This window comes from Cryptomeria japonica, chromosome 4 (assembly GCF_030272615.1).
Source record: "Cryptomeria japonica chromosome 4, Sugi_1.0, whole genome shotgun sequence".
Taxonomy (NCBI): domain Eukaryota; kingdom Viridiplantae; phylum Streptophyta; class Pinopsida; order Cupressales; family Cupressaceae; genus Cryptomeria; species Cryptomeria japonica.
In genome coordinates, this window is record NC_081408.1 from 56,796,786 (window position 1) to 56,940,964 (window position 144,179).

The window sequence follows — 144,179 nt, forward strand, 5'->3', positions numbered from 1 at the left end:
GGTATCAAAAATGGGAGATTGATGCTCATTTTAAATATTTGGAGGGTGATTGAATGGCAGAGATCAATTTGGGAATAAGATTTATCAACGGTTGAGATTTGATGAGACAAGTTGGTAGGAGAGAATTATGCATTTTGATTAAATCTAATTGAGATATTAAATCACATGATTGATTAGTTAAGTGTCATGATTGGGAATTGAACTGGATTGATTGGATAGTTAAGTTAATTGATTGAATGGTTAACTGATTTGATTGATTCAAAGACTAAATTGAATGAATTACTAATTAAATTGATTGATTAGCTAGAAAAAAGGTTCAAAGTTGACTGAGAGTTAGTGGTAGTTAGGAATTTTTTATGTATGTGATGTAGGAAATTAAGATGAAATGTCATTTGATTTGAATTTAAGTTTTCAAAAATGTGAAATGAAATGAATTAATGGAAGATGCATTTGGATAGAAATTTGAATTATTTGAAATGAAGGAAAACTTAGATTAAATAAATTTATGAAATTTATTTAATTTTGAGGACATAATTAGATAATTAAATAATTTAAAGAAATTATTTAATTATGGGAAAATACAAATTTAATTAATTGATTAAATGACTAAGAGAAAAATTGAATAATTAGTTTGGAATGAAAAAGAGGAATATTGGCTTAGAAGAATGAGATAAGATTAAAGTTAAATAATTAAAATTATTAATATGAAAGAATAATTAGTGATGTTGATATAATTTAAAAACAAGACAATTTTCAGTGTCTATAGTTTCCATTCGATCTACATTTTGAAAAAAAATAGCTATTGAGCATGTCTTACAAGCCTATGGTATGACTCCTAGAAACTATGAATGTTGTAACACTCCTAAAAGTTTTCTTCATTTATTATTTGATTGCAATAATCTAATGCTATTTGGTCTCTAACTCTTCATTTTCCTATTCCTTGGCATGATAGTAATGGCTTCTCCTAGTATGAGATTCTTGTCGGTTATATTGATTCTTTTGATAGTACTCTCAATAAATTTTGGTTTGCTCTTACTAATGAATTTTTTTAGTTCATTTGGAAGAAGAGAAATGAAGAGATTTTCTAATCCAAGAGGAGACACCTTATTGATTTTTAATGTGAACTCACCTTCCTTAACATTTTGTTTTAGGTCTTAGCTAAGATGGAAATACCTAAGAAAATGTTTATGAAACTATTCGAGGAAGGTGTAATGCTTGTCTATAGAAGAGATATACAATCCTCACATTTATTCCTTATGGAAACCATAGATTAAAAACTAATTAAAGAGATGGCGTTTGGTTTTTGTAGTGACTAGTTTAGTGTGGAAAACTTTTGTGTTGTCAACCAGCTCCAAAGGCGTCTAAATGCTTTTCATATTGTATACGCAACTGAAGATGCAAGGAGTTTGATAAGACTTATAGAAGTCTTGGTGACCTTGAATGTTGAAGTCTGTTCTATGTCAGTAGAAGATATTATTAGTAGAAGTTAAGTTTTCGGTAGCCAAATTCAGTTTTCGATCTAATGAGATCTGTCTAATAAGATTGTTTAGTGTCAGGCAAAAGTGTTATTGGTAGAAGTTAATTTTCAAAAAAGTCATTTTAATGCTGATATTTGATTCTATGGCGATAAGCCAATATGAGACTTGTAAGGGGTCCACTAACACAAAACTATCAGGGATCAGAGATCGAGTGAAATAAATCTTGATGACAATGGGAACTAATGTTCTACACTTCCATCAAGTAGCAATATGCCAATAATATTTGAGATGGTCTTGTTGGGGACCACGACTAACTTAGTTTCACCTACTGAGTTGTAAGCCAGTGGTTGGTTCGTGTTGGAACATTTTTTGATAGTATTTGGGATTCAGTAGGGACCAAATTTGACTGGTTGTTTTTTGCTGAATTTGGTGTTGATAGTTGGTCTGAGCTGAAGTCTATTTTTGACAACTAAATAGTACGATGGTTTGAGTCACGAGGAAACTGAATCAAACCATTTTTCCTGACAGAGGTATAAACATATGAGGAAATGGTTGTAGAGTAGTTGAGAGCATGTTGCTTATTTGAGTGGGTTTTAATTATGTTGAATGATACAAAATTGAAGGACAACCCATGTGGTGGTTTGTGGGTCAAATTATGTCTGTAGGTTGAACACTACTAGAACAAAGACTGTGAATATACACCTAAGATGATAATATGTAACTTGTATGTAATGATCTTATTACTATAATAAACATGATTTTTCTTTGGTGGTGGGTTTTTTAACCCGTAAGGGATTTCCCACATAAAATTGTCTTTTCTTTGTGTATGAATCTTGTTTAGTTTTTCTCTATTATTCTGGAAATGTGCATCTTAATGATTGTAATTTGAAATTAAAAGTCACCTCTACTTCTCTCCACTTTGTTGGAATCACCACTATCGTTACGCCAAAATCTCAAGCTTTCAATGAATGGGAGAGAAACTAGAGACAAGGATCCATGAGAGGTGGGAGGAAGCACATTTCGTGAATCTCAAAGAGGTGCTAACCAAGTCAACAATCTCCCCCTCAACACTGACTAAGGGTTCCACACTAACAAAATGAAGGAGGCCTCTTCGGATTCGAACCCATAACCCAGTGCTCTGATACCAATTGTTGGAATCACCATTACCATTACACCAAAAGCTTGAGCTGTGAGCAAATGAGAGAGCAGCTAGAGACAAGGATCCATGGGAGGCGGGAGGAAGCACATGTCACGAATCCCGAAGGAGGTGCTGCCCAAGTCGACACTCTTTGAATTTAATACTATGTAAGGCATATTCCACATTTTTTCTTTCCTAACAAGTGGTATTAGAGCTTGGCTAGTTGTGTTATTCTTGTGGGTAGGATGGGTTTTTTTGTGTTAATTCTATTGTGGGAGTTTTGCAGAGTACTAGTAATTGTGATTGCAGATTGAAGATGTCAAGAACATAAAGGAGAGTAGACATTGATAAATTTAATGGTGGAAATTATGAGCTATGGAAACTCAAGATGGAAGACCTGTTGGTGGACAAATACCTTTGGGTTGTAGTGTCTAGAACTAAACCTAAAAGCATGAAATAAGAGGATTGGGATCTCATAGATAGGAAAGCCAAAGGGTTGATTAGACTCTGTCTTGCAGATTTTGTTCTATTGAATGTTCATGAGGAGAAGACAACAACTACTCTGGAAGAATTTTGGTGACATTTATCAAGGAAAGTCTCTAGTGAATAAGTTATACCTCAGGAAAAAGTTGTACTCCTTGAAGATGAATGAAGGTACACCTATAGAAAACCACTTAAATGATTTCAACATGATTATTGCACAATTAACTTATGTGGGTGTAACAATCAATGACAAGGATAGTTATATGATTTTGTTGTGTTCCTTTCCTGATGTTGGGAGTGCTAAATTGTTTTCTTTGCTTGTGTTTCTCTTTCTTTCTAAAAACCAGGGCATTAAGGTTTTAGTCGGGTTTAAGTCTTTTAGGGTTGCCTCTGGTTTACCTTTGTCTTTGTTATAATTATTTGTTGACTATCAATGGACCATCTACATGTTTTAAGTTGTTCTCACAAGGGTTTAAAGTCATGTGATTACTGGACCCACGTACTAGGTTTCGTCTATTGGACCAATTGCTTCAAGAAAATTTCTCAAGGTCTTTTATTTTGCCTATGTGTTCAAAAACTAAGTCAAAATGTCCTAGGCAATCCTTATACTATGACCCCCTCATCCCTTCGCAAGTCTCCACATGTAGAATAGTTTCATTTAAGTGTTGACTTGACATCTCACTCATGCAGGATAGAAAGATCAAGCATAGGGTGTTAACAGATCTTACCCCACAACAGTCATTAGGTTTTGTTTTATCTCATATAGGATAAAGAAAGGACATTGTGAAAGAAGATCTTACCTCGCACAACTTTTGCATTTTTCATGTTGCCTGTAGACACCCAAAAATGGTCAACGCTTGCGAAGTCATACTTTAACATTTGCGCATTACCTCATTTTAGGTTTTTGCGTCGCATTAACATTTCTCCTATGTCACGCACTTGGTCTTTATCATTTGCGAACATCGAGTCATTCTTCTATATTCTTCAATCATCTCGTCCTCGAATTTAGTCTTGTCAACAACATTATCCAGTCATGATTTTGATTGATTTTATCTCGTTGCATCAATGAGCATGCTTATTTGTCATCATTTTGGACATCGTCAATCCTAATTAGGGTTTTGTCCTCTTTTCAATCTTGTCATCATGCGATCGATATGTCATCGATTGTTGTCACTGTTCGATCTTGTCATCTTGCGATCAATTTGTCATCGATCGTGGTCATTTTCAATCTTGTCGTCTTGCAATCTATTTTGTCATCGATTCTTGTCCTCTTGTCGATTTTGTCATTTTGCGATCGATTTGTCATCGATCGTTATCTGTCTCAATTATGTCAATTTGGATCAATTTGTCATTGTTCCTCGTCAATTGGCGCATTTATTAATCAAAGCATTTATCACATTGGTCATTTATCAATCCAAAATCAAATCAAATCAAGTCAATTATCTTTCAAGACCTAATTCGTCTTCCAGGGTTTTGTGATTTAATCATTTAACCTTGTGTGTCATTTCTTCCTCTAGGATTAAATAATTTATTTATTTATCCTAGGTCTTCGTGTCGCAATTAAATGTTTCATTTGATTGGCTAATTAATTATTCCTCTTTTTGTGAATTAATTAATAAATGAAAATTTATTAATTGATTTACCTAATTTCTCCTAACTCCTAATTTTCTAATTTTTCATTCCCTCTTTGTGAATTAATTGATAAATGAGAAATTATTAATTAATTCACTAAGTTCCTATTTTCCTCATTTCTAATTTTCTAATTTCCTATAAATTCTAAATTCTAATTCCTAATTTCCACCTATTTTCTAATTTTCTAATTCAAATTCCACCTAATTAACTTGTCTCTAGTTCTCCCTATTTTTGTGCTTCATGCGTCATACTCTTGACATAGAAATTTGTCATAGAATTTGTCTTGACATAGCAATTTGTCATAAATCTGTCATAAAATTGTCATAAGCCTCTTTGCATAGCAACATGTCATAACTTTGCTATTCTTGATTTGATTTTCTATTCGAATCTATTTCATGCTAATTTGTCCATTTCTCCAATTTCTCTATAAATTGGATGATTTTCTTGAATCAAAGGCCTAATTCCTATCAGACTAATGAACTTATGCTTCTAGTACTCTTGAGCTTTTCATCAATCTTGCTTTCAATTGTATGTGCACTTGTAGGTGAGATCCACAAATCCATTGAAGAGGAAAGAAGAACAATGGAGCCGCATGGAAGGAGCATTCAATTCTGCATTTGGTTTGCATAATCTTTCATTTTGAATGCTTTGTTTTCATATCTCTATTGAGTGTGCTTAGGATTAGGTTCATTTGCAATGAGTGCTCTCATGATCGAGTTATCATGTTTAGTGTTTTGATTGAGCTATTACGTTTAACTTGTTTTTGATGATTTCCTATTTCCTAACGTACATTAATTGGTGAAGCCGACATGAATACTAACCTTCTAACCCCTCTACTGTGTTTTGGAGTGCTTCTAAGTTGATTTTGCAGGTCAAAAACCCAAAAACAGGGTCGTGTAGGGTATTCTAGAGACTTCTGCGCTTGTGTGAAGCATCTTGTGCCTATGTATGCAACATTATGCGCTTGTGTCAGACATCTTGCGCCTGTGTCATGAGTTCTGCGCTTGTGTAAAGTCCAGAACAGAGGTGAAAAATGCAGTTTTTACTTGAAATTTTTGGTGTTTTTGCTTTCTGTTTTTTGTGCTTTGGATTTTGGTACTAATTATTGGTGCAGGATCTTGGCACACACATGACAAAGACTACAAATCAAACTACTAACATGTGTTATGCAGAATCAATGGTCAAAGACCACAAATCAAACCTCTAACTTGGGTTTTGCAGGTTGCCTTGGAGAAACAACCAAACTACGCGTTTGTGATTTTTAATTAGGCACTTAGTGATTTATAAATAGGTGGGAATGAACATTTGCTTGCTTTGATTGTTAAGTGTGACATTGGAGTAGGAGAGTATGCTCTCATCCTTCATAGGGTGATCAGAAATCCAGATCTTTGATACCATGCTTGTGTTGTTGATTGTTTGTCACCCTTAGAGGGCTTGCCTTCCCGACCACTTTGCTTTAGCAAGCAAGTGATAATCGTGAGAAGGGAACGACCCAAAGTGAGTATGGCTAGAATTCCTTGGCATTCTAACTCACTATAAAAAAATACCCGATGAGCGAAAGCTTTGAAGGAAGTGTTACGTGGGAATTGCAGTTACTTGGGAAGTGATGACCCTTGGACTCTTTCTCATATCAACATCTAAGTAGGGCCTCTTGGTCTAAATCGTGCTTGCGCGACTACATTTGTTTGGTATCTTGATGGGCTTAATGTCTCAATCATGCTTGCATGACATCAAGGAGTAATGCTTAACAGAAACCCTTACTACATACCTTGTTTTTAGAGGCCAAAAACCCTTCTAGTTGCTTGAGAAGGACAAGTTCGGATACTTGGAAGAGATACTAAGTTTGCCATGGGGAGATTCCATGGGGACTGATGCTTGGCTGCCCTGAGAAGTGAGTGCCGTGGAGGGGAGCCCGTGGGGTCAAGCATCTATGTATTCTCCTTGAATCCCATAATGAGTCTACCTCTCAAGTACCTAATGTCTTTGCCTACCATAAGAAATGTGGAAATGAGCATGATTGTCTTGAGTCTAAGTTGTAATATCTTGTATTCTTTGCTTGTCAAAATTTGAATTGCATCCCATTTCAAAAAGCAAGGTAAATTGATCTAACATAAGATTAAACACAAGAGACATTCATCCAACAAACATTCAACAAGGTTCAAAGCACATCTTCCAACATGGTTATCCAACATTGTTCAAAATCTTGTCTCAACTCTTCTGTCACTTACATTTAGATTCATCCTAGGTTGCATTTTTCAAAGTCATTACCAAATATCAAGGTTAGGTTTCACCTAAGTTATACTTCTTTTGCATATCAATAAAAGTCATCCATTTGTATGCGTCCTCTTGCATAAGAGTAATATCATTTCATAATTAAACCTTAGGTTTCATCTTAGGTTGACATTGTCATACATTTGCATTTGCATATCCCAAGTCTCTTCATTAAGCCTAAGTCATTGTCGTATCATATTAAGATCATTTGCATATTGATTGTCCTTTAGCATATAGTGTCAAACCTAGGTCTTGTCATACTTGAGTAATCCAAATCTTTGATAAACCCTAAGTCATTGTTAAGAAATCTAGACCTTATCAAAACCTTTTGTCCTTTTGTCATCAATATCATTTCATCAAACCTAGCTTAGTATCCAAGCATATAGGGGAGACATTGTCATTTTGCCCTTTGTCAATTAAGTCCTTTTGTCCTTTGAGGTCTAGACATCATTTCAATTTCCTAAGGGTCTCTTTTTAGATTTGCATCTCAAAAGTTTGTCAAAATCCTCAATAACAACTAAAAACATAGATTGCATTTTCATATACATAGATTGCATTTAGTTGCATACCATATATTGTCTTCAAAAATATTCCAAAAACATTGCATTTGCATAAGCGACATGCATGTTGAAACAAGATCACAATCTAGGAAGATGGGAGAACCAATGTATCAACCCATGGACAACATAGCAAATTCGCAGTTTCAAACTAGTCAACCAGTGCAAGTTGAAGCTTCATCAAACACATCTCTACCACCATATGGAACGGTTCAACTTGGACCACCACCATTATATGAACTAGTGTTTGTACCTATGAAACCAGGACAGGGGAGTGTCCCACCAACTCCAAGAGGAAGTGCACCCTTCAATTGGAATCAACCAAACTTGCAACATGATATTCAAACTCAAACATTATATGAAGAACAAACTCTTTCCCAAGGATTTGGTTCAGATCAAGGCATCCAACAAGAAGTGAATCCAAATATCCAACCAGACTCTTCATCCGATTCCGATGATTCAGATGATATTGACATGTTCCTTCAAGATCCAAAGGTAACGAAAAAAATGGATAAGTTCTTGAATAAGGTCTTTAAGATGTTTCCACAAAAGTACCTTAACATGATGAGTAATGTGGCTTCCTCAAATGATCAAATTAATGTGCAAACACAACAAGGTAGTGGGCTGTTAAGTTTCTCCTCACATCCAAATGAAGAAAATGTACAACAAGCAACTCAACCTACCTTGATGAGTAAACGTGCTTTAAAGGAATTGACAGTGACTATTCCTCAAAAGTCACCATTTGAGATGATAAATAATCCATTATTCAATACAATGCCTGTAATACAAGATCAAATGAAGACCACGCAAATATCGACAATGGTTCCTCAACAAGAAGTGGTTCCTCATATGCATAAAATTGGATCAACATCTAAGATACAAGAAAGTTTCACAACTGGAATGCCTAATGTCAATAATGTCCAAAGCAATTCCATGATGCAACAAAGTTCTTATGTATCTTTGTCAAACACTATTGCGACAGATCCTTCGATAATGGCGACACAAAGAACTATGGATAGTGGTTTGCACCACCAGCAATTGTTGCAACAATTGAGTAATATACAAAAGGTACAATCAAATGTGCAAACAAATGATGTGCAACAACAACCATATGGCATTCGACAACAAATTGCAGTGCCTTCGGCACCATTACAAGTTAACACAAACTTGCAACCATCACAATGGATTGGACAAACAACACAGCAAGTTAATGCAAGTGCTATACCCCATCCTAAGGAGAAGCAACGAAAACCATCTAAACAAAGTTTTTTACAAATGATCGGATATACACTGTGACAATAATTGGCACAAAGTCAACAAATTCCAATTCGTCAGCAACAACAACATGTGCCACAATATGTGCCAAGGCAAACAAGTTATCCTACTTCACAACCGCAATTGGTGCCTATGCAATATCAACAGCCTACTCAATTGCAATATCAACCCAGGCTCCAAGAAGCACAACAACAAGGTCAATATCAAAGCATAGCACAATCGCAACAACAAGAGAAGTACCAAGAACTTTATATGTAGGAGACACCAAAAACGACCATTGCAGAGTATCAACAACCGATCGAAAATGCAATATATCAACAAAGAATACCAACTGGGATTAATGATGGACCTCTAAAATCTGATACAATTGCACAACAACTTGAGAAGTTGCAACGAAAATTTGACGCATTAGAAACTAAAGGAACAAAGAAGTTGTATATAGATCAAGATTTATGTCCTAATCCATTTGACAAGAGTGTATACATGCCTCCATTCCCTAAGCATTTTGAGGCACCCAACTTTGAGAAATATAGAGGGAATGGCAATCCAAAAGATCATATTTGAGCATTTTACGCGGCATGCACAGAAGTAAGCTATGAGGAGACATATTTAATGCGATTATTTGCACGAAGTCTCATTGGACAAGCTATGGATTGGTATTCACATCTGCTAGGAAATATAAAAACTTGGTCCGAACTGGCGCAAAAGTTTATATCTCATTTCGCGTTCAACATCGACAGTGATGTGACTATGTCGGATTTATGCAATACAAAACAAAAGCAAGGTGAACCATTAGTGACCTTTTTGCAATGATGGCAAAGCTTGTATAGTCGTTCTTCTCTCGATATACCTGAAGAATAGCAAGTGAATCTGTTTATCTAGAATCTGGTCCCAGAAATGATGTATGAGCTAAAATTGAAAAGTCCTAGTATGATAGAAAAACTCATTAAGAAAGGAATGAGTATTGAAACAGCTCTTGTAGCTAAAGGAATTATGAAGCTCAATAAGGACAATGACAACACAAATTATTCAGGGGACAGAAACAGATTTTGGTATAAGAACAAGAACGTCACTAATGATGGTGTTGTTGATGCGAGAGCGGTGAATGCAAATCAACCCCCATTCACAATCAAGAAGTTGAGTGTTCCTAATATGTCGACTATGGAACAAAATCAAGCACCCAGGAACAATGTTACTCAACAGCCGCAGTATCAACAACATGCTCAACAGTCGCAGTATCAACAGCATGCTCAACAACAGCAATATCAACAGCATGCTCAACAGCAGCAATATCAACAAAATGCTCAACAACAGCAAACTCAACAATATAATCAACAACAAGGCCAACAACAAAATCAACAACGCAAACCCTTCTGATCGTGTGATGGACCTCCTCGACAGTTTACACCATTGGGAGAGCCTATTGAATCTGTAATGAAGCAATTAATACAAGCAAAATTTATCAAGCTACCAGATATTAAAGCAGAACCAGTAGTAAAGCCGCACTGGTGGAATGATAATGCATACTGTGAGTATCATTGGTCCAAAGGACATAAAATTGCTTCATGTTTTCAACTAAAACATATGATTCAAGATTTATTGGAGCAAGGAGTAATTGAGATAGATCCACCCCATCTGACCTCCAACACTGATCATACTATTTTCAAAACTCCTTTGTTTGATCATGACAAGGGTAAAGCGTCTTCTTCCAATTCTGCTCAAACGACCAATTATGCAAATACCAGTTATCACAATGTCATTAATTGTTTTAATGCATCAAATGAGTATGTTTCCACCTTGCGAATAAAAGAACAAGATCCTTCTTGTGTCGTCACCACTCGTCGGTCTAAAATCATCTTGAAAGGAGCTCCTGCGTCTCCTCCTAAACCAATTCCTGCAAGTCAGTATAATCTTTTGGATCATCTAGGAAAAACACCTGCACAAATATCCATTCTAGAGTTGTTGAAAATGTCTCCCATGCATCGTGCAGTCCTAGATAAAGCTTTGACTGAGTCCACTATCCCAACAGATATTGATGTTGACCAATTTCAAGCGCGGATTGGACACTTAGCCATTTCCCAAAATGTCGCATTTTCTGATAGTGATATCTCACCTGACAAGCTTCCCCATAATGACCCTTTGCACCTAGAAGTCTTTGTCCACAATTGCAAAATCCGGTGAGTCTTGATAGATGGCAGAGCAGGTCTTAATATCTGCACTTTGAGAGTGGTCATAGGCCTCGGATATATAGAAAATGATATTGATGCTTCCAAGAGAATAACAATAAAAGCCTATGATGATGCTGAGCGCCCATCCAAAGGAATAATTGTATTGCCTATCAGAGTTGGTCCAGTGACGGAAAATACTTTCCTACAAGTCCTAGACCTTGACCTCCCTTATAATATGATCCTTGGCCGTCCATGGATCCATGCCATGAAAGCAGTTCCGTCCACTTATCATCAATGTCTAAAATACCCTTACAATGGAACTGAGATAACAATTCCAGGAGATCCTAATCCGTTCTAGTTCTGTGCTACCTTAAAGGATACTCCTCAGCAGCAAGTCCCAGTCAATAGAGAGGCCAAATCAAACAGTTATGTGGATCCCAATGCATTGTTGGATGCTGTCAAAGGAAAACTAAAAATACAGGACCAAGGGTGTGGAGAATATTCAATGGACCAAACATTCCTCATTGGGAATTTGCCGATATCTCCAAAGTCATATGGAAAACCACATTTATTGCAAAAGGAACCCAAGGTCATTATTCAATATCAGCCTCCTACTACATTTGCAAGATGGGGAGAACTTGACAAAGAAACTATAGACGATGATGTCATAGGTTGGCTCTATAAAGATCCAACTGAAACCCCACCTGTCAAGCTGCCAGTGGAATTGTATGGCAAAGGATTTACTATGCTGCAGAAGAAAGGATATGATGGCTGCAGTGGCTTAGGTTTGAACAACAATGGAAGGCTAGAACCCATCATACCTGAGAGGTGACCCCCAACTTTAGGGTTAGGTTTTGTACCATTACGAATTGGATCCACATCTACCAAAAGGTCCACGTGTCGAAAAGGGCGTGATTCTGACGATGAAATAACACCTGAGGATACCCGACCCGAGACTGATTCTAATGAATGGGAGTGGAGTTCTTTTTCTTCCAGCTCCTATGCCCTTGACAATATCTTCATTGACCCTGATAACTTGCCTATGGAGGACAAACATGAAATAACTCATCTTCCTAAAACATGTCCTCATGCTTGGATAGAATCATTCTGGGATCCAAGCTCTGAATCCGACACAAGCAGTTTGGATAGTGACACCACAGATGTTCACATTTTTACCATATCATCCCTCTCTATCCTTACAACCAATGATGACATGCCCCTCGTTTACCCCCAGCTTATCCAATATGACCAACAAGAACCACTCGCATTGGACCGTTTTCAAAATGACGAAGCAATTGCAGAGTTCTTGGGATTACGGGAAGGCATACCACAGGGCGATCATAAGGCAGGCTTTGTTATTGACCTGGATTCAATGGCATATTTTGGGGAGTCAACTCCCTCTTCTAGTCATGAAAAAGAAAAAGAAACGAAAAAAAATCAAAAGAATAGATCTTTGAGTGAAAACCGTAAGGCACTCTCTGATCATACAAAAGTAAAAATAAAAGACGTACCTGTGGGTGAAAACCTTTCTGAGGCGCCCAAAGGTGGAAGAGTGGACGTACCCCTATCAATTCAGGACAAATCAACATTGCTTGTGGAGATGACCGAGGAAATCAATCTGGGAACACCTGATAACCCTAAGGTCATTCACTTTGCTGCCTCCTTGTCAAAACAAGAGAAAATAGATTTTATCAATTTCTTTCTAGAAAAGAAGATCATCTTTGCGTGGTCCTATGCAGATATGCCTGGCCTCAATCCTGAGTTAGTCCTTCATCATTTGCCATTGAAAGCAGATGCTAAGCCTGTTAAAAAAAAGCTTAGAAAGATGCATCCTCAGGTGGCTCTTTTGGTTAAAGTGGAATTGAAAAAATTACTAGATGTGGGCTTCATCAGACCCATTGATTATGCAGACTGGATTTCAAATCTAGTACCAGTTAGCAAAGTAACTGGGGGCATCCGCATCTGCACAGATTTTAGGGACCTGAATAAAGCATGCCCTAAGGACGATTTTCCATTGCCAAACATCGACATCATAGTGGATATGACGGTTGGATATGAGATGCTTTCACTAATGGATGGTTTCTCTGGCTACAATCAAATCCGTATTGCACCTGAAGATCAGCATAAGACAGCATTCACCTGCACTTGGGGCACCTATTGTTGGAATGTGATGCCCTTCGGTCTCAAAAATGCCGGTGCCACATACCAAAGAGAAATGACGACAATCTTTCATGATTTCATGCACACTTTGATGGAGGATTATGTTGATGACTTGTTGTGCAAATCTGTCACCAGAGATAGTCATCTAGCCATCTTGGGCCCAATTTTTGACAGAATGGAAACCTACAAACTCAGGCTCAATCCAAAAAAGTGTGTCTTTGGTGTTATAGCTGGCAAGTTGCTCGGATACATTGTTTCTCACCGAGGCATTGAGGTCGACCCCACCAAGGTCAAATCAATAATGGATATGCCTCCACCTTCAAACCTCCGGCAATTACGAAGTCTACAAGGAAAGCTCCAATCAATCCGTCGCTTCATAGCTTAGTTGGCTGACAAATGTCATCCATTCCAACATCTACTGCACAAAGGTGTCACTTTTAAATGGACCGAGCAATGTCAATCAGCCTTTCAAGCTCTAAAAGACTATTTGCTGTCACCGCCTATTCTAATGCCTCCTATAGAAGGAAAACCATTTTTATTGTATATCTCTGCAACTGAAACAGCATTAGGAGTTCTCTTGGCTCAACAAGATGAGAATGGCAAAGAAAGAGCTATTTACTATATTAGCCGGACACTAGTAGGCTATGAGCTAAATTATTCCACTATTGAAAGGGCATGCTTAGCAGTGGTGTTTGCAACACAAGAACTCCGACATTATACGTTAAGCCACCAAACATTGTTGGTTGCAAAAATTGATCCCTTAAAGTATTTGCTTAGCCGAGCAGCTTTAACGGGTCACCTAGCAAAGTGGGTCATGATCCTCAGTGAATTTGATATTGTGTGTACGGAGCGAAAGGCGATCAAAGGACAAGTCATAGCAGATCAACTTGCAGACGCTCCTATTTTTGGCGATCATCCCATGTTGACCGATTTTCCAGATGAATCGGTCTTTGCTTTCACATCTTCTAATGAATGGAATTTATACTTTGATGGGTCCCATACTAAGTTTGGGTCCGGAGCAGGCATCTTGTTTGTCACCCCTCAAGGTGACGCTATTCCAAAGTCCTACAGAATAACTTTTCACTGTACCAATAACATTGCAGAATATGAAGCATTGGTTATAGGACTCTGAGTAGCAGTCCACTGGAACATCAAGCATTTGCAAGTCTATGGAGATTCTCAACTAGTCATCCGACAAGTCAATGATGACTACGAAACAAAGGATGAAAAGCTTATTCCTTATAAGAACATGGTAGATTTCTTCAAGACTAAATTCACAGCTATTCATTTCAGTCAAGTGCCAAGAATACAAAACAAGTCAGCAGATGCAATGGCTACGATTGCTTCCATGATAAATATGCCTCATAATATGGATAAGTGTGAATTCTTGGTTGAACAATTGCTGGTCCCGTCTTTTGACATTTCGATAGCTGATGTGATGTGCATTCTTGTTGGTCCCAACTCCCCGTGGTACAATGACATATATTAGTATTTGAAATCTCAAACCTTACCACCTAACCTTTCCGCTAACCAACGTCGAGCCTTTATCCGACAAGCAGCTAAATATGTCATCATCGCCGACACCCTTTACCGCCGTTCCTTTGACCATACCCTCCTCAGGTGTTTGGATTCTGATGAAGCACAAATGGCTTTACACGAGGTACATGATGGTATATGTGGGGGCCATTTCAATGGTCTTAGCTTAGCCAAAAAGTTGATTCGTGCTGGGTATTATTGGCCCACTTTGGAAAAAGATGTTCATGATTTTGTTAAAAAGTGCTACAAGTGCCAGATTCATGGAGATTATATTCATGCGCCAGGTCAAGAGCTTCATTCTGTCATATCTCCATGGCCCTTTTCTCAGTGGGGATTGGATCTTATCGGCAAGATTCAGCCCACATCCGCAAATGGACACAAGTTCATTATTACAGCTACAGAGTATTTTACAAAATGGATCGAAGCCATCCCCATGACCTATATAACTAGTGTCCAAATTTCAAAATTCTTGTTGAATTATATCATATGCAGATATGGGGTTCCCCTTGCCATAGTCACAGATAACGGTCGCCCTTTTAAGAATAAAGATGTCAAAGAACTCTGTGAAAAGTTTCATATTCAACATCATTTTTCCAGTCCGTATTATCCACAGGGTAATGGTCAAGCTGAAGCGTCAAATAAAACCATTATCAAGATCCTGAAGAAAGTTGTCAATGACGCTGGGCGAGATTGGCACATACAGTTAAATCTAGCATTATGGGCCTATCGCACTTCTATCCGCACACCTACTGGCGCAACACCTTATTCCTTGGTGTATGGTGCGGAAGCCATTTTACCTTTGGAAGTCGAGATTCCTTCCTTGAGGGTTTCCTTGCAACACCTGATTGATGATGAGACACACAGAGTCTCTCGGCTGCATCAACTTGAGATGTTAGATGAAAAGCGTCAGACCGCTTTGGCACATTTGCAAGCATACAAAAACCATCTCCGTCGCTCTTATCATAAGAAGGTCAAAGGGCGACACTTCGAAGTAGGAGACCTGGTTTTAAAGGCAAATCCCAAGAATGCACAGTCTACTGACATCATCAAGGGTAAGTTTGAACCTAATTGGGTTGGGCCTTTCATAGTAACTACCGCCTATGGCTCGGGGGCATATCAGCTGGCGACTCTAGAAGGTGAACCTCTGTCTGATCCTATCAATAGCATGCATCTTTGCAAATACTGGGCATAGTTTTCTGTCAGATATTTCTTCAAATATGATCATGAAAAAAATACAAAAAAAATAATAAAAAATCAAAAAATACAAAAAAAATGAAAAAAATCAAAAAATACAAAAAAATGAAAAATCAAAAAAAAAATACAAAAAAAAGAGAGAAAAAAAGTAAAAAAGCAAAAAATGATTCGCCCTCTAGTGAAAACCTGGCAAACAGGCGCTTTGGGCAAGTACCATGGTGAAAACCTGGCAATCAGGCGCCATGAGTAATGAGATTATTGCTCCGTCATCTATCATGACTTCTAGATATGCTTTCTCTCGACTGGTTTATCATGCCTATCTTGATCTCGACCCAATGTTCTATTCCAAGCCTGTTATTGGTCAACATCACTGTCTTGTCTACTCTAGTTTCTTGTACATATGTGTTGGTCCTGGTCTATGTGTCTTTCAAATGCGCATTAGGTGCCTTCCCCTTATCATGATCAGTCACTGGAGCTTTTGAATCAAATAATGTCTTGAAAAAAGTCTTAAAAATCAAATAATGTCCTGAAAAAAGTCTTAAAAATTGAAAAATGTCGTGAAAAAAAAAAGTCTTAAAAATTGAAAAATGTCCTGAAAAAATCAAAAAAATCAAATAATGTCCTGAAAAAATTCATAAAAATCGAAAAATGTCCTGAAAAAATCTCTAAAAATCAAATAAAGTCCTGAAAAAAAAATGAACACAAAAAAATTGTAAAACTCAAAAACAAAAACAAGCATTTTGCAATAAATTCCCTTTGTGCATCGATAGCTCACTGAGTATGCATCTGATGACAATCAATTCAACACTTCGCTTTAATGGAATCAGGCGTTAACAGATGAACTTTTTCGATCAAAACTAGACATTCCAAACTGATCACAATTGTCATAACAATCGAATATCGGCATCAAAATCATTTGTCCTTGTTACTACTATCATGGGTCTTATACAGGGTGTGGTATACTCAAAACCAGACTGTGTCCTGTCTTAGACGGGGTACCGCATGTCCTGAAATCAGACAGCATGATCGTCCTATCAGCACTTTCAACTTTTGACAATGAAGATCAAGATGTTTGTCTGATTTGCTTGAATTTGTGTGTCTTATCTTTGTATTGATTTATCTTTGGCTTCGATCATGTTCCTATGTTGCTCGATGATGTCACTGAGTGATTTAGAGTGACCGGGATGGCTCATGATCCCTTTCTTTTTTGATTGTGATTGTCGTTTGTCTATGATGTGTCTGTCTTTTGCAAAAAGGGTTGCATTTCAGCTCTGGCCTTCAATGCCATGATGCTACGCATCCATTTTGCTACATAAAAATAAAGGTTCTCACCTACAAAGTGCATTACTGAAAGCAAGTTTTTCTTCATCTCTAACTGTCTTCTGTCTCATTTTCTTCTTACTAACATTTCTTCCGTCTGGTCGGATAGTCAGTTTGGTCTAGTGCTCCGATATCCACACACATATTGCGTCCTGCATCCATTTGGTTAGTACATTTGCATTCCATCACATATTACATCAAGCATTTTATACATTTCATTTCATAAATACATCAAAAAAAAAACATAAAAATGCATCCATACATGTTCATAAACCAGTGCATAAGTCATCCATACATGCAAAAAAACATAAGTCACACATATTGCATCCATCATATCGATGCATATCATATCACATATCATAATAATGTCGAAGTACAAAATCGGACTGTCTATCCTAAGTATGGCCCGTAGGCTGACTACAAAATGGCAAACTACATAGTGTCCCCTGTCTGTCATATGGAGCACGTGCCTCTGTCCTCCTCATCCCTGCCATGTCTCGCAGATGATGTCCCTCCTGGTCCTAGCTGTGGTGGTCTCATCGGTCCACTCACTCCTATGCTGCTCAATGACCTCCGAGAGCGTGACCTGCTCTCTGTCCTTGATCGTGCTCGATATGAAGGTGCTCTCCACTCTGGTGGAACTGCACTCTCATATAGTGTCCTCCAATACAGTCTCTCCTCTCCGGTCTCTACCAGCATTTTTGCCATCTCCCGTGCACTGGCATCCCTAATCGACTCAATGAACTCAGTGACTCTCTGTCCCTCTCGCTGTGCCTGAGCTAGTGCTGTATCTTGTTCTGTCCTCAAAATGGCATTCTGTCTCTCCAATGTCGCAATATAATCCTGTTGGCTCGCTATGGTAGCCCTGCACATGTCCATCTCCTCTATCCTAGCTGTCTCTGGCTCTATAGGAATATCTTGCAATGTCTCCTGATCCGCTGCATCTGGATCCTCATCATCCTCCTCACCATCATCTCCCTCATCCTCCTCATCACCTCCATCAACTCCATCCTCACCTCCATCAGCTACGTCCTCATCTCCATCATCCTCATCCTCATCACCCTCGTCATCCTCCTCATCCTCATCATCTCCCTCCTCTCCTGTGAGTGGGAAGTCCTCCTATCTCCTCGGTACTGGAATGTTCGGATCAGTCGAAGGCACTAGTCGTTGTCGTGCAAACTATGTCTCATACTCCTCTGTCATCCCAGCATCTACCACATCTGACATCCAATCCCACTATCTCTGCTGTAACTATGCAAAGTCGGCATATGCTATGTGTGGCTGAATCATACTCCCCCACTGACTCGTCTCTCTGTGAGATCGGGCAAAAGCATGTAGTCCTCCAAGGTACATCCTGTGTCTCTCCAAACTGTCGTCTGACTCTTTCTGGCAGGTACAACTCAATCACTCTCTGGTGATTTACTGGTCGCCCAATCAGGTACCTCTCCTGTCTGCAATATGGTAACTCATCATGATCATCTGACCATCCGGGGCAATCTCGATATGGCCTCCATATGAACTCTCTCAGTCTATCTAGCTCATGTCGCCAGTATAATATGTATCCAAAAGGACCCTGTCTCAGTGCTCCACCATAGCTATACACATATGGTCGATGTGGTACAACCTATCTCTCTGAAATCGGTCGACATATGGCAATATGCTCGAATGCCCATACCTAAAGCAAAGTAACTCCACAGCTCAGAGTCTGAACTCCCTGATATGCTATCTGATGCAGCTGGAAATACAACATAGCAAGTACACATGGTCCCCACGTGTACACTGTCCCCTTTGTCACCATCTTCTCTAATACTCTTCCCCAGCCAATAGGGAATCCATGTCCTCGTCTATCACCTGCTAGAAGACATGCTATCACAACTGCTATCACCACACATCACTGCTCATACTCTCCTGCCATAGTCTCCCAGTGGATCTCCCTCTCGACAATGTCCAGATCATCTACGTCACACTCAAATAGTCTACACAATGCATCTCTACCTATCACTGGGTCATACTCTATTATCTCCCCATGTATCAGAATGTGGAGGATGCGCCATACATCCTCTAGAGTCACCGTCGCCTCGCCAGTCACCAAATGGAATGAGGAGGTCTCCGAGTGCCATCGCTCTACCAATGCGGTAAGCAATCCTGTGTTTGCCCTAATCTTGGGCATGTATGTGATGTAATATATCCCCAGTCCAGCTAATGTATCTCTCTCTATGCTCCTGAGTCTATGACGTAGCATGAAACAGTCAGGTCGATTCTCCCACGTGATCAATGGATACTGTCAACTCTGCATCACAATCGGGGCATCTTTTTGTCAGTTTTAGGGTTTGCTCCTATGGGGTGCATATCCTCATTTTCGTGTCCAAATTAGGGTGTTTTTTATCTACATTGGCCTATCCTACCCTTCTTCCCCCTTGTCAGGTCATTTACATGCAATTTCGAATCAAAAGTGAGTAATTTTTGGACTCTTGCACCTGTGTAAGAGAAACTGTGCTTGTGTCAGGTGAATTGCACCTGTGTTTTCCTACACAAGCGTAGAACATCATACACAAGTGCAGGATTAGATGACACAAGCGCAGAAGTCATCATTTGCCTCCCCTGTGGGCCCCGCAATGTCCCGTAAGTCATCCAAATTCATGAAATTCAAAACATGGGTTTTCGAGATACATACCGCTGCTCCTGCGTCGTCTGGTCATCTGAATGTGTGTACACATTCTCCGAGGTTATCTGCCCTTGGAATGTTCGCCATCTCTCTGCAAGTGTTCTTGTCCAAAGCAACAAATTCTCCTCTTTGGCTAGTACAAATGAGCAATTTTCACCCTCTTGGTCTCATTTATAGCTCTTTGTCATTGCATAGATGGACGTGCATCTTTCCATCTTATGTTGGTCGCGGTCTTGTGCACCTTAAATTGCTTGTCCTTCATGCATCCGATCTCCGATTGTCAGTCCGTTCGATCCTATCATTTTTATCAATCAATTGGCCTCTTTTCTACATGTTTCCGGCCAATTCCTCGAGGGGGCATGCATATGTCATTGTTATTGTCTGGGGCATTTTCATTATTGTTCTTTTAAACAATGCTTAAAATCGCATTGTCTCAAAGAGGGGCAAAATGTAGACACCCAAAAATGGTCAACGCTTGTGAAGTCATACTTTAACATTTGCGCATTACCTCATTTTAGGTTTTTGCGTCGCATTAACATTTCTCCTATGTCATGCACTTGGTCTTTATCATTTGCGAACATCGAGTCATTCTTCTATATTCTTCAATCATCTCGTCCTCGAATTTAGTCTTGTCAACAACATTATCCAGTCATGATTTTGATCGATTTTATCTCGTTGCATCAATGAGCATGCTTATTTGTCATCATTTTGGACATCGTCAATCCTAATTAGGGTTTTGTCCTCTTTTCAATCTTGTCATCATGTGATCGATATGTCATCGATTGTTGTCACTGTTCGATCTTGTCATCTTGCGATCAATTTGTCATCGATCGTGGTCATTTTCAATCTTGTCGTCTTGCAATCTATTTTGTCATCGATTCTTGTCCTCTTGTCGATTTTGTCATTTTGCGATCGATTTGTCATCGATCGTTATCTGTCTCAATTATGTCAATTTGGATCAATTTTTCATTGTTCCTCGTCAATTGGCGCATTTATTAATCAAAGCATTTATCACATTGGTCATTTATCAATCCAAAATCAAATCAAATCAAGTCAATTATCTTTCAAGACCTAATTCGTCTTCCAGGGTTTTGTGATTTAATCATTTAACCTTGTGTGTCATTTCTTCCTCTAGGATTAAATAATTTATTTATTTATCCTAGGTCTTCGTGTCGCAATTAAATGTTTCATTTGATTGGCTAATTAATTATTCCTCTTTTTGTGAATTAATTAATAAATGAAAATTTATTAATTGATTTACCTAATTTCTCCTAACTCCTAATTTTCTAATTTTTCATTCCCTCTTTGTGAATTAATTGATAAATGAGAAATTATTAATTAATTCACTAATTCCTATTTTCCTCATTTCTAATTTTCTAATTTCCTATAAATTCTAAATTCTAATTCCTAATTTCCACCTATTTTCTAATTTTCTAATTCAAATTCCACCTAATTAACTTGTCTCTAGTTCTCCCTATTTTTGTGCTTCATGCGTCATACTCTTGACATAGAAATTTGTCATAGAATTTGTCTTGACATAGCAATTTGTCATAAATCTGTCATAAAATTGTCATAAGCCTCTTTGCATAGCAACATGTCATAACTTTGCTATTCTTGATTTGAATTTCTATTCGAATCTATTTTATGCTAATTTGTCCATTTCTCCAATTTCTCTATAAATTGGATGATTTTCTTGAATCAAAGGCCTAATTCCTATCAGACTAATGAACTTATGCTTCTAGTACTCTTGAGCTTTTCATCAATCTTGCTTTCAATTGTATGTGCACTTGTAGGTGAGATCCACAAATCCATTGAAGAGGAAAGAAGAACAATGGAGCCGCATGGAAGGAGCATTCAATTCTGCATTTGGTTTGCATAATCTTTCATTTTGAATTCTTTGTTTTCATATCTCTATTGAGTGTGCTTAGGATTAGGTTCATTTGCAATGAGTGCTCTCATGATTGAGTTATCATGTTTAGTGTTTTGATTGAGCTATTACGTTTAACTTGTTTTTGATGATTTCCTATTTCCTAACGTACATTGCCCATGCAGGATAAGGAAATGCATGATGGGAAATGAAAATAGTTTACCCCATAGAGGTCTCACTTTGTCATTTGACATCGTGCAAGATAACGAAAGATTAGACAATGCATATAAATCTTACCCTGAAAAACCTTTGCACTCAAAGGATCAACCATGTGGGTTAATGGATGTAAATGGTAAAGAATGAAGGGCATATCACATGCAACATCATCATAGAATTACACATGTGGAGAAAATAAAGAAAATGGAAGCCTTGTGGGATAACAAAAGACATGATAGTATGTACAAGGATTATCCTGCGTAACTTTTGCATTCAAAGGATCACCCATGTGGGTTAAGAAAGGTGTGAGATAAGAAGCATAAATGCTTATCCCACATGATAACATCATGTAATTACACAACTGAAAAGGAGTAAGAAAATGAAGGTCATGTGGGATAGTGGAGGAAGTTCCTAAGGGTTGTAACTCTTACCTTGCAGACCCTTGTCATAACCAGAGGAAGTCATGCAGGATAACGATATGTGACATTATAGAGAGGAAAGGTTGCCCCATACCATTGTCATGACACAAGATTAGCTTGTGCAAGATAAAAGGGATGTTCATTGACAGAAGAAAGGGGTTATCCCACGCGATGATAGAAATGAAAAATATATGGATGTGGGGATAAGGAAATAAAAAAGTGAAGGACCATGTGGGATAAGACACTAATACTTTGGTCTAGAATTCCGACGGAGGTTTCCGATGGAGAAGGTATATTGTGACCAAATTTGATTTTTTTTTTGAAAAAATGCTGAATTTGTTAGAATTCCAATGGTAATTTCACAGTTGGTTTTGATGGAGAAGGCATTAGCAATGAAATTTGTTTTTTTTTCAAAAAAGTTCCCACATTCGTCAAAATTTTGATGACAATGAGAATTACTTAAAAACAAAAAGAGGGAAAGTCATTTGTGCATTTAATCCCACGCAGGCTTCCACATTGACCTCAACCCCTGGAAATATCAAACAACACACTCACCATTCGAGGTACTTTCACACACTCACCATTCGAGGTAGAATCTTCACCTTCATTTCAGATTTGCATAATATGATGAATTATTGAATCTTCATCTTCATTCATTGAATATTTGGATTTGCATAATATTTGCATGAGGAATTTTGGATTTGCATAATATGAGGAATTGCTTTGGTAGAATATTCACCATTTGAGGTAGTTGAATCTTCACCTTCATTTATTGATTTTCATATATGAGGAATTACTTGCATCCCACTCATTTCTTGAGCTATCCACTACATTTTACAACTACCCGTGGTCTGTTATTCCTAGGTCAACATCATCGGAAGTCTTTTAATGTTTCCCCCATGTCTTGGTTGTTGATGTTCAATCTTCCCCTTTTTCCACCATGAATTCTATATGACCCAGAGGGCAATCGACCTCTCTTTCTCTTTTCTCTCTCTCCCACTCTACCCCTACCATGGCACTAGGATGTATACACAGTGAAGAATGAGCTAACCAGTTAAAGGACCAACCTTTCATGGGTAGCATTAATCAGTTTCCAGTTCTCATTAGAAGATAGAGTAGGAGAGGCCATTGTCAAACTATTTTTGTAGTTATCAACCACACCCCCTCTAACAGTGAGGTAGTTCCAGATAGTTACTTAAATTTTTCATGTTTTATGTTAAGGTCTATAGCTGGAAAACCATCTTCCTTTTCTACCCTTTTTTTGTCTATTGTGTTTCCTTTCACATTTACGAATGTGCATGAGAGTCATCTTGAACCAATTCTAGGGAGGTATCTAGTAGAGGAAGCTTCATAACATTAGAGTTTGTTTTAATATGTTCCAAACATAAATGTAAATAAAAAATTGACAAATATACCTCAATTTTGAAATGCTTGGAATGAAGTTCAAAACAAGCCTTAATGTTTATAGAACATGTTAGTGTATGCTTTCATCATGGAAAAACATAATGTAGTTGATCATAACTTATGTAACAAAGTTGTATCTTTGAATGCCTTGTTCCTTGATTATAGATCTATGCTCAATTGATTTGAATTGCTTGATTGAAAAATTGGTAGATGTGGGTTGGAGTTGATAGAGGTTTGAAATGAGAAATAGACTTGTATCTATATGCAACTCGCACCTTTTCAAATTGAACTTTTGGAAAAGTCCAAATTTGGAGAGGAAATTCCTACTATTTGCGAATCCAACATTCATGTTTCAAATTTTAGGTCCAATTTTGATGAATAAGGGTTCCTAAGACCCTATTCCTAGAAAATTAAACCATGAGGAACATCATGAATAAGGGAATAAACCAAATTTATGGAAACATTCTCAAACCTAAGTGCAATTAGGCATAAATAAGGCACAACCACAAAAGTGAGTCCAAACCTAGTGTATATTTATAAAGAGATACAACTTATGATGCAATATTTAGCCCCCTCTTAGCAAGAGTATGGAATTATGCTCATGTACTCTTGGGAAAATACGGATAAAAAAAATATTCTTTCACCGAGATATTGAAGAGTCAAGATGACTAAAAGTTTGGAAAGGTGGTAGCTCCCAAGAATTATGATATTGTCAATCTACAATATTTAGATAAAAGGGAAGTACAAAGTGAGTAATATGAGTAACATTGGTAACACACATGGAGCATGCAAAACACAAAGTTATGACATTTAGAACTAGTAAGATTCATATATTCTCACTAGGAACCATATCAAAAAGTCAAGGCATAGATCTAGGACTAGTAAGATCCTTATATAACTACTAGGAGTCATGTCAGAGACACATAAAAGCATGATACCCAAGTTAGTAAGATCCTCTAATACTTAGTCATAGATCGCATTCTAACAACAAATAGAAGGTCATAGCTTGGTAACCTAACTAGTCCATGAATAGTAGCTCAAAATGTTATTAAAGCTAGGTTAGGTTAAGAGCCCCAAGAACCTACAATGCGTCTTATAATGGGTGTTGAAAATAATCTACACTCAAGCCAACAATGGAATGGTAAGAAAGGGGGTAGTAGCTCAATGGTAGAGAAATTTATTAACAAATAGAAGGCCTTAAGTTGGATTCCTAGCTATTTTATGATTATTAGCTTAAGATTTTCATGCGTAAATAACATCTACTCCCACCTCTACCATAGATCCAACTTCCACCATTTATCCTTGTACAACCTCTAGTCACCTTCATGTACCAAATCCACTAGTGCCACACCTTTAGTACTTACATCCTCCACTTATCATCCACCATATGGCCTATTTATCAAATTTTTTCTTCTACATGTAAAATCCATATGCACAAGATGGAATGACAATTGGTAGATGTAATATCCATATTCCACAGCCTTTGCTAATATCCTTTCTGTCAGTGCCAAAATGTGAGGTTTGTAACAGGATGCGACATCCATCAAAGCATAATAGAGAGGAGATTTCTAACAATATGGAAGATCAAACAATGTAGGAAAGCATCGATTAAAAATAAATAAAAGATTGTAGTTTATAGAGTTTAGCAAAAGGGGCAATGAACAAACATAACAGTACTTTGGAAGGCTATAGAGATGGTGCATGGCACAATATAGAGACAGGCTATGCAAGAAACAAGAATAGAAAAGATGCAAGGTTGAGCCATAGAGTATGGTATGATATCCATCAAAGTGTAAAGGCTTTTGAAACTCTACCATAAATATAATTGCCATGTGTTTGATCATATCAATAACTATCTAAAAAATTGAAACGCTAGGGAGAGACATTAAATGTGAAGAGGATTGATGTGCATGGAGATTGTTAATTGCATATTTGAATAAATATTTTATTGTAATATTTATGCCAAGTCAATTTGTGTGCAAGATTTACCCTCTTTGGAAGCTGCCATACCATTCAAATATTCATGTATTGGCACCTAATTGTGAAAGTTTGAGGTCCATTGGGAAAAACATTGTCATTTTTCCATGACAACTTTTGCATTTCTTATAGAAACTTATTAAAAATATGGCTGGAAAGTTATTTTATGGTGGTTTGAGGTTGTAACCCACTTGTATGGGAATAAATAGGCCTTTGGCATGCCATCCAAGAGTTTTTCTTAATGAAATTGGGTTTTTTTGTGCATTTTTCAACGTTTCGGTCTGATTCCCTTTATTTTTCATTGGGAAAATCATAATAATTTGATGGGAAGTAAATTGGATGTAGTAGAGAAGTGAGTTAACTTTATTTTGTCTTTTTGTGGCATTGAATTTCATTGTGTTTTAAAGAAGATATCATAGTTTTTCCAAAAAATGTCAAAACCTTGCTTAGTGTTCACCAAGAGGAGTAAATAATGTATAGTTTGGTCTCCCATGCATATAAATTCACCCAAATGTGTGGGAAGACCTATGTTCATACTATGTATCATATTATGTTGTGTGTAGGGTACCAAATTAGATTTGGTACGTGTTTGGAAATGAGAACAATCTGATATCTCTATGTATCAGCCAGTAAAAGGTAGTAAGAGTGAAGAATTTGGTGGGAAGACCAAGCGATTGGTATTTTAAAGTTGTTGATGATAGAGAGAGGGGTGAGGGTACCCTATTCAACCTTTGGAAGGGTTTTTGGATCAAAACCAAATGAAATAGATTAAATTTCTATGACTGTCCTAAGGGTATTAATTGTCACAGTCATAGTTTTACTAGTGATATTTTTTTTGTTTTGACAAAGTTGTGTTTGTAAACCCAAGTGTGGACATGTAATAGAGTCATGAGATGTCTTAAGACTACATCAATACTTAACAAAAATATAGTGTGTAGGCACCTAATATATGAAAGGACTACATATTGGAAGGAGACAATCATCCATACTTATCACAAGCTTCTGCAACTCATGTAGACTCAAGGTGAGTTGCAAAATGACCATCAATGAGTGTGAACCCTGTCTTCACAAATTATGATTAGTTTCCATGATACTTGACCCTATCCTCATGGTTTTGGTTCAATTCATATTAGTTTTCCCAAGCCTAGAAGCAAATTAATGTATTCAAGGGTGTTTACAAGAATGGACTGTATGATCATTGATTTTGCATGTTGAAACCATTATACATGCCCCTACCTCTGCATCATACACATGAGTCAAGGATGATAGTGTGGTGTGAAAAAATCCTATATGGATAGGAAACAAGAATCTATATCAGATAATACTAGGTGAAATGTATTTAATATATTAGACTTACAGGGACATATGGGGAAGTTTGCGAGTGTGATGATGCCATGAAAGGTCTGATATCCCTATGTATCAAACTGAGAAAACTAGTGAAAGACAAAAAAAAATGCATTGAGAAGGCAAAAAGGTTGAATTTCCTAATGTTTGGTGTTGAAGTAATGTGTGGGGACCTTGCCAAGTCAAATACCTTGTTGTAGTTTCAAAGGATGGAAAAAGAATAAGTATTTTATTTACTATCCTAATAGACCATCCATCATAACAATGATTACCAATGATGTGTGTGTTGAAAATAGATTTTAGAGGAAGGTTCTTTCTATTTTAATACCAAGTGAGTGTTCATAGACCTTGTGTAGGGTCCTCCAAGCCTAGAGTAAGGAGTTTGAAGCCTAGACAAATTGATTTGGCCTTGTGGCCATCAATGAGTGTTGACCCAATAGGAGAAGTCTTAAGACTGACAATTTTGGAAGTGTGGCATTGTTGAGAGCCAACACTTAGGTGGGAACCCTGTCTTCAAGTATTATGATTAGTTTCCATGATACTTGACCCTATCCTCATGGTGTTGGATCAATTCATATTAGTTTTCCCAAGCCTAGAAGCCAAGTAATGTATCCAAGGGTGTCTAGAAGAATGGACTGTACGATCATTGACTTTGTATGTTGAAACCATTATACATGCCCATCCATGGAGGGTATTGAGAAAGATTGGGATCAGAATAATGTGTTTTGTTGAAGAAAAATGATGTGAGAAGTTTGATGCAGAGGCAAGGGTAGAACTCAGTATTTCATATTAGGACAACAACCACATTGATTAGGCAAGTCAAATAAGGTCTCTCCAATGTTTAGGATACACAAGGGCAACATTAGTCATGTAAGTATGCATGAGCATGGGAATGGATAGTTACTTTCCTTTTAGACTAATTTGGATAGTATTGAGAGGATCCTATAAGGATGACTATCATCATACTCTCGATGACTTCACAACATTGATAATGAATTCAGATTAGACACTCATGGATTACCCCAATTAGACATTAGTCAACTTAAGGTATGATACAAGGATTTCATACCAGAAAGTCATTAGCATATCACCTACTCTAAATCACCACAAAGCCATATGTTTTGAAATGAAAAAGAAGAGTTAAATGATTTTGGTTCAATTTGCATTATTTCTATGTTCAAGTAATTTAATTCACAGGGGGAGTTTGGTCTTTGTTTCAAAACTTCATTGCTATATCTTTGAGTGGGAGACTTGTTTGGCATTTCTTGGTACTTAGATTTTTTTCACATCTAGTGTTTCCATCAATGCCAAAGGTGGAGATTGTTGGCCATTTGGATGAATTTATTATATGTTGCATTGATGTCAACACTAGTTGTTTTGGATGCTTTACCAACACCCTTCTGGTCCCGGTAGGTTAAGTGGTTTCTGGTTGGATTGGATCCGGCATGATCCAGTATGCTTCGGTATGATTTGGTTATGGAATTGGCTTACTCATGTTTATATTCAGTCAGTTGGTTTTGGTCTGGTGATCAGATGCTATCCTGAATTCTTGGAAGCTTGGTTTGTGGTTCCGGCAAGGGTTTCATCGGTAGAGCTTTGATGAAGATCTTTGATGGTACACATAAGTCATGTTGGAGAAAATTCTAGTGGAGTTTCAGGATGTTGATGGTGATCATGTTCAATACTTGGAGGATTGGGATCATTACTTTAGCATGTAGACCAATATTGGTCCCGGTTGATCTAGGTTATGGAATGACTTAATGTAACATGTGGATTGGACCTTTCGATGTGTTTTTGGGATGTCTTAGGAGTTGGGTATTATTTGTTTGGTCTTAGGCAAACATTTTTTGTAATTATGTAATTGGTTTATTGTCTGGTGGCCGACCTGATTGCTTATGGTTGAGGATATCTATATATATGATGTAAGATCTCATTGTAGATCATCATGGGATGTGTATGTGCAAATAATGTAATATCATTTAGGCAGAGGATTTGGTCAATCATTGGAGATCAAGTTAGTTTTATATAAGAGGATTTAGTCCTCCAGTATTAACTTAACTGGAATTGTACTCAGGCATAGGAGATGTTATCTTTACAATTCACTCATTCTTTCAAATTGTAGTCTGGATTTCTATGTAGTTAGTATTAGGTCCCAAAGACAACTGAGAGGAGGGGGGGGGGTGTGAATCAGTTGTCTAACAAATCAAAACCAAAAACCATTAAATGAACTTAATGCTTAATACTGGTAAACTAGTCTAATATGTCAGTAGATAGTTTTAACAGTTAATTGCAATACCCATAAGGATTAATGCATGGAACAAAAAGACAAAGTCATCCACAACACATAACACCAATATTTGTATGTGGAAACCCTGTAAGGAGAAAAACCACGGTGGGAAACCTTACCCACAATCAGATGATACTATTGCAGATAGTAAGTGTATACAAATGGGGTCTGCACATGCAGAAAGGCCAAGCACCTAGAGCTCACTACTCAATCACAAAATAGGAGTCACACTGACTACAATTGGATGGTTAAATCCAATAAGAATGTACTGCTCAAAATAGCATCTTCATATGCAGGATTCAGTACAGGTGTAGTTCCGATTGTCTTCACAAAAACCCTCCTTCAATCTTCAAATGATGTTTGCGGTTATAGCTCTGCTTATTCTCGCATATACCTTCACACAATCCTTTTTCGCATTCCACATTCGATCTTATATTTATACCATACCTTAAGACCAAATTTAGTAGGTTAGCTCTAAAAGATATTACAATAAAATTAATTTACAAATCAATTAATACCTGATATAATAACCAATTCAACATGTCATCTTAATGCATTTACAACAATAATAAGTCATCTTCATAGCGTGCCATGCTGATCTGGAAAAGATAAACCTATCGGTGTAACCTGGACCTATTTGCCAGTAACAACAAATATGCAAATATAAATATACCAATAAACAAAACTCCAAGACAAGGTGTCCACACGATGTCTTCAACATAACCAAGTGTTTTCCATATCATTCCAAGTGTCGGTGATAATTATATCCTACCAGTGTACCAGATACCAATGACTGTGCTTTAAGTCACTTGCTTGCCAGTGAATGTTGTTGATTCTCCAAAGTGCTAGAGTTGATAAGTGTTTAGTAGGTGTTGACATCAATGACAAAACTATACCAAAATACCAACAATCTCCCCCTTTGGCATTGCTGGCAACACAAGATGGAAAAACCATGAAAGTGCCAAAACAGAAATGCCAAATACCAAAAACCAACAATCTCCAAAAAAAGATCATAACCAGAAATCAAAATATAGATACATAGAGTAATAATCTCTCCCAAATAACAATCTCTCCCCCTGGGAGAAACATGTGTTTTCCTTGTGTTTTTCCATACCAATCTCTCCCCCTTTGACATCAAAGGCCAAAGTTAGTACAAAACCAAGTTCATATACAAAATACCAACCAATTTAGTATACCAACTACTCCCCCTGAGAAGTAGTTTCCTCATCAAAGCCGAAGTAAAAGATTACTCTATTAATTCTATCGGTTGATGACAAATATCAATTCTCTAAGTGTCTACCGGTGGGGGTATGACCCCAAGCTGGTCTCTGAGATATTCAAAAATCTTCTTAGACAGAGGTTTAGTAAAGATATCTGCAATCTGCTCTTTAGTATTCACATAAACTAGTTTTATTTCCTTTGCTTCAACATTTTCCCTTAGAAAATTTAGTTTGATAGAAACATGTTTGGTTTTAGAATGTAATACCAGATTCTTAGATATATTAAATGTTGTAGTTTTATCATAATAGGTAGTAATAGGTTCCTTGCATTTTACCTTTATGTCTTTCAATATTTGCTTAGGTCATAGTACCTGTGTATAGTTAGTTGTTGCTGCAACATATTCTGATTCTGCTGTTGATAAAGATGTACAACTTTGTTTCTTACTTAACCAAGAAAGAATGCTCCACCAGTGGTGCTTTTTCTATCATCCACATCTCCTGCCCAATTTGCATCTATGTATGCACATAATTCAAAGTTTTCATCTCTAGGATACCATAATCCAAGATTTATGGTGCCTTGTAAGTACCGAAAAATCATTTTTACTGCTGATTCATGATTTTCTCTAGGATTACTCAGAAATCTTGAAACAATACATACTGCATTCATAATGTCAGGTCTGGTTTGTGTCAAATAAAGTAAACCTCCTATCATAGATTTGTATCTAGTTGCATTAATAGGTGTAGATTCATCCCTTAGTGATAGTTTGTCATTTGTAGTCATAGGTGTGGTTACAGGTTTAGAGTTCTCCATCCCAAATTTCTTTAGTAACTCTTTTAAGTACTTGGATTGACTCAAGAATATACCTTTATTAGTCTATGAAATCTGCATTCCTAAAATGAATTTTATTTCTCCAATCATAGACATTTCAAATTCCTACTGCATTTTAATAGAAAATTCTTTACATAATCTATCTTCTCCTCCAAAGATTATATCATCAACAAAAACTTCTATAACCAAGATGTCATCATTAGTCACTTTATAATATAAATTGTTGTCTACATTACCTTTAGAAAAACCAATCTTCAAAAGATACTTATCCAATCTTGCATACCAATCTCTTGGAGCTTGCTTCAATCCATACAAAGCTTTTCTTAACCTGCAAACCATATCTTTGTTATCTGTCAAAGAAAATCCATCAGGTTGTTCAATGTAAACTTCTTCTTCAAGATTTCCATTCAAAAATACACATTTAATATCCATTTGATATACTTTTTAGTTCTTGTGTGCTACAAAAGCCAAAAATAATCTAACTGCCTCAATTCTAGCCACTAGTGCAAAGGTTTCATTGTAATCAATTCCTTCTTTCTGAGAATATCCCTTACACACTAGTCTTGCTTTATTTTTGATAAACTTACCATCTTCATTAAGTTTGTTTCTGAATACCCATTTGGTTCCAATTACATTTTTATCTTTATGCCGGGGAACTAATGTCCTAGTGTTATTCTTCTCAATTTGTTCCAATTCTTCTTCCATAGCTTTAATCCAATATTTATCTTCACATGCCTCATTAACTGATGATGGTTCAATTTGAGAAATAAGACATACCTCTTCATTTTCTACTCTTCCTCTTGTCATAACTCCTTTGTACTTGTTTCCAATTATCTGATCTTCAGAATGATTCAGTCTTACATATCAGGGTGCCTTTGTTTGATGTTGTTCCTCAGTTACTGTGGAATTTTCAGATGATACCGATGTAATTGGATCTTCATTTTGTACTGGTGGATTTAGTGTAGGTTCATTTGTCAAAATTTCTGTTGCCAGTTAAGAGTCTATATACCTTGAAGTTCCTCTGAATTGTTCATCAATCTTTACATTTGTACTTTTAACAATTTTCTGCAATCTTTTGTTAAAACATCTATATGCCTTTCTCTTAGATGAATAACCAAGAAAGATTCCTTCATCACTTCTAGGATCAAATTTGCCAATATACTCATCTCTTCTAATATAACATTTACTTCCAAAAATTCTGAAATATTTAAGAGGAGTAATACCAAACCATAGTTCATGAGGGGTCTTATCGGTTTCACCTTTGATGTGAAAATGTTGAATGTATAGACCATTGTACTGACTACGCCTCTCCAATAAACATGTGGTAGGTTTTCTTCTGATAACATACTTCTTGCTACATCCAAGATAGTTCTGTTTTTCCTTTCAACAACTCCTTTCTATTGTGGTGTCCAAGGTGCTGATAGTTGTCTTCTGATTCCATTTACTTCATAGAATGTATTAAATTCCTTAGATGTAAATTCTCCTCCTTGATTTGATCTTAGACATTTGATTTTCTTACCGGTTTCATTTTCTACCATAGCTTTGAACAGTTTGAACTTTCTAAGTGCTTCTGATTTTTCTCTGAGAAAAGTAACCCAACACATTCTACAATAGTCATCAATGATTAGCATGAAATATCTATCACCTTGTAAGCTTTTAGTTCTAGCTGGACCACATAAATCAGTATGAATTAAATCAAGAAAATTATTAGATTTTTCTGGAATACTTTTGAAACTAGCTCTAACTTGTTTTCCAAATTGACATTCCTTACATACTATATTGTGAGGTTTGACAATTTTAGGTAAATCTCTAACTGCCTTAATAGTATTGATTTTCACTATGCAATCAAAGTTTACATGATAGAGTCTCTTATGCCATAGCCAACTTTCATCAATATGTGCAATTAAGCATGTCTTTTCACTGTTATTCAAATGAAAGATATTACCTCTAGTCTGATTACCGGTTGCAATTTCCAAACCAGTTCTATTCATGATTTTGCACTTTCCATTTTTGAATTGTAACTGAAATCCTTTCTCAACTTATTGACCAACACTCAAAAGATTATGCTTTAATCCTTTAACATAGTAAACATTGTCAGTGTTATGCTTACCATCAAGAGATATTGTACCCTTACCGTTGATTAGACAAGCTTTATCATCTCCAAATCTTACTAAGCCTCCATTGTATTCTTGAAAGTTCAAGAATTTACCTTTATCTCCTGTCATATGATGTGAGCATCCCAAATCAATGATCCACTCATCCTTTACTTCAACTTTAGGTGCCAAGGCCCATTCTACCGGTTGAGCAGTAGGTGTTAGTTGATCTTTTGTTATAGCAACAAAAACCCATCCATTGTGTGATGGATCCTCATTAGAATCATCAGTCACTCCATCAACAAAGTAACAAGATTTGTCTTTATTCTTCTTAAATTTGTATCTTTGATATTCAGGGTTAGGCTTGAATGTTCTTCTATCTTCTTCTCTTAGTCTAGCATGTCTATCAGGGCATCTTGAAGCCATATGACCAATCTTATTGCAATTAAAACATTTAAAGGGTGCTTTACCTTCATACTTACTTCCAACTGGACCTTTAGGCATTTTCCTTGCAAATAGTGCTTCAAGTTCTTCAAGTTCTTCATTTTCTTTCCTGCTTTCTTCAAGTTCTCTCACATAAAAGGATTTCCAATCTGATTTATCAAATGATGGTGCAGATGATGTTGATGCTTTAAAGGCTAAATCTGTCTTTATAGTAGCAACAGGACCAAATTCTTCAATTTCAAAAGCTGAAAGTTTTCCAATCAATGTATCCCTAGTTACTGATGTATTAGGCGTTATTCTTAACTCATTTATAGCAGTGACTTTCATTTTATATGCTAGTGGCAATCCTCTTAAAACTTTTAAAACAATTTCATCATCACTTAAGGTTCCTCCACAACATTTAATACCCAAAACAATCTCATTTACTCTTTCCATAAAAGCATAAATTCTTTCATCTTCTTCCATTTTTAGATGTTCATACCTGACTCGGAAGCTTTCAAGTTTTGCAATTTTGACTATGGAATATCCTTCATTCAATGTTTCCAAATGATCCCAAATAGTTTTAGCAGTAGACCTATCTAATAATCCCGTGATTTGTTGATCAAATAATGCACTCAAAAGTGCTTCTCTTGCTTTGCAATCATTTTCTTCATCTTTAGTCAAGTTCGGTGGATTGGGTTGACTCTAAGTAGGAGCAGTATAAACATTCTTTGTAACATCCCAGATGTCCTTTCCAATGCAATTTAGATGTGTCTCCATTCTAATCTTCCATATGCCATAGTTGGTTCCATCAAGTTTAGGAATGTCCTTCCTGAAATAGTTAGTAGACATTGGATCTCCTCAAGCTGTTAAACTTCTGCAAAAGAGGACTAAGCTCTGATACCAATTGTTAGGTCCCAGAGACAACTAAGAGGGGGGGTGAATCAGTTGTCTAACAAATCAAAAACAAAAACCATTAAACCAATTTAATGATTAATACCGGTAAACCAGTCTAATATGTCGATAGATAGTTTTAACAGTTAATTGCAATACTGGTAAGGATTAATGCATGAAACAAAAAGACAAAGTCATCCACAACACATAACACCAATATTTGTTCGTGGAAACCCTGTAAGGGGAAAAACCATGGTGGGAAACCTTACCCACAATTAGATGATACTACTATAGATAGTAAGTGTATACAAATGGGGTCTGCACATGCAGAAAGGCCAAGCGCCTAGAGCTCACTGCTCAATCACAAAATAGGAGTCATACTAACTACAATTGGATGGTTAAATCCATAAGAATGTATTGCTCAAAATAGCATCTTCATATGTTGGATTCAGTACCAGTGTAGTTTTGATTGTGTTCACAAAACCCTCCTTCAATCTTCAAATGATGTCTGCATGTATAGCTCTGCTTATTCTTGCATATACCTTCACACAATCCTTTTTCGCATTCCACATTCAATCTTACAAATAAGATCTTATATTTATACCATACCTTAAGACCAAATTTAGTAGGTTGGCTTTAAAAGATATTACAATAAAATTAATTTACAAATCAATTAATACCCGATGCAATAACTGATTCAACATGTCGACTTAATGCATTTACAACAATAATAAGTCATCTTCATAGTGTGCCATGCTGATCTAGAAAAGATAAACCTGCCAGTGTAGCCTGGACCTATTTGTCGGTAACAACAAATATGCAAATACAAATATACCAATAAACAAAACTCCAAGACAAGGTGTCCACATGATGTCTTCAGCATAACCAAGTGTTTTCCATATCATTCCATGTTCCGGTGATCATTATATCCTGCTGGTGTACCAGATACTGGTGACTGTGCATAGGTCACTTGCTTGCCAGTGAATGTTGTTGATTCTCCAAAGTGCCAGAGTTGATAAGTGTTTAGTAGGTGTTGACATCAATGACAAAACCATACCAAAATATCAACAGTTAGTGAGACTCCTTTTGTGATGAGAAGTGTGCTCTAGGCTATTGGCCTTTGCGCAAGTGCAGACCCCTCAATTGTAATTCACATACTTACTGCAAAAGTATTGTCTGATTGTGGGTAGGCTTCCGACCGTGGTTTTTTCCTTAACCGAGTTTTCCACGTATAAATCTTAGTGTCATGTGGATGGTATTTATTCTCTGATTATTGTTTATGCTTAATTGGTTTAACTACTATTCTAGTATTTGGTTTTAGCATTCTGGTATTAATTTTTTAGGTTCCATTTTTAAAGTTTTAATTGCTAAATATTCTAATAATTTCTGACAATTGATTCACCCCCCCGCCCTCTCAGTTGTCTTTCGATTATTTGAACTATATAACAATTGGTATTAGAGCTCTTGTCCTCTTTGCAGAAAGCTTAACCACTTGAGGTAGATCCTATGGCATCTAATAATTTAGTTCATCCATTTCATCTGGAGCTATCTTTTTGAGAGGTATTCCTAGGCTTGATGGAACAAATTACACAGTATGGAAGATTTAGATGGAGACTCATCTGAAATGTCTTGGTAAAGAGATTTGGGAGATCACATAGAATGGTGTTACACCTTATATTCTGACATCTAACAATCCTCATTCGGAAAACTTGGATAAGGAGCTTGAAAATGATTGTAGAGAAAGAGAAGCCCTCTTGTGTGCACTTTCTGATCAGCAAATAATGGGATTAGCCGACAAATCATTTGGAAAGGCTATATGGGATAAGCTGGAGACTCTTAATGAAGGTGACCCTATTGTGAAGATTACTAAACTTGATGGTTACCAAGTGAGATATGAAAACCTGAAGATGGAAGAAGATGAAAGGATTACTGCATTCATGGAAAGGGTAAATGAGATTGTTATGGGAATTCAATGTTGTGGTGGAACTCTGAGTGAAGATGAAATAGTTTTTAAAGTTTTGAGAGCCCTACCACCAGCTTACAAGATGAAGGCTAGTGCAATTAATGAATTGAGAACAATGGTTAATACTTCTATCAATAGAGATACCTTGGTTGGGAAATTATCAACTTTTGAGCTTGAAGAATTTGGACCTTGTGGAGTTGTAAAGTTTGAACTAGCTTTTCATTCATCTACATCATCAATTGGTAAGTAAGATTGGAAGGATTTATATGAAAATGAATTGGATGATATGAAAAGAGAAGATGAAGAATTTGAGCAACTTGAAGCCCTATTTTCTAGAAGAGTACCTAAAAGACGGGTAGGAAGTAAGTATGAAGGAAAATAACCTTTTAAATGTTTTGCATGTATTAAGATTGGTCATTTTGCATCTAGATGCCCTAAAAGGAATTCAAGATTTGAAGAAAGAGTTAGAAGATCTTTTAAGCCTAACCCTGGATATCAGAACAAGTATAAGTACAAGAAAAACAAAGACAAGTCATGCTACATAGAGGATGAGGAAGGTGTTACTGATTCTGATGATGAACCGACAAAAGACTCTGCTAGTGGTTCTGGCAATGGGAAGGAATGGGTGTTCCTGGATATCAAGGAAGATGTTTTGACACTAGAAGGGAATGTCCCTGAAGAGAAGGCACTTTCTACTAAAATTGAAGACAAGGATGAATGGGTAATTGACAGTGGTTGTTCACATCATATGACTGGAGATAAAGGGATGTTTCTATCTTTGCAAGAATTTGATGGTGTTCTAGTTAGATTTGGAGATGACAAAGCATGTATGATCAAAGGAAAAGGAACTATATCATTGGATGGTAAGAACAATATTGATAATGTTTATTTTGTTGAAGGTTTAAGGCATAATCTTGAGTGTAGGACAATTGGTGGATAAGGGATTTCAATTACAGTTCAAGGATGGAAAATATAAAGTCATTACTAGATCTGATTTGGAGATTGCAACTAATACACAGGCAAAAGGTAATATATTTCATTTGAATTCCGATGAGAAGACATGTTTGATTGCACAAATTGATGAAAGTTGGCTATGGTATAAGAGGCTATGTCATGTGAATTTTGATTGCATTGTGAAGATCTTTTTAACTAAGGCAATTAGAGATATACCTAAGATTGTGAAGCCCTATAATCCAATATGTAAAGAATGTCAAATGGGTAAACAGTTCAGAACCTCTTTTAGAAATATACAAGATCAATTTAATAATGTTCTTGATCTTACTCATACTGATTTGTGTGGCCTTGCTAGAGTTAAAAGTTTTCAAGGTGATAAAATTTTTATGCTAATCATTGATGATTATTCTAGAATGATGTGGGCTACTTTTGTAAGGGAGAAATCTAAGGCTCTGAAAAGTTTAAAATCTTTAAAACTAAAGTGGAAACTAATACATGGTTGAAGATTAAATGTTTAAGGTCAGATCATGGTGGTGAATTCACATCCGGTGAGTTTAATAACTTTTGTGAGAAGAATGGTATAAGGAGACAAATTTCTACTCCCCGAACACCTCAGCAGAATGGAGTTGTGGAAAGGAAGAACATAACTATCTTGTATGTTGCTAGAACAATGATGATGGAAGATAGTCTACCTCATATCTATTGGAGAGAAGTAGTGAGCACAATGGTTTATACATTCAATAGAGTACATATCAAAGGAGAAACTAGTAAGACACCTTATGAATTATGGTTTGGTAATACACTTATAGTTAAGTATTTCAGAATATTTGGTAGTAAATGTTATATCAGAAGAGATTATATCATTAACAAATTTGATCCTAGATGTGATGAAGGAATTTTTATTGGTTAATCTAATGAAAGCAAGGCATATAGTTGTTATAACGAGAGATTGCAGAGAATTGTGGAGAGTGCTAATGTCAAGGTTGATGAGTTGAACAGAAGTCAAAACAAAGTTTGTGAGCAAGAACCGGTGGTGTAAATTATTATATCTAAACCGGTAGTATGTTTACCAGAACAAAGTATTGAACCAGTTACTCCGGTAGTATCAAAAAATTCAATAGTAAGTGAAGAACTAGGAAGAAGAACAGAGAGTTAGAAGACTCCTAGGTATGTGAGATTGAATCATTCAGAATATCAGATCATTGGGGATAAAAGTAGTGGAGTGATGAAAAGAAGAAGACTGGCAACTAATGAGGTATGTTAAATTTCTCAAGTTGAACCATTATCAGTAATTAGAACATGTAAAGATGAATGTTGGTTGAAACCTATGGAAGAAGAATTAGATCAGATTGAGAAAAATAATACATGGACTTTAGTTCCCCGACCTAAAAATAAGAATGTTATTGGAACTAAATGGGTTTATAGGAATAAATTGAATGAAGATGGTCATGTTGCAAGTCATAAGGCTAGATTGATTTGTAAAGGATATTCTCAGAAGGAAGGAATTGATTATGGTGATACTTTTGCACCTATAGCTAGGATTGAAGCTGTTCTTTTATTTCTTGCCTATGTTGCCCATAAAAACTACAAGGTTTATCAGATGGATGTTGTGTGCATTTTTGAATGGGGATCTTGATGAGGAAGTTTATATTAAGCAACCTGATGGTTTTTCACTTTTAAGTGATAAAAACATGGTTTGCGGGTTAAGAAAAGCTTTATATGGATTGAAACGGGCACTTAGAGCTTTGTATGCAAGGTTGGATAAATATCTTTTGAAGCTTGGTTTTACTAAGGGTAATGCTGACAATAATTTATATTATAAAATTACTAATGATGATATACCGATTATTGAAGTTTTTGTTGATGACATTATTTTTGGAGGTGAAGATAAGATATGCATGGAATTTTCTTAGAATATGGAGAAAGAATTTGAAATGTCTATGATTGGGGAAATGAAATTTTTCTTAGGTTTGCAGATTACTCAGACTGACAAAGGTATTTTCATCTGTCAAACTAAGTATGCTAGGGAATTGTTGAAGAAATTTGGTATGGGAGATTCTAAACCGGTAAGTACTCCTATGGTTACTGTAGACACCTAAAAATGCCTCATTGATCATGTACTAATTATTCCTCCGATTGATTAAATAATTATTTAATTATTTAATTAAGTTAATTAATTTTATTCTTCTAATTTCATATTTCCTCATCATCTTACTAATTATTTCTATTTCAATTCTATCTTCATTTAATCATTTAAGCCAATTTCTAATATTAATTAATTGTTTATTATTTAATTAATTTTTATTTTTAATCCCTCAATTTAAATAATCTATATTATTTAAATAAATTAATTCTCAATTTCTATCTCTAATCATCTAATCATTAACCCTTTTCTAAATATTCATTAAATATTTATTATTTAATTAATTGTGATTTAATCCCTTTTATTCAAATAATCTTTATTATTTAATTAAAGTTCATTTCTAAATAATTAAATAGTTTATGAAATTATTTAATTAACTAATTTATTCTAATTCCAAATCCCCAAATTCTAATTTTATTTAATTTCATAATTCTTCTAATTTCTTTTAATTAACTCATAATTCTTCTAATTACATTTATTTCTAATTTCTCCTAATTTTGAATACATGTGCATGATTTCAAAAATCAAATTGAATTCCAAAGCCAAGTTCTAAATATATTCAAATAACAAATCGAATTTAAAATAAATTCAATATTTGAATTAAATCTCATGCAAAGATTAAATTGAAAATCAAAGTCAAATTGCAAGCACATGCTAAATTAATTAATTAATTCAATTATCTCTTCAATCTCTATTTCTATCTTTTAGTTAGCTTTTTCTAAATAAAGCTCTCAATCAGCTTTTAATCAGTTAACTATCTCCTCCTCTTTATATCCCCCAATCATTCTTTTTCATCCTTCAATCAGCTTTTTCTCTATCAGTTGACTCATTTTATCTATACAATCAATTGAGTTCCACCTCCAAATCAGTAGTTCAACTATCAATTAGCATGTGAGCTCACCCGAGTTCCACCTCTTGATCAATTTGTTCCACCTCTCATTCAATCTCCATTTTCAACAATCACAAACTTTGAATCTTTGTGTCATTTACAGGTTGCCAGTGTGATATCTGAGAGCCACCATACCACAAAGAGGAGAAGAGCAATGGAAGCTATATGGAGTCTTGGAATAGGGGGAATTGATTGATATATCTTATATTCCTGTTTATTGCTTCTATATTATTTCATTGTTTGTTTGTTTGTTTGAATTCTAATTAGGATAGGGATTTGTGATTTCCCTTGTATTCCTATTTGATTTACACTTGATGAATTTATACATCCCAAATTTTGGTGAACCTGACGTGAACTAACAACAATTTAACCTTATTTTTCTTTTGTGTGATTTTGCAGATTGTACGGATTTTTATTTTTATTTTTTTTGCTGGTTTGTATGGATTTGCAATAAAATTCCGAATCACACAATCACATTTACATCATCATGCAATCAAGCATACAGGGTCACACATTCATGCGGAACCCATTACACAAAATCCTTTATGGTGTCACGCAATTGCTCTGTTAGGATCACACATTCATTAGGAATATTTTTGTCTATGTTTATTTTATGTTTCTTATTTTCTTCTCTTTTTACTATTGAATTCTGTATGAAATTAGGTAAATCTGATTACGGTTTACATTTATTGCATGCTTAATTATGACATTTTATGGCACGTAAGGTACAATTCATAATTTCAAATGCCAAGAGGACGAAGGAACAAAGAAGACAAGCCAGACACTATCAGCAAATCCTAAAGGCAGAAAAGAAGATATGAGATCTAAAGGATCAACCAGCCATCAACATATACAATAGCCTATTTCTCTCGTATAAAGTGAAATATGATTTTCTTAACATAGAATGGATGATGATACATCTTTCTAGGGCATCACAATTTGTTTTGCAGGTTCTAGATCAGATTTAGATTTCTTTTTTATTTTTTTGTTTGGTTTGTCTGTATATCAGACAATGGCTATGTTAGAATCTCACAATCGCTCTATCAGAATTACGCAATCACTCTGAGAGAATTACACAATCGCTCTGATAGAATTACACAATCGGTCATATAGTATCACACAATCAATAAGGTATCATTATGCATTCATGTTTTTCATAGTTTAGTTTTCTATTTTCTATGGGTTTTATTGGGTTATTGATTATCTGTTTGTAGCATGTGGTGAATTTACAGAGTGGATTGGATCATTGCTGAATAATAAACACTCATGCTCTAAGACTTCAGTTTTGGGCTTAAAATCAACAATGATTAAAATGGACATGCATGTTATAACACTTCAGTTTTGGCCTTAAAATAAACAATGGTTAAAATTGACATGCATGCATTCATATTTCAGTTTGGTGTTTTAAAATTGACATGCACATGCGTATCTCACATCTAAATTTGGGTTTTAAAATGAATGTGAATCAAGCTAATCAATAGATTAACTCACATTTCATTTTTCTTAAGGGAAATAACTTTTTATTATGTTTGGGGTGGACCTATTGTTGCATCAACTACCTTTCCACCCACCTTTGGGGTCTTAGGAGAAAGGGAGAAGGTGATAAAAACTCCCAAAAGTTTCATCTTAGTAGTGAGGGGTATCTTTGATTGGAGATTCCATCACCCCATAGAGGTACTTTGAATTGGGATGCATTGGGGATATCATCTCCCCCAGCGTACTCTCGAGCAGGTTTTTCGAGATGCTATATAAATATACTAGTCAGGAGGCTAGAGTGTTGAGTGAATTCAATGTATTTGGAGGCCTTCCCTGCACGGATAAGCTCAACTAAAGTCTTAAGTGGCTTGATTTGAGAATCCATCGTTGGATTGAGACCCCTCAAAATTTTATAATAAGAACCAACTTAGTAGCCCAAATCCTACATTCAGTGATTTCAGGAGTGTGGATCATACCCTAAAGATACCTTTCATGTACCTTGCATTATGATACAGAAATCCCATGGTCATGAGATCTTCAAATCTTCAAGGTAAGAGAGACTGGAATGCCCAAGAAGTGTGTGTCGTGGAGTGGAGCTAGTGTTGCCAAACTCTCTATCTATTCATTTTGTTTCAACATTTTATTGTAAGGGCCTCATTTGAATGGTTTCCAATATCCAACCTATGATTGTATTCTATGCTTTTTTATGTATTGTTGTACCAAACTAGTATTGAGTCATTTTTTTGGGCTATTTCAGGCCCTATCTTACGTATCTCTAAATTCTTAGAATTGGTCTAAACATAGTTCAATTAGCTATACTTGTCTTCAAACAACTGTTCTCAGATTTGGAAAAGAATAAACTTGTCCTACACATAGAATTACTGGAAATAAAGTCCATATTGAAACGTCAGATAGTCCTACAAACTCAAAATTTTACATACTTGTGACCATAGATAGTCCTTGCATAGTCCTCATTTACATCCTTATTATCATCCTCATATATGCCCTTAGTCCTTGCATAGTCCACATATACATCCTTATTATCGTATTCCTTATATACATCCTTATTATCGTCCATAGTCCTTGCATAGTCTTCATTTTCGTCCTTATTATCATCCATAGTCCTTGCATAGTCCCCATAGTCCTCATTTACGTTCTTATTATCATCCTTTTAACTTGTATTGTCCTCATTTATATCCTTATTTTTGTCCTTAGAAGCTGCATAGTCCTTATTTACATCCTCATTATCGTCCTCATATACGTCCTTAGATTTAAGTCCTTGTCTAGACCTCATATAAATTTGTCTTAGTTCGTCATCATTTGCATAATCATCCTAGAAAGTCATAACATGCATCCTAATGGGTCTCTTAGGTGATGGTTTGCTCCCCTTCGAGCAACCTAATCTAGTGCCAAATGGTGATCAACGAGAAATCATTGACGGTTTGAGTAACTTGGCCTAGAAATTAAAGAGAAATGTACCTCATCATATAGGAATCCAATATGAGCTAAATATAGAGTATAAAATTTCATGTAGGATTGATAGAGAAATTGTTGTAGAACGTCTAAGAGAAGAGCTTGAAAAACTTGCATTGCAAAAATCTCGAAATGCTCAACAAGTATCATGTCAAAATCCTCAATAGAGAGTCTGGTCTAGTATTGCATATTCCATATTTAGGTCTAGAGTCTTGCATTAGGTTCTAAACCTTCCTCATATAGAAGTCTTAAATGCCTGTCACAAGGTCACAAAAGGCAAAAAGTAAGATGGACCCAAACAGTGACCTGTCAGTAAATCCAACTTGGAACATGGACATATCAACTAGTCAACAGTCAAATTCTCAAGCAATGCCCACAATACATGAACTACAAAAAAATTTAACACGCAAAGAGATTGAATCATCTCAACAGGACCCACATGTCCTCATGATCTTAGATGCTCTTATACATAATGATAGGGACAAATATCTCTCATTGTTATTACAAAATGGGGCCAAACTACCTGAAGATTTTGATATCACAACAATCTTACCACTAGGAAATACTTTAGGTCCAAATAGCAGTCAAATACCACATATGACACAAATGCAAGTGATGACCTCAAGTTTTCCTCATAATGCACCAACATCATCTATACAAACAAATGTCATTTCAAATGTGAATTCTCAATCAAGTGCATCATCCTCAACAATAAAATTTAGCACACCAACACAAGCTATAGCAATAATGTCAAGTGTCTCAGCACCTATTCAAACACAAGTTCCTCATACAACAAGTGTGACTCAACCTCCACTTTCCTATTCCGTTAGATCTACATACAACCATCAGAATACAAACCTAGGTTCTACTAATACAATGAGTACAACTCAGTCAAACATGGGTTCACATATCTCTTATTTCACAGTACCTAGTGGAACTCATAACACGTGGAATTATAATTATAGTACCTTTCAACAAAATCCTAGTTATACTACCATGAATCCTTTTGTGAGAAATATACATGTGCAAAGTGTACCTCTGACTCAAACGGATATTCTATCGCAACAAGTACAGAATCTACAACAACAGATGACAAATATGAAAATCGTTAATGATAAGAAGAGCTACACAATGTAGGACTTATGTCCTTATCCTTTTGATCACACATTATACATGTCGCCTTTCCCACCATATTTTGAAACACCAAAATTTGACAGATATCGAGGGAAAGGTGGACCCAGAGATCACATCAGAGAGTTTTTTACGACAGGTATAGAGGTTGCATTTCAAGACACTTATCTAATGAGACTATTTCCTAAAAGTCTGGGAGGCTTGGCCTTGGAGTGGTTTTCACATTTACCACCAATTATCACATCATGGGGTGAATTAGTTGAACACTTCATTGCTAAATTCTCACATAACATTGAAACCCTAGTCACTTTGATGGAATTTTATGCCACAAAACAATATGAGAATGAAACATTCACATCCTTTATACAATGATGGAGATCTCTCTATAGGAGATGCAAGACTATTTTTTGGAAATAGAGCAAGTTGACATGTTCACAGAAAACTTAATCCCTAAGATCAAGTACCCGATACAAATGCAATGTTTGACCACATTTAAACAAATCACTGAAAAAGCCCTAAAGTGTGAGAAAGGACTAGTAGAACAAGGTCTCATAAAATATGGCAATAATAACAACAATGATAAATCAAAATTTTGGTCAAAAAACAAAAATGTGACCAACGATGGTGTTGTAGACACTCGTATAGTGAACAAAACTCAATGCATTTTGCCTTACAAGGTCCAAGTCAATCATTTAGTCCGCACATAGAGAATAACATTGTATCGACAAATGTAAAATCTGCGCAAACTATGAACACAAAATTTCCAAGGGTAAATACTCCAAAAAGGAATTATACACCCCTAGGGGAACCTATTGAATCAACATTAAAAAATTTGATATATGAACTAGGTCCTATCATTGTACTAAAGGTCATAAAACTGCAAGTTGCTATAAATTGAAAAACTTAATCCAAGACATGATCGATCAAGGTTACATCATGATTGACACCAATAAAACTTTAACAAACATGAATCATACCATATTTAAGGATCCATTTGTCAAACATGACAAAGGGAAGGCATCTACACCGAGAACACAAGACAATACAACCAACTACACAAAAGTCTCATACAAATACACTATTCATACCATTAGCTCAGGAGATATAGTAAATGATGATTCACAAGTAGCACTCAATAATGATGAGAAATATCAAGAGACTTGCAACGATGATAACCAAATTTGAATGATGTGACAAGCACCGAAATATGATGAAGACAAGAATCTTTGTCTTATAGACTGGGAGCATCAAGAACCGTTTCATCCAAGATGGTTTGAGGATGAACTTATAACACATATCATGGATGTTAGACTTGCACATGATGACTATAGGGAGGGATACAAAATAAACCTTGATAACACAACATATGTTATAGACAGTTCCTTCACAAGAGATAATACAGTGGCTACAATTACAATAACTCCCAGGGATAGAGACTGTGAAGTAGTTACTTGCAGATCTAACTTTACAAGGAGTACCATCAAACCCACCACCAGGAGTAAGGAACTATAATTTTGTTGAGCAACTCAAGAAAACCTTGGCACAAATACACTCTTTGAACTATTGTGTATATCACCAACTCATAAAGCTATCCTAGACAAAGCACTTCAAGATTCAGTAGTGGACAGAAATATAGATGAAAATGCCTTCCAATCCATGGTGGGGAATTTAGCAAAGGGTACTCATATTGCATTCACAGAACAAGATATTCCTAGTGATAAAATTCTCCATAATGAACTGTTACATCTAGAAGCTTACATACATAAGAGAAGAATCAGAAGAGTACTTATAGATGGAGGAGTCGGTCTCAACATTTGTACATTAAAGTTGGTTAAGGCATTGGGATATTCTGAACTTCATATTGATCCTTCAAAAAGAATAAACATCAAAGCATATGATGATGAAGAGAATCCCTCAAAAGGTATAGTTATGCTACTAGTGCAAGTAGGACCTATAACGATAGAGGTTACTTTCCAAGTGTTGGACAAAGAACTAGGGTACAACATGTTATTGGGCCACCCATGGATTCACACCATGCAAGTTGTACCATCAACATTTCATCAATGTGTTAAATTCTCATACAATGGCATTGAAATCACCATAAAGGGTGATCCAAATCCATTCCAACACTGTAATCACTTAAAGGCAAGTGTAGATAACTAGGCACCCATTAATCAAGCAGCACCCCTCACTACACAAATTGAGTCATTAACAATCATAGAAACACAAAAGAATGTGCCCACAACATCTTCTTTGTAGATAAAAGATATTGGTTGTGGGGAATACTCTATTTCAAGTACCTCAAATGGAAAATAGTTATTTGTTTCTCCTAGGTCTTTTGGGAAACCTCAAAACACGGTATTGACACAAGACAAAGGAAAAGAAATAGTCAGATACTCAGATTCATGATCTTTCATTAGGTGGGGAGATTTATAAGAAGAATCTTTGAATGAAGATGTCAATCATTGGCTATACAAAGAAGAAGATGCAATGACAATACCAAGGTTACCTTTAGATTAGTATGGAAATGGATTCAATGTGCTACAAAAATATGGCCATGATGGTACCACAGGCTTGGGATTACAAAAGCAAGGAAGATTAGAACCCGTTGTACCAAATGACAATCCAAAGAATCAAGGGTTAAGATATAAGCATGTGCCAAATATAATGGAAGCAAGACAATGTGCACTAGATATACTGAATAGACCAAGGCTACCATTAGAGCACATATCTCAAAGTCAATTGTCAACACGAGTGTTTCCCTCTTCATCTCAGACAAGCAAGAAAGTACCAACATTGCCTAGTACGTAATCAAATGGTGAACATATGAGACAACTTCTACAAGAACCTAGCACCAATTCACCTAGCAATACACTATCTGAAACATCTGCACAAGCAATATGGTAACAGACACAGGCTTAGCACCAGTAAATGAGCCTAATCCTTGGTTATTGTCAATACTTTTTCCAAGGGAAACAACTCAAGCTCCACCCAATGAATCAGACGAAGAAATATGAAAATGACTTATACCAGGTTTAAGAAGGAGGCCCACAAATCTATAACAAAATCAGATGTAAGAACAAGAGGAGATAAGTGATATAACCTCAAAAGCTTAAACATACATAGAAAGTGAGACAAATTCTCACGACTATGAATTCCTATCTAATCATGATTCCAGCCCACGAACAATTGATATGATAAGGTATCACAAATTGCCTATAGATGATGAAAATATACCAGGTATACATGTTATCAGAATATGTTACAACAGAAGGGAGTAAGTAATTACCCCTTGTACAATCACATTTGATTGATTGGCCACAAAAAGGAAAACCAACTCTAGATTGGTTTGAGAATGATGAAGCTATTGTAGAATTCCTTGGTGTCAGAGAAGGATTTCCACAAAGTGATCACAAGGTAGGATTTGTTGTAGACTTGGATAGAACAACATACTTTGGAGAGGAAAGTTCCTCTGTAACAAAAGATATGGATCAAAGTAATCACAATATTGAGTGATTTAGACAACCTCCCTATTGAAATAGAGAATTCAACATTACTAATGGAAGAAACTGAAGAAGTAAATATAGCAGAAGGAGAAGTTGTACATAATATCCATTTAGCAAAATCATTAAACCAAGAAGAAAAAGGACTAATTCATACAGTTCTTCAAACAATTCCCTATCAATTTCACTTGGTCCTATGTAGATATGCCAGAATTAGATCCAGTATTGGTGTTACATCATTCACCATTGCTACTAGGAATTAAACCATACAAACAAAAGCTAAGAAAGATGCACCCACATATTAGATTACTGGTCAAAATAGAACTCCAAAAGCTTCTGGATGTGAGCTTCATTTGACCTATTGACTATGCATGATGGATATCCAATCTAGTACCTGTGACTAAGCCCACTAGGGGCAAAAGAATCTGTACTGACTTCCAAGATCTAAACAAAGTATGTCCTAAGGATGATTTCCCATTACCCAACATAGACATGATAGTTGACTTAACTACTGGGAATGAAATGCTTTCATTAATGGATGGTTTCTCAGGATACAACTAGATCAAGATTGCACCGGAAGATCAACACAAGACAGTATTTACCTATCCATGGGGAACATACTAGTGGAGCGTCATGCCGTTTGGTCTTAAGAATGCAGGAGCAACATATCAAAGGGCTATGACGACACTATTTCATGACATGATCCACAATATCATGGAAGATTATGTGGATGATCTACTGGTTAAATCAAATACAAGAAAAGGTCACCTTGAAGTTCTCGCAAACATATTTGATCGATAAGAGCAGTACAATGTCAGGTTAAACCCAAAAAAGTGAGTATTTGGTGTAACAACAAGAAATTTTTTAGGATTTATTATGTCTTATAAAGGAATTAAAGTGGATCCTGCAAAGGTCAAAACAATCATGGATATGCAACCTCCATCAACACTTAAGAAGTTAAGAGGGTTACAAGGAAGACTACAGTCCACAAGGAGGTTCATAGTGCAACTAGCAAATAAATGTCATCCATTTCAGTATTTACTTAGAAAAGGAGTTACCTTCAAATGGATAGAATAGTGCCAAGAAGCTTTTCAAGCTTTAAAATATTACCTTCTAAATACTCCAGTACTAGTTACGCGTACTCAAGGAAAGCCCCTATTACTATATATATCAACAACAAACTCATCATTAGGAGCCTTGTTAGCATAGCATGATGATCAAGGAAAGGAAAGAGAAATTTACTATATAAGTAGAACTTTGATTGGATATGAGCTTAATTACACTCCTATATAATGAGCATGTCTAGCAGTGATTTTCACATCTCAAAAACTTAGACATTATATGCTAAGTCACAAAGTACAACTCATTGCATGATTTAATCCACTCAAATATTTGTTAAGCAGAGTGACATTGACCGGAAGATTGGCTAAGTGGATCATGATTTTAAGTGAGTTTGATATAGAGTATGTGGATAGAAAGGCAATCAAAGGGTAGATTATACCAGATCAGTTAGCAGAGGCTCCCTTGCAAGGCAATCACCCGCTACTAATAGACTTTCCTGATGAATTTGTATTTACATTGACAACATCTACCATGTGGAAATTATACTTTGATGGCTCCTATACAAATCATGGTGCTGGAGCTAGGATTCTTTTCATCACCCATCAAGTTGATTCTATCCCTAAGTCATTCAGAATAAATTTTCCCTGTACAAACAATATAGTTGAATATTAAGCTCTCAGCATAGGACTTTGTACCACTGTACAATGGAGGATAAATGAATTACAAGTCTATGTTGACTCACAACTGATTGTAAATCAAGTCAATGGTGACTACAACACAAAAGCTAATAAACTGCTGCCTTATAAACAAATGATAGAAGATTACAAATAACATTTCAATAATATCAATTTTGAACAGATTCCAAGGATATAGAACAAGGCAGCTGATGTCATGGCTACAGTAGGGTCTCTACTAAATATGCCTAATAATGAAACTCATTTATTGTAGAACAATTGATGATACTAGCATATGAGATTCCCTAATTAGAATATGTATGTGCAATTGTAGGTCTTGAATCCCCATGGTATAATGAGATATACACATACTTACATACTCAATACATGTCTCCTGATTTGTCTAGAAATCAAAAGAAAACTCTTATTCGCCAGGCATCCAAACACACTATTATTGTTGACACATTGTATAGAAAGGGCTTTGATGGAGCCCTCCTTGGATGTCTTGATGAAAATGAAGCCCAAATTACCCTAAAAGAGGTACATGATGGAATTTGTAGGGTGCATCAAAGTGGCCCGCGACTATCAAAGAAATTGTTAAGAGCAGGATACTATTGGCCAACTATGGAAAATGATGCCAATAAATATGTACAAAAGTGTAAACAAATTCAAATTCATGGAGACCTCATTCATGCACCGACACAAGATCTTCAACCTATTACATCACCATGGTCATTTTCACAATGGGGGTTAGATCTAGTTGGTAAAGTCAATCCTACTTCTTTCAATTGGCACAAATTCAACTTAACAGCTACTGAGTATTTTACTAAATGGGTTGAGGCAATTCCCCTTACATACACAACTAGTAAGAAAATAACAAAATTCATGCTTAATTACATTATCTGTCGGTATGAGATTCCAATGTGCATAGTGACAGACAATGGACATCCATTCAAAAATCAAGAAATGAGAGAATTGTGTGAAAAAGTTCAAATACAACAGAGATTTGCAACACAATATTATCTGCAAAGCAATGGACAAGCAGAGGCAACAAACAACACAATATTGAAGATCCTAAAGAAAGTTGTCACTAACGCAAGAGGATACTGGTATCTCTAGGTAAATCCCGCTCTTTGGGCTTACAGAACAGGAGTACACACCCCTACAAGAGCAACACCATATTACTTGGTCTATGGTACATAAGTGATACATCATATTAGAGGAATACTATCAGGTTGCAAGATTACAAGAGCTGGAAATGCTGGATGAAAAGAGACAAACTGCTTTAAATCATTTGCAAGGTTACCAGAACTGATTGAGAAGGAGTTACAATAAACGAGTACGCCCAAGGAATTTTGATGTGAGAGATCTAATTCTCAAGGAGAACCAAAGGAACCTAGCAGAACGAGAAAAGCCAGGGAAGTTTGAACCTAACTGGCTAGGTCCTTTTATCATAACAAGGGTTTTAGGAAATGGAGCATGCAATTTGGCTACCATGGAGGGAGATCCACTCCTTGACCCTATGAACAACATGTACCTTAAATGATATTATATCTAAGGTTTCAGTTAGTTTAAGTTTTACTTTCCGTATTGCATATCATTTTTCTTCAAAGCACTGCATCGCATATAGTTTCTTTTTCAAATGCATCGCGTTCACAAAGTTTTTGCATTTACATATAGAAACATCAATAAAACAAGGCAATTGTCCAAGTTTATCATTCATTTGCATTCAAAAGAAACAACGGTTGTCTCCTTTGTTAGATATTTGAACATGAAGTCTTTGAGGTCCTCAGGTCATTCATTTTCAACATCACCCTATGATGACACTTTACTTATGGTTGGGTAGTGATTTCACTATTTGAGACTTGTTAACCCAAAATCTATCAATTGTTATATCTCAAATGCATTAACAAAATCTCTAATTCATTCGAGACATCTAGTTGATCATATGACTAGTGAAAAATCTAAAATTCTACTTCAACGTCGTTGTAATTGTCATGCCCAAGTAGGTTTCATTACTTACAAGTCAAGACAAGAAAATAAAAAAGAAAAAAAGAGCTATGCCAAATATTCATCTTAAGGCAAAAGAGAAATGATATATAACTGAAATATCACACATACAAAGTGCGACAAAAAGCTTGACTATGGGAACACGCAAGTAACTCCATCAAGGATATGAATGCCTATTGGCAATGGAGCAATATTTGAAAAATTATAGTCTATAACCTCGTCGGAGCTCTAAATGTTTGCTGGCAGCGAGGCTCTATTTGAGATGCTTTTGAAGCTAGGATAATCCACGTAGCTAGTCATATAGGATGCTAATGATCTTTAGTGAACATAAGAGCAGGAATTAACTCATTTGCACACACATGGGCAAAAGAAGATCAAAGTTTCAAGAACTAATGGGGAATTTTTCCGCATCTCCATTTGTAAATCCTAGTCACTAAGTGTGTTAATTTGGATGTTCCAAGGGACCTTAAGGATTGATTGACCACTTATCTATGAAATATTTTTTACGTCTAATTCAATTGGTGTATTACAACATTCTAAACAAACACAGTCATCCTTGTTCGAATAGGAAATGCATCTTCATCATGCATATTGCATTAACATAGATCATGTCAAAAATTCATTGTCTCCACATGCATTCTACAAATCATCATGTCATATAGGTCTACATAGTGGGGCCATAGCTAAAAATAATCCTAAAAAATCATATAAAGTCCTGAATTTTTTTTTAAATCATATAAAATCTTGAAAAAATCCTAAAAAATCATATAAAGTCTTGAAAAAATTATAAAAATCATATAATGTCCTAAAAATAAAATAAATAAATAAATAAAATTAAAAAAATCCAAAAGCATCGAAAAACACAAAATCCAAAAAAAGTGAAAAATCAAATAAAAAACAGTAAAAAACATAAAATGCAAAAACAATGAAAAATGTTTTGAAAAATACCAAAATCATTCAGAAAATGTCCTGAAAAAATCAACCAAAAACATTCAAATATCAATCTACAAAATCAAAAAACTTGCAATAAAATGTCTCGCAAGAATCAAACACCCTAGCAGTTATCCAGCAAACTCTTCACACAAAGTTAACAAAGGATATGACTATCCAATCAAAAATCTGCAATAAATTGATCAAGTTGTCTTATCAATTGTATCATATCCATATCAAGTGATCATTATCTTGTCTATAACAGAAGAGGATACACTCAAAATCAGATAGGTCAGTCTTAAACGGGGTCCGCAACTTTTTGAGATCAAACATTATCAACTATCACATCAAGCAACTGAAAATGAAGGCGCATGGTCAGTATGGCTGCTAAATTTTGTCTGGGTCAGTCTTTATCTTTTATAATTTGGTGACAAGTCATGTTCCTATGCTACTCAAGGATGTCCACAAGTGACTAGAGGAGCCAGGATGGGCATTATATTTTTTCTTTGTTTGTTGTTTGTGGTGTGAACCAATGAAGTTCTGGGGTAATAGATCCAGTGGGTGTCTGTGTTGGTACGTTCATTCGGCAAATATCCTATGAAAAAGTCAAGGACAGTTATGCTTGTGACTATCCCACATACCTCAACCTCTGACACTACAACCAAAATGGAGGGTTCACTCCTTGTCTGCTACATGTTTGTTTCTTCAATGAGATATCTTTACATCTTGGTTCCTTATACCCCGATGTGCTAAGATCCATTGTTCCATAATAAGGCTCAGTGATGAATATATATTCCACAATAAATAATGACAAAGGTTCATGAATCAATCATCCTCAATTGCTTCTAATTCTCATTGTTCATTCTATTTCATTCTATTTCATTCTAAGGTTTATTCTCTCATATTCTATCTCAATATCATCTTCACATCATCTATCTCTATCTCTAATCAACTAACTATTCTTTTATCTATCATTCTTCTTTTTTCTGGAGAGATCATTCATACCTTTAATGCATAAACAATCTCTTGAGGGGGCATTACACCCTAAGTGTCACCAGGGCATATTGGAGCAAAAAAAAAATCGTTTTCTTTGAAACAATGTCATTCTGACATTGTCTCAAAGAGGGGCAAATGTAGACACCTAAAAATGTCTCATTAATCTCATACTAATTATTCCTCCAATTAGTTAAATAACTCTTTAATTATTTAATTAAGTTAATTAATCTTATTCTTCTAATTTCATATTTCCTCATCATCTTACGAATTATTTCAATTTCAATTCTATCATCATTTAATCATTTTCTAATGTTAATTAAATATTTATTATTTAACTAATTCTAATTAGTTCCTCTATTTAAATAAATTCATTTTCAATTTCTATCTCTATTTAATTAATCATTAACCCTTTTCTAAATATTAATTAAATATTTATTATTTAATTAATTGTGATTTTAATCCTTTAATTTAAATAATCTTTATTATTTAATTAAAGTCCAATTCTAAAAAAATAATAATTTATATAAATTAATTAATTAATTAATTAATTCTTCTAATTCTAAATTCCAAAATCCCAAATTCTTATTTAATCGAATTTCATTAATTCTCCAAATTCTAATTCTAATTTCATAATTCTTCCAATTTCAAATACATGTGCATGATTACAAAAATCAAATTGAAAATCAAAGTCAAGTTCTAAATATATTCAAATAACAAATAGAATTTAAAATAAATTTGAATTAAATCTCATGCAAATATCAAATTGAAAATCAAAGTCAAAGTTCAAGCACATGCTAAATTAATTAATTCAATCAATTAATTAATTAATACAATTATCTCTCTAATCTCTATTTCTATCTTTTAGTCAACGTTTTCTAAATAAAGCTCTCAATGACTTGTATTTTAATACCACAGATTGTTGGCGGTCTGCAACTAGGGCTTGACGTGGACCCTCTGGTTGCATTTGAAGTTGGGGTCCTCACTCCTATGTGTAGAGGAGGCAGTAAGGCCTCCTCCACGGTGGTCATTCACTCTCCACCTATTTGTTTTTACTAACCCCTTTCTCCCGTCGAGGCTCTCTCCGTGCGGTTTTAGCAGTTATTGCAGATGCGTGTGAAGGCAGATGCATTCAATGCCCGATGGAAACGGATTCAAGTGGACTAGATAATGACGTGACCCAACCACTATCCTCAAAAGTAGTGGAAGAAGGACTTATCGGCAAGTCCTTTCAAGACGCCATTGTTAGAGATTTTGTGCAGGTCCCCCATGAAGCCAAATTCAATTTGGTAAGTGCTTCGTCTTCTGGCTGCAATGGCGGAGATGGAGGACAAGGTAAGGACCCTTCCTCGGCTCTTTGTACCTTTTCTATTTCTCCTAATGATTCTATGGCCAAAGTCCTTGATCTGGAAAATATGGGACTCTAAGACATTGCCATTTTCTTTGCAGTTACTAATTTAGATAAATGTCTAGCTAGGAAATTTCTAGATGATTGGATGAAAAATGTTTGTGTTAAAAATTTAGGGTTTAATTTTTCTTTTTGTAGAATGATCCAAAAAGGATTATTTATTATTTTCTTTAAGGATAATAAATCACAGGCAGAGGTCCTCCAAAAATAGTTTTGGGCTGTTGGACAAACCACCTTCAGAGCCCTCAAAGGGTCCTTTGATGTGATTAACGAAGAAATTATGGCTCTTTCCTGCCCTTGTTGGCTCCTAATTAAGAACTTTCCCCCCATTTTTTGGAATGTCATAAATCAAATTCTAGAATCTATCAGCAGAGTGGTTAGGGTTGATCATTCTTTGAATCTCGTCCCCCACCTAGATGCCAAAGTCTTAGTATCCATTAATCCTAGCATTGATATCCCTAGATATCTCAAAATTAAACTTCAAGATGACATCTTCATCTGTGTTATAGAAACCCTAGGGAGGTTGAACTCGTGTTTCCTGTGTAAACGGGAAGGACACATCAGAAGATCATGCCCTATTATTTCGACTAGAAATAAAAATAATGGTAACCCCCCTAGAACCGCTGCTAAAAAGGATGTTATTGCCCCCCCCCCCCCTTTCTTACTCCAAGATTGAAGAATCGCCACCTATCTTGGATAAGCTAGACTCTCTCATTAAGGCCATTACTAATGCAATGGCTAGTCTCCCAAAAAATCAACTAGTTAAGCCCCCTATTATTGAAAAAGATGTTGACTTCGGCTCCTTTAATGTCGACCCCCCCCCACTCGATTGTATTTGCTTCCATCTCCCAAATGGAGGGATTCGAGGGCTCTAGCTTCCAGGTGGTCTCTAGAAAGAACACGAGGAGAAAAAAGAACAATGCCCAACAATTGGCTCTAGAAAAAATCAAGGCTAGAGGGCATCAGAAAACATATTTTGTCAAGACATGCATGGAAGATTATAGATGTAGACCCCCACCTGAGACTTTAGTAATGGATGGTTCTGACAAGGATTCTCATGTCAAATCTATTGTTAGGACTTTTGAAGAGATTGATCATGGAGGTTGTGGTAATAGAAGAAGGGATGAAACCCCCCTACCCCTTGTGATCCTCAGTCTACTCCTACTTCTAATCAATTTCAAGCCTTGGATAATTTTTCCAATTTGGCCTTAATTCAAACCAGCACTGATGATTTCAGGGGGGATGGAGGTTGTCCCCCTTCCTCTCTTGTCATTGCCTCCTCGAATTATGCCCCTATGGAACCTAATTCCTTGATTGATGATGACAATTTGTCTTCTATGAGGTTATCTCGAGTGCTCCAATGGTTGACAATCCTAAACCTTTTTGTCCATCTGAGATAGGTCTATCTGAGGGTTATACCCCTAAGGAAGCCTCCTTAGTTGACATTCATGAGTCTGAGGTTGAGACTGAATTGAGATCCAAGTTTTCGGTTATTAGTGGTGAGGGGTTGAAGGATAGTGATAATCTGAATGAGGAGATTTCTGAGTCTGAAGCACTCACTAGGAGGACAAGAGTTAGGCCATTAGGTTTTAAAAATAATCTCTCTCCCCTACACAAAAAATCTAACCAGAAGGCTAGCTTCCCCAAGCATTTTAGCAGCTTTAAGGCTGACAAGAATGATAATTAACTATTTGGTCTCCATGAAGTTCCTATCTTGGAATATCCGAGGGCTAGAGTCCCCAGATAGGAAATATGTGGTGATAAGAATGTTTAATCAACATAAGGACTTGGACTTTTCCCTACTCCAGGAAGTTAAAGCCGTTAGCTTTTCATTGGAAGTCAATCTTAATTTTGTCAGGAGGGAATCCTCAAATTCTACACTAAACATGAGAAAGTGAAAGGGGGAGTTGTTATTCTTATTAACCCTATATGGAGAAGCTCTATCCTTTGCTCAGGAATATCCCCCTGCAATAGGGGTGTATGGGTTACCTTCCAACATGGTGACTCTTCCTTTGGGCTCTGTATAATTTATGCTTCCAATGACTATAGGGATAGATTTGACCTCTCGTGATGGCTTGCATCACTCCCTGATATCCTGTGGATCTTGGGGGGAGATTTCAACATGGTTGAGCATAAGGAAGATAAGTCAGGGGGAGTCATTGTTGACTGGAAAGAGGGGGAGAAGCTTAATTGGGATAGCTTGAAAATCATTAAGAGACTCTTTGACCCCTTGGAAGGCTTAAAACATGTCTTTAAAGGCATTTGGTTTACCTGGTGCAACTACCAGAAAGTTGGCAACAGGATCTTCTCCAGACTAGACGGATTCTACACTAACAAAGATGCCTTTTCCTTTATCCTGGATCAACAAGGTTGCCTGGTGGTTGTGAGGCCTTCCTCCCTTTCTAACCATTATCCCATTTTTACAAATATTTCCCTTAGGAACTCGAGCAAGACTGTTAACAAAAGTGGTGGCAAATTCATCCTTAACAATAATCTTTTACAAGATCATGATGTCTTGGCTGCTATCCATATTGTGAGACTGTTGAATAAGTGGAACTCTCAAGATATCTCTAATATTTCTAGGTGGAATACCTCAATAGCTAGTTGGCAGAATATTCTTTGTACCATTGGCAAGAAGAAGGCCAAGGATGCCAGATAGGTAGAGCTTATCCTATCCTCTAACCTACATAAGGCAAAGCAAGACATTCAAAATGACCCTAACAACTCTCACCTTACCCACTTGGTGGCGGTGGCTAGAGATAAGCTCAGAAGACGTCAACATGATAGAGCCATGGGAGCCAGTACTAGAGCTAGGATGTTGTGGTTGTCTCAAGGGGATAAAGGCTCTAAGTTCTTCTTTAACCTTTTGAAATAAAAATAGTGTAAGGAGAAAATTGACAAGCTATGGGTGGATGGTAGGGAAGTCTCTGTAGATGACGAAATCAAGAGTGAATTCCCTAACTTTTACAAGATGTTATTCTCCTCAGAGGACTCTCCTGCATCCATGATTGCTAGAGACAAATGTCAGGCTCTTATACCCAAGATTCTATTTCCAGAAGAAGATGGGACTCTTAGTAGACCCTTTTCAATTGAAGAGGTCAAAAAGAGCCATCAACTCCCTACATAATGATAAAGCCCCTAGGCCGGATGGACTTACCATTGAAGTCTATAAGGCTAATATCACCTAGATTGTTGATGACTTACTTGAGGTTTATTAGAAAGCTGCCAAGTCAGGGTCTCTGGGTGCTGACATTAATAGAGGACTTATCAAGCTTATTCCCAAAGAAGTGGACAAGGCTCTTATCAAAAAATGGCACCCTATTACACTACTTAATGTTTCCTATAAGATACTTGCTAAGATGCTTGCTATTAGACTTGATAATATCTTACCTAAGTTTATCTGTACCACTCAAACCAGATTTATTAAAGGGAGATACATCTTGGAGAACCTTATTACCAGCTAGGAGGCTATGGAATGGGCTAGACTCTCGAATCAAAAGGTGGCCATGTTCTTACTGGACTTTGAAAAGGCCTATGATAGGATTGAATGGAACTTTATCTCCTCTATGCTTAAAGCTTTTGGATTCCTTGAGGTCTTTTTCCATTACATTCAGTTTCTTCTTAGGGATGCTCATGCCCAAGTGGAAGTTAATGGGTTGATCTCGTAGCCCTTCAAGCTTAGTAGATCTATTTGGTAGGGGTGCCCTCTAGCCCCTGCCCTCTTTTTAATTGCCTCTGACCCTCTGTTTTACCTGCTCAGGGATAACACTTTGTCCCCTAAGGTTAGAGGAATATCCCTTCCAGATAAATCTGAGCTGCTTAACATCTAGTTTGCAGATGATGTTACACTCTTCTTTGAACTATCCAAGGAGAACATGAGTGCTCTATCTACCAAACTCACCCTATTATGTGACTCCTCAAGGGAAAAGATCTCTCAAACCAAATATACTATGCTTGGATGGGCTGAGCAACCTCTGGATTGGCTTTCCACCTATGGGTTTCAATGGGGAGGACCTAACACAATTGTCAGATACCTAGGGATTCCTTTTGCAATCTCTCCTTGCCTCAAGTATATGTGGGCATGGATTAAAGGCAAGATTGACACCAAGCTTATCAAATTGAATAAACACTACCTCTCACTGGCAGGGAGAGAGCAAGTGTGTTAGAAGATTTTGTCTTCCTACAGTATCTACTATGCTTCTGTATGGATGTTTAGTAACTACCGAATTAATGAGCTGCAGAAAACCATTAGGAATTTTTTGTGGTTGGATGGTAGAGGTCATAGAAAAGCTCACTCTGTCAAATGGGAGTGGTGTTGTATGGATAAGTCTATTGGAGGTCTAGGTCTTAAGGATCTTAAAGTGCAAGGAATTGCACTTGCTGCCAAATGGATTTTTCATGCACTGGAAGGTAATGAACCTTGGAAAGTACTCATTCGTAACAATATCAGACTGTGTGTTCCCAAGAAGGCTAAATACTGGAAATCCCTCCCTATTAGTGACCTATTAGTTGGATCCTTCCCAGTCTCTACCACAAGCGTCGTTGTCTTTAAAACTATATGGAAAGTATGGGAAAGCATTAGATTTAGCATTGGCAATAATTGGATCAGCTGAGGTAACCAAGTCTATGGGGAAAGATCAATCCGGTGGAACTTAACCCACAATGGTAAACCTCTCACCCTCACTCAAGGTTTCTCAGCCAAAAAATGGGCTAGCAAGGGTAGTTGTTGTCTTAAAGACATTATAGCTAATGGTGCTTTCATCTCATTTGATGATCTCTCCAGTAAATATCAGCTTCTTATATCTAATAAAAGGACTTATAACATAATGTGAAATGCCTATGATCTCTTGCAACTTCCTAAAACCTATGATGTGAATGAAGACTAGTTTGTATCCTTCTCATGGATTGATGGCAGCCCACTCGACAATATCAAACCTATTTCTATCTATAAAACTCTTTCTTATAATGATAATATTCTTAATCATGTTAATTCTAATTGGTACTCAGATCTTTCACATGCTCAATGGGGTAAAATTTTTAAGGCTCTTTGGAGCTCTCCTTTGGCTCCCAGGAAAAAAATGTTTAGATGGTTGTTAATGCATGATAAGCTACCTATTAGATCTGATTATAGTAAAGAAGAATTGTGTACTATATGTAAAGTTAAGGATTCCAGTAGACACATTTTTTTTTATTGTATTACTGCTAAGGAAGTGTGGCTTATGTTTGGTTTTTTTTGGTACATATCAGCATACTTGATGTTGCTACTAGATGTATTAAAGGCATTAAGAAAGACACTAACCTGTTCTGGAATCTATTATCTTGTGAAATTCTTTGGTATTAATGAAAATTAGGAATTTAGAAATATTTCAAGGGCAAGAAAGGGACCTTATTAAGTCTCTTCGTACACTCACTTTTCACTCTGTTCTCTCACAAGTTACCATGGTTATTAGGCTGAATAAGGAGAAGTTCCATAGATTTCTTACCGATGGACACACAAGAATCTTCATCTTTGAACTTTCTCATGGCTATACCTGGGGAAGGATGAATGTTTAACAAACACCCTTTGTCAATGTCCTAGATGCTCTTATGGAAGAAATCAGAGGTAATGGTCAAATGGTTTGCCAACAAATGGTCCATTTTGCCAGAATGCTAGATGATCGGAGGCTGGTATGGATGGAAGGTCACTCAGGATGGATTGCTTGGATTTAATTCAAAACCACTTCATGCTGGATATATATAGATGGATAATTTTTTGTATGTACCTCCTTAGTTATATAGTTGGATAGATCTTATATATGGTTCTATAGTTGTACAGGCTTGTATCTTTTGTAGGGGTATATTTTTTCTTAACCTATACATTCTCGAGTAGGGGTGTTTTTTTGTCTTAACCTGTACATTCTCTCTTATGTGACTACCTATCTAGAGGGGTACCATGATCTTCTGGTAAAGCTCTAAATCTTTTTATATCACAGTTTACTCTCTATTGTCAATACACAAAAAAAGCTCTCAATCAGCTTTCAATCAGTTAACTATCTCCTCTTTATTTTCTCCAATCACCCTTTTTCATCCCTCAGTCAACTTTTTCTCAATCAGTTGACTCATTTAATCTATTCAATCTATTATGTTTCATCTCCAATTCAACAGTTCAACTATCAAACAACATGTGAGCTCACCTGAGTTCCACCTCTTGGTCAATATGTTCCACCACTCATTCAATCTCATCCAATAATCTATAAATTGAGCATTCAATCTCCATTTTCAATAATCATGATCAATCAAGAACAATCACAAACTTTGAATCTTTGTGTCATTTGTAGGTTGCCAACGCAATATCTGAGAGCCACCATAGCACAAAAAGGAGAAGAGCAATGGAAGCTATATGCAGTCGTGGAATAGGGGGAATTGATTGATATATCTTATATTCTTGTTTCTTGCTTCTGTATTATTTCATTGTTTGTTTGTTTGAATTCTAATTAGGATAAGGATTCATGATTTCCCTTGTATTCCTATTTGATTTACATTTGATGAATTTATACATGTGATAGTTACAAGTGATAAATTGACAAGGAAAGATGTTTTTGCACTGGTAAATCCTACAAGATACAAATATATGATTGGAGGTCTGCTTTATTTGACTTAGACTAGGCCTAACATAATGAATGATGTTTGTATTGCATCTAGATTTCAGAGTGATCCTAGAAAAAATCATGAATGTGGGGAAAAGGATTTTAAGATACTTGCAAGGCACATCTGAATATGGTTTATGGTACCCTAAGGATGATGACTTTACTTTATGTGCATATACATATGTTGATTGGGTTGGAGATGTTGATGACTGGAAAAGTACTTCCAGTGGAGCTTTCTTTCTTGGAAAGAAGTTGGTTTCATGGATCAGCAAGAACCAATCATGTACTTCTTTATCTACTGTTGAAGCTGAGTATGTTTCTATTGCTACTAACTATACACAGGCTCTATGGATGAAGCAAATTTTGAAGGATATCAAAGTGCATTTCACTGGACCGGTAGTTATTCATTGTGATAACTTTGCTGCTATTGACATATCAAAGAATCCGGTATTTCACTCTAAGATAAAGCACATATCTATCAAGTATAACTTTTTGAAGGAGAAGGTGGAAGAAAATGAAGTTAGACTAGTTTATGTGAACACTAAAGAGCATATTGTAGATATTTTTACTAAACCTTTGCCTAAAGAACCATTTGAGTACTTGAGAGACAGGTTAGGGGTTTCTGCCCCTCCGACATAGAACTGATTGATGCTTTTTGGCATTAGTCTGGTATGCATTATCAGAGATATTATTCATTCTGGCACTGATGTGGGGATGCTACTGCTCAGGGGGAGTAGTTAGCCTTGTGTTTTAGTGGTCTATGTTTTTGCTTTGATATTTATGTCAGATTTCTAGCATTGATGTCAAAGGGGGAGAGATATTGATGTGAAAAAAAAAAACTTAAGGAGTTGTATATATTAGGGGGAGAGATATATGTGTAATTTATAGCTTTATAGAGATATTATTCATAGGGGGAGTTTGGTCTTTGTTTCAAAACTTCATTGCTATATCTTTGAGTGGGAGATTGATGGTTATCTTCCATTGGGGGAGACTTGTTTGGCATTTCTTGGTACTTAGATTTTTTCACATCTAGTGTTGCCATCAATGCCAAAGGGGGAGATTGTTGGCCATTTGGATGAATTTATTATATGTTGCATTGATGTTTTGTCATTGATGTCAACACTAGTTGTTTTGGATGCTTTATCGAAACCCTTCTGGTCTCAGTAGGTTGAGTGGTTTCCAGTTGGATTGGATATGACATGATCCGACATGCTATGATATGATTTAGTTATGGAATTGGCTTACTAATTCTCATATTCAGTTAGTTAGTTTTGGTTTGGTGATCGTATGCTATGCTAATTGATTGGAAGCTTGGTTTGTGGTTTCGGTGAGGGATTCACCAGCAGAGTTTTGATGAAGATCTTTGATGGTACACATAAGTGGTGTTGGAGAAGCTTCTGGTGGAGTTTTAGCATGTTGATTGTGATCATGTTCAAGACTTGGTGGATTGGAATCATTGCTTTAGCGCGTGGACATATATTAGGTCCTGGTTGATCTAGGTTATGGACTGGCTTAATGCAATGTGTGGATTGGACCTCTCGATGTGTTTCTAGGTTGTCTTAAGAGTTGGATATTATTTGTTTGGTCTTATGCTGATATGTTTTGTAATTATGTAATTGGTTTATTGTTTGGTGGCCGACCCAATTGTTTATGGTTGAGGGTTTGTAAATATATGATGTAAGATCTCATTGTAGATCATCATGGGATATGTATGTGTGAGTAATGTAATATCATTCAGGCAAAGGATTTGGTCGATCATTGGAGATTGAGTTAGGTTTATGTAAGAGTATTTAGTCCTCTGGTATTGAGCTTACCAGAACTATACTCAAGCATAGAAGATGTTATCTTTATAGTTCACTCATTCTTCCGGATTGTAGTCTAGATTTCTATGTAGTCAGTGACACTCCTTTTGTGATGAGCAGTGTGCTCTATGTTGTTGGCCTTCCTACAAGTGCATGCCCCTCAATTGTAATTCACATACTTACTACAAAAGTATTATCTGACTGTGGGTAGGATTCCCACCGTGGTTTTTCCCTTTACCGAGTTTTCCACATATAAATCTTGGTGTCATGTGGATGGTATTTATTCTTTGATTATTGTTTATGCTTAATTGGTTTAACTGCTATTCTGGTTTTTGATTTAAGCATTGTGGTATTAATGTTTTGGGTTCCAGTATTAAAGTTTTAATTTCTAAATATTCTGGTAATCTGTGACAACTGATTCACCCCCCCCTCTCAGTTGTCTTCTGGTTATTTGAACTATCTAACAATACAAAGTGTCAATCCTTACACCTCTAGTAATTACCATAGCACCCTTAATCATCTTACATCCTACTTCAAAAAAGACTACCTACACACTCGCATCTGTCAGTTTTCTCACAGATAACAGATTTCATTTTAAACCAAGGATATGCAACACACCATTAATCATTTTTATTCTACCATCAGAAAACCTGATTCTAACTTTACCTCAACCAAAAATGTCTAAATGTGAATCATCACCCAAGTACACCTTACCTCTATTAAATTCTTCATATTCTAAAAACAAATCTCTATTGGCAATCATATGAAAAGATGCACCTAAGTCAATTAACAAAACATCGTTACCTGTGTGAGTCGCCAAAGTTGCAATACCATCTTCCTTCTCGGACTCAGAATAAGAATCAATCTTATTCTTTTTCTTCTTCTTTTCTTCTTTGCAGTCCTTACAGATGTGACCTAATTTACTACAAATCTAGCAAATGACTTTGGCCTTTCTAGGATATTTCGATCTCCCTCTTGATTTTGACCTATCACACTTCTCATTCCTCTTGCCTTTCTCCTTAGGTCTTCCAAGAATAGTTAGGGCTTCCTTCAAACTGTAGGATACCTTCCTTCACATCTCTTCACTAAGTAGGACACCCACCACATCTTCAAACTTCAAAACAATAGAAGTACTACTGATAGCCATAGCAAGAGAATCCCACGAATTAGGCAAAGAACAAAGAAAGATCTGGCATTTCTCCTCTTCGTTCATCTTAACACCGACAAAGAATAATTGAGCCACCAACATATTGAATGATTCCAGGTGGTCTGCAACTCATCCACCCTCTTCCATCTTCAAGGAATACAATTTCTTCCTCAAGAAAATTTGATTTAATAAAGATTTTGTTTGATACATTTCTCCAAGCTTAGTCCATAGCTTCTTTGTAGTGTTTTCTTTGTTGAAATTGATCAGAATAGAGTCTTCTAGGCACAGTCTGATTAGACCCTTGTATTGTTGGTCCATAACATCATACTGAGTCACCGTAGTAGGATTTGAGGGCCTTTGGACAATCACATCAACAACATCTCATAGATCTCGATCTATTAGTAGATCTTCCATCTTCAACTTCCACATCTCAAAATTTATTCCATTAAATTTATCCACCTCTATTTTCCCTGACAAACTTGCCATTTGAAAACTCCTACAACAAGATCAAAAAGTGTCTTATGCACAAGCTCCCACTCAAAAGTGGATTAGTTCAAAAAACCCAACAACCCACAACTGAAACCAAAGGTGATCAAGCTCTGATACCACTTATAAGGAACTTAAGTAGTGGAACAACTTCCTACACTAATCTTGAGAGGAGGGTAATGCAAAAAAAATTATAGATCTTTACAACAGTTACAGAAAATAGAAATAGATATAATAACATTCAAACCATAACATAATGATTTACATGGGGAAAACCCTAGGAGAAAAAACCCACACTCCAAAAGCTGCCCAATATATTATTCAGCAATCAAAATAGATTACAATATACTTGCAGAGAAATCTCTTTGCAACAGTACCACTAATCAAAGATTCAGAGGTAATTCAATTGCCATAAGACTCTTACACCCAACCTCTATCTCATGCACCTCATATGTAGGGGATACAATACAAGAAACCATCAAACGGTATTATAAAACCATAGGCTAAAACCACCCAATAAGGTGTAGCCGGCCTTATCTCACTTCTAGATTCCCTATGACATTTTCGTCCCTTTTTATAGCTCATTTATGTGTCTGATACGAATTATATTTCCTATTTCAGGAGTACAAACTTATGGAGGCCATAACTTGAGAACTGTGTGACCTATTGATGAATAGTTTGACGTGCCAAAAATCTCACAAAGTTCTCTAATGCCTTGTAAACTGATACATCATTTACTCCTACTTTTCAAGGCATTTTGGGGCCTCTAAAGTCCTCAAAATCAAATTTAAACCTTTAATTGGACCGCTCCAAAACAAAATAGTTAATATCTTCAAAACTAGTTGTGGTCTTGCAATGTAACTTTACTAGAATGCATATGTAGCCAACTAGAAGCTTTGGGGAGAATTTCACACCATTTCGTGCCCAATTGAAAACTTACTATAAATAGTAACCTCATGTAAATGTAAAGTTGAGACACCATTTTCCCAACACACAAGACATGAAAAGAGCACAAAAGGTATCCATTATCTAGGGTCAGTATGTACATCAAATAAATCATCTATATCAAGTATGATGGTGATGAATTATCCTCATCCCTCATTGGTAGTGGAACTATGAGCACAATGGAAGACGAGCACATAAGATGAATAAAACAAGTCTTTTTGGGTCAACATGGAAGAGACAAAAAAAGAGATCTTGATGTTGCACATCGTCCCAAGTACAAAACATAAAAGCACATTTACAAAAGATCACATTTATGACACAACATGTATACAACATATAGAAGAAGTGATACATATAGAGGAATGTCGCAATAGGGTCACTCCCTTTGTTTCCTTATGCAAATGAAGAAACAAATGTAATCCAAACAAAGCTTAACAAAACACAAAGACACACCAAGCATCACATTATAGGTAATATATTACATGGAAGCAAACACACAAAAGAATGTACTACATGAGAGAGCTAGTCTAGCAAATCATCACCTACCAATATTTATCAACATCATTTAGAGATGGTGGAAAATATGCTAGAGGAGACACAAATAGTATGGTATATGGAGCTAAATATAGTGCCAAAAAAGGACCATGCTCTAATGATGAATAACTATGTGTGTCACTAGGATCTAGAGTTAAAGCTTTCAAAAATCTTGAAGATAACTCATGAGTAATATCAACAATGTCATGCATATCATTAAAATCATTATTATTCTCAATATTATTATCAAAATAATCATCCAAATTAATCACAATAAGATATCTCATGTGTGGAGGAGATGAAGAAGAAGAATAACTTTCATAGACAATTTCAATATTTCACGAGGATGATCAAGATAAATCTCCTCCCTAGGATCAGGTGAAGGTTGGGAAAATAGGACCAAGTCAACATTTGGATGCTTAGGAGATGAAAGTTTTTGGGAATCAACATAAAAATCCTTGGCATGACATCTTCATCGATATTATATTGCACTATGATTTTTCTTGTTACAACTCAAAACTTGTGTGGATGAATGTTGGGGATCACTCAACATTGGTTTTTTTTCTTTCTTTTCTCTAGGAGAAATAGGAGGAATGAAATAAACCACATTGGGTTGAGAGATACAATACGTTGGTTGTTTCTCTCTTTATCCTTTATAAAATTTTGGATGTGTAACCATAGCATATATAGGAGGGATGAAAGGAGTAAGAATAAGTATAGGTCTAGGATGTAGGGCTAGAGCACTTATTTTTATATCCAAGAATCATTTAGAGTTGCAGTTGAAGCCAACCCCAAAGGTTTACTTAAGGTCAATATCATATTGCCTTTGTACTTTTCATAGGATAGGAAGAGGAAATCTTGACAAGGTTTCAAAGTTTGAGGTTTATGAGGCTAAAAACAATCAAGGTTGAAGTTTCCATGATTGCATAAGGGCTAATAAGACTATTATTAATCATTATATTTCACCCATTGTGAGGGAACTTCAAACATTTATCAATTTTAGAAGGTATAGGTTTGATGGAATCTAGCCAAGGGTATCCCAACTTCACACAAAATTGATCTAAGGTAAGGATAACGTCAAGGGTAACATCTAAGCACTTAGCACCAACTTCAACAAGGAGAGTGATGGAACCTATAGTGGGACAAGTGAAACCATCATGTACCTTAACCATGACATTATATATATCATATGTATATTGATGAAATTGTTGTGTATATATATTTTCTTCTATGATAATGTTCACCATACATACTAGATCAATGAGCACCCCACATGAAATCTTATCTTTAATCTCTGTAGTAATGTATAATGGTCCATCGGGTGCTTTTATGATATCTTTTGAGTCAAAGGTGATGCAAGAGTCACACTTGTCTTAACTTCCTCAATGAAGTTCACAATATTGTTGTCTTCAATAGATATATCACCAATAATAATAAAGACTCTATCATTATGTTCAACAATATTGGTAGAGTGAGAAGGCAAGAGATTGGTAAAGATTTACAGATTTTGATTAAGAGGTTCTATAGAATAGTTGCCTTTATCTTTCACACCATCCAGTACTATGTGATTAGAATCAATAAGATCTTAAATTTTATGCTTCAATTGAATTCATTTCTCAATATCATGCCTATTTTGATGATGAAATTGGCAAAAGGCTTTGGGATGAAAAGAAGGTAGCAAAGGCTTGGAAGTATCTATTGGATGAACAAGAGAAATATTCATCACATTTCAATTAATCAACTTAATAATGATGATATTCAATGATTCATAAAGAGGAGTGAAGTTGTTATGTCTAAATTTTGAAGGAAAGTGAGTTCCAATAGGTGTTGTGGATGACACTTGAGAATCAACATGTTTAGAGGAGTTTCTTGTATTGATTTTGATGAATTTCTTGTTTTGTTTTCTAAATTTTTGAAAGTTATGATGAGAATACTCATTCCTATCAATAGGAGTCAAAGATGAAGGAGGTTCATATTGACTCACTTAAAGTTTATAATTATTAAGTATTGCACACAATTGTGTGAAAGATTCTTAATCAAAAAATAAATGTTTCTCTAATATCTTTATATAAATTCTTAATAAAAATTATTTGAACATCACCATCGGGCTTAAGATAATCAATTTGTGAATGGAAATTTTTATATTTGGCAATAAAATAAGCCACTTTTTCCTTAACACCTTGTTAAGAATGCACCAAATCAATCAAATTAATTTGCTGGCTAATACTATTTTGAAAATGTTGAACAAATACATCAGTCAATTGTTCAAAGTATCAATTGAATAAGGAGGAATATAATAAAACCATTGTAAATATTTTACTCTTAAATGTACATGGGAATAGTTTCACAAGGAGTCTTTGGTCATATTATAAATCAATACATAAAGTGGAAAATATTTTTACATGAGTTTGGGTATCACCTTATCCATTATATTTCTCCAAATTGGGAACCTTAATGTGTTGTAGGAGAGGAGTATGAATGATGTTAATGGAAAGCAGGCTACCAAAAAAATATTTGGGAATAATGGATTTGGATTGGGTAATGGTAGCCAATTGTTGTTGTAAAGATGAAATATTTTAAATCCAATAGTTTATGGTGTCCAGTCAATGGTTGAATTGGATTGAGATGGAGTATTTGAAGGTTTTGAATGATAGGTAGGTAGAGGAGATGGTTGGGATACAAATAGAAGATCGGTTGATGGTGGTGTGTAGGAGTATTGATTGATAGGATTCCCCCCACTACTAACATGTTTAGAATTAAAATTTTGTGTAGAAATTACCATGATGGAAGATGTAAATGTAGGGACATTAGGTAGAGATGTAGGAATAGGAATGAAAATATTAACTTTGGTTGGAGGATTTGTGTCTAAGCACTTCAGCACAACTTTTCAATGTCATAATGTTGTCTTCCACTCTGTGAGCTATAACGCGCAAAACATCCACACTATGTTCATCATTTTGATTAAACCTCCTTAAACCTTCAATCAAGGGGATTTTCTCTCCACCAAAGTGTTCTCGACTCATAAATTATTGAAGCCATTCCAATTACTTGTCAAGATTCCCCAATTATTTATTAGACACTTGAGTTGAAGAGTCATCCTCGTCATGAGAAGCATGAAGGGAAGTATTGTCAACAATGTTAGGCATGCTAGGTGTTGGATTAAGAGAATAGAGGATTCAGCCAAGCTGCTAGGGAATAATTTAGGTAACTCCAGATCAATACCCTTAGTGTATAAACCTTAGGAAGCCATAAGTCTTTAACTTCTTCTCATCAACATATTGAATTCAAGACAATGAGTAATGAAACACATACACAAAGAAGGAAAAGCTAATGAAATAGGTTTATCCTCCTTATGCCTCTTATACAATTGATAATACAAACAATTGTGGAAAAAGAGGTGATCAAGAAACATGCAATATAACAATAAAATATTTAATTAACCACTTAAGAAAACATAAGCTATATAAATGAAGGTTTCAACCATTACTGTTTCTAAATCTGAAAATGATATGAAATTAAACTCAAATATGAAAATCCAAATAAGAAATTATACTATAAAAATTTGGGTTCACTAGTCTAAACATGCAAACTAGGAATCAACCCCATTCATTATTGGACATTGTTGCTGCTAGGATATGTTGTTGTCATTGATGTCAACATATTCCTATGATTTATTGCTTCAATGCTTGCAGATTGGTTATTGGGACTATGGTTTGGTGTATGGAATATTTATAGTATCATTATATTCTTCTATATTAGTTTTAGTGATCCGAGAAGCTTAATTGATCATATCATATGATCCAGTTTTGCAATTTGTTTTTATGATCAGTGCTTTGCAGAGTTTAGTATTTACTCCGGTATATTCTTGTGTGATCAAATCTTGAGCTGATTCTTTGGCAGTTTTTTTGGGATGGTCTTGTGTATCTTCATTTTAGATGGTCCGTGATTTGGTGCTCTACAAGTTATATTTCTTCATGCCAATTGTTGTTGTTTGAGTATTCTTGAGTTTCAAACATTGACAGATGAAGATTTGATAAGTGGTGTTGGTGCAGGTGTTGATGATGATTCTAATGTGCTTGTTGGTGTTTCCTAATTATGTCCTATTTATTTTGATGATCTGCATTGATTGTTGTGTGATTTTTCGATGATTTCATTGAACTAGTGATGTTCTTTGTGTTATGTTGTATTTATGGTGGTGTAGCGTGTTGTGGTTGATCTTGGCGTGATTTCCAGTGGAGATGAAACTTTGAAAATTTGATTTAGGTCCATGTTATGTCATGTATATCATTATATTGGTATGGTGGTTGATCTTTGTATCGTGTGATGTAATTTTGTAATTGTAAGTTGAGGGTTTAGTCGACCCTGTTGTCAAGGTTGATGAATTGTATAAATAGGTGATATTGTCATGTAATTTAGGTGTCGATGTGGTGTCTGTTGGCCCAGTTTGTCCTTACGTCAAAAGATCGATTTGTCAATGCCCAATACAAACTATAGAGATATGGATCGCACAGGAGGCGGTTAGTCCCTTGTCATGAATCCTGAGGGGAGTACTGACCATTTTGCCAACAATCTCCCCCTCAGCGTTATTCGAGGGGATTTGAACCAATGACACAATGCTCTAATACCATTTGTTGGCCCAATTTTTTTATTGTGTCAAAAGGTCGATTTGTCAATGTCTGATACAAACTATAGAGATATGGATGGCATGGGAGGCAGTTAGTCCCTTGTCACAAATCCCAAGGGGAGCACTGACCATTATGCCAACAGTATCTATATTATTAGAAAGTAGTAAAGGTACGAACAAGTGAATACATCTTCCAGTATTGTGATTGAGCGGAGATTGGTGTTGCAGAGTAGACAATTGTGCTTAATCAGAATTTTCATCAAGCATTTGGAGATGGTATTATTTTAGTCCATTCCTTCTAGATTGTAGTCTGAATCTTGTTGTAATTCAGTGAGACTTCCCTGAGGGTTGTAGCCTTCCGAGTTATTATCTTTTGAGCAGTGAGCTCTAGGAAGTGTGTCTGAATGCTTGTGCATTCCCCATTGTAATATATACACATACTACTGTAGAGTATCATCTTATTGTGGGTAGATTCCCACCGTGGTTTTTCCCTTAACTGGGTTTTCCATGTCAAAATATTGGTGTTGTGTGTTGTTTTATCAATTTTCTTATCTTTGTTATTGATGCAGTTTATCAGATCTGTATTTGTGGTTAAGTTTGTAGACCCAATGAAAACTGATTCATCCTCCCCTCTTAGTTTTCCTTCATTTTTGTTGCCAATATTCACATCAACATACATTGGGGAAATAACCAATAGGCCCAAGTACAAACCCTTGGGAGAGTTGGGTATAATGATTGGTCACTTCCTTGTTGTGCTATGATATGAATTGATAAGATAAAATGATGAAATGAAAGAACTAGGTATAATGATGTAAAATTGATAGTAATAAACATTAACAATAAGTTATGGAATAAATATGAAGATTTTGAGAAAAAATATGGAAACGGGATCATAAAGGAACCTATGTCTACAATTTGAGCCTAAAAGTGCTAGACTATGTCAATAGGGGACCTAGTCCTAAAGGTGTCTAATACAAATATTGGGAATAGATTTAGAATCAATATGTAGCTTAGATTATTTACCTAAAATTTCATCAAAAAAGTGTAAAAAACTAACAATAGTTACCACTATCTAGGGTTTTCTATTTCTTGAAAATTTGGATCTCTTTGTCTCAGTATGTACTTTTTGAATCTGTAATAATTCTCTATTAAATCTAAAACCTATGTACATAAGAGAGGAAAATGGTGTTTGGGGTATATGGGTTCACCTAGGCCAAACCCTAGGTTGGAATTAACCCAGTAATTATGATAGATAAAAAGAGAGAGCTTACCCTTGCAAGGCAAAGGCTAGATCTAAAATGAAATGCGAAATTGTAATTTTATAACTTTTCTTATGAATTTCCTTGCCTTGAAGTCTTCATGAAACTTTGTTGTTGCTACGCTGATCATGCATGACTTCACATAAAATTGATCATGGATGCCATCTTGAATGCTAGAAAATCTGAATATTCGACCTCTCCTTGATTCCTTACTCTGTTGAACTGATTGATGTGAATTAGATTCCTTGATAAGACATGTTTTAATTTAGAGGATAAGACTTTCTTTTATACTCAACATCATAAAACGTGTTGAAAATTTTGAAGAAGGCCAATATCGGGAGCATTTAATTTCTCAACTTTTTAAATGTTTGTTAGAGAGTTCGAATTGGGGTCCCTTTTGGCTAGACTATGGTGTTAGGAGCCCTAGTCCGAGGGGAATAGGACAATAGGCACCCTAGTCCAATCCTCTTGGGCTAAACTAGAGTTAAAGAGAGAGTGAACAGAGTGCTAACACCTCAAATTCAGTTATTTTTTGAGAAGAGTTGAGCATAATTAGGGGTAAGGAAGGAGAAACACCTAAGTGAGCTCCAAATGAGTATGAAATTTCATGAAAATACAATTTACGACACTATAAGTTGATTTAAGACTATTAGTGCCATGACATTGTAGAAGCACCTAAATCAATCATGCAATCTTTACTAGTTTATCATTTATCATTAATATGACATAAAATGTACCAACTTGAGACGTACAACTTATTCAAGATGGTTCCCAAATACACTCTAAGTATTTGGGATATATCTCTTGGGTTCTATCATAATAGGGCATAGGATTTTGACTAGTGTGACTTGTTTGGTGGCCAATACTTTTATGAAAATTCTTGGTGATTTCTTGATTTCTTTACTATATGTATGAAGCTATTAGATGAAGATTTCATAGTGTTATCTAGGTGAAGTATGGTAATATTGTTGCAATTCCATCAAACTAAAGAGTTGGAGTGGAGTATATTGATGTTCTTACTTTTTGAATCGAGATTAATGCAAGCTTTGTGTCTCTTTGGTGTTGAAGGTTTTTTGAAAAAGTTTCTCCATGTATATCTAGAGTAAATTTTAGTTTGCTTCTATTTATGTTTCCCCATGTTATATTTTAGATTTGATTATGAGTCATATGTTAATCTACTTGGTTAACTACTTTAAATTTATGTTCTCAATATATCTATTTACCCTATCATCAATATGAGTGTACCTTCAAAAAGAAAAAAACAAACTAAACCTTAATTAAAAATCAGCCCTAATATCATTAGTCCAAACCCTAATAGAATGATAATAATAATAATAACTATGTAAATCTTATATTTTAAATCAAATAATCACATTACAAAGTACCTAATACTTATCCAAAAAAAAAATTGAGTGTACCTTCAATCAAAGGTCAGTAACACATGGCATGTTTAGGGCCTTCATTCAAAGGCATTCCAACAATTCACTATTGCAAAATATATTTTTTAAATGGCACACATGTGAGACTATGCTTTAGGCTTCCACCAAAATCAACTTGAAAACTCAGTCAAAACATAAAAGAAATCTTGATATTAATATGGATGTAATACAATATAAGTTAGATCATAAAACTCATGAGATCCACAATATTTATAAAATAAAAAATTAAAAAAAACATTAAAAATAAAAAATTAAAAAATAAAAAAAAAAAAGTCTATTTTAAATAAATTTAGAAATAACTTAAAAAGTAAACAAAAATTCAAAAATCAAGGTTAGGTTCATATGAAGATTAGAGGTGAAAATTCAAAAGGACAAGATAAAGTGTATTATTACTATTTGAATACAATATATTCATTAAACATATACATACATGCATGCATATATGCATATGTATGTATGTATATATATGTGCATATACACAAACACATATATATACAAATGCATCCATACATGCATACATACATATACATATGAGTGTGTGTGGGCATATACATTTATGACTTGAGGTCATAAACTTTGAAAGTGACTCTTTATTAACAACATCAAATATAATCTTGAGAGAGTTTAGAGTTTTAGAAATGAATACATCCTTTTAGACATGACCAAAACATAAATTACATTTAATAACAATCTAGATCTAGAATGTCTCAAGTCAAATCTTAACATTATTGGACATGATCTAAATAAAAGTCAAATTAGAAAAAAAAAACCGATTTAATTTGAAGCTAAATAAGACTACAAAAAAGCCTAGCTTATAATTAGTATCTAAATGCAATAAATAGAATAAAATTAGATATGAACTATCATGTCTAATCACACTCATATACCTAATCATAAATTGACTATAAAATTACATAAATTAAAAAATAAAAATATTGATCTATTCTCAACTCACCATAAGAAAAAAAAAACAGAATTGTCCTTGTCATCATTAAAAAAAATCCAAATCCAAGCATTTTTTAAAATTGAAAGCATAAGATAATCCAAGAGAGGAAACAACTAGGGAAGTGATCAAAGGAATAAAGGACTATTTATAAATGCTAAGTTACCAAAAGCAAAAGGCCATTGCTTCTATCTTGTTTACATCAAGTCAAAAGTCTAGATTTCTCCTAAAGAAAAAAAAATCTGATATAAGGTTAAAGTCTCAATCTTGAAATGACCACAAATGTAAACAAGCTCCTTGTGAGGAACCACCAATTTCTTCACAATCATAAGTATTAAAGAAACTTCAAGAAAAAGCAAACTTACTTTACTAATGGAGAAAAAAGAAGAAAATAATGTAAAAGAATCTCCCACGATATTAAAGTGAACCTTCCACACATACAAAAGTTGAGGTGAATTATTTTAACAAAAAAGAAACATTTAAACATTAATAGATCAAAGGGACACGTGTCTTTTGAATTATTGGTACGGTATTAAGCATCCAAATCTATTTTCAAAGGTTAAGTTTCTTTTTCCCTTTTAATTATTGACCCCTACCCACTAGTGACCCCTACATATAATTCACATTCCTTGTGCCACGTAGACCTAGAATGCTTAGGTGTCATACACCTTATATTAGATGGTGGCTTTACAAGATGTGTCCAAGGATCAAAGGAATTGCTTGTAATGAGATTGGGGCTTTGCTTTTGTTGCTTGTTTTCTAGTGGCCATTTTACATCATGGACTTGAAGATGAGGGTGACAACACATTAAGAGAAAAAGGAGAAAGATTCTATCTGACACAGGTGGTTTTGCTTAAGACCACTGGAATGAGCCCATGTCAAGATGGTACATTATTTAATTCTTTTTTCTTTGAGGTATGTTGGGCTTAGGTTTAGCCTATGTGGCTTGATGCCAGTGTTGGTCCTACATTTCAATGGTATGTTGTTTTTGTGGCATAATGTGCAATTGGCTTTGGAATTATTATGTGGCTCAAATGATTGAGATTCTAAAACTATTTTAAATGCCTAGCTTGTTGGGTGGAGGCAATGAAATTGGGTAAAAAGTGGGCTTTATGTGTAGGATGTTGAGTTGGGACAAGTGTTCATATTGTTTTTGGACTTCTCTATGGTCTTATCATGTGGCAAACATGATTGTAATTTTATTTGTTTTAAATTCCCATCTTGTTGGGTTGAGACACCAGTTACACAAAAGGTGGTTATGTGTGTCATCCTTTTGAGCTACATATACATGTGTAGGTATGAGAGTGTGAATGGGTTCATAGAAAAAAATAAATCTAGGGCTATCGTGAACATATGATTATAGGTTGTGTTTATCTACATCATATTTAAAAATATCTTCACATCTAAAAATGGATGATGATAAAAAAAATTTATGATAATTATTGTGAAGGTTTTAATTGTCTTCAGGTGAATTGGTAGTTTTATTTTTGTATGTGTATGTGTATGTGTACATGTGTGTAATATTTTATTTAATAATATATATAATTATGTAATATTTATTTACTATAATATGTTTGGTTTATTTAGATTTTTTATTATCAAATTATAGAATATAAAAACACTAGTAATCTTTATTTAAAGCTTAAAATTTCATTCAAAATTGCTTAGAATTTTTTTTTTTTTTAAAAATTTATAATCTCAATATAATTTTATTTTTTTATAAATGGAAGATTTTATATCATTTATAAGATTGGGAGTACCAGTTTTAGGTTGAAACTTTTTTTATTAATAGCCAAAGACTTAAGGGTATTCACTCTACCAAAAAGACTCAAGGTACAAGCAAACTCATTGCTTAAGGTGTCATCCCCTTGTACTTAAAACCAATAGTTGATTTTCAACGAGCTAACTTAGGACGATTCAACTTCATTAATACACCAAAGACTCATTGATATAATTAAAATATATAAATATTATATTATAATTATAAATATAATTATAATCATTAAATATGATGCTTATAAGAATATAATAGTTATCGTAGAAAGATTTATATTTTAAAGCAAGAGTTCTAATCAAGTTTCAATTAGAGATTACAAAGGTGGTTTTGTTTTGTGTGTTCAATAATGAATTTTGTTTGTGGATAATGGACTTTTTACAATTTAATATGAAAATGTCTAAAGAAAGTTAGTTATTAACAAATTGAGTAGTGGACAAATTTATTTAGAAATTTGACAAAAATAAAAAGACTACTAAAAATTTATTAAAACAAACAACTACATACGACAAGACATTAAATAAGTCTTATAAAATTTATGACGACCAACATATCTCTAATTTACATAAAATAATTTTAAAATTTACATATAAATATAATATATAAAATTTAACAGTATAATAATTAGATTTTTACATGCAAATATAATATTATATTTGTAGACACCTAAAATTGTCTTAGCTTAAATAAATAAATATTTTGTTTATTTAATTATTTTATCCTAAGTTTTCTATTAATTAAATAAATTTTTATGTAATTAATTCAATTATCCTCTTCTAGTCTTTCCCTATTTAAATAAATATTTTTATTTATTTAAATTATCTTTTCCCTAAATTAAATAAATATTTTATTTATTTAATTGGTCCCACTTCGTCTATTAATTAAATAAATAAAAGTTTATTTATTTAATTAATCCATTAGCTTCTAATGGTGAAGCACGAGGTCATGAGGTCTAGTCTCCCCCTAACCCATGTGGTACTGGAGGACGTGTTGCGCTAGCGTCACGGGTCACATTAAAAAGTTTACCCGCGCCCTGCAGTTTATAGGGGGTGCTATGCCCGATTCCTACCGTCTAAAAAAATTAATTAATTCATTAGCTTTTTCACTCTATGACACATGTCATTTATCTCTTAATTTTCCTCTATCTACCCCCTTCATTATTTTATTATTTTTCCTAACTACCCTCTTATTATTTTATCATTTTCTATACCTACCCTCTAATTCTAGCCGACCATTTATCCTTTCACCTTTTAATGTTATCTCTCCATTTTCTAAGGTGTTCTCTATATAAGAGGATTTCCTCATCCTTATCAACCTTAATAAGCAATCTAGCAATTTGCCAATCTAGTATTGGAGCTTACTTTTTGCATTCTTCTTGCATTTCACTTTCTTTAGCTTATCTTGCATCCATCATATTTGAAATCTTTGTTTCCTCATAGCCTTTGTGCATTCTTCTTAGAACAATATTGTTACAAAACACAAATCTCGAGGAATAGGAGTGCAATGGAGTAATTTTTCTTTTGTAGCATGCATGTGTGTTTCTAGTCTAGATTTTGGTTTGCATTGTGTGTGTTTTGCAGGTACTCTATTGAGGATGTTGAAATGAACATGGGTCTTGTCCCATAAGATTTCAGATATATTTGAACATAATTATGTAATATTTCTTTATTTTGATGTTTTGAGTTTCATTTCAAACAAAATATGTAAGAGTTTAATATTATTTATTTAAATTATATATTCCATATTGAAAATTTGTAGATATAAATATATACTTGTTAAATATGATGCTTATAAGAATATAATAATACAATTATACAAAAATATTTCAAATTTAAAATAAGAATTGTAGTGTAATTCCGATAGTATGTATTTTGTAATAATTTTCAATACTAGATCATAAAAAACATCAAATAAAGTAAATTCTTACTCAGTTGTGTAGTTCTCAGATGAATAGGTCATTAGGAATTTCTTTAAAATAGACAAATACATGAAAAAATACATTGAATAAGTCTTGTGATGGGCATGCGACTACTACTTTCAATAGAACAAAACTATCGATTTAAATACCAAAGGCCTCGACAGGGAATGGAAGGCTCATAGTCATTGGGTATTTTCATTTTTTGTGCCAAAGAGTCGATCACAATCACTCTATTTAAACATCACACTCAATGATCAAATATTTAATAACATTTTTACACCTTGTTTCCATCAAAATATGGTAAATAATTATTCTACTTTTTTCAACCAAAAGTTACATTTAACGATAAAATCAAATTATATTTAAAAATAGCTAGCTACAATAATTGCTTCCAAATAACTCACAAAAAAATATCTATCAACCAAACCTCATCAAACATCTCATCTGAAAATGGCTATCAACAAGGACTCATTAAGCATCTCATAAGAAAATGTCCATCAACAAAAAAAAATTCATCAACTACATCTGATAGTCATTGTCTACACATTCTTTTGCAAACTATCCACCAAAATGGCTTCTTTGAGTAAAATTATCCACTTATCTTAAGAAAATGTATAAATTAAATACTTAGGGTCTATCCAATTGGAGTTAGACACGTATTCCTTATTATTGACCAATGAACGATTTTAATGGCTTTATAGACCTAGGTGAAACCTTATAGAATATGATTTATTAATGCTAGCGGTCTACATGAAGCTCATGACTGCCGGTTACCTTGACTTTATGATATGAAGGTACGACGGCCAGTTTCCCGGTCGCCTTTGAGCCATAGGAAAGAACTCAAATGCCTGATGACCGGCAAAGACCAGTTACCATGAAAACAAAGCGAAAGGATAGATGTTGAATGTGAAACGTTATAGAGCATGGCTTAATATTTGCAATGGTCATTTTAGACATCAAGATGTATATTTTTTATTATATTTATTAATTAATTAAAAATAAAAATATGTTATATTTTTTATTTCAATTAATTAATAAATATAATCAAATGTGGATATGTTGTGATAGATCTTGTTACAAAGGACGGTTATAATGATTCATAGCAGACACTTACTTTCTTATTTGAAAAATCATGTGTCTATTTCTTATTGCAATAGAGGCTCTCCTTTACATTGTAGAGTGACTTGGATCAATTTTATATGCACTCAACGATGTTCACTATCGCCTATGCCACTATATTTTTACAAGGCCACCTTTGTATTTGAATATGTTTAACTTGAAATATAATTGCTCACAAATCACACATGCATATTTGGAAGTGTCTTTGATTTTTACTAGAATTTTTTTAATTGATCTTTATGTTAATTTTTGGTTTGATCTATGGGTCCATTTTTTTCTTTTATGTGTATCCCTTGTGTTATTTTGTGAAGAGATTTCTAACTATTCTTTTTGAAAGTAATTTTACTATTCTCACAATTGACATATTGGACAAAACTATTGCTTTAAATGTTTTTTTCCATCTAGTGATTGCTAATCTTCGTTGACTTGTTTATACTTAACCATTTTTTGTAATTGTTCAATGTGATTATCAATTCGAATTATATGTTCTACTTAGTCAAGGTTATAATGTATACACATTTAAGTTATTCTAGAAGAAGTGATGTTGTATATTTTTGTCAATTTTTAGAAATTGCAAAACTCTTTGATGTAATGTTATTGTTTGATGTATGCAATTGTATTTTTATTTGCAAGATGTAAGATATTTATTTGAAACAAAAATCAATTTTTTTCAATTCCACTTTTTTCATATGAAATTCTAATCTTTGCAACACAAGTTTCTTAATTTTCCTCACTATTATAAATCTCCAAGTCATCTTTGAGGTATGCATCTCAAAATGTCAAAGCACTTTTCTCCTAATATAGGTTTGCATTGCAAAAAGATGTATTTATTTAGCATCCAATAGATTCACTATCATATTCATTATCTATTAAACTAGCAAATAGCTTTGAAAATATCGTCACCACATTCTAATATGAATAATAGTTATTTGCAAATTCTAGACAATGTGCCTATTGAATTAGTTCCCATGAAACAATTTTGAAAGCCAAGGTTTGATTCAATAGACTTATATTAATACCCACTCATTTTTTTTAGAGAATTGATTTGAAATTCCCAAATTTAGTCTTTTTATCGTGATACAAGATAGACTATTGAGAACAATTTGAAATCCCATTGAAATACAAGTATTTTTTTCTCTTACTAAAGACCAGATACACATTTGTATGCCTAGCCACATGGCATGTCGTTGAATATAAACCATGTTTCCCTTTAGCTTGATGTATTTGCAGTTCTAAGAGAGAATTGTAGACCTAATCTCATTGGGTATTGATATTGATTGAGATTATGTACATTATATAATTCATATAAAGTTTGGGGATCTAACTCATATTTGTAGGGAAATAATACATCTAGATCAATTTTGACCAAATCCTTAAACTTCTTTAATCACAAGAATTTATCAATTATCATTAACCAACTAAACATCAATGCAAGATGAAACAACAAGCACAAAACACATGACCACCAAAAATTTATGGAAAACCCAATGTGGGAAAAAGCATGGTGAGAATCACACTCACAATATAAATAACTAAATACAAAGTTTTAGGCTCAAGGCCAAGGAAGCTCATTGCACCTAATATGGACTTGCGGGCTAAGATGCACAACCTTAAGGCAAGATACAATGGACTTGAAAACTAAAGCTCACTGCTCTAGGGAAAAATACAAAGGACTTGCAGTTCAAAGACGTGTGATCTCAAGGCAACATATAGATCTGCACAAGCTACCAAAAAGACTTGATGTCTTCCAATAGGCATAAAGAAAAGATGAATTGAGCTGAGTAGAATCTCTTGATCATAAACACATCACAAACTGATATTCGCACCTCTATTTCCACACATATACTTCCACATAATCCTCAATCAATCTATGCACCAATTCACACATTTGCACATCTATTTATATCAACTTGTTTAGTGAAACACTTAGCTAGGTCAGACACAAACATAGTGAATATAAATTACACAAAATTGGTCACCATGAGAAACTATGCTAAATTCAATCCACTCTATGAGATAAAGAGGACCCAAATACATCACAAATTGTCTTAATAATTTGATTCCAACAAATCTCACTCACCAATACATCATCCAAATTCAACATCAAATCTAACATGTAGATAAATAATAAAGCACGTTGTTCAATCGACCCAAAAATATTATCCAATCCAAATAACTCAAAGTGAATCTTCACACACCACGGTAAGACCCATAAAAGCACTTTAACTCAATCACCAATGAATATCTAGACCAAAGGAGTATGATCTAAATAAGATAAACTATCTGTGTTGGCCAAAAACCAACACAACAGATAACTCCAAATTACAAATCAACATAACTTACTTGCAGAGGAAACCAACACTTGAATTCTAAACTAGAACACTGCACGAGAAATATGAACATGTCCTCCAACCCACAACACTTGAACCAACACTGTGGAGTAATGTAGAGCATTCTCTAGACCAGTCTTGATAGACAACGTCATTATCAATAGACTGCAACAACCAACTTCAACATCTAAATTGTTAAGGACCTAAAAATAATAATAGTGCAATATCCACATAGCATAGACATTAAATCCAAAATTACAAGCCATCAACTACAAAAATGAAGGAATGCAGAGAATTATCCCATAAAGAATTTAAATACTCTTTCTTGCATATTTTAGTTTCCACTACTGTCACCTTCTAGAGACATCACATACTAACTCAATATCACCATTAGACATCATAACATCATCTGAACACTCATTTTTGGGGCATACATATGAAACAATAATTAGATTGACAACAATGAAAACAATTATACTGAAAACATAATTGAACATCTACAACTTCCTCTTCACCCTTGTCACCAATACACACAAGTGTGATACTAATGACAACATCATGAAAAATACAAACAATCTCTCATGATAGCAAGTTTGACATCAATGATAACATAGACTCATATTTGCAACAATCTCCCCCTTTCTCATTGATGGCAACACGTGTACCACCAATCAAAAATAGACTCTCCAACTATAACTCTCTCCCCCTTTAACATCAAGGATGAAGGGCACAACACTTCAAAGCATAACATCTTCAAATAGTACTCCCCCTTTTGAGTATATCTATGTTATCTTAATACTCCCCCTGTTAGGGATATCTCTTTTTTGTACATATTTTCTTGCAACCAAGAAGCCACAACCTTCACTACTCCCCCTAAAAGCAACCACCACATCAATCTAGGAGACAAAAGACAAGCTTTGAATCTCCCCTTGGAAATATGCACCACTTCTATGCACATTTGTTTTGACATAGGAGAGGCAATAACTGCTAAATTCTATTGGAGATACTTCAAAGTATCCTTTAACAATGCTTTGGTGAAAATATGTACAATTTGATCTTTTGTAGGAACATATTCCAATCCGATTTCCTTCTCTACAACCTTCTCTCCTAATATATGATACCAGATAGATATGTGTTTAGCCCTTGAATGCATCACCAGATTCTTTGAAATATTAATTCCACTTTTATTATCACACATAATAGGAGTTATCTCATCATGCATCACCTTGATATCTTTAAGAGTTTTCTTCATCCACATAACTTGAGTACAACAGGATGGTTCTATAATATACTCTGCTTCATTGTAGATAAGGACATTGAATCCCGTTTCTTTCTCAACCAAGAGACCAATCTGTCTCCTAAGAAAAATGTACCACCACTTGTACTTCTTTTGTCATCAACACATTTATCTCAATTAGCGTTTGTGTAAGCTTTCAAATAGAAATCATCATTCTTCTTATATCGCAAACCAAAATCTAGAGTCCTTTTCAAATATTTGAATATCATTTTCAATACTAAATCATGAGATTTATTTGGAATAGCTTGACATCTAGAAACCAAATAAACAACATGCATAATATTTGGTCTTAAAGTAGTCAAATAAAATAATCCACCAAACATAGATCTATAAATCTTTTGATCCACTTTTGGAGATTCATCAACCTTTCTTAAATGACAATCAATAACCATCGGTGTTCCAAATAGTTTACATTTCTCCATACCAAACTTATTCAACATTTCCTTCATGTACTTGTCCTAAGAAATGAAAATACCATATTCTAACTATTTTACTTGAAGACCAAGGAAAAATGACAACTCACCAATCATTGAGATCTCAAATTCATTATGCATTTCTCTTGTAAACTTCTTGCAAACATATTCATCTCCACCAAAAATGAAATCAACATATACAATCACTATCAATAGTTTCCCACTTTCAACTTTGAAATACCTGTGTTGAATTTTAGTTGCAACAAATATATGTCTAATCTTGCATACCAAGCTCTAGGAGCTTGCTTGAGTCCATAAAGTGTCTTCTTGCATTTGCAGACCATATCTGGATATTTTGATAACTGAAACTCATACAGTTGCCTCTTATTCAAGTTTTCCATTCAAGAAATACTAACTTAACATCCATCTGACATGTATCCTTAAAGTTCTTGTTAGAAGAAAATCCAAGAAATATTCATATAGCTTTCATCCTAGCTACCGAAACAAAATTCTCATCAAAGTCTATACCTTTAGCTTGTGAATAGCCTTTACAAACTAGTCTTTCCTTGTTTCTTGTGACTTCTCCATCTTCATTTAGCTTGTTTTAGAAAACCCACTTTGTTTCTATCACATTCTTGTCCACTGATCTAGGTACCAATTCCCATGTCTGATTCTTTTCTATCTGATTTAGCTCTTCTTCTATATATAGCCTTCATTCATCCATCATCTTTTCTAGCCTTTGCAAAATTCTTTGGCTCCACCTTAGATAAGAAACAAAAATTTGTTTGTTCATTGGCCTCAACAAGTTTTCTTCTAGCCTGAACTTCTTTATCTTTATCAATAATGATCTAATTTTCTAAATGATTATTTTGTGCACATACTTTGTAGGTGTCTTAGGTGCTTGTCTAGGCTCCTTTTTCTTTTACATTTGATTCTTATTTATCTTCTTGAGTGTCCTTCTCTTCTGTAGTAATGGGGGTGTCTTCTATCTCAATCTTAGGTTTTGGTGCAGTCAGATTCCATTCTTCACTTACTCTTGTTGAACACTTTCAAATGCTAAGATGGGGTAAATCAACATATATTGAAATTTAACTAATTTATCCAATCAATTATCATTCATTCAATTTACCACATTTGTAGAAGTAAAGAGCTGAAAAAAAAAATAGCAATCACACATGAACGCCAAGATTTTATGTGGAAAAACCAATGAGAGAAAAATCATAGTGAGAACCATCCCACTATATGAAAATAGGTTACACTATTTTAAGCTCAAGGTCAAGGAAGCTCACTACTCCTACTATGGACTTGCAAGACTAGGGTACACAAGCTCAAGGAAAGATACATGGGACTTGGATTACTGAGAAGCATAATCTTAGGGAAAGATACTATAGACTTGTGAACACTAAAGATCACTTCTTCAAGGCAAGATACAAAGCATCTAGGAATAAAGTATCAATATGATATAACTTCTAAGAACCGCATCCTCTGCTATACTAATTTGATGAAGGGTACTCCCCTTATAAACCCAAACACACAATAGAAACAAAGAAAATGGACAGGAAAAGTGCAAGAAAGAAATACTTGCTTTCTATTAACTCGATGAAATGAAATTACAACATTTAGAAAAATAGCATGCAACAACCACATGGGCATTCTCATTATAATAATCTGCAAGCTAGAGCCACGATCTACACTACAGGAACTATCCCCCTATAACCCCCATTTGCCTTCTTTATATTGTGAAGTTTAAACACCTAGAATGTTCTGGAAAGTGTAACTTCCCCTTTTGAGGCCGACCACTTTTGTATCCCATTTTCCTATATTGAAATATGCCAAGAATATGCCCATACTGGGTTTTGGCATCCATCGGTATATTTTGATAGTTTATTTTTATTTTTATTTTTATTTTATTTTTCTCCTTAAGTAGCACAACTTCTGGAGGCCATATCTTTTAATCTGACCATTAGATTTTCAATAATCGTATATCATGGGAAAGGTTATGGAGAGATCTACACCATGCTTTCGTCAAATCTATAAGATCTACACTTTTTTACCCGATCTAAGGCCTCTAAGACCCTCAAAAATGCATTTGAAGTTTTATTGGAGAAATTTTCCATAAAAAAATTGAATAACTCCCAAACATCATAAGATATTGGGATGATTCCTTCACCATTAGCTCCAATTTACCAAAAATATCCCTTATTAACAAAATGAACAATATTTTTGGGTGACGCAAGATTTCTCTTACACCCTAGATGCTCTTGCATCATAGTTACAATCCACTGTTAATACACATCTAGAACTTCCTTCATTACTGGGTTAGAGTTTCATATTAAGACCCTAAATTGGCCCAAAAATAGATAGACTTTACAAGTATAAATGCAATAATTTTAGCACACACTTTTCGGGCAAGCACGTGTCCTAATCAAGGAAACAAAGGATACTACTTAAAAGGCCCCCCCATAGTAATAAAATACCAATCCATAGCATACAAATAGAGATTCAGGCCTACAAAAGATTTCCCTTCTCTCTTACCCTGAAGGTCTAGAGACCTTATAAATTGAGGAGTTTTTAATTTATTATGGGAGGTACATGAGGATTATATACAAGGTACAATTTACACTCCCTGAACTATCAAGTATGGGATTTTAACCTCTAATAACAAGGGTTTCTATTCAATATTCAGGGAAAGTGGCACATTTGCATTCAATGGTTGAGACATTCAAGTCACTATGTCAACCTTTTGTGGCTCTAAGTCCACCCCCAAATTGACACTCGTCAAAATATGATCATAAGATAGGCTACAACTTTCTCTCTCGCCCTTTTTATATGGTGGACCAAATAAATACCGCTCAAGGTCAAGCCACAAGGTGATGAAATCCCCAAGAAGCCCCTCCTACTAGAATCCTAAGATTTCCTCTTACACCCAGGCTCCACTAAGGCAAGGGGAGAGGATGTTTCTCATAGGATTTTGGGTGAATAAGAAAAATATGTTGAGCACCAGACAGTCAAACAATGGTTAATTCCCCTATAAAATCGAAATGTTTGTTAACTACCAAGTAGTGAAGATATAAGAAATAAAATCAAATTCAAGGTTTTTGCAAAACAGACGTTAATAGTTTGAATGATTTTTTTCTTTGACCCATGATTGCCACACACTAAAAAGTAGATATTAGTATTGAAATCTCTATCCTAGAAAACCAAAAAAATAAAAAAATTAAAAATTAAAAAAATCTAGAGACTAAGAATAGTAGCAAAAGATGAAATATTATACCCACCAAATTTTTACTAGTCAATTATAAAATTCTAGCTAGCAATTACATAAATCTCGAGCAACAATTATGAAAATATTTCATCAAATGTGTGAAAGATCATTGTCAAATGTGTAAATAGGAGTTGCAGATGCAAAAATATTCTAGCAATTGTGCAATTAGAAACTTGTAGTTGCACTTTGCATGAAAATTAAAAATTAGTTTTGTTGTAGCTTCATGTCAAGTTCATTAGATGTTTACAAGGGGAAAATCAACATGTTAATTAGACTAAAAAGGTAACCACTAAACCTTAAATCTAATCCTAAATCCCAATCACAATGCAATGAAGGAATACTAAACAAAATCAACAAAACAAAATAGAAATTGCTTATTCTAGATTTGGATATTCCAATATTGTAAATCTAAATAGAAGTTAACCACTAAAACCCTAGACTTACAAAGAAATCCAACATAACACCAATAGAGAGCCATAAACATGTAGAAAAATAAATTAAATCAGATTATACCATTCACATGTTGGATGGGTTTGATATCCATTTTCCTCCTATCTCCATTGATATTGTTTAATATGGTGGCTCTCATATTTGTTGCTTGCACAAGAGCTCAATAGAGAATGGATATAGTTGTAGTAGACAATTCGACAAAATTTAGGTATACTTGCACTTGATTGATCTAGAAGGATAGGAAAAGGATCCTCTTTTATAAAGAGTACCATAAAAATGGAGGGCTAGGATTAAGAGTTGGAAGGATAAATGGTCATCTCTAATTAGAGGGCAGGTACATGAAATAGTAAAATATTAGGCAGGTGGTTAAAAGTGGATTAAGAGATGAATGACATTTGTCGTAGGAGGAAAAATCTAATTATTTAATTAATAGAAGAGGTGAGGCTAGGTGAATAAACAAAATATTTAATTAATTTTAGGAAAGAGGAATTTGAATAAATAAAATATTTATTTAAATTAAGAAAGGATAGAAGAGTATTGATGAATTAAGTAAATAAATAAAGATTTATTTAATTAATAGAAGGCTTAGAATAAAATAATTAAATAAATAAAATATTTATTTAATTAGGCTAGGACAATTTTAGGTGTCTACAACAATAACACAAGTAAACTCAATGTTGACTCCAATGCAGTTGGCCTCCATTGTTCTTCTTCTCCTTATGTGGATGATGGCTCTCAAAGTTGCACTTCACAAAAACTTGCAAGATAGATGCACAAATATTATGAAGATAGTGGTTGTTTTAAAGGGAAGATTGATGTTCAATTTATAGATTTTCAAAAGTTTATTTTGATGGTTGAGATTGGTTTGAGAACATGATTGATCAACAGAAAAAATTTCATGAGACTGGTTGGTGAGAGACAGTCACTCAATATGAATAAATTTGATTGAGGAAATAACTCACTTGACTAACTAGTCAAGGGATTTGATTGAGATTGGAACTAAATTGACTAATTAGTCAGAAAAAGGTGATTTCAAAAAGAGGGGAAGTGGCTAATTTTGAATATTCTAACGCACAAGACAACTAAGAGGGGGGGTTAATTATTTGTATAAAATCTTAAATCTATTTCTTAAATCAGCTCTACAACAACTTGACATTAACACATAATCCACAGAAAGATATGTACATGAAACACCAGAGCACCCCATACACAATGAGACACCATATTTTACATGGAACCCTATTAGGGGAAAAACTACGGAGAAGCTATTCTCAATATATGAACACCTGTTAGGGTGACACCAGTTAAGTTGATTTTTACAAAGAAAGGCTCACTACTAAAGGCTCACTGCTAAAGGCTCACTACCAGATGTCTCACTGCTATGCAAGAGAAAGTGTAATTGCCCACTAGGAAACCCCGAAGGGATAAAGCTAAAAACACAAGAATAGAGTGCAAATTTTTTTTTTTTTTAAATTGAACACATCATAATGATACAAAGAGTTATCATAAGCTCAGATAACATAGCGGAAGGCCCAAATAACACCTAAAGAGTTTCCCAACATGATTACTTAATACAACACTTAACTCAACTCACGCTAATTAATCCAATTAAGATGATCAACTTAATGACATGATAATACTTTAAACAAGGATACATTATTCCGGTAAGTTAAAAATATAGATAACATGATGAGTTCATCCATTAAAGTTAAAAAAATATAGATAACATGATTAAGGTATTTCATTACAATTTAACCATACATTACGTTCAATCTTACATTAAAACATATGTCACACATCTAATCTCATTACATACTTAAATTCCATTATAACTAATGAATACTTTCCATTATTCAAATCTACATTCATCATGATCCAAATTACTGCATTAAATAAGATGACTACATGTCGTGTATCTGTGAAGTGTGGACCTATGTACCTGCAGCTGCAACAAAAAAACACTCAATAGATCATTACAAGCATGATTAGCAAATATAAACAAAGACATATGAAATCATGGCTAATCGATCTATCGCCTCCTAATAAATGCGAGTATGAATCTACTCTCAGATCTAGTTAGCAATTCCAGTGACTTGACTACACCTAGATGGAGGATTTAAGATGATAATGATGATGCATTTAAACTAGAAATGATGAGATTAAGCTAGATGATAAGCAAATTGAGCTAGAAATAAGTTAGATTTAAGCTAAAATTGATCATGATAACAATGCTAAAATGCTATAAGCCTATAGTAACAATGCTTGAATGCAAATGAGATGGCATTTGGGATCCTTTGAACTCCAAAATGGGGTCTATTATAGGATTTCCAAGGCCAGGGGTGAGGTGGCAGGAATCAACGGTCAAGATTAAGTCTGAAGATATCAATGGTGAAATTGGAGGAGGTTGGCAAAGAGGTTGGATTAAAGGGAACATTTGGAGGTTGGTAGAAGAAGGGGTTTGATGAAAAAGAACATTTGTCATCTCTATGGTGACAAGTGTCAAGAGGCTTCTAGAAGAGGTTGGATGAAAGGGAACAATTAGTGACAAGTGTCACAAAGCTTTGCTCATGAGAGGGCAAAGTGTTCAAGGAAAGGGGACATGGTGGTTAGGATATGCAAGCTAAGATGGCTTTAGGCAAACCCGAGGTTAGATGGAATGAGTTAGGTTTAGAAGGGGTTAGGTTAGGTGGTTAGAAGTTAGGAGAATTTGAATTTAAAAATTCAAATAATAGGAAAAGGCTAATTAATCTCAACAACTCATAGATTGATTTGTTTTAATTAATTATGGGATTTAGAAGAAATGAATTTGATGGGGGGAATTAATTAATTAAAGGGGATTATTGAAATGAACCTATTGAATAAATCCTTAGATTTATTAATAAGTAGATGAAAGGGGGAATTTAATCAAATTGCTTAGTGAATTCGATTAAATTGGGAAGGGGGATTAATTAAATAATTGTTTATTTAATTAATTATCTTCAAACGATTTTTAGGTGTATACATTTTGCCCCTCTTTGAAGCGAGGTGTGATGATGCGTTGATTCAAAGAATAATCTCATTTTGATGATGATATTGGTTCGATAGGATGCCCCAGCTCTTGATTGATAAATTGGGATACGATGATGCCCCCTCGGGAGATCAATTGAGATAATTGATCTTTGGAGTTTTTGGATGATTGCGAAATTGATGTCCCGATTAGAAATGATTTAATGTCTGCAACTATGGTTGATGAAAATGCGAGTTCTACCATCACGATGATGTGGTTCTTGATGATTGATAAAGCTTGATTGATTAGATTGATAAGATCGAGATTCAGTCTGGTTTAATGAATGACACCTCTTGTATAAGACAAAGATGATCAAATCGTCCAGTTTCAGGAACGACATATCCTATATAAGACATGATCAGAACGTCTAGTTTCAGGAAAGATACATCATGTATAAGACATAGGAGAATCGATTTAGATGTGATTGATTGATATAATTGATAAGATTTATTGGATAAAGAACTAATAGTTTGTTGATATCAAGTTGCAGAAAGATTTAGATATGTTGATGTTGGTTCTGTTGAGAGGGTAGCATAAGATTTTCTCTGGGTCGACAATATCTGGAGAGATATGAGTCATTAGTCTGATTGTGTATACATTTGTGATGATACCTTTGATGATTCTTGTGATAGATTTAACCTTGGATAAAAGAAGCATGCAGGATCCCATGAAAGAATGAAATGCGAGCTAAATGCAAATGAAATGCAAAGCTACGATTGGACCAGTCACTGGATTATTGCATTTTTTGTCATCATTGAACTTTTTAAATGTGGGAAGTGAGTGCAAACATCGATGGTATAATTAAACCATGATGACTTGAGCACTGCTTTCCTGGATTTTGATATGGCAAGTTAGCACAAGCATCGAGGTATAATTCAATCGAGATGACTTGAGTGTTGCTTACGTGAAACAGGCAGTATTAATCATTTCAATACGCAAATCGGAAATGTCTTCAATGATACTCTGATGATCATGTCCTAAGACAAATTTTCACATATTAATGATTAATTTTCAGACATCAGACAAGAAAAATATCATGTTCCTTCCTTGTTCCTCTAGTCAAAGACATCCTGGAGTCACTCAGAAATCATGATAGCAAAAATCAATATAGAAAAGTTGAACAATCATGTTAAAATCATTATCCAAAAGATATCATCCATGCGTTTAGACTAACTTTGTGATAGTTTCATGGTTGATAATTTGATCTCATGTTCAATGTTGGATATGTCTCAGTTTTCGCTTGATAAGAGTTGTCTAACTATTTGTTCTACCTATTGACTAAGCTCAGGATGATCAAGAGTTTTTCCCCCAGCTAAGTGCAAGATTTTTCCCTAAGCCTCGAAAAAAATTCAGTATGATATACCCAATGATCCAAACCATGGCGAGAGGCCACCCGGGATGCCTGCATATATACAAAGGCTTTATTATGATCAGCGCTGATGGAAAATGAATGAATGCAAGCAGAAAGATGCATGAACTAATAGATGGAAGAGATAGCGGACATACAACACCTGTTTGCCAAGTTTCATCATATGTTTTTATTGCACTTTTTCTCATATTTGATTTTTTTTTTTTTTTTTGGATTTTTTACTTTTTTACTGTTTTTGGATTTTTCCTGTTTTTTCATCGTTTTTTGGATTTTTCTGCTTTTTCACTATTTTTGGATTTTTTTTCTTTTTCAGACATAGAACTTCTTCAAATGCATGCTATTGATGGGTTCCTCAAGCTGATCTTTGTCCTGTGTTGATAACTGATATGCTCCTGATCCAAATATTGTTGTGATGACAAATGGACCTAACCAGTTTGGTTCAAACTTTCCTTTCTTTTCTCGATCTGCTTGGTTGCATGGATTTTCTTTTAGTACTAGTTCCCCTACTTGAAATATTTGTGGTTTGACCCTGTGATTATAGCTTCGGCACATTCTTTGATGATATACCTTTAAATGATAAAAGGCATTTTGTCTTTGTTTATGGAGCAGTTCTAACTCTTGTAATCTAGATACTCGTTGTTCTTCATCTGGGATGAGACCTTTTAATGATACACATAGAGAGGGTATCTCTACTTCGATTGGCAATATTTTTCTGATCTGTATACAAGAGAGAAAGGTGTGGTACCTCTTGGTGTGTGGATACTAGTACGGTAAGCCCATAGAGCAAGGTTCAATTGAATATGCCAATCTTTGCTAGCATCATTCACTGTCTTTTTGAGGATTTTCAGAATAGTTTTGTTTGATGCTTCTGCTTGCCCATTCCCTTGTGGATAGTAGGGTGTGGAGAATATGTGGTGGATCTTGAATTTCTCACATAGCTCTTATACATTTTGATTCTTGAATGGTCGCCCATTATCAGTGATAATGGTCATTAGTATTCCATAGCAACAGATGATGTAGTTCAAGATAAATGCAACAATTTGTTTTCCTATGATATTTATGAGAGGTATTGCCTCGATCCATTTTGTGAAATATTCTATTTCTACAAGGATGAATTTGTGACCATTAGATGAAGAAGGATTTATTTTTCCTACTAGATGAAGACCTCATTGACAGAAAGGCCAAGATGTTGCCAAAACATGAAGTTCTTGTGTTGGTGCATGAATCAAATTCCCATGGATTTGACATTGTTTGCATGTTCTAGGTATTTGAAAAGAATCTCGTTCCATGGTCGGCCAATAATAGCCCAAACGTATGAGTTTTTTTGAAAGGGTAAGACCACTTGAATGAGTGCCACAAATGATGTTATGGACTTCATGTAAGGCCTTCTCAGATTCTTCTTGTTCAAGACATCTTAAAAGAGTACCGTCTAGACCTCGTTTAAACAGGGTATCTACGACAAGGGTAAAATGGGAGGATTGGCGAATAAAGTTTCTCTTTTGGCTCTTTGATAAATCAGGAGGTAAGGTGTTATCTTTAAGGTATGTGTAAGTTTGTCCATAGCGGGAGGAATCATGCCCCACAAGTTGACAGATAGTTTGGGAATCAGGACAATTATAGGCGGGGTAAAACAACTCTTCCACCAGGAATTCATAATGCTGTTGATTTTCTTGTGTCTGAAGGAGAGAAGCAAGTGTAGCCATGGTGTCTGCTGCTTTGTTGTCATTTCTTGGAATCTGCTAGAAAGTTATTTCTACAAAGTATTTCTTGATATCATCAACCATCTTTTTATAAGGCATTAGCTTTTCGTCCTTTGTTTGATAGTCATCATTGATTTGATTGATGATGAGCTAAGAGTCTCCAAAGACTTGAAGTTGTGTAATGTTCCATTCTATAGCCATTTTGATACCTGTTACCAAAGCTTCATATTTTGTTGTATTGTTGGTGCACGGAAAGCTTAATTTGTATGCTTTTGGAATTGTATGACCTTGTGGTGTGATGAACAGAATACCTGCTCCTGATCCATGCTGTGTATATGAACCATCAAAGTATAATTGCCATGTTTTTGTGGTGATTGTTAGGATATCAGCATCAGGAAATTCAATCTGTAAAGGATGATCATCTTGAAGTGGTGCCTCTACTAGTTGATCTGCAATGACTTGTCCTTTTATAGCTTTTCTGTCAACATACTCAATATCAAACTCACTCAGGATCATGATCCATTTTGCTAGTCATCCTGTTAATGTTTCTTTGCTGAGTAAATATTTTAGAGGATCAATTTTAGCAATTAACTTGATGGAGTGAGATAGTAGATAGTGTCGTAATTTTTGAGAAGCAAAAATTACTACTAAGCATGCTTTTTCTGTTGGTGAATAGTTGATCTCGTATCCTACTAGTGTTTTGTTGATGTAGTAGATAGCTCGTTCTTTTCCTTCATTATCCTATTGTGCAACCAAAACTCCTAATGATGCTTCAATGGTCGATACATAAAGTATCAACGGCTTCCCTGGAATTGGTGACATTAGTATGGGTGGTTGCATGAGATATGCCTTTATCTTGTTGAATGCGTCCTCACATTGTTGGTCCCACTTGAAATGGACATTTTTGTGCAATAGATGAGTAAATGGTTGACATTTATTTGCTAGTTGAGCAACAAATCTTTTAATTGATTGGAGTCTTCCTTGGAGTGATCTTAGTTGACTGATATTCTTGGGAGATGCCATTTCCATGATTGCTTTAACCTTAGTTGGATCCACTTCGATACCTCTAGCTAAAATAATGTATCCCAATAGCTTTCCTGAAGTTACATCAAAGACACATTTCTTAGGGTTTAGCCTTAGCTTGTATTGTTCTAACCTGTCAAAGATCTTTTTCAGTATCTCTATATGTTCTTCTCTATTATATGATTTAGCCAATATGTCATCCACAAAGTCTTCCATGAATGTCTGCATCATGTCATGAAATATAGTTGTCATAGCTCTTTGATATGTAACATTGGCATTCTTTAATCCAAAAGGCATGAAATTCTAGCAGAAAGTACCCCATGGACATGTGAAAGCTATCTTTTCTTGATCTTTGGGTGCGATTTTGATCTGATTGTATCCAAAGAAACCATCAATTAAAGAAAACATGGAGTGTCTAGCAGTTAAATCTACAATGATATTGATGTTAGGCAAAGGAAAGTCATCCTTTGGAAATGCTTTAGTAAGATCTCTGAAGTCTGTGCATATTCTAATGCTTTTATCTAGTTTTGAAACAGGAACGATGTTGGATACCCATTGAGGATAAGCCACGGGCCTGATGAATCCTACATCCAGTAATTTCTTTAGTTCTGCTTTGACTAGGAGAGTGATATACGGATGCATTTTCCTTAACTTTTGTTTGACTGGTTTGGCTCCTGGACTAACATTTAAGTGATGCATGATAAGCTCTAGATCTAATCCTGGCATGTCTGCATATGACCAGGCAAAATTAATTTGTTGTCGTTTGAATAATTTTATATATTGTTGCATTTCTTCTTCTGATAGAGAAGTCGTTGGATGAAGAATCTTTGGTTGCTCTATTGTGCCAATGTTAACTGCCTCTGTTAGTTTGATCAAAATGGACGACCTTTCTTGATAGTTCTCAGGTAAAGTGTCAAATCTCCCATCTTCTAGTGCCTCAAGGAGGTTTTCACTATTAGATGTGTACTTTCTTTTTACTTTTTCCCGATCTAATGTAGCCAATAAATGGTTTTTAGCATTAGACTTGATATTCTTTTCTTTATTTTCACTTTTGCGACTAGGAGATTTGGCACCCACTTTTATGGGTTCGATTGCATTAAGATATACAGATATGGCATGGTCATTCGGAAAGGTATCAATGGTGGTATGTCCTTCATTTTCTCAATCAATAAGCTCGGGGTGGATTAGAGGTAGGGGATCTTCAGGTTGGGATGTTTCAAGGGTTTCAAGGGTCATGATAGATGTATCAAAGTTTTCAATTTGTATTTCGATGTCTAGAACGGTACTCTCATCAGAATGACCTCATGTAAGAAGTTCCTGATTGTCCTCGGATAAGTCCAAGTCAGCTGAATGTGATTCTAATTCAAGTGAACTAGTTCTTGACGTTTGTCCTGCATACATGTGAACTACATCGACTCCTACATCTCCTTCAAAGCAATTTTCTTCAGTTGATTCTTCAGAGTGATAGGAATCCCATTCCCATTTATTAGAATCTGTATCACTTGCAGCTTGCAATCTACAAATTTGGTCATATAGCATTTCTTCTGATTTTCTGGCTATATCTTTTCTTCTTTCATATTCATCTTCCTCGGGACTGAGATTAAGTTTTGTCAACTTTTTTATGAGCTCTCCTAGATTTATATTAGCTTCTTTCTTGTTTTAATTGAGATTTAATGCTGCTTGAGAGATGTTTTTAGTTTGTTTCTCTTGTTGATTTGAATCTTGTTTCTTTTCCCATTTCATGTTTGCTTGTGTTTTTTGCTTAGCTGATGTTTCTTCTCTTTCAATTTCCAATTGTTCTTGTCTATTTTCATATTCCTTTTATTGTTGACTAAAAGATTGTTTACCCTCTCGGGTGAATAACTTAAAGTACACAGATAAAACACGTAATGCAGAATAATAATGCCATAGATATCAGATAAAATATAAGAGATGTTATTCCATTCATAATCGTCCATCACAAGTTACATTCAGAAGTATATAAAGATACCGAGGGGGTGCGAGCGCCAACCGTCGCACCGCAACTACCACCCCACGGTTGCCAACTAACCAAGAAAATCACAACTTAATTAACTACTTTTATTTTCATGTACAATATTGCCGCCAACATCATTCCCCCCAAAAGAAAAGAAGTCGTCTCCGGATGACTTAATACAAAATAGAGATGACATTAAACAAAACTGCTGATGCCAATCGAGCTCAGAACTTATACACCTATTGCGTCCTCGCTTAAAAACCCTTTTCTGCTACCATCCTATGCTCAAGTGCGAATGTCACCATTATTGCTTTCGCAAGAGTTTTTTTTGTTTTTTTTTCCTTGATAGCCCAATCCTCTTGTGCCTAAACCCAACTTGTCTGCAAAACACACTTTTCAGCCTCCACCAACTGCTACTCAAATGACACTGTCTCCCTAGCCAATTTGTCCTTGATAGCCACCCGCGCTGCCCTTTCGGCATCCAACTCTTGGGTACGCTGAGCTAAGTCTCACGCTAGTACTGCCTCCAACCTGGTGGTCCGCTCCTCTCGAGTCCTCTGTGCATCCACCAAGGCAACCTCATGTCCAGCCGAGACATACTCCGAGTTGCTCAAAGTGTACCATTCATGCCTGGAAGTGGCCACAACCTTCGGGCATAAAGGCTAGGAGATGCCTCAAATCCTCCATCACACTCCCCAAAGTTTGATAATTGAACTGAATAACTCTCTGGTACTGTATGACTTCGTGTTCATGCAATGCCTTCCCTCAAACTCTGTTTGTTCGCAACCTCCAAATCCATCTCCCTCTACGACTTATGGCTTCCCCACCAATGCTTAGCTGTAGGCTTCTTTCTCACAGTACGGGACAACCCAACACTTACCATGCCTTCTCTGATGCCCTTCGCCCAACTCAAAAAGTGCATTGTAGCTCAAAAAAAATTGGGGGTCTGGGGGCAATGCCCCCATGGGGTGAGGGGCAGCGCCCCCGCGGGGTTGAGGGGCAGCACATAATTTTTGTGATATTTTAAGATGTCAAAACCCTTCTTCTCCACTCTAATATTTTTAGCGTTTTGGCTCCAGATGTCATTGAATGATTTTTTAATCTGGTCGTCATCATTTTTTTTTTCCACTGTAATCTCCCCGATGGCACCCCAGCCATACAACCTCCCCGTACGGTCAACAACAACACTGACACCTCCAATCATATGGCCACCTTCCCATGTGGTCAACACCCCTCCACCGTACGGATCACACAACCAACCATCTACCACACACACCGTACGGGCCTCCTTCTGCACGCTGAATGCTTAACTACCTCCTGGATGGTTGTGTATGGCTGCGAATGCTTTGTGTGTGCCTGCTCTGTGCTTGTGTGGGCGCTGCATTATTGGGCGGAGTGCATTTGTGCGAGGGCTACGTGTTTGTGCGGGGCTACATTTATGTTTGTGTTTTATGTCTTCGTGCCTTTATTCCTTATGGCAGTGGTGGTTTCCACCACATGGTGGTCCACCGTCGGTGTTGCCACCGCACGATGGTTCCACCGCTGGTGGTCCCACTACCGGTGTTGCCACCGCACGGTGGTTCCACCACCGGTGGTCCCACTATCGGTGTTGCCACTGCATGGTGGTCTTCCATGGCTTTCTTTTTTTTTTTTCTAAGTGTCCAGATTCGGCTCGGGTTTCATGCCTCTGGGATCGCCCTTTCTCGGTTTGCCTTGCTCGAGAGTCTCCCGCTTTGGTCTCGTGCCTCTTGAGTCACCTACCCAGCCTCTTAGGTCCCCTTCCATCCTATCGGGTTCCCCTCCGAACTCTCGGGTGTCCTTTCGGCCTCTCGGGTCCACTGTGCGCTTCTCATGGTAGGGTTTCAATTTGCACCCGTTGGTGGCAAGTCTATTTTCAATGGCCATTAGAAGACCTGGAACCACAAATTCTACAGGGACCACGATCTCCTTCCTGTACATAAGAAGAAGAAGAATAATAAAGATTTTGAAGGATGCGGCCTTCCACATAGGTTTCCTATTGTTGCCGACACAAATGATCTTGGGATTATCTACATCATCGAGGTTTGGGGTGTCTCCTTTCCAATATTCTATGTATTCTGGCAGGTACACCTCCTTTGTTACTTGCTCTAGTTCCTCTACTTTGAGCCTGTAGCTCTGGAACATTTCGTAATCCTCCATCTGCCAATGGAAGAGCCCGTTCAATGACCCTGTCTCATCCTCGGAGCACTCTCCTAGTTTGAGAATCCCTTCGTCGTTGGGCTCCCTGTAGCCCCGTCCTTCATCCCTCAGGTCATTTTTTCCTTCACCCTCTAATTCTGAAGATGATGCCAGTTCCTTGCCAACAACCTGGGTCCTCAGATCAATGGTGTACTTATGTCCCCCTTTTTCCATAGAAAGGGTGTTCTTTTTCCAGTCGTGGTTCACCTTTGTTGTAACCAGCCACCCTTTGCCTAAGATGGCATTGTACCCCTTCTTCTTGAGTGGGATTACCACAAAATCTAGTATGAAGGGTTGTGTGCCGATGGTGACCGACTGGGCCATCAGGGTGTCAAGTGGCTTGATGTCGTGTTGGTCTGCACCTACCAAGTTGAACGTGGGTGGCCATAATGTTAGCTTCCCTAGCTTCTTCCACATATCATCTGGCAGTACTTCACCCCTGAACCTCCGTCCACGATGGTGTCTTTGAGGATAGCCCTGAGAATTCCCATCTCTACTACAGCAGGATGTCGACCACTATTTAAGGTCAACAACATTGGGTCAGCCGAGGGGCTGACCGAAACTTCTGCTTGTGTGGCACGCAAAGGTGCTTGTACAGTGGTTTGTATGGAACTAAAAATGGTGATTCTTAACTGTGGCATTGTTTCTAGAAGGTCCTTTACCCTTATAGGTACTTCCATCTACAATACTTGCCCAATGATGTTATTTTCAGCTTCCGTACAAGATGATGTACTCACCACCTCGCTGTTCCATCGTTCGGTCGTCATCTCACGTTCAATATTGGCCTTTGCCTCTCGTAATCTCTCCTTCGTACGGGGGTCGGGATAAGTGGTCTTTTTTGTCTGAGCATGGGTGATTTCCAGTACTTCTTTCTCACTAGTATTCTCAGTCTTCTCAATGTTGAGGAGATTAACCCCTAACTTTGGGCAATTTGCATCCTCATGGTCGCCTGGCCCACACCAGCGGCAAAGGTGCTGAGGGGTGGCTTCCTTCATGCAATCATGGGCGAAGTGCCCCCACTGATTATAGGCCCTACACTGGATCATTGGTCGGCCCTTGGCATCATACTGGATATGGCTTTCATTATTGTTATTGTTGTTATTCCTTCCACCACCACGTCTGTTGTCCCGATAACCTCCAAATGATGCCATTGTGCTGGTTTGTTGGGCCATACCCACTGGTGCGAATGTTGTGGCCTACTCAGTGAACAACACTTGGCTCATTTGCGTACTTTGGGTTTTCATGTTGTATGGGCTTTCCTTGATGGAGTGTCCCATCACTTGGCAAATCTCACAAAACGCCTTCTTCGGGCAGGTGCCTTTTGTGTGGCCTTCTTCCTTACAATCAGTGCACCACACCTCTTCATTTTTACTCATGCTTCCTTTCATGTTCTTAAATTCCTTCAACATTTAGTGCATATCCTTTTGAAGAGCTTGCACCTTCTTAGTTGATGATTCATCACTGCTACTTTCTCCCAAGGACTTCTCTTCCACAGAGGACTTGTCCTTTTTCTTCCGCAATGTTTTGCCTTCACTTTCCAAATCCATTGCACGGTTGTATGCAACATTGTATGAGGTGGGCGCTACAATTCTCATCTTTCTCTGCAGGGATGACCACAACCCTTCCATGAACCATCTCTTCTTTAGTCCGTCAGTCGGCTGGTTCTCCATCGTCCCCAGTAACTCTTTTAACCGTCAGCTATATGTTCACACTACCTCGTGCTTTCCCTGCTTTGTGCTTAATATCTCTGCCATGATCTCATTATGATCTCGAAGGAGTCAAAAATCCTTCTCGAAAGCTTTCTGTATTCATCCCATGTTCCCACCTTTACTTTATCCACATCAGAGTACCAATCAATGGCTACCCCTCTCAGGGTGGCAGGGAACTGTACCACCAATCTGCTTTGTCAACCACCCCATTGGCTAACCATATTGCCTCATGCGTACGGCAGTGCCGTATGAGGTCATCGTTGCCATCTCTGTTGAATTTGGGTAACTTTTGTTTGCCCGCCATCGATGGGGGTTGTCTTCCTGGAGGTGGTTGTGGCTGTGTCTTTGCCTGTGCGCCGCTCCCTCTAGCACCGGTGGTGTGTCCTATGTGGGTGACTGGAGGTACGGTGTTTTTCCTATTGTGTGTCGCACTTATAGCCATACGGCTATCCTCCCCTTCGTTCTCACTCACGCCCACTCCAGGCTCCCTTTGGTGATCCTCACTTCGTGGCGTAAGGGATAAGTTTTTGAACTGATCCCAGGTCTCCTCGACTAGATTCCTCTGTAACCTTGTGTAGCATCCTAAAATTGCGACACTTGCAATTTCGACTGCATTTCGGTCTTCACGATGGCGACACAACACGCAACCTGAATGGAGACCCCGAAACCTGATTATGACACTGAAAACTGCATTTTCTTGCATAATGGCCTGAACCTCCTTTGCACCCTGTTGTCCCGGGAGGTGGGACCAGAGCGCCCAGCGCCCTGGTCCCTGGGTCCTATTTTGGGCCCGGTCTCCTAAGGGGTCTCGGGTCTTTTTGTTTGCAAATTGGAAATTAAACTTTCCTGGTCGGCCTAAGGTTGGGAAAATCCGTCTTTTAACCCTAATTGACAAGTATATAAACTACATTTTCCTCTTTCATTCGATATGATGATGGAAAAGGCGTGGAAACTATACTCAAGCATTCAAGCATTCAAGCATTCCTTCAAGCAATTGATCATTTCAAGTCTCCATTCAAGGCTAAGTGTTGCATTCAAGTCAAGGATTCAACCATTGAAGAGGAGATCACATACTACATGCTACAACATACAACATACAACATCTATACCTTCGCACATAAGGATACAAACATCCTTAGAACAAGGTATTAGTACTTGTTTTACAGTCATTTACATTTACAGCACTTGCTCATTTCTTGGTTAATTCCAAAACCGGGGTTTGACCTAAAGGCAAACCCCTAATCCCTAACCCCCCAATCGTCTTCGCTTTTCTGTGTGTAGGTTGCAGGTACGTGGCTAAAATTGAAGATCTGGAATCCTTGTGCAGAGACGAACAGATCCCCCTTCCTTTCGCGGATTTTTCGGAGGACCGTGGCGCCGGGCGCCATCGTCCTGACAACTTTTGCTCAAATTTGCAGGATAGCGCCGTATCGACATTTTACTACTAATTCCAGGTCCGCAACTTCATCCTATATTCCTATCTCATTTTATAAACGAATCTTTGTCACTTTCTATGCATTCCTAGCTTAATTCTTCTATGCACATTCTTTACAAAAGAGGGTAGCCTTGCTTTCTTAACCCTTGAAACACATTTAGCATCCAATCTTGCCTTGTGTGGGATTGGATCTTGTGGGTTTCAACCCCTCTTTTGAATGTAAAGTCTCTCCCCTAAGTGAAAACCATCAACCCTAGTGAATCTCCCTTCTCTCTCCTCGGAGTTGGAAGAGGGGAGAGCAACTAGGGTTCGATCGCGATTTTCCGCTTTACATTTTGGTGAACCCGACGTGAACATCCTTTCTGATTATTCATGGTTAGATCTGAAAAATTGGATTCCTTGATTACATTTCCATGTTTGATCTTTTGCAAAATTTTAGAGGTAATTGCATAAAAACCCTAAATTTTCTTTTTAGTAATTGAACTTGCGAAATGTCTAAATGTTAATGCTTGTTTCAGATCTGCCCTTTTATTACAAATTATCAATTCATATCTATGCTTTAATTTTGAAAATTAAGTGGTTAAGTGTCAAAACCCTAATTTTTGAAACCCTCTTGATTCAACCTTTGTCCGACAATTTCACTGATCAAAACATCTCTAAATCAGCTGTAACTTTGGATTCCGCAATAAAATCACAATATCTTTCATCCCTGAAAATTTGGAAAAAAGTTGCGAGGACCATGTGCACTCCAAGCGCCATCGTCCCCGACATTTTTTCCGAAATTTTGGGAGCGAGATCTTACTGTATTTTCCTACTAAAATCCAGAATTTTGGTTGATTTTATCAATTTTAACACCTTCAAAATTACAGTCAAAGTTGGTCTTGTGATTGCTTGGATTAAGGCTTCTAAACATTCAAAAATCATTGAAACTGAAATTTTGTGTCAAAATTGTGTTCTTACTGTCCTAAATCTGAAAAGTGTGTTTGCATTCATTCGAAATTTTAGTGCTTTATTCAAACTCTTACAATTTGTGACTTTTGAAATTAAGTACTTAATTACAACAACTTTAATTTCCGCTTTCAAAATTGAATTTTGCGTGAAATTGAGTCAATTTTTAAATTTCAAAATTTGCATTGCTTTTGACATTCCCTCTAAAATCATAACATTCAAAATTTCAGTTTCCCTCTCTTTTTCAAAATTCAAATTTTTGCATTTTTCGACAATCTTGGTAGGGTTCAATTTTCAGATTGCAACTTTAATTTGGCCTATCTACAGATCGTAAAATCACTCAATTTTTTCAGATTAGCTTCAAAATCATCATACCTTTCATCCCTGCAAATTTCGAAAAAAGTTGCAAGGACCGTGTTGCACTCCAAGCGCCACGGTCCCGGACATTTTTTTCGAAATTTTGGGAGACTGTCGTGATTGCATTTAACAGCTTAAATCCAGAAGATTGGCTGATTTTACTGAAAATTGCTACCTCTAAATTCAAAATCTTCTCTCTCTTTCTAGTGCATGAGTTTTACAACAATAAGCCCTACTTACACTATTCCCGTTAGACGAAGCCGTAGAATTAAGTCTTTCCGAGGTTTAACTACTGAGGAGATGGAACCTAATTTGAATAGCCTTTTTAACGAGGACATGGGTAATTCCTCTAATCCTCCTAATGATGAAGAAGCTCTCCATGAGGTTTCTGAAGAACAACTTTCGAAATTGGATAACCAATTTGACGATTTTCACCAATGGATGTCTCATGAGTATCCCGATAGTCAAGCTCTTCCTTTAATTGAGGGTCTAAAACATATGCTTCAAAGTGATAAGAATGGAATTGATATTTTGCATGGTATTGCACACATTGTGGATTCGAATGTGATGCCTATGAAGAGTTGTGCTGAAACTTTAGGTTATACACAACCTCCTACACAAGTCAATCATTCTATTCCTTTGATGACTTCTATTGCTAGCATACCTACCTTTACATCAAACATAATGGCTACTTCTACACAAGACATTCCTCCTGTGATCACTAGTCATGGGGGCAACCCTTCTTCTTCAATTAACCCTCTTCCTTCATTTAATCCGACTTCTTCATTCATTCCTTCAATGAGTGTCCCTATTATATCTCCACAAATGAACATGACGCAAGGGGGCAATTCATTTAACCATTCCATTCCTCCTTGTAGTGTTCCTCCTGTTCAATCATCTCCTATGACTAACTATCATAGGGTCCCACCACCTTACTCTCTACCTTCTTTCAATAACATAACACCTCCATCACAATCTAACACACCTAATATGAATTCTTCGACTGAAGCGACCATTAACAATCTTGCACAAACTGTCTCTTCTTTACAGCAACAAATTGCCTCTATGAATCAATCTAAGTTTAGTGTGCCCACATTTGATGTTGCGAGCCCACTTTCTCTTGACATTGTTCGAGCTATCCCTCCTAAACATGTTGAAATCCCGCATTTGGAGCTTTATAATGGTAAAGGTGATCCTCTAACACATGTTAAGACTTTTCAAACAATATGTACTGATTTTGCTTATGACCAAAGGTTGCTTGCAAAACTGTTCACTAGAACATTAAGAGACAAAGCCCTACAATGGTATTGCTCGTTGCCTTCTTATTCTATTACTTCTTTCGAACAACTTGCAAATGCTTTCATTCAACAATTTCAAAACAATATAAGTCCTAAAGTTACTTTGATTGATTTAATGCATTGTAAACAAGGTGTTAAAGAAAAAGTGACTGATTTCATTGGTAGATATAAGCATTTGTATGCTCAAATTTCTTTTCCAGTGCCTGACAATGATATTCAAAGAATCTTTATTTCTAATTTACAAAAAGATATTCGAGACAAACTTCTATTTTCTGAGTTTACTTCTTTCCAACAGTTGTGTGCAACTCTTCACAATTATCAACTGACTGTGAGTCAAATGGAACAATCACATCCTATGGCTCCGAGTGATAAGGGTGATAGCAGTCAACAACCATTTGGAAAGTTTAAACCAAACAGAGATTCCATCAAATTCAATGAAAACATCATCAACAACAATGTGAATGCAGCATCAGGTGTGCCTCCTATTTCTAGATTTTTCAAGAAAGAAAGAAAGTATACTCCCTTGAATGAATCATTGCATAGTATTATGAATAAGTTATTGGAACAAAATGTGCTTACTCTTCCTCCTATAAGACAAATTGATCCTGCAAATATTACTTCACCTTATTTTGATAACAAATCTTTTTGTCAATTTCATCGTCAGCCTGGGCATGATACTGAAAAATGTTTTTCTTTAAAGGGTAAAATTCAAGATTTGATTGATAATAATACTATTTCTGTTTCTGGAGTGAATGATAAAGGCAATACATCTATAGCTCCTCCTAATCAAAATCTTCAGATTTTCACTGATCCATTACCTTCTCATACCTCTAATGCGATTGAGGCTAATGATTCCTCTCTCTCATCTGATGGTCTTGTGTCTATGACTCCGAATGTGATTAACTTTGTAGAGCAGCAAGAAAACCCTAAAGAACCTTCCATCACGTTTGATTCTAGTGAAACTATCAGGGCACCTGATGGTCCTTTATACATAGTTGCAAAAATTAAGAATACACCTTGTCGTGGAGTGCTTATTGATCCTTCGTGCATGGTTAATGTTATTACTGAAGAATTTCTTTTTACTTTGCAATTGAATCAAGTGATCTATGACGAAATAGATGTGGTTGTGAAATTATTTGATGCATTTTCTTCTCCTGCAATTGGTTCTATTACATTGCCTATTGAGGTCCATAACAAATCCCTTGATGTGAACTTTGCTATTATTCCATCTTCCGAACAATTTCGTGTGAAGCTTGGCTATCCTTGGCTATCTTCCATGAAAGCTATTGCTTCTCCTATTCATAAGTGTTTGAAATTTTCCCATAATGGTGAAGTTGTTACTGTCAATCATAGTCTCTTTAAACCAGCTAAAAGAACCTCTAGTGTTCCTATTGATTACTTTTGGCCTAAACAATTCCAATCTCTTCCTCCACGAAGTGATCATCTTTTCAAATCTTATCAAAAGTGGAAAACGGATATGATCCTATCTCTAAGTGAACCTAGAACACCTAAACTTGATATTCCTATCATTCTTGAGAAGGAAGTTCTTCCTTTGAAAGATAAAACTAATGTCTTTCCTCAAGAAGATTCCCAACCCATCCCCATGGATGTGACTATGTCTATGCCTAATAAACCTTCTAAAAGTAGACCTATCCCTCCTCGTCATGATGGACTTGGTCTCCTTCCTAAACCAAAAATTCCTCCTTTATATGGAGCAGTCCCTCCTCCTTCTTTCTATAGAGAGAAGAGACCTTCTTCTTCTCCTATTATCCAGCCTAAGAGACCACAACCTAAACACCCAAGTGATAAGGATGAGAACATTCCTCCTCCTCAATCTTCTCCACTTCCTACTAAGACTAGACGTAATCGTTCTGCACGTGAACGCCGGTGAAAGCGTCGTCTTAGACCTCAAACTTTGCAATCTCCAAAAACACCTTCAACAAGCATTATTCCATTTTCTCCTCAGCCGGAAATTGAGCCTAAATCTCCTAAACATAAGATGCATGATGGTCTTGATCCTGTGCGAGTTAAAGATCCTATTTTTATAAATCTTGATGACGATATAGATGAAAATGTTATTCATGATGAAAATGTTACTCCTCTTGCTTCTGCTAGTGAATATGAACTTGTTGATATTGATAACCATTTATCTAATGAATTTTCTAAAGCACTTATCCTAGCTCCTAGACAAGAACAACGTGGCTTGGAACATGAACATAGCCCTTTTTTGGATCTTGTGATAGCTCCATCTGTTGTGTTGGATGTTCCTCCTCTAGCGTGTTCCCTGCCTTCCCGAAACATTGATCAACAAGATCGGGGGGTAGATGACGTGCTAGACTAGTTACATTAGCATAACAGATTCTCTCCTCCTCTCTTGTGTTACTTCTTCTATATGTTATTCTCATTCTTCTATTTGTTGTCCTTAGTGTTGTCTACTTGAGGACGATGCAAAGCATTGAGATCTCTCGATCTCTCTCATGTTGACTCAAAAGACACATGTGTTCCCTTCTTCTAGGTGACCTTCCTTGATTGGGGAATGAAGAACAATTATGCATACATACATATGATATATATACATGAATTATCATACAGCATACTGACCCCGAGGAAAGCGAAGTCACCTTGTGCTTTGTGTTTTGTGTCTATTATCCTTGGGTTTATCTCACACTTGGGGGCTAAATCCTTGCGATAACGTGCTCCTTTCCTTTCTCATTTCTTATGTGTATCACTACGTTAAAACAATCACCCCTGGTGAGGCGTGTGCGATCGCTTTAACGTAGGAGGGCATACATCCCGTTCATATCTTTTCAAGATACTTGAAAATTTCTTGGCAAATTTAACCTTGCCTTGAAAATTTTTGATATCTTTCTTGCATGACTCATAGTGAGGGAACCTTACTACTGACATTCATGGTTCTCCCTCGTGATCTTCCCTTTTACTTTGTCAATCGAAGTCGTAAGATCCTTAGTCCACTGGGGGCTTGGTGTATCTTGCCTCCTTGACGTGGTGAAAGTCTTTCAATATTGTTTCCTTGTACTTTACCGGAAGTATGAGCATACATACTCCCGCTAAAGTGGGGGCTAAATGTAGTGTCCTAAAATTGCGACACTTGCAATTTCGACTGCATTTCGGTCTTCACGATGGCGACGCAACACGCAACCTGAATGGAGACCCCGAAACCTGATTATGACACTGAAAACTGCATTTTCTTGCATCCTGGCCTGAACCTCCTTTGCACCCTGCTGTCCTGGGAGGTGGGACCAGAGCGCCCAGCGCCCTGGTCCCTGGGTCCTATTTTGGGCCCGGTCTCCTAAGGGGTCTCGGGTCTTTTTGTTTGCAAATTGGAAATTAAACTTTCCTGGTCGGCCTAAGGTCGGGAAAATCAGTCTTTTAACCCTAATTGACAAGTATATAAACTACATTTTCCTCTTTCATTCGATATGATGATGGAAAAGGCGTGGAAACTATACTCAAGCATTCAAGCATTCAAGCATTCCTTCAAGCAATTGATCATTTCAAGTCTCCAATCAAGGCTAAGTGTTGCATTCAAGTCAAGGATTCAACCATTGAAGAGGAGATCACATACTACATGCTACAACATACAACATACAACATCTATACCTTCGCACATAAGGATACAAACATCCTTAGAACAAGGTATTAGTACTTGTTTTACAGTCATTTACATTTACAGCACTTGCTCATTTCTTGGTTAATTCCAAAACCGGGGTTTGACCTAAAGGCAAACCCCTAATCCCTAACCCCCCAATCGTCTTCGCTTTTCTGTGTGTAGGTTGCAGGTACGTGGCTGAAATTTAAGATCTGGAATCCTTGTGCAGAGACGAACAGATCCCCCTTCCTTTCGCGGATTTTTCGGAGGACCGTGGCGCCGGGCGCCATCGTCCCGACAACTTTTGCTCAAATTTGCAGGATAGCGCCGTATCGACATTTTACTGCTAATTCCAGGTCCGCAGCTTCATCCTATATTCCTATCTCAGTTTATAAGCGAATCTTTGTCACTTTCTATGCATTCCTAGCTTAATTCTTCTATGCACATTCTTTACAAAAGAGGGTAGCCTTGCTTTCTTAACCCTTGAAACACATTTAGCATCCAATCTTGCCTTGTGTGGGATTGGATCTTGTGGGTTTCAACCCCTCTTTTGAATGTAAAGTCTCTCCCCTAAGTGAAAACCATCAACCCTAGTGAATCTCCCTTCTCTCTCCTCGGAGTTGGAAGAGGGGAGAGCAACCAGGGTTCGATCGTGATTTTCCGCTTTACACCTTGTTTCCTCTGGAAACTCTTTGTGGCTTCTCACCCTATGGTGTTCTGGTGATGCGTATAAATTTCCCTCTGCCTCTACACCCTCCATGACACCTCCTTGGTTCTCTTCGGGCAACCCCTCGGCAGGTCGTCCTTCGGCAAGTTGCCTCAACCTCTGTCTACGTTCTACTCATTGTTCCAGAATCAAGGCCCTCTGCGCAGCCTCCCACTCATTTGTTTTTGCTTTCTTATTTCTATCTTTGTTTAATAGGTTGGGCATTAATTACTGTACATTTCCATAAATAACAACACATAAAACCAGAACACTCCTTTATTAATTCATTTCATCATATACAACTTGTGTCAATATTATGACATCTTATTCAATTATAGAATGTTCTTTTATCCCTTTAGGATTCAAGGTTCAATTTTCTCTTGGCATCGTGCCATCACGCTCCACTTCCCGATGGCTGTTTTCTTCGTACTATTGGAGGATTCGTCGGCATCGCTCTTCTCGGGCAATCTCCTCCAGGTGAGTTTGTTGTGCCAGCGATGCCTGTGCAAGCAACCAGGGGAGGTGGTTCATCAACTGATTTACTATCGGGCTAACTTCTAGTGTTGTCCACATGACACTTGGTGGGATTTCAGCCTCTGTGGCCTCTCGTCAGACGTAGGTCTCGATGGCTACCTGGAGCAAGATTGAAAATTCCCTCGTCACAGTGTCTTCTCCACTGTAGAGCTTTGTTTGCACATCGTTGGCCTCTAGGTTTATCTCACCAACAGGTAGGCCCATCGTGTCTATGCACCATCCGCTTCTTCCGTTCCTGAGTATGTCTAGGCAACGATGCCAAATGTTTATAGTCTTGGGTGAATAACTTAAAGTACATAGATAAAACACGTAATGCAGAATAATAATGCCATAGATATCAGATAAAATATAAGAGATGTTATTCCATTCATAATCGTCCATCACAAGTTACATTCAAAAGTATATAAAGATACCGAGGGGGTGCGAGTGCCAACCATCGTACCGCAACTACCACCCCATGGTTGCCAACTAACCAAGACAATTACAACTTAATTAACTATTTTTATTTTTATGTACAATATTGTTGCCAACAAATACGTGTCTTCCGATAGAGTGACTTGTCCATACCCTAAGCCTGTTTTGTCAGTAGTCTGCTGAGTGTAAGGTTGAATAGGATCTAAGATACCTTATTTTTCTTTTTCCTATAGGACCTATTCCAGTGTATCCTATCCTTTGAAGAATGTTAAATCCTTTTCCATACTTTTCTATAGGTATTCTGACATTGTTGATCTTTAGTTAACATTCTTCATCCTTGTATAGCCACTGTAGCACATCTTTGTCTTCTATTTCCTCTGATAAGGTTCCAGCACTAACAAATACTCCTTCAAATATCAGAAGATGTTTTACAATTGGTTGTTGTTTAGAGTTTGATGGTTTTTCAAAGGATTTAGGAGAGAGTGGTAATTGTGATATTGAATATTTTGCATTCCCTCGATCTCTTAGCTGCATTTGTTTTTCCATACTTGATAGAATAGAGGCAAATGATTGTTTCTTGGATTGTGTATTCGAAGATGATGCCTCCCTATTATGAGGAACAATGACTTCTTGAGCCATTTTTAGATTGCTATAATATTGAAATGGATTTGAATCTGCAGAGATTGTGATTTCCTACCCATTTTAGGGAAATTTTACACACTGGTCATATGTTGATGGGACAGCTTTCAAGTCATGTATCCATTGTCTCCCCAGGAGTATATTATATGATAAGTCCTAGTCTAGAACTTGGCATGCTGTGTCTTTCTACAAAGGTCCCACTCTGATGGGTAGTATCACAATTCCCTTGGAGAAACGTTCTTCTTCATCATATGCTTTTATGGTGATCCTTTTTAGGACATCAACTATATCTTCTGAATATCCTAAGGTATGAACAAAACTCAATGAACAAATATTTAGGCTAGCTCCACAATCTATTAGAACACGTTTAACGCGCATTTTGTGAATGAGGACTTCAATATGCAAAGGAGCATTGGGGGGATGTTGCAAGGACATGTCGTCTTCTTTAGTGAATGATAAGCAATGAGGGGTTGTGAGGTATCCCACCATGGTTTGGAATTGATCGACATCAAGATCTTTGGAAACTGTTGTATCTACTAATGCTCATTCAAGAATTTCTCTATGTGCAAGTGAAATTTAAAAGTTCTAAGATGGATATTTGTGCAGGTGTTTTCTGCAATTTCTCCACTAGGTTGTATTGTTTGGTAGTGGATGATGTGTTTGTTGTAGTACCCGGCAAAACAACTTTGGCTTTGCTTCTTGTGATAGCATAAGAATGTTCTTGATTTTGTTTTTCTTTAACTACAATCACGTTTACCACATTGTCATATGTGTGAGTGTAATTTACCTTCGCTTTACCCTTACCGTTATCTGTTGTTGATGATTCACCTTTCTCGTAATTTGGAAGTGGAGTTTCAAAAGATGTATGAGATTAATTTGTTGTATGTCCATCCACTGTTATTACTCCATTATCAATCATATCTTGTATGATATGTTTCAACTTCTGACAATTATCTGTGTGATGTCCCTTGTTTCGATGGAAATCGCAATAATGGTTATCATTCCACCAAGATGGTTTGATTTGAGGTTCGTAGTTCCTTTCTTTTGGTAAAGTGATCAATTTTTTTGCGAGAAGTGTTTTTAGTTTTGATCCAAGGGGTTCACCAATGTTTGTAAATTATCTTCGAAAGAAAGTTTTGATAGTTGCTTTTTGGTGATGGTTATTTTATTGAGTCGCTACTGAGTGAGTGGATAAATTAAAAATCGGTTGTTTTGGTTTCACATTGTTGTTATCCACTATTCCATCGTTGACGACATTTTGATTTCTATTCCAAAACTTTGGTTTATCATTGTGCTTGTTGTTATTAGGAGGATGCACTCCATCTTTGTATATTTTCAACTCACCTTTCTTTATCATGGCTTCCTCCATTTTGATTCCATTATTGACCATTTTTCGACAACTTTTATTTCCTTGCATTTTTAAGTAATAACTCATTTGATCATTTAAGTTGTTGATGAATATGTCCATTTTGTCGTATTTTGGCACTGTACGAGGATACCGTGAAGCTAACCATCTCCATCATTGTAAAAATGTCATGAAAGGTTCTCCACTCTTTTGTTTGGGATTACATAGGTCTAGCATTGTTACTTCATGTTGTATATTGTAAGAGTATTGTGAAACAAACTTATCCACCAATTCTGAAAATATTTTGATTCCAGGTGAAAGTTTGGAGAACCATTCCATAGCTAGTCTAGTTAAGTTTTTTGGAAATAATCTCATCAAGTAGGTATCCTCATGTGCAAACTCCATACTCATTGTACAAAATCCTCGTATATGATCTTGAGGATCAGTTCTTCCATCATATTTTTCGTATCTAGGAGTTTCAAAACCTATAGGAAATGGTATCATGTTTAGGTTTCTGTCGAATGGATAAGGATATATTTCTTGAAGTGGGTATCTTCTAACATTTCCTCTCTGCATATCTTGAATTTGTGTTTGCAGTGTTTGTAGTTGTTGTGTGAGAGTTGTGATAGGATTATCAACATGATTTGTTCTTGCGTGACCATGACTTTGCATTCTAGGAGGATCTGGATCTCGTCTGGGGTCATCTCTAGTCCTTCTTGTAGCTTCATTGGATTGGAGGTTATTCATAATTTCTACTTCATCTCTTTAAGGTATGTAGGTTTATTCATTGGTTCTGGTATTATTGGTAATTGATGTGTCATTCATGTGGAGACCAAAAATATCTTCATATTGTTTGTTATTAGTAGGACGATCACTTTTATTTTGTGTCAATTTATTCATATCAAAATCTTGGGGGAGTGTAGCACCAGATTTGGCTAACATTAGGAAATATTTTTGTTTTTATCCCTCTAATAATTTCTGCATAAATTTATCAAATTGAGGATCTTTCTTGATGTCTCTGATATTTTGTTCTATTATTTCTCCTTCAACTTGTATTTCCTCTTCATGTTTCATGGTCATATGCTCTTCAATTATTTCCAATGTTTCGATTTCCATCTCTGTGATCCTTTGTCTCTGATCTCTAGGTATAACGGGCATACACATTTGTTATTTTGCTAGGATTCGATTGTCCAAAAGTTTGTTTTGATAAGTGATCAATTGTCAAGGTAAATGTGATAGCATGATATGACATGAAAAGATGGTTCAAGTGTTTAAAGTTTTGCAAATTTTTCGATCTTCGATTTTGGAGTGCAATGATGATGATTTGATAAGAACCAAGTCCAGTAGGAACGATATATCCTACGATGTGGGACAAGATTACCCTGACCAAACGTTTCAGTTTCGTGATAGAGGATGATAGATCCTGATGAGAAACTATGTTTGAGTGATCAGTTTATCAAATAGGGTGATAATGCACTTTGAGATGTTTAGATCTTGAACTTGTTGAGGGTGAGGACTTGAAAATCTTGAGGTGTTTATGTTCTAAAGTCTGATTTTGATGGATGATAACTTGACCAAGCAAACCAAGAAGACAATTTAAGCACAAAATAACAAATAACAGGTGTTTATGATTACTGCAAACTGATCTAGCAAAATGACAAACCTGAAAAATTTATGTAAAGTGGAAGCTCTAGACTGATAAAAATAGAGACTTGTATGACAGATTATAGTCCCAAACAACAAGAGATATAAGACCAAACGACAAATCAAAAACTCCATGCAAAAAGCTCAATTTCGTACGACATTTCTTTCTGAACCAGACGACAAAAGATTAACTTCATATGACAAATCACCAGATAGTATGACAGAGAACCTAACTTGTACAATAGATAACAGAGCAGAGATAAAAAATGTTTGTTTTGCCAAATTTGGATTGATGAATTTTGATGTTTTGCTGATGTTTTCCAGTTTTAGATGTCTGATTTTTCAATTTAGGGATGAATACACAACAAACACACGATGTGATAAGTGACTCCAAGCATGCTAAACCCTAAGGAATTTGGTTGAGGAGATAAAAACTTTGCTTGCAAGCTTAGGTGCACACCAAATAGTTAATCAGAATACGACCGCTGAGTCTCACGTAATGGATTCTCAACGTCGTATTATCCGACTCTAAACACTAATGGGGGCATGATATGGAAAGTATCTTGGGAGAGTTACTATCTCTCTTGAACAAAGATTATCACCCTTTCGGAGGTGAATCAAGTAGCTTCTAATTTAACCAACACTAATAAGGGATCCGTTCAGCGTGTTGGGGTATAATACTCAATTAAGAGGTCTCCCAGCCTTGAAAACCAAGGTTTGCTATACCCGAAGGTACGAAGGAGAGTTATTCCCAAGCATTGTCGTTGACTTGATTTTCATCAAATCACATTTATTTTATAATGGGTTGGATTACTTGGCATTAGTCATTCCCACTTAGGTCATTCCCCTCACACTGGTCGTAATGGCTTTAAGAGTTATTAACTCCTCGGGAGGGAAGGCCTGCTAAATAATTGCACTAATGAAAGTAAAAGATGAGTCTATCTTTCTGATCACCTAAGAAAGGTGAGAGCATACTCACCTATCATCAAAGACGCAAAATACATGATTGTTCATTTCTTTAGCAAAATCAAGTGTGCCTAAAAAAAACTTTAAGAAATACACAAAGTTTTGTTGAATTCTTTTAGGCAACCTGCAAAATAGATCCATTAGTAGTCATTGATGCATTTTGAATTTGGTCTTTGACAAGCATATCTTCGTCAAGTGTTCTATAGAAAGGAGTTAGACTACCAAAAATCTCATAAACAGAACAAAGTTAGCATTAGTCATAATCAAATTGAAGTATGAAACCTGAAATGCAATCTGCTCTTAGAACACAAAAGCATAATTTTGTACAACAAACTTTACTTGATCATACAAGCCACTTTCTGATCCCGTACAAGTCAGGATGAGAGCTCGTACGACACTATAATTTTCCTAAAGGCTCGTACGACATAGGATCTCTTTTCGTTTCAGCTCATATAGCATTTTGTACTAGGCCAAAAATGAGTTCGTACGACATTCTTATTCAGACTTGACAGAGATGAATGTTGATGTAGCTTGAGAGGCCAAAAATGATAATTTCAGCCCCACAGTGGGTGCCAAAATGTCGTGTATCTGTGAAGTGTGGACCTGTGTACCTGCAGTTGCAACACAAAAACACTCAATAGATCATTACAAGCATGATTAGCAAATATATACAAAGACATATGAAATCATGGCTAATCGATCTATCACCTCCTAATAAATGCGAGTATGAATCTTCTCTTAGATCTGGTTAGCAATTCTAGTGACTTGACTACACCTAGGGATTTAAGATGATAATGATGATGCATTTAAACTAGAAATGATGAGATTAAGCTAGATGATAAGCAAATTGAGATAGAAATAAGCTATATTTAAGCTAAAATTGATCATGATAACAATGCTAAAATGCTATATGCCTATAGTAACAATGCTTGAATGCAAATGAGATGGGATCTAGGATCCTTTGAACTCCAAAATGGGGTCTATTTACAGGATTTCCAAGGCCAGGGGTGAGGTGGCAGGAATCAATGGTCAAGATTAAGTCTGAAGATATCAATGGTGAAATTGGAGGAGGTTGGCAAAGAGGCTAGATTAAAGGGAACATTTGGAGGTTGGTAGAAGAAGGGGTTGGATGAAAGGGAACATTTTTCATCTCTATGGTGACAAGTTTCAAGAGGCTTCTAGAAGAGGTTGGATGAAAGGGAACATTTAGTGACAAGTGTCACAAAGCTTTCCTCATGAGAGGGCAAATTGTTCAAGGAAAGGGGACATGGTGGTTAGGATGTGCAAGCTAAGATGGTTTTAGGCAAACCCGAGGTTAGATGGAATGATTTAGGTTTAGAAGGGGTTAGGTTAGGTGGTTAGAAGTTAGGAGAATTTGGATTTAAAAATTCAAATAATAGGAAAAGGCTAATTAATCTCAACAACTCATAAATTGATTTGTTTTAATTAATTATGGGATTTAGAAGAAATGAATTTGATGGGGGGAATTAATTAATTAAAGGGTATTATTGAAATGAACCTATTAAATAATTCCTTAGATTTATTAATAAGTAGATGAAAGGGGGAATTTAATCAAATTGCTTAGTGAATTCAATTAAATTGGGAAGGGGGATTAATTAAATAATTGCTTATTTAATTAATTATCTTCATACCATTTTTAGGTGTATACACTACATATATGCATTTAAGATTAACATCATCTAATTATCATTATACATTTTAACCATAATTCCATCCATACATGCTAAATTAAAAAGGAAACAGAAGAACAAAAACACCACATAACACCGAAATGATATCGGAGTTCACCCCTAGTGGGCTACATCTCCAGGTTTGCTCAACTGCAAGACCCCTGTGATAAAATAATAGAGTGAATAATACATAAGGTTCACATCATAAACATCCTGCCATCAAGGCATACATAAACCAATAATACATACGATCACATCAGTCCAATAGCTACATGAATGATCCCTAAATAGGAAAATGATCCTTCTAAACATAATAAGAAGTAAATACAAACATCAACTGGAGTATCCGTGAAACTAAGTCTTCGCAACCCATCATAAGCAACCCATGGTCTAACATGAATATCAGGCTCTCACAAGGGCATAAACAATAGGACGACTCAACAATAATAGGACGACTCCACAACAATGCTCCTAACAAAGAAAACTCAACCAACACACTAGCGAACATAAGGGACAAGTGTCATCACATAACTTGGTATGGTTACCATGGCCCCCACTCGAAAGCCACTTTCCCATATGACACTAGACTATAACCAAATGAACTCCTAAACCAAGGAATACACCAGGACAAGGTTACGGAGTTCAATACGGTATGAATACCCACATGGTCAAACAAGTTTGCATACGAGGTGCACTGACTGACGGTACTCTGACTAGAGACATGCCCAGCTATGGTCAACCACATACCAACATTTCAACACTTGCATAAAGGACATGACTGGATACAAAACCATCACATGAAAACAGTCAAAACTCGAGATCAAGGACATAAGCGAATTCCAAAATAATCATATGACAATATCCAACAATCACAATCAAGGAGTTGTCATTTATTAAGCAAATGCGAATACAGAAAATTAAACATGCATAGGCATAAATCGGAAAAGACAACCTTCTTCCATATTGTTTAAACACAACAATCGATCTAGTTTTCTAATTTCTCTAATTTGATTGCGAATTGTCTACCTTGTCTAGGTATATGTCGTTCATGGTTTACTAACTCACTAAAGTTCATTTTGCATCATAAAATAACATAAATACGCCATCATGAGTTTCCAAACCAAAATCACATGAATATAATTATAATATATGCAGTACACACAATGATATAAAATTAAATATTCATTAATCAACTAAATATATGATATTCATTTTTCAAAATAAAACATCATTCTCATACTGGTTCAAAAATAATTTCTCAAAACTCATCTTTTCCAGAACCAAGTTACACTTTTCAGATTAAGGAAATATACATTAAAGAAACCAAAAATAGATAAACATTTCCCAAATAAAATGATACCTCCTTGCATATATATTATAAAAAAAAATACAAATTAAATATTAATTAATATATATATATATATATATATATTAATCCACAATTAATAAAATATATACTAATTAATAATTAATAATTAAAAATACTATTTAAAACTTTTTAATAAAATCTATTGAAAAATTTTAAATAAAATAAAATTAATTAACTTCGATAAACTTTTTTTTTTTTTTTTAATTATAATAAAAACAAAACAAACCAAACCACGGGGGGCCACATCCCTTTCACAGGAGTGGAGGTTGCCCTCACCACGGAGGCTACGGCCACCAGTGTGGACGCAAACCTGCGGCATCCACACTGTGGATGCGGGTCTCTGCGGCCACAATGTGGTCGCAGGCCTCTACGGCCACACTATGGTCGCAAAGCTCTACAACTACACTATGGTCACAGACCTCCAAGGCTGCGAACCATGGGAGGGGGCACGGGTTGAGCCTCGGCTCCCCCGCCCTCCAAAACCTAAAATCCACCCAATATAAATTTTTATATATTTTTTGTTTGTTTGTTTTGAATTTAATATATATATTTTTCTTAAAAAATGAAAACCCCCAAATTCAAAACACAGTCTCAGACTGAGACAAAAAAAAGAGAAATGTTTCCAGAATAACAAGGGTTTTTTTATATATGAAAAAATGTTGAATAACCAGTCCCAGAATAGATAAAACTGGGCAAATTTCTCCATCCATATACCATATTTGGGCAAATAGAAATAATTTTACACACATTCATCCAACTAATTTGCAAAACACAAACTAATATGCATAGATTTAAAACCCAAACCCAAATTCAATCTAGAAATCAATTTGAGCAAACTAGAAACTGATTTGAAAACAAAGGAATGAATTCAAGGAGGGATAAATTCAAAATCTCATTGCTATTCTTCTCTATTCACCAATCTGAAATATTTTTCAACAACAAACACATTTCTTTCAAAACCAATCAATAAATTTCTTTGGCAACAAAGGAGATTAATAAAAATCCTACCTCCATATGCAATCCTAGAAGTGATTTGCTGAAGAGCCCAACCAGCAAGCTCCAGAAATTCCTCCTCCCACAAATACCCAAAATTTCTCCAAAATCATTCTCTCCCAAAAATATCTCTCCAAAAATAATCCCCTCAAAATATTTTCCAAACCTAGGTTAAATGGAAGAATGTTTGACCAAAATTCTCATTTTTGGATTTAAAATACTCTTTTGAATAAAATGAAAAATCATTCTTTTCAACAAGTCAAATATACTAAACTTGCTCTTTTTTTTAAAAAAATTGAATTTCTCAATTAATTGAAACTAATATTTCTATTTTCGAATAAAATTTAATCTTTCCTTTCAAATGCATAAACTGAATAAATTTATCATTTAAAGTTAACCATTTAATCGAACTTGCTACCAACTTGAATTGAGCAATTCTAATTAATGATTAATCGCACAAAAGGGATCTTATTTAGTTTAGTCCCTTAATTACTAATGTGTAAACACACATTTATTCAAATTAAATATTTAGGATTAAATACTCAATTTTATCACATGCAAAACACGCAACCCAAGAAAGCCAACCATATACACGACCCACATACCCAACCAAAGGGGAAACTGATGCACGACTGACAATGCTCAGTTGAGCATGACTAGGGTAAAACAAGGGTCTTACGACCACCTAATCCAATCTCTAAGGACCAAAGAGGTGCACTCAAACCTACGAATCTAGGTGGCGACGAACCTCGTACCTATGCAGTAATGTACCTGCAATCTCCTACAACCATGAGTCACACATGCATGAATATATATATTTAATGAAAGTGTTAGCCTGAGATTAATAACATGAATCGGGAGAACAATTAAACTTACATAAGAATCGATGTGAAAACCACATTAACAAGTATGCACAATAATCATAATATTTGACTATAACATTATATCATGGTAAATCAACCAAGGTCAAACCGGGATTAGAATCTGATTAGGGAAGGGGTACTACAGAAAGAAAGAGAAGATAACTATTGGAGGGATCATTTACAATATATGAAGAAGAATAAAAGATAAAGAATCCACCATTGATGCACTTCTACAATCGCAAGATCTATAGATACCTTTGGCTCATTGATTTCAGTAGCTAGCATATGAAATCTCACACTACTCAACACTTATCGCCAACTCAACACAAGTTATCAAGCAGTCAAGAAGATATATCCTCTTTCACATGCCTTCATTGCATTTCACTTTCTTTCATACTCATACATACACAACACCCACACATCATTATATATATCATCCTCTCATATGCAAAGTCTCCCAAGGTCAACTAAGCAACTTGACCAAACACAATTCAAATTAGGTCAATATTCCCACGGTCGAAAATAATGTAAAGTGGACCACGATACATCTTAATTAGGACCAAAATAATCATCAAACACATTATACAACAATCCATAATCATCAGAGAAAAAATATGAAGTGTAAACACCCAAGGTCGGCCAAACCAAGAGTAAACACTGTCAAACTTGAAACCATGCTTTTGAAGCCCAAGAATGAATGCCAACTGAACAAAATGAAGCTAAGGACATTATCAAATTAACTCCAAATTCAAAACACCAGAAACCATAACATGGAGAAATGTGGAGCATGCATTTCAAACGAAAATATTGTCAAACACTGTCAAACATACTGGTAAACACAACCTCCTTATCACAACAATCTAGATCACCAAACTCATAATAAATCATCTATAAACATATCTTAACAAAATATCCAAACTATATGAATAGATGTGCAACATAGAATATATGCAGAGAAAGCACAACTGCATAGAAAACTCAACATCACTTATACCAATGAGTCACGAATGACAACACATAAGCAACTCATTTTGATCAACCTTGCAACAATATCCCCATTTGTCATTGATGGCAACACATCAACAACAACAATATCTCTCATACCAAAATCTAAGAAACCAGTCCATTTCACATTCTCTCCCCTTTTGCCAAATATATTATCTTCTCATTTTCTCCCCCTTTTCCATCAAGGACAAAGGCTCATGTACAAAAACTATTAGCTTATTCTGTTCAATTCTTTAAAAACTTACAACTGCAACTAGCTCCCCCTAGGAGGTAGCACTAAGTCATTAGTCCTGAATAATACTATTCATGAAATTCACTAGAATAATGCATCTCTTTATGCATTTAGTTCACAAAAGGAGGGGGAATAACCCCTTGTTTCTCTCAGAGATATTCAAAAGTATCTTTCAACAAGAGCTTTAGTAAATATATCAGCAATATGTTCCTTTGTAGACACATAATCAAGCTTCACTTCATTCTCCAAAACATTCTCCCTCAAGGAGTGGTACCGAATTGAAATGTGTTTCATTCTTGAATGTGGTACCAAATTCTTAGAAGTGTTTATTGCACTGATATTGTCACAAAAGATAGAAATAGGTTCATCAAACAATATTCCAATGTTCTTCACAGTTTGTTTCATCCATAATACCTGAGTACAACAAGTAGCAGCAGTAATATACTCATCTTTAGCATTAGATGGAGATATTGAATCTTGTTTCTTACTTGACCAAGCAACCAATCGGGGAAAAGTGCACCCCCACTAGTACTTTTCTTGTCATCCACACAACCAACCCAATATGCATTGATATAGGAAATAAGAGTGAAATTAGATATTTTAGGGTACCATAGGCCATAGTCTCTTGTTCCTTTCAGGTATCTAAAAATTATTTTCATAGCAACAACATGTGTTTCTTTGGGATCTTGTTGAAATCTAGCCACAAGACAAACAACATGCATGATATCTGGTCTAGTCGCAATAAGGTACAATAATCCTCCAATCATTGATCTATATATGCTCTGATCAGCCTTCAATGATTCAACATCTTTTCTCAACTTACAATCAGTAGCCAAAGGAGTAAATATAGGTTTAGCATTTTTCTTTCCAAACTTCTTCAACATTTCTTTAATATGCTTATAAGATTGTAAAATAAAACCATTGTCATCCTTCTGATTAACTTGTAAACCAAGAAAGAAATTCATCTCCCACATCATAGACATTTCAAACTCTTCTTGCATCTCATTAGAAAACTTCTTTCACATATCATCATTTCCTCCAAAGATTATATCATCCACATAAACAACTATAATCAAGATGTCATTTTCTACAACCTTAAAATAGAGATTACTATCAGTAGTACCTTTTTGAAATCCTTGCTTTAGCAAATATTTGTCAAGCCTTGCAAACCAAGCTCTTGGATCTTACTTCAATCCATACAACACCTTCTTCAATTTGTAGACCATATCTAGAGTGTCGGATAGATTGAATCCTTCTATTTGTTCTTGTAAAGCGGAAAATCGAACCCTAGGTGTTCTCCCCCACTCCAAGGAGAAAGGGGGTCACTAGGATTGACGGTTTTCACTTAGGAGGGACTTTACATTCAAAAGAGGCGTTGAAACCCACAAGATCCAATCCCACACAATGCAGGATTGGATTCTAAATGAGTTTCAAGGGTTGAGACATCAAGGATACCCTCTTTTGTAAAGAATGTAGATAGAAAGATTGAACTAGGAATGCATGTAAAGTAAGAAAGATTCTCTTATAAACAGAGATAGGGATACGGGATGAAGCTGCGGACCTGGAATTAGCAGTAAAATGTCGAGATGATGTTGTTCTGCAAATTCAGGCAAAATTTGACGGGATGATGGCACCCGGCGTGCACACGGTCCTCCGAAAAATCCGCGAAACGAAGGGGGATCTATTCCTCTCTGCACAAGGGTTCCAGATCTTCAATTATATCCGTGTACCTACAACCTACACACAGAAAAGAGAGGACGATTGGGGGGTTAGGGATTAGGGGTTTGCCTTTAGGTCAAACCCCGGTTTTGGAATTAACCAAGAAATGAGAATGTTGTAAATGTAAATGTTTGTAATGTAAACAAGTACTGATACCTTGTTGTAAGAATGTTTGTATTCTTACATGCGAAGGTGTAATGTATGTTATGTGTTATGTGTTGTAAGTGATCTCCTCTTCAATGGTTGAATCCTTGTCTTGAATGCAACACTTAGCCTTGAATGGAGATTTAGAATGCTCAATTGCTTGAAGGAATACTTGAATGCTTGAATGTTTGAATGTTTGAATATCGCTTCCGCCTCTTGCTCTTACTTATTTCTTTCCTCCATTTCTAGGAGAGGAGAAGTAGTTTATATACTTGTCAATTAGGGCTGATAGACTGATTTTTCCGACCTTGGGCCGACCAGGAAACAATATTTTCCAATTTGCAAACTTAAAGACCCGATGCCCAAAAGAGACCGGGCCCAAAATAGGGCCAGGAACCAGGGCGCTGGGCGCCATGGTCCTGGGGGGCCAGGGCACTGGACACCCTAGTCCTAAAGGACCAGGGCGTTGGGCGCCATGGTCCCACCTCCCGGGACAACAGGGTGCAAGGAGGATCAGGCCAGGGTGCTGAAAAATGCAGTTTTGGTGTTGTAAACGGGTTTCAGGGTCTCCATTCAGGTTCAACGTTGCGCCGCCATCGTGAAGACCCAAATACACTCGAAATTGCAAGTGTCACAATTTTAGGATGCTACATTTAGCCCCCACTTTAGCGGGAGTATAAGCATACGCCCATACTTCCGGTAATGTACAAGGAAACAACATTGAAAAACTTTCACCACGTCAAGAAGTCAAGATATACCAAGCCCCCAGTGGAGTAAGGATCTTACGACTTCGATTGACAAAGTAAAAGGGAAGATCACGAGGGAGAACCATGACTGTCAGTAGTAAGGTTCCCTCACTATGAGTCATGCAAGAAAGACATCAAAAATTTTCAATGCAAAGCTAAATTTGTCAAGAAATTTTCAAGTATCTTGAAGAGATATGAACGGGGTGTATGCCCCCCTACGTTAAAGCGATCGCACACGCCTCATTGGGGGTGATTGCTTTAAGGTAGTGATACATATAGGAAATGAGAAGGAAAGGAGCACGTTATCACAAGGATTTAGCCCCCAAGTGTGAGATAAGTCCAAGGATAATAGGCACAAAACACAAAGCACGAGGTGACTTCGCTTTCCTTGGGGTCAGTATGTTGTATGATCATTCATGTATATCATATGTATGTATGCATAATTGTTCTTCATTCCCCAATCAAGGAAGGTCACCTAGAAGAAGGGAACACATGTGTCTTTTGAGTCAACATGAGAGAGACCAAAAGAGATCTCAATGCTTTGCATCGTCCTCAAGTAGACAACACTAAGGACAACAAATAGAAGAATGAGAATAACACATAGAAGAAGTAACAAAAGAGAGGAGGAAAGAGTCTGCTATGCTAATGAACTAGTCTAACACGTCATCTACCCCCCGATCTTGCTGATCAATGTTTTGGGAAGGCAGGGAACACGCTAGAGGAGGAACATCCAACACAGTAGATGGAGCTATCACAAGATCCAAAAAAGGGCTATGTTCATGTTCCAAGCCACGTTGTTCTTGTCTAGGAGCTAACATAAGTGCTTTAGAAAATTCGTTAGATAAATGGATATCAACATCAACATATTCATATTCACTATCAGAATGAAAAGAAGTAACATTTTCATCATGAATAACATTTTCATCTATATCATCATCAAGATTTATAAAAATAGGATCTTTAACTTGCACAGGATCAAGACCATCATGCATCTTATGTTTAGGAGATTTTGGCTCAATTTCCAGCTGAGGAGAAAATGGAATAATGCTAGCTGAAGGTGTTTTTGGGGATTGCAAAGTTTGAGAAGTAGCTGCCTGAGCTCTAAGACGATGCTTTCGTCGGCGTTCACGTGCAGAACGATTTCGTCTAGTCTTAGTAGGAAGTTGAGAAGATTGAGGAGGAGGAATGTTCTCATCCTTATCACTTGGGTGTTTGGGTTGTGATCTCTTAGGTTGAATAATAGGAGAAGAGGAAGGTCTCTTCTCTCTATAAGAGGAAGGAGGAGGAACTACTCCATATAAAGGAAGAATATTTGGTTTAGGAAGGAGACCAAGTCCATCATGACGAGGAGGTATAGGTCTGCTTTTAGAAAGTTTGTTAGACATAGACATAGTCACATCCATAGGGATGGGTTGGGAATCTTCTTGAGGAGAGACATTAGTTTTATCTTTCAAAGGAAGAACTTCCTTCTCAAGAACGATAGGAATATCAAGTTTGGGTGTTCTAGGTTCACTTAGAGATAGGATCATATCTTTTTTCCACTTTTGATAAGATTTGAAAAGATGATCACTTCGCGGTGGAAGAGATTGGAATTGTTTAGGCCAGAAATAATCAATAGGAATGCTAGAAGTTCTTTCAACTGGTTTAAAGAGACTATGATTGACAGTAACAACTTCACCATTATGGGGAAATTTCAAACACTTGTGAATAGGAGAAGCAATAGCTTTCATGGAAGATAGCCAAGGATAGCCTAGCTTCACACGAAATTGTTCGGATGATGGAATAATAGTAAAGCTTACATCAAGGGATTTGTTATGGACCTCAATAGGTAATGTAATAGAACCAATTGCAGGAGAAGAAAATGCATCAAATAATTTCACAACCACATTTGTTTCATCATAGATCACTTGATTCAATTGCAAAGTAAAAAGAAATTCTTCAGTAATGATATTAACCATGCAAGAAGGATCAATAAGCACTCCACGGCAAAGTGTATTCTTGACTTTTGCAACTATATATAAAGGACCATCAGGTGCCCTGATAGTTTCACTAGAATCAAATGTGATGGAAGGTTCTTTAGGGATTTTCTGCTGCTCCACAACTTTAATCACATTCGGAGTCATAGACACAAGATCATCAGGTGAGACAGAGGAATCATTAGTATCAATCGCATTAGAGGTATGAGAAGGTAACGGATCGGTAAAAATCTTGAGATTTTGGTTAGGAGGAGCTACAGATGTGTTGCCTTTATCATTCACACCAGAAACAAAGATAGTATTATTATCAATCAAATCTTGAATTTTACCCTTTAAAGCAAAACATTTTTCAGTATCATGCCCAGGGTGACGATGAAATTGACAAAAAGATTTGTTATCAAAATAGGGTGAATTAATCTTTGTAGGATCTATTTGCCTTATAGGAGGAAGAGTAAGCACATTTTGTTCCAATAACTTATTCATAATACTATGCAATGATTCATTCAAAGGAGTAAACTTTCTTTCTTTCTTGAAAAACTTAGAAATAGGAGGCACACCTGATGCTACATTCACATTGTTGTTGATGATGTTTTCATTGAATTTAATGGACTCTCTGTTCGGTTTAAACTTCCCAAATGGTTGTTGACTACTATCACCCTTATCACTCGGAGCCATAGGATTTGCTTGTTCCATTTGACTCACAGTCAGTTGATAATTGTGAAGAGTTGCACACAACTGTTGGAAAGAAGTAAACTCATGTAAAGCGGAAAATCGTGATCGAACCCTAGTTGCTCTCCCCTCTTCCAACTCCGGGGAGAGAGAAGGGAGGTTCGCTAGGGTTGATGGTTTTCACTTAGGGGAGAGACTTTACATTCAAAAGAGGGGTTGAAACTCACAAGATCCAATCCCACACAAGGCAAGATTGGATGCTAAATGTGTTTCAAGGGGTTAAGACAACAAGGCTACCCTCTTTTGTAAAGAATGTGCATAGGAGAATTAAGCTAGGAATGCATAGAAAGTGACAAAGATTCACTTATAAACTGATATAGGGATATAGGATGAAGCTGCGGACTTGGAATTAGCAGTAAAATGTTGATACGGTGCTGTCCTGCAAATTTGATCAAAAGTTGTCAGGACGATGGCGCCCGGCGCCACGGTCCTCCAAAAAATCCGCGAAACGAAGGGGGATCTGTTCATCTCTGCACAAGGATTCCAGATCTTCAATTTCAACCGCATACCTGCAACCTACACACAGAAAAGCGAAGACGATTGGGGGGTTAGGGATTAGGGGTTTGCCTTTAGGTCAAACCCCGGTTTTGGAATTAACCAAGAAATGAGAAATGTTGTAAATGTAAATGACTATAATGTAAAACAAGTACTAATACCTTGTTGTAAGGATGTTTGTATCCTTATGTGCGAAGGTATAGATGTTGTTGTTTGTTGTATGTTGTATGTTGTATGTAGCTTGTAGTAAGTGATCTCCTCTTCAATGGTTGAATCCTTGTCTTGAATGCAACACTTAGCCTTGAATGGAGACTTAGAAGGAATGCTTGAATGCTTGAATGCTTGAGTGCTTGAATGTTTGAATCTTGCTTTCGCCTTTTTTTCCATCTCTCCAAATGAGAGAGGAAAATGTCATTTATATACTTGTCAATTAGGGCTGATAGACTAATTTTCCCGACCTTAGGCCGACCAGGAAAGTTAATTTCCAAATTGCAAACAAAAAGACCCGAGACCCCTTAGGAGACCGCGCCCAAAATAGGCCCAGGGACCAAGGCGCTGGGCGCCATGGTCCTGGGGGACCAGGGCACTGCGCGCCCTGGTCTTGAAGGACTAGGGCACTGGGCGCTCTGGTCCCACCTCCCGGGACAGCAGGGTGCAAGGAGGTTCAGGCCAGGGTGCTTGAAAAATGCAGTTTTTAGTGTCGTGAGCAAGTTTCAGGGTCTCCATTCAGGTTGCGTGTTGCATCGCCATTGTGAAGACCGAAATGCAGTCGAAATTGCAAGTGTCGCAATTTTAGGACGCTACATTTAGCCCCCACTTTAGCGGGAGTATGTATGCTCATACTTCCAGTAAAGTACAAGGAAACAACATTGAAAGACTTTCACCACGTCAAGGAGGCAAGATACACCAAGCCCCCAGTGGACTAAGGATCTTACGAATTCGATTGACAAAGTAAAAGGGAAGATCACGAGGGAGAACCATGACTGTCAGTAGTAAGGTTCCCTCACTATGAGTCATGCAAGAAAAATACCAAAAATTTTCAAGGCAAAGCTAAGTTCGCTAAGAAATTTTCAAGTATCGTGAAGGGATAGACAGGGTGTATGCCCCCCTACGTTAAAGCAATCACACGTGCCTCAATGGGGGTGATTGTTTTAATGTAGTGATACACATGAAAAATGAGAAAGGAAAGGAGCACGTTATCACAAAGATTTAGCCCCCAAGTGTGAGATAAACCCAAGGATAATAGATACAAAACACAAAGCACGAGGTGACTTCGCTTTCCTCGGGGTCAGTATGTTGTATGATAGTTCATGTATATATATCATATGTATGTATGCATAATTGTTCTTCATTCCCCAATCAAGGAAGGTCACCTAGAAGAAGGGAACACATGTGTCTTTTGAGTCAACATGAGAGAGACCAAAAGAGATCTCAATGCTTTGCATCGTCCTCAAGTAGACAACACTAAGGACAACAAATAGAAGAATGAGAATAACATATAGAAGAAGTAACAAAAGAGAGGAGGAGAGAATCTGCTATGCTAATGTAACTAGTCTAGCACGTCATCTACCCCCCGATCTTGCTGATCAATGTTTCGGGAAGGCAGGGAACACGCTAGAGGAGGAACATCCAACACAGCAGATGGAGCTATCACAAGATCCAAACAAGGGCTATGTTCATGTTCCGAGCCACATTGTTCTTGTCTAGGAGCTAGGATAAGTGCTTTAGAAAATTCATTAGATAAATGGTTATCAACATCAACAAGTTCGTATTCACTATCAGAAGCAAGAAGTAACATGTTCATCATGAATAACATTTTCATCTATATCATCATCAAGATTTATAAAAATAGGATCTTTAACTCGCACAGGATCAAGACCATCATGCATCTTATGTTTAGGAGATTTTGGAGAAAATGGAATAATGCTTGTTGAAGGTGTTTTTGGGGATTGCAAAGTTTGAAAAGTAGCTGCTTGAGCCCTAAGACGACGCTTTCATCGACGTTCGTGTGCAGAACGATTTCGTCTAGTCTTAGTAGGAAGTGGAGAAGATTGAGGAGGAGGAATGTTCTCATCCTTATCACTTGGGTGTTTAGGTTGTGGTCTTTTAGGCTGGATAATAGGAGAAGAAGAAGGTCTCTTCTCTCTATAAAAGGAAGGAGGAGGAACTGCTCCATATAAAGGAGGAATTTTTGGTTTAGGAAGAAGACCAAGTCCATCATGACGAGGAGGTATAGGTCTACTTTTAGAAGGTTTATTAGGCATAGACATAGTCACATCCATAGGGATGGGTTGGGAATCTTCTTGAGGAAAGACATTAGTTTTATCTTTCAAAGGAAGAACTTCCTTCTCAAGAATGATAGGAATATCAAGTTTGGGTGTTCTAGGTTCACTTAAAGATAGGATCATATCTGTTTTCCACTTTTGATAAGATTTGAAAAGATGATCACTTCGCGGAGGAAGAGATTGGAATTGTTTAGGCCAAAAGTAATCAATAGGAACACTAGAAGTTCTTTCAGCTGGTTTAAAGAGACTATGATTGACAGTAACAACTTCACCATTATGGGGAAATTTTAAACACTTGTGAATAGGAGAAGCAATAGCCTTCATGGAAGATAGCCAAGGATAGCCAAGCTTCACACGAAATTGTTCGGATGAAGGAATAATAGCAAAGTTCACATCAAGAGATTTGTTATGGACCTCAATAGGTAATGTAATAGAACCAATTGCAGGAGAAGAAAATGCATCAAATAATTTCACAATCACATCTGTTTTGTCATAGATCACTTGATTCAATTGCAAAGTAAAAAGAAATTCTTCAGTAATAACATTAACCATGCACGAAGGATCAATAAGCACTCCACGGCAAGGTGTATTCTTGACTTTTGCAACTATGTATAAAGGACCGTCAGGTGCCCTAATGGTTTCACTAGAATCAAATGTGATGGAAGGTTCTTTAGGGATTTCTTGCTGCTCTACAAAGTTAATCACATTCGGAGTCATAGACACAAGACCATCAGATGAGAGAGAGGAATCATTAGCCTCAATCGCATTAGAGGTATGAGAAGGTAATGGATCAGTAAAAATCTGAAGATTTTGGTTAGGAGGAGCTACAGATGTGTTGCCTTTATCATTCACTCCAGAAATAGAGATAGTATTATTATCAATCAAATCTTGAATTTTACCTTTTAAAGAAAAACATTTTTCAGTATCATGCCCAGGCTGACGATGAAAGTGACAAAAAGCTTTGTTATCAAAATAAGGTGAAGTAATCTTTGCAGGATCAATTTGTCTTATAGGAGGAAGAGTAAGCACATTTTGTTCCAATAACTTATTCATAATACTATGCAATGATTCATTCAAAGGAGTATACTTCCTTTCTTTCTTGAAAAATTTAGAAATAGGAGGCACAACTGATGCTGCATTCACATTGTTGTTGATGATGTTTTCATTGAATTTGATGGAATCTCTGTTCGGTTTAAACTTTCCAAATGGTTGTTGACTGCTATCACCCTTATCACTCGGAGCCATAGGATGTGATTGTTCCATTTGACTCACAGTCAGTTGATAATTGTGAAGAGTGGCACACAACTGTTGGAAAGAAGTAAACTCAGAAAACAGAAGTTTGTCTCGAATATCTTTTTGTAAATTAGAAATAAAGATTCTTTGAATATCATTATCAGGCACTGGAAAAGAAACTTGAGTATACAAATGCTTATATCTACCAATGAAATCAGTCACTTTTTCTTTAACACCTTGTTTACAATGCATTAAATCAATCAAAGTAACTTTAGGACTTATATTGTTTTGAAATTGTTGAATGAAAGCATTTGCAAGTTGTTCGAAAGAAGTAATAGAATAAGAAGGCAACGAGCAATACCATTGTAGGGCTTTGTCTCTTAATGTTCTAGTAAACAGTTTTGCAAGCAACCTTTGGTCATAAGCAAAATCAGTACATATTGTTTGAAAAGTCTTAACATGTGTTAGAGGATCTCCTTTACCATTATAAAGCTCCAAATGCGGGATTTCAACATGTTTAGGAGGGATAGCTCGAACAATGTCAAGAGAAAGTGGGCTCGCAACATCGAATGTGGGCACACTAAACTTAGATTGATTCATAGAGGCAATTTGTTGCTGTAAAGAAGAGACAGTTTGTGCAAGATTGTTAATGGTCGCTTCAGTCGAAGAATTCATATTAGGTGTGTTAGATTGAGATGGAGGTGTTATGTTATTGAAAGAAGGTAGAGAATAAGGTGGTGGGACCCTATGATAGTCAATCATAGGGGATGATTGGACAAGAGGAACACTACAAGGAGGAATGGAATGGTTAAATGAGTTGCCCCCTTGCGTCATGTTCATTTGTGAAGATATAATAGGGACACTCATTGAAGAAGTCTGATTGAATGAAGGAATAGGGTTAATTGAAGAAGAGGGATTGCCCCCATGACTAGTAATCATAGGAGGAATGTCTTGTATAGAAGTAGCCATTATGTTTGATGTAAAGGTAGGTATGCTAGCAATAGGAGTTGTCAAAGGAATAGAATGATTGACTTGTGTAGGAGGTTGTGTATAACCTAAAGATTCGGCACAACTCTTCATAGGCATCACGTTTGAATTCACAATGTGTGAAATACCACGCAAGATATCAATTCCATTCTTATCACTTTGAAGCATATGTTTTAGACCCTCAATTAAAGGAAGAGCTTGACTATCGGGATACTCATGAGACATCCATTGGTGAAAATCATCAAATTGGTTATCCAATTTCGAAAGTTGTTCTACAGAAACCTCATGGAGAGCTTCTTCATCATTAGGAGGATTAGAGGAATTACCCATGTCCTCGTTAAAAAGGCTATTCAAATTAGGTTCCATCTCCTCGGTAGTTAAACCTCGGAAAGACTTAATTCTACGGCTTCGTCTAACGGGAATAGTGGAAGTAGGGCTTATTGTTGTAAAACTCATGCTCTAGAAAGGAAGAGGAAATTTTGAATTTAGAGGTAGCAATTTTCAGTAAAAGCAGCCAATCTTCTAGATTTAAGCTGTTAAATGCAATCACGACAGTCTCCCGAAATTTCGGAAAAAATGTCCGGGACCGTGGCGCTCGGAGTGCAACACGGTCCTTGCAACTTTTTTTGAAATTTGCAGGGATGAAAGGTATGATGATTTTAAAGCTAATCTGAAAAAATTGAGTGATTTTACGATCTGTAGATAGGCCAAATTAAAGTTTGCAAATTCAAAATTGAACCCTATCAAGATTGTCGAAAAATGCAAAATTTGAATTTTGAAAAAGAGAGGGAAACTGAAATTTTGAATTTTATGATTTTAGAGGGAATACCAAAAGCAATGCAAGTTTTGAAATTTAAAAATTGACTCAATTTCACGCAAAATTCAATTTTGAAAGCGGAAATCAAAGTTGTTGTAATTAAGCACTTAATTTCAAAAGTCACAAATTGCAAGAATTTGAATAAAGCACTGAAATTTCGAATGAATGCAAACACACTTTTCAGATTTAGGACAATAAGAACATAATTTTGACATGAAATTTCAATTTCGATGATTTTTGAATGATTAGAAGCCTTAATCCAAGCAATCACAAGACCAACTTTGACTGTAATTTTGAAAGTGTTATAATTGATAAAATCAGCCAAAATTCTGGATTTTAGCAGGAAAATACAGTAAGATCTAGCTCCCGAAATTTCGGAAAAAATGTCGGGGACGATGGCGCTCGGAATGCACACGGTCCTCGCAACTTTTTTCCAAATTTTCAGGGATGAAAGATATTGTGATTTTATTGCGGAATCCAAAGTTACAACTGATTTGGAGATGTTTTGATCAGTGAAATTGTCGGACAAAGGTTGAATCAAGAGGGTTTCAAAAATTAGGGTTTTGACACTTAACCACTTAATTTTCAAAATTAAAGCACAAATATGAATTGATAATTTGTAATAGAAGGGCAGATCTAAAACAAGCATTAACAATTAAATATTTCACAAGTTCAATTACTAAAAAGAAATTTTAGGGTTTTTATGCAATCACCTCTAAAATTTTGCAAAAGATCAAACATGGAAATGTAATCAAGGAATCAATTTTCAGATCTAAGCATGAATAATCAGAAAGGATGTTCACGTCGGGTTCACCAAAATGTAAAGCGGAAAATCGCGATCGAACCCTAGTTGCTCTCCCCTCTTCCAACTCCGGGGAGAGAGAAGGGAGGTTCGCTAGGGTTGATGGTTTTCACTTAGGGGAGAGACTTTACATTCAAAAGAGGGGTTGAAACTCACAAGATCCAATCCCACACAAGGGAAGATTGGATGCTAAATGTGTTTCAAGGGGTTAAGACAGCAAGGCTACCCTCTTTTGTAAAGAATGTGCATAGGAGAATTAAGCTAGGAATGCAAAGAAAGTGACAAAGATTCGCTTATAAACTGAGATAGGGATATAGGATGAAGCTGCGGACCTGGAATTAGCAGTAAAATGTTGATACGACGCTGTCCTACAAATTTGAGCAAAAGTTGTCGGGACGATGGCGCCCGGCGCCACGGTCCTCCAAAAAATCCATGAAACGAAGGGGGATCTGTTCGTCTCTACACAAGGATTCCAGATCTTCAATTTCAGCCGCGTACCTGCAACCTACACACAGAAAAGCGAAGACGATTGGGGGGTTAGGGATTAGGGGTTTGCCTTTAGGTCAAACCCCGGTTTTGGAATTAACCAAGAAATGAGAAATGTTGTAAATGTAAATGACTATAATGTAAAACAAGTACTAATACCTTGTTGTAAGGATGTTTGTATCCTTATGTGTGAAGGTATAGATGTTGTTGTTTGTTGTATGTTGTATGTTGTATGTAGCTTGTAGTAAGTGATCTCCTCTTCAATGGTTGAATCCTTGTCTTGAATGCAACACTTAGCCTTGAATGGAGACTTAGAAGGAATGCTTGAATGCTTGAATGCTTGAGTGCTTGAATGTTTGAATCTTGCTTTCGCCTTTTTTTCCATCTCTCCAAATGAGAGAGGAAAATGTCATTTATATACTTGTCAATTAGGGCTGATAGACTGATTTTCCCGACTTTAGGCCGACCAGGAAAGTTAATTTCCAAATTGCAAACAAAAAGACCCGAGACCCCTTAGGAGACCAGGCCCAAAATAGGCCCAGGGACCAGGGCGCTGGGCGCCATGGTCCTGGGGGACAAGGGCGCTGAGCGCCCTGGTCCTGAAGGACCAGGGCACTGGGCGCTCTGGTCCCACCTCCCGGGACAGCAGGGTGCAAGGAGGTTCAGGCCAGGGTGCTTGAAAAATGCAATTTTTAGTGTCGTGAGCAAGTTTCAGGGTCTCCATTCAGGTTGCGTGTTGTGTCGCCATCGTGAAGACCAAAATGCAGTCGAAATTGCAAGTGTCACAATTTTAGGACGCTACAACTCAGAAAACAGAAGTTTTTCTCTAGTATCTTTTTGTAAATTAGAAATAAAGATTCTTTGAATATCATTGTCAGGCACTGGAAAAGAAATTTGAGCATACAAATGCTTATATCTACCAATGAAATCAGTCACTTTTTCTTTAACACCTTGTTTACAATGCATTAAATCAATCAAAGTAACTTTAGGACTTATATTGTTTTGAAATTGTTGAATAAAAGCATTTGCAAGTTGTTGGAAAGAAGTAATAGAATAGGAAGGCAACGAGCAATACCATTGCAGAGCCTTGTCTCTTAATGTTCGAGTAAACAGTTTTGCAAGCAACCTTTGGTCATAAGCAAAATCGGTACATATTGTTTGAAAAGTCTTTACATGTGTTAGAGGATCACCTTTACCATTATAAAGCTCCAATTGTGGGAGTTCAACATGCTTAGGGGGAATAGCTCGAACAATGTCAAGAGAAAGTGGGCTCGCCACATCAAATGTGGGCACACTAAACTTAGATTGATTCATAGAGGCAATTTGTTGCTGTAAAGAAGAGACAGTTTGTGCAAGATTGTTAATGGTCGCTTCAGTCGAAGAGTTCATATTAGATGTGTTAGATTGTGATGGAGGTATTATGTTATTGAAAGAAGGTATTGATTGAGAGTAAGGTGGCGGGACACTATGATAGTTAGTCATAGGAGATGATTGGAAAGGAGGAACACTACAAGGAGGAATGGAATGGTTAAATGAATTGCCCCCTTGCGCCAGGTTCATTTGTGGAGATGTAATAGGAACACTTATTGAAGGAACGAATGAAGAAGTCGGATTGAATGAAGGAAGAGGGTTAATTGAAGAAGAAGGATTGCCCCCATGACTGGTGATCATAGGTGGAATGTCTTGTATTGAAGTAGTCATTATGTTTGATGTGAAAGTAGGTATACTAGCAATAGAAGTTGTCAAAGGAATAGAATGATTGACTTGAGTAGGAGGTTGTGTATAACCCAAAGTTTCAGCACAACTCTTCATAGGCATCACATTTGAATCCACAATGTGTGCAATACTACGCAAAATATCAATTCCATTGTTATCATTTTGAACCATACGTTTTAGACCCTCAATTAAGGGAAGAGCTTGACTATCGGGGTATTCTTGAGACATCCATTATCGAAAATCATCAAATTGGTTATCCAATTTCGAAAGTTGTTCTTCAGAAACCTCATGGAGAGCTTCTTCATCATTAGGAGGATTAGAGGAATTACCCATGTCCTCGTTAAAAAGGCCATTCAAATTAGGTTCCATCTCCTCAGTAATTAAACCTTGGAAAGACTTAATTCTAAGGCTTCACCTAACGGGAATAGTGTAAGTAGGGCTTATTGTTGTAAAACTCATGCACTAAAGAGAGAGAGAATATTTTGAATTTTAGAGGTAGCAAATTTCAATAAAATCAGCCAATCTCCTAGATTTAAGCTGTTAAATGCAATCAGGACAATCTCCCAAAATTTCAGAAAAAATGTCCAGGACCGTGGTGAACGGAGTGCACACGGTCCTCGCAACTTTTTTCAAAATTTTCAGGGATGAAAGTTATGATGATTTTAAAGCTAATCTGAAAAAATTGAGTGATTTTACGATCTGTAGATAGGCCAAATTAAAGTTGCAATCTCAAAATTGAACCCTACCAAGATTGTTGAAAAATGCAAAATTTGAATTTTGAAAAAGAGAGGGAAACTGAAATTTTGAATTTTATGATTTTAGAGGGAATACTAAAAGCAATGCAGGTTTTGAAAATTAAGAATTGACTCAGTTTCACGCAAAATTCAATTTTGAAAGTGGAAATCAAGGTTGTTGTAATTAAACATTTAATTTCAAAAGTCACAAATTGCAAAAATTTGAATAAAGCACTGAAATTTCGAATGAATGCCAACACACTTTTCAGATTTAGGATAGTAAGAAACACAATTTTGACATGAATTTCAATTTCAACAATTTTTGAATGATTAGAAGCCTTAATCCAAGCAATCCCTAGACCAACTTTGACTTTAATTTTGAAAGTGTTAGAATTGATGAAATCAGCCAAAATTTTGGATTTTAGCAGAAAAATACAATAAGATCTAGCTCCCGAAATTTCAGAAAAAATGTCAGAGACAATGGCGCTCGGGGTGCACACGGTCCTCGCAACTTTTTTCCAAATTTTCAGGGATGAGAGATATTATGATTTTGTTGCGGAATCCAAAGTTACAGCCGATTTGGAGGTGTTTTAATCAGTGAAATCATCAGTCAAAGGCTGAATCAAGAGGGTTTTAAAAATTAGGGTTTTGACACTTAACCACTTAATTTTCAAAATTAAAGCACAGATATGATCTGACAATTTGCAGTAGAAGGGTAGATCTAAAACAAGCATTAACAATTAAACATTTCGCAAGCTCAATTATTAAAAAGAAAATTTAGGGTTTTGTGCAATTAACCTCTAAAATTTGCAAAAGATCAAACATGGAAATGTAATTAAGGGAGCAAATTTTTCAGATCTAACCATGAATAATCAGAATTAGGATGTTCACGTCGGGTTCACCAAAATGTAAAGCGGAAAATCGAACCCTAGGTGTTCTCCCCCACTCCAAGGAGAAAGGGGTCACTAGGATTGACGGTTTTCACTTAGGAGGGACTTTACATTCAAAAGAGGGGTTGAAACCCACAAGATCCAATCCCACATAATGCAGGATTGGATTCTAAATGAGTTTCAAGGGTTGAGACATCAAGGATACCCTCTTTTGTAAAGAAAGTAGATAGAAAGATTGAACTAGGAATGCATGTAAAGTAAGAAAGATTCACTTATAAACAGAGATAGGGATACAGGATGAAGCTGCGGACCTGGAATTAGTAGTAAAATGTTGAGATGATGTTGTTCTGCAAATTCGAGCGAAAGTTGACAGGACGATGGCGCCCGACGTGCACACGGTCCTCCAAAAAATCCGCGAAACGAAGGGGGATCTGTTCGTCTCTGCACAAGGGTTCCAGATCTTCAATTACAGCCGGGTACCTGCAACCTACACACAGAAAAGAGAGGACGATTGGGGGGTTAGGGATTAGGGGTTTGCCTTTAGGTCAAACCCCAGTTTTGGAATTAACCAAGAAATGAGAATGCTGTAAATGTAAATGTTTGTAATGTAAACAAGTACTGATACCTTGTTGTAAGAATGTTTGTATTCTTACATGCGAAGGTGTAATTTATGTTATGTGTTATGTTTTGTAAGTGATCTCCTCTTCAATGGTTGAATCCTTGTCTTGAATGCAACACTTAGCCTTGAATGGAGACTTAGAATGCCCAATTGCTTGAAGGAATACTTGAATGCTTGAATGTTTGAATGTTTGAATATTGCTTCCGCCTCTTGCTCTTACTTATTTCTTTCCTCCCTTTCTAGGAGAGGAGAAGTAGTTTATATACTTGTCAATTAGGGCTGATAGACTGATTTTTCCGACCTTGGGCCGACCAGGAAACAATATTTTCCAATTTGCAAACTTAAAGACCCGATGCCCAAAAGAGACCGGGCCCAAAATAGGGCCAGGGACCAGGGCGCTGGGTGCCCTAGTCCTGAAGGACTAGGGTGCTGGGCGCCATGGTCCCACCTCTCGGGACAGCAGGGTGCAAGGAGGATCAGGCCAGGGTGCTGAAAAATGCAGTTTTTGGTGTCGTAAACGGATTTCGGGGTCTCCATTCAGGTTCAACGTTGCACCGCCATCGTGAAGACCCAAATGCAATCGAAATTGCAAGTGTCACAATTTTAGGATGCTACAGTTCTATATACTTCCTCTTTTAGTTCTCCATTCAGGAATGAAGACTTCACATCTATCTGATAGAACTTGAAATCCTTGTGTGCCACAAAAACCAAAAAAAAATTATAGCTTCCATTCTTTCTATAGGAGCATAAGTCTCCTCAAAATATATTCCTTCTACCTATGAATAACCTTTACATACAAATCTTGTCTTGTTTCTCACTATGTGACCATCCTCATCCAGTTTGTTCTTAAATACCTATTTAGTTCCTATCACATTCTTAACTAGTCTTGGGAGAATTTCTCAATTCTTATTGTTCTCAATTTGTTCCAATTCTTATTACATAGCTTTCATACAATGCTAATCACTGCAAGCATCCTTCATTGTTTACAATTATGTTTCTGAAATTAAGTATTAGTTCACTTGTTCTTTAGTAGCTTTACTTCTTGTGATAACACCTTTGTTCTTGTATCCAGTAATCTATTTCTTTTAATGATTCTTTTGCACATATCTTGAAGTCTTAGGAGCAATTTCTGAAGCATATTCTTTATCATCATGTACCTTTGTTTCTTCAACCTTTTCTTCTTGTGGTTTTCTGGTAGACTCATTAGATTCATATCTTATTTCTACAATTGTATTCTTTGAAGTGTCTTCATCAATTTTCACATTTGTGCTTTCAACAATTCTTCTCAATCTAACATCTAGGTAAGATTTTCTTTTAGTAGATTAGCCAAGAAAAATACCTTCATGAGCTCTTATGTCAAACTTTCCCAACTTTTCTTCATCTCTCCTGATAATAGCATTTACTTCAAATTACTCTTAAATATTTCATAGATGGAGTCCTTTTGTACCAAAGTTCATAACATGTCTTCCCATAATTCCTTCTAATATGTACTCTGTTAAGAGTGTATACTGCAATGTGTATTGCTTCTCCCTAGTAGATTTCTAATAAACTTGATTTATTCATCATTGTTCTAGCAGCTTCTTGTATTGTTTTATTCATCTTTTCAACTACAACATTTTTTTGTGGTGTCCTAGGAGAAGACAAGTGTCTTCTTATCCTATATGATTCTCACAAAAGGTATTGAATTCATCAGAAGTAAACTCTCCACCTCTGCCAGACCTCAAGCATTTTATTCTTCTATCTATCTCATTTTTAACCATGACCTTGAATTTCTTAAAATTTTCTAGAGCTTCAGACATTTAACTTAAGAAAGGAACCCAAGTCATTCTAGAGTAATTATCAAGTAAGGGCATGAAATATCTATCACCTTGTTGACTTATAGTTCTAGTCAATCCACAAATATTAGTGTGCACTAATTCCAGTAGTCTAGTAGAAGATTGTTCCTTAACTTTGAAAGTTCTCCTTGTTTTCTTTCCAACTTAACATTCTTTGCAAATAGTATTAGTAGGCTTTGTGATCTTTGAAAAATCTCTCATAGCTTGAATCGAACTAATCTTCAACATATTATCAAAATTAATGTGATACATCCTCCAATGCAATAGCCAACTCTCAATTATCTGTTCCATCAGGAAATATCCCCTAACAATCTTCAACTGATATGCGTTTCCATCTATTTGCTCTCCTATTGCAATCAAAGTTTCAGACCTTTTTCTAAACTCACACCCATCATCCTAAAAAAAAGATTATATCCATTTCCACACATTTGACCAACGCTCAAAAGATTATGATTCAAGTCTTTAACATAGAAAATATTGTTAGTATTATGTATGCCATCAAAGTTGATTGAACCAATTCCAACTATCCTATTTGTCTGATCATCTCCAAATCTAACAACTCCTGCATCAAATTTTTCAAGCTTTACAAACTTACTCTTGTCACAAGTCATATGATTTGAACATCCATTATGAATAATCCATTCATCTTTATCTCTTCTAGCATGAAAAGAAAAAACAACAATACCTTCTATTTTAGCAACATCTTTTGGAGCTTTTTCCTTCACAATTTTATTAAGGTTAGCAGAACAAGATTCTTCCTTTATAGCCAAAAAAATAAATTCACTATCTTCTTCATAATAAAATTCATCATCAATAATATTTGCATCTTCTTTAACATAATAAGCCTTCTTATTGAATTTTCCTTTGAATTCCTTATTCTTTTGATTTGCAATTATGTCAGGACATCTAGAAGCATAATGACCTATATTTCCACAGCTAAAACATTTAAATGGAAATTTATCTTTGTCTTTTTCGGTTCCTTTCTTCATCCTTCTCACAAACTTCACCTCAATCTCATCAAAGTTTTCTTCATCGGATTCCTCATCTTTCACCGATTCAATAGCCTTGAATGTTGTCTCAATTCTTGCACTAGTAGTACCAAATTCTCTCATCACAAAAGAAAGTAAACAAACATACAAATATTCTCTAGTGTACTTAATCTGATTTTGTGATTCTTCTATTGTTGAAACTTTGGAGCTATAGGTTTTAGTAAGAGTTCTGAGTACCTTTTTCACAACTTCATGTTTTGGTAAGTTACCTCCAAGACCTCTAATCTCATTTACAACATCTTTCTCTTCTGCAGGTAGTTAGTTATATTGTCTTCATCATCCATCCGCATGCATTCATATTTAGGTTTAGCATTCTGCAACTTAGCTTCTTTAATAGTATCATCTCCTTCATAAGTCTTTTCTAATTTATCCCAAACTTCATAAGCAAATTCCAAAGATACAACCTTTTTTAATTGATCCTTTTTTAAGTGTTCAACCCAGTCTATGGTTTAATGTTCTTCTTTGTAACAAACTTCCATACTTCATATCTAAGAGAAATCAAGTAACCTCGCATCTTCACTTTCTGGAAAACATAGTGAGATCCATCAAACATAGGGATTGTCAATTTGTGTGCCATCAAGATCTCGTCAAGTAGTTAATATCTTCTCCAATGAACTAAAGCTCTGACACTAATTGTTGAATATTTTAACACATGAGACAAGTGACAAGGGGGTGGGGCAAATCAATTGTATAAAATCTTAAATCTATTTCTTCAATCAGATATGCAACAACTTAACTTTAACACATATAATTCACATTAAGATATGAACATGAAACACAAGAGCATGCCATACACAATGAGACACTAGATTTTATGTGGAAAATCCTATTAGGGGAAAACCATGGAGAATCTATTCTCAATATATGAACACCAGTTAGGGTGACACCGATTAAGGTGATTTTTACCAAGAAAGGTTCACTGTCAAAGGTCTCACTACTCAAGAGAAAGAAAGAGAGGTTCACTGTCAGAGGGCTCATTGCCAAAATGAAGAAGAATAAAAGAGAAAGAATCCACCACTGATGCATTCCTGCAACTACAAGATCTTTAGATACGTTCGGCTCACTACTTCCAATATCTAGCACATGAAAACTCACACTACTCACTCAACACTTCTCACCAACTCAACACGAGGTATCAAACAATTAGGAAGATATATCCTCTTTCACACACCTTCATCACATTTCACTTTCTTTCATACTCATACATATACAACACCCACTCACCATTATACATATCATCCTCTCATATGTAAAGTCTTCCAAGGTCGTCTAAGCAACTTAACCAAACACAATTCAAATTAGATTGCCACTAAACATTCCTACAGTGGAAAAGAATGTAAGGTGGACCACAACACATCTTAACTAGGACCAAAATAATCATCAAACATGTTATACAACAATCCATAATTATCAAAGCAACAATATGAAGTGTAAACACCTAAGGTCAGCCAAACATAGAGTAAACACCATCGAACTTGAAACCATTCTTTTGAAGCCTAAGAACACATGTCAACTGAATAGAATGAAGGTAAGGACATTATCAACTTAACTCCAAAACCACAATGCTAGAAACCATAACGCGGAGAAATGTGAAGCATGCATTTCATAGGAAAATATTATCAAACATTGTCAAACATATTGGTAAACATAAATTCCTTATCATAGCAATCTGGAGAACCAAATCCAAAATATATCTTCTCTAAACATAGCTTAACAACATATCCAAACTATATGAATAGATGTGCAACATAGAAGATATGCAGAACAAATATCTAGGCACAACTGCACATAATACTCAACATCACTTATACCAATCAATCACTAATGACAACCAAGGCATGTTGACATCAATGCCGGCACATAAGTAACTCATTTTGATCAACCTTGCAACAATTAACTAGCTATAAAAAGTGATTGTTGGTCCTCACTAGTTAGAACTCGGTGTCAGTGTTAGTTAGCAATTTCCACGTGTTGTAGGAAATTTGAAATGAAATTACATTGCGGAAAAATTAGATTTTCAAAAACATGAAATTAAATGGGAATGGGATGGAAATGAATTTGAATTGAATTTGAAGGGAAATTAAATTGATTTGAAATAAAGGTTAAATGAAATTAAACAAATTTATGAAATTTATATAATCAAGAGGACATCATTATATAATAAAATAATTTGAAGAAATTATTTATTTATGAGAAGGTAAAAATTGAATTTAATTAAACAATAAAGATCATTCAATTAAAGTGGGAAATCAAAATTAATTAAATAATAGGATTATTTAATTAATATTAGAGGGAAATGATTAATTGATAAAATGGTGAAATGATTAGTAATTTTAATTATTGGTTTTAAATGGAAGGATAATATTAATTTAGATGAATAAAGTTAGATTAATTAAATAATTAAAATTATTTAATTGAGAATGATGAATACTTAGTGAAATTGGTATTTGCAAGCGCGAGACAATTTTAAGTGTCTACAATAATATTTATTTCAAAACTATATGGAAGCCTTGAGATTGTGGATTAATTTCTTTTAACATGTAATTTTTTTATTACTTATCAATTTAATCTCATTTTTTAAGCTCGAAGAATTTTCTTTTGTTAAAAATTAGTTAACAGTGTGTTTGGGCCTCACATTGGCACTCTATTTTGGCTTGCAGATGTAATAGATATATTATTGTTATTGCAACAATCTATGATAGTAAATAACACATATTTATCGAATGTAAGTCTTCACTTTCTTTCATATATTAGTTTTAGGAATATTTTCTAATGATTTTGCAAGTTCAACATTCAAATATTGAAACTAGTTTACTTATTTCAATTATTTAGAAAAGTCAATTTCAAGGAGTTTCCTCAAGGTTTCAGAATTGATTTAAATCTTTGAAAAGGCACATTATAGTTGAATAAAAAATTCTAAAATTAGCACATATTTAAGTCTTCTCATACATCAATGGAGACATAAAACTAAATAATAATATTATAATACTCTTTTAATAGTCTATTATTATCTTTGCTTCCTTACGACTTATTTAAAATAGTTTTATGCATATATCTACACTTATTGGTTATTATTTTTCTATTCTCTATATCTTGCTACCACTTTATGATCAAATTGAGGGACCCAAACCCATTAAAAATAATCTACTTGATAAAACTCTGAATCCTCAGAATATAGCAATGTTGGATCTATGGTTGTAAATAAATCATGCTTAGAATGGATGCTTTAGATTGAAAGATGAGCTCTACATCAAAAATTGGTGGTTGCGTGACTACTAAAAAATAATAGAAATAAATTAAAAACAAATCTACATTTTGAAACTTTGGCATCAAAATATTTATGAGATTTTCAAGTAAACCCATAGTTGGTGAAAGATGCATTAATGGTATTTTAATTTGATAGAGGATAAGGTGAGAGACAACCACAAAGAAAAAAACATACAAAAGATAGATATTTAGATTATTTTTTAGCCTTATGAATACTAAAATGAATCTTTGTGGGGTTTTAGAGTCCATCTAAAATAATTGCAAGAAAATACCACCTCATTGGAAAATACATTTGAACTAGATGAAAATTATTTGAATGAGAAAGTTCAAATGGCTAAGGAAATTTTAGAAAGGGGGATGATGTCATGATGATATCATCAAAGAAATGGATGTGAAACTTTCCATTAGAATAGGTGAAAGGTAAGGTTAATGGATCTAGTTTAGATGAAGGTTATAGCTTTGCAAGTTAATAAATTGGTTTAATGCATGAGGGCTTGTGGAAAAAGGTAAGTGAATTGGATAAACCTAAAAAAATGTGTAGTTAAAATGGGACCCCAATGTATGAAAGAAGTTAAATTAGATTAAATGAGGTTTGGGTGTGATGATTTTAAACTAAGTAAGACATTACAAGGAAAGGAAACAAAACCAAACATTCAAGAATGAAAGGGGAGGTTCAATAGGAAGTTGATCTCCCACAAAAACTATACTTAGCCATTTTTACTATATTTATTC